At 36.0% G+C, this 144,179-nt stretch overlaps 1 protein-coding gene across 1 annotated transcript; it reads left to right on the top strand.

Moving 5' to 3' along the window:
* The first annotated feature begins 24,047 nt into the window (after positions 1-24,047).
* Fmr1 (synaptic functional regulator FMR1) lies at positions 24,048-109,982 on the top strand. Its single transcript, XM_089104366.1, has 11 exons — positions 24,048-24,168; positions 41,702-41,754; positions 54,531-54,690; positions 55,893-56,056; positions 60,502-60,595; positions 63,026-63,168; positions 82,544-82,691; positions 84,275-84,412; positions 89,173-89,283; positions 96,770-96,906; positions 104,874-109,982. The coding sequence occupies exons 1-11, from the start codon at positions 24,118-24,120 to the stop codon at positions 105,148-105,150; spliced, it is 1,476 nt and encodes a 491-aa protein (XP_088960492.1). The 5' UTR covers positions 24,048-24,117; the 3' UTR covers positions 105,151-109,982.
* Positions 109,983-144,179: the final 34,197 nt, after the last annotated feature.

Consider the following 144,179-nt stretch of genomic DNA (forward strand, 5'->3'; position numbering starts at 1 on the left):
TTTTTCTCCCCAAAGGAAATATAATGTTCTCCCTTTTTAAAAACGTCAAGTGCACGCATGCGCCCTTTTGCTAAATTAGATTAGTGAAGACAAAAAAAAAAAAAAAGGCACTATATTCTGGTCATTGTAGGGTTTGGTAATTTATATTGCGATATAAACGAATGGTTAACCTTGCCTATACAAATATTACAAAATAATATAATATATACCGCGGGTCCGGGGGGTGCGGGAGGGCGGGGTAGGGAGGTGGGAGGTGACCCGTACCTGGTACGCGAAATTAATGTTTGACACGGGCCCATTACGCATCCTGCTCAGCGATGAGCTCTCTAGCCTTACCACCGAGATGTACCACGGGCTAGGGAAGCTCCACAGAGAGTTACCATTGGTTATAAGAGCTTCAACAGAGATGTACCACGGGTCCACCACAGGAAAGCACTACGGGACAGGGAAATCGCCACAGAGATGCGCCACGGGCACCGTGAATCGCCACAGAGATGCGCCACGAGCCCCGAGACCTCCCACGGGAAAAAAAAATACAAAAAAAAAAATTGAAAACTTTTAAAAAAAAAGAAAAAATTTTTGTCTTATATTTAAAATATTATATTATATTAATTTTAATTAAACAAAATTTATTAAGAAATAAAAAAACAAATTTTAAAAACAGTAGGGGATGATTTGAACACTTTGAAAATATGCTATTTTTTCATTTATAGGTTGGACGAGCATTGGTCCCCTACTCACCGTCGAGTGAAGAAGAGGAGGAAGGGGAGGCCCACGTGGAGTCCCCCAACAATTTAACATGGGACGATTTACATCCAATTCCTTTTAATATTGATGAGTTTTTTGATGATTTTCTTTTTAATGTAGATAATAGCGCTGTTGAACAGGGGGACTTGAGTCCAAACACATTGCAAATTTTAGATGATTTTACAGGGAACCCACCAACCTCCTATACCCAATCGACTCCACTTCGAACAACTGAAGTGGAGCATTCGCCAGTTATTGTTGAACCGCTTGGGGGCGGGGGTAATACACAAGCGGGGGAGGGGGGTACAACTCTCCCAGACTTTCAGCTGTCCAACAGAATTTTAAATAATATTGTTGTTTACACTGCAATGTTTGGTGACCCTTTTAAGTAGCTTTTGTCTGGTAATTTTGTCTTTGACCCTATAGAAATTGTGCATGCCTATGTAGAAAAAATTCGTGCACTTCTGGAGAATCAAATTCAATTGTGGGGAGGTAGGGATTCAATTAAGGTTTCCATTGTTTTAAAAGTGTTTTATTTGAATGAGGGAAAAAGCGAGGTTTACTATCATTTTATACATTCCGAGATGCGTTTGGTTTATTCAAATTTGGAAAATTTTTAGGGTGCTTTCATGGATTGGATCGATCAAATTATAACGCATCTCGAGAACTATAACGAAAATAGGAGTGGCTCAGTAGTTTTATTTATTGAAAATTTAAGTGTTAATATTTGTAAATTTAAGAAAGATTTTATTTTAAGAGGGGGGGCAGGTGGGGGGCCTGAGGGGGCAGTAGTTTTAAAATATAATCCAGATCTAGTAGGTTGTAAAGGTGTCCAGCGGATTTGTTTTGAAAAAGATCATAAGTGTTTCAGATATGCTTTCCTCATATCAGCATTCGAGTCTCTAGCTCGGGACGCTACTAAGAAGAATTTAGACATTTGGGCTATACATGGGAAGGAAGGCTCCGATTTTCCAGTTGTATATTTTGCAAGCCTGGAAGGGAAAGTTACCGTACCGCTTAGAGCCAGTGATATTTTTGACAGTGCTAAGGCCCACTTGAACATCATAGTTACCAGTTTTAAGTACGAAACTTAATTTAAAGAGGTAGTACATACAAGGCAGACAGTGATCTTCTACCCTGTACGGATCCAGTTAGTCAGGTTTGTTAAACACTGGGGGCGGATGTTATACACGCAACCTAGCCACCCAAATGCACTCTTTCATTTTTACCCTATCACTGACATCAGTAGAGGTCTGGGGGATGGGCGGAATAAGGGAACTCGTTTCGACTGCCCAAAATGCTTGTCTCAATTCCGTAGTGATATAAAACTATGGGGTCATATGAAGCATTGTAGCCGGCACGGCTACCAGACAGTGGAAACGGTTTCAGGGGATAGGGCCATTCTACGTTTTAAAAATGTCCAAAACACCCTTCTCCAGTGCAACAAAATATCTTTGGACTGTGAAGCTAAGTTGGTGGAGGTGAACGATCTACACTTATCACATCGGGTAACAGAGCACCTTTACACTGCAGTGTCATCCGACCACGCACCCAGTGACTATTCTATTCCCCGGCAATTTTAAGAAAGATTTGAAACAGTGTCGGTGCGGAATCGCATGGCGACTGACCTGATTAACCAGATTAACCCAGCCAATTGTGATATTTCTCTTGTTGTACATACCATCTATCAATGGGTGTTGTCTGCAGAGGATCTTCTCGCTATGAAAAATAAAAAAATTGGTGGGTTATGCCAGGGGGTGTTTGAAGAGGAGGGGACTAAAGGAACACGTGGGGGGAGAGGGAAAGTCAGAGAGCAGGATCCGGGGGTGCCGGAAAGGACCTCGGGAGGCAGTACTTTGCGTGGGCTTTCGCATCAATCGTGTACTTTAAATGTTAGACAGCAGTTTTTTATCCCTGTTTTTATTCATAATTCCAAGTATGATTTAAAATTTATTTGACCATCACTGCCACGTATGCATAGGGAGGGAGGGGGAGTAGATTGTCCATGGGTAAATAGTTCATTTACCTACAAGATAATTCCCAAATCAGCCGAGAAGTTATTGCTTCTCGAACTGAAATGGCAGGCAGTGGATAATGAGCGTACGTGCTGTAATAAAATCAGGTTTTTAGATTCCTTTAGTTTTTTCCCCAAGGCATTGAGTCAATTGATTCAAGTGAAAAAAAGTGACAATTTTGATAGCTTTCCATTGCTTACACGGCACTTTCCAGACGGTGAAATGTATGATCTGTTGACCTGCAAAGGTATATACGCATACGATTATTACTGCTCTGGTGCTCGCTTAAGCGAGGAGAAACTACCTCCAATTGAAGCTTTTTACAATTCACTGACCAACAGTGAATGCACAGCCGAGGAGTACGAGTTTGCCAAGAAGGTGTGGTCCAAGGGGGATTGTAAAAATGGGTGGGATTATTGTAGACTGTACTTGGCCAGTGACGTTTTAACTCTGCTGGATATAGTCTGTAAGAACACAGACCAGATCTATTCAGAGTTCGGACTAGATATAGGTTATTATTTTTCTACACCCCATTTAGTGATGGATTTAATTTTAAAAATTAGCAGGGAGGAAATAGTCCTAATCACGGATGTAGACCAACACCATTTTGTAGAGCGTTCACTGAGGGGAGGGGCTGTTTTTCACGGGGACCGTGTCTTATCAACCGATCCGAGCGGACAAAACAGCACCGGTGCAAAGTCAAATGCAGTGTTCTTGGACATGAACTCGTTGTACCCCTCGGCAATGTCCAACTACTCTGGGCCTTGTGTGGACTAACACTGGCGTGAGAATCCTTGTGAGGTCCCCGACATAACCAACGTCGAGGCGAGGACAATGGGCCACCCGGAGGGTTCGGTGAAATTGTTGGTCACAGTCCGCTGGAGCTTCACGACTCAGTCACAGAGGTTGTTTTTCCCTGTCTCACTCGACCCGTGAGCAGGGACTCTCTGAGCCCCTACAATCGTTCATTGGTTGAGGATATGGGGATGCACTGGACTCCCTCCAAACAGAAACTGATTGCTGATTTGGACCCTAAAGAGAATATCGTTGTTCACCTTGTGCTTTTGCACTGGATGGTGAGCAACGGCTTCAAGATCACCAAAATAAATAGGGTCCTGCAGTTCAATCAGCGACCCTACTTGAAAACGTTTATCGACACCTTTGTCGATAAACGCTCTAAGGCAAATTCAAAGGTGGAGAAGGAAATGTATAAGCTCTTCCTAAATTCAGCGTTTGGAAAAATGTGTGAGAGCGTACGTAATAGATCTCGCTGTGATGTCGTGACTGACCCTCGAGAGTGTGCAAGAATTATTGCCGACTCCGATTTTACATCGTTCACGAACAGAGAGACTGGCATGGTTCTTCTACACAGGCGAAAGCAAACTGTAGTACTGAACAAGAATATCGCAGGCAGTAGTTCAGTACTAGAAATTTCAAAAAAGCTCATATTGTCGTTCTTTTACAATATGTGCAAGGTGCCATGGCCACGGGAGGGGGAGGTTCAAGTTTACTATGGTGATACAGATTCTCTGCTGTTAAAGGTAAATGGGACTGAAGATTTGGATTTATTGGGTGATTTGCAAAAGGGGGAACACATCAGCTCGCGGATGGATTTCACCAACTGGAATCCATCACTCTACCCCGAGCTGGTGAAACGTCATGCCCCCAACCAACTATTAATTTTAAAATCAGAGACGGGGAGTGAGTTGAGATCCCGGGGGGTGGTCCCGGGTCCCACAGTCTATTGCGTTGACACACAGCGTGGGGAAGACAAGAAGGCGTGTAAATGGGTGCCTACACACTTTGTAAAGAGCAATTTCAATATGAGTGTGTACAGAGACTGTGTAGAAAGTAGCCTAGTGCCGAGAGCACAAGTGCTTGCAATTCGCTCTCTACAGTATAGAAATTATACTGTGAGAGTGGAGAAGAATGCAATGTCATGTATATCCGACAAGGTCTATGTGCTCGAGAATGGTGTGAGTGTCCTACCCCACGGCCACTACCGTATTTCAGATCGAGTTGAATGCATTGACTATCGCAATCAACTTGGTCTGGATAAATTAACCTAATCTGACTAACCATCATCACCTAACCTGACCCAATCTAACCACCTTAACTCAACCTCATCTAGCCCAAGCACTAACCCAAGCACTAACCCAACCTCAACTAACCCATAGCAGTGATGACAACTATTCTTTTTCACCCCTGCGGCCGCCCAGGGGGGGGGGGGTCCCGCCCGCGGCCGGCCGGCCCCGGGGCCCCCGGGGGGGGGGGGGGGGGGCCCCGCCCGCGGCCGGCCGGCCTTCGGCCCCGCGGCCCCCGGGGGGAGGGGGACCCCACACACCTTTAAATTCACCGTAATTAAGTTCAACTGTGCTATTGTTCCAAGTGTGTGTGTGTGTGTGTGTGTATTTTTTATTGTTGTATAGAAAGTGTTATTGTATAGAAAAGTGTTTAAGTTGACAAAAAGTGTTTAAAGACAAAAAGTGTTTAAGTTGCTGGACAAAAAGTGTTGTTGTTGTACAGAAAAGTGTTTAAAGACAAAAAGTGCTGCTAATAGACAAAAAGTGTTTTATTATAAAGTGTTATCATTGCAGTTCATGTTGAACAAATAGAGTTTTCATGTTGACCATGAAATTTTGTCAACTGTTCTTGTGTTATTATTTTTATCGTTGTTCATGTTGACTGAACAAATATTTGTTTTCATGTAGTGTCGAATTAAATGCTGCCATAAAATATTGTTTTTTGTTGTTCTTGAATAGACGGGGAAAATTATTGCTACTTATTCATTGAACACAAACGATTTAGAGTTAGTTGTAGTCCGACTGTTGTCAGCAGCAGCATGTATCAATTTAAAACACCCTTCATATCGTTTCTGTGTGGACCGTCAATGTCGGGGAAAACAACACTGCTAACTAAAATAATTCAAAATTGCGATAAAATGTTTTTGGAAAAGCCGAAAAAAATCAACTATTGCTATAGTATTTGTCAGGAGTCCTATGATAAAATAAAAGCTATTGCCACAACCATAACAATACAATTCATACGAGGACTTGATGTTTTCAATAGTATTGAACCGAACTCGTGGCTAATCATTGATGATTTGGCTGAATCCATTGAACAGTTCTCACAGGAAATGCTACAACTGTTCACCGTTCGCTCCCATCATGAACACATTTCCGTTACCCTAGTTCTACACAATCTGTTTCATCAGAGCAAATGTATGTGAACCCTTGCTTTGAATTGCACCGTTTATATTATCTATCGAGTTGTGCGGTTTTATATCAAGCGCCAAAAACAAAAAAAGAAGATATAACCACGCCCCCCTAAAAGTATGTTGTAGGCGTAAACTCAGGCGACTATCAAGCCTAACCGGTACAATTTGTTGGATCTTAATCAGAGCACGCCCGAGGATCTACGTGTAGTCACCGACATTTTCAACAATGAAATTACAGTATATCTTCCGGTGAACAGTAGAAAAGACTATTAGTCGCTATTATGACACTGAAGAAACTACACGAACAACGGCATCTGTTTTCCGTTTTAAGCACTTCAAAACCATTGCTTAGGAAGGCTATACTCAAACACGGTGTTGACAATGATTTCATTAATATTATATCTGAACTTTTTTTAAATTTAACTGAAGGCAATGTTAAACTGCCATATGTTTTTAGACAACATAAAAAGAAACATGGTCCAAGTTTACGTGCCTGGGATTTTAAAAAAAAGGGAAAAAAATTAAAAAGAACACGGCTCCTTCAGGCGGGCTGTAGCTTTTTCACACTTTTACTACAAATAATTGCAGGACTTGTAAACAGTTTTCTCTAGAGAATGGCTAAACCATATAAATTGACACCATTTGAACTTGTCCTCTCGCCCATCGAACATTTTGAGGGCAATCTAAGCAAATTCATTAACGATGAGAATATTGCCGATGACAAAAAACTGATTTTACTTCAAGATGCTTTGCGACGTGTGGACAAACATAAACCAGATCGTGAGAGACCTGCCACCGTCACCACCGCCACAGATCCCCCCAGACAGGACACATCTCCAGATTCTGCAGCAGCACCAAAGGAGAAGGACTTGAATTCGATTGTATTGAAAATTGGAAACCTATTGCCATTGACCTATCGAGAACAGAATAAAAGAGTATTATCTTATCTCATGTTGGAAACTGGTGGTGAACATCAAGTTCAAGTCGAGAGCACAGGGAAACGAATTATAATTCAGGGAAAAAGTTATAATCTATTTGATTTAATTTGTGATATGGTGACGAACCGTAAAGGACTCTTATCCTTTGACAATAATCTATACACCTTTCTGTGTGCGATAAACTTTCCCAAAAGTCTTATTGGCAATAAGCAAATTCTAAAGAAACTAAGAGAATATACACCACCACCATTTAAAAAAGAAGAAGATTCAATATTTGAGGATACTATCAGCAGCGGCAATGATTTTACAACACCTGTGGCTGCTATTCAAAAGCGAAGACGAATTTATTCAACCGTCAGTGTGCAAAAGGGGAGTGAACATTACACTACGTGTTTACGCTCAAAATGGATGAAGTTTTGAAAGATGTCTATGAAAATATTGGTGAGGTGGGAAGTTTAAGTTCCCCCAAAGCGCTTTCCAAAGCTGTCTCCGGCACCACCACCACTTTGAAAAATGCATAAGAGTCTCTAGAAAATGAGGCGAGTGACACACTACATCGGAATCACAGGCTTCGCAGTAAACACTATCTACGAACTAAAGCCTTTTTCCCTCTGCATATAATGCAAACGGATCTTTTAACTTTAGACGCACTTCAATAGCGTCACAATGCCCCCTACAACTATCTTCTGGTGGCAATCAGTATCTTTAGTCGCTATGCCTATGCCAATCCACTGTGGTCAAAGAGAGGTGTTGAAGTTGCACGGGCCATTGAAAGTATTCTAGAACAGGATTCATATAGAAAAATTCAATCGGATCGTGGCAGTGAATTTGTTAATCCCCATGTGCAAAAGGTTCTTTTGAAATATAATACAATAAAAGATTATAGTCACAGCCCGATACAGGCTGCATTGGCCTAATGATTATTAAGAATGATACGTCTCTTAGATTCAAGAAAGCGCACATTGTAATATGTACCTGCTTGTATTAATGATTTTTATAAAATCTTCTTGATTTATAATCAACAACCTCATCGATCTCTGTCTAACTCTACACCAACGGATGTTCACTACAATGAAAATACAGTTGATGCTTTTCTAAAGCAATACTCCAAGGGTGAAAAAGAGAAGAAAAAGAAATTAAATGTTGGTGATACTGTTAGAATTAATAGAACCAAAAATAATTTTGAAAAAGGGGAATTATTTATGGAGCACCGAACTTTTTAAAGTGTCTAAAATCCTAGACACCCTACCCATAACTTATCGACTGCGAGACACCAAGGATGATGAGATTCTCGGCGGTTTTTATGAATATGAACTGCAAAAAGTTAGAAACACTAGTGAAATTTATCAAATTGAAAAGATATTAAAGAGTCGCACACGCCATGGCAAGAAACAGTTGCTTGTTCGCTGGCTAGGATACAACTCGGATTTTGATTTTTGGGTCAGTGCTGAAGACATTAACAATGCCCAATGATTTCTATATGACTTTCATGTCCAATGTTTCTGATCCTCTCTAAACTGACCGTAATAGAAGAAGCTATTGGTTTACGAAACTCTCCACCACCATAAAAGTTGATGACGGAAAGTCTGAAGTGTCTCTTTTCAATAGGAGTCTTAAAAATACCACTTAAATAATCTGAAAGGATCGTAAATGAGAACTCAAAACCAGACAAACCGATTGGCTACCACCATCAGGTGATCAAGAACAAATTCAAAAATTCAATTGGATGGATTATCCATATGTTGCATTACCCTATGAGGAACTCACCTGTATGACTTATTTATGTCGTACTAGTAATAAAATAATGTCTGACCGTAAAAAGGGCGCTTTTCATTTCAACTATTCAAAGGAGGAGGGCAAGATCTACATTAGTTCACCTATTGCCAGTGAAAAGGTTATTCTCAATGATAATCTAAAGGATGTTCTTGGCTTAAAGCTTAATATAATCAATGGCAAAAGTGCCGGAAACACTAATTTCATTTCTGCTGACTACCCACCTGCCTTCACCACAAATAACTGTATATTTCTCTACGCTTCATTTATGCAAACATTTCGGGTCGGTAATTCAAATGTTCCCCTCCGACGAGTTCTTGAACGAAAAACCAATCAAGAACATATTCATCACTACAATATAAAGCATCTTCAGTATATCCCCGTAAACACTTCCTATTTGGAACTCTGTCAGCTAACACTAAGAACCGAATTGGGTGATCCAATAGCAATTTCACAGGGTTTGGTTGTGATTACATGCCATTTTCAACCCATCATTCAAATGCAAGATGTCTCATAAAAAAGTGTTATTCACTTGTCCTGATATTGACTGCTATGTTAATACTCTTGGTCCCAGACAACAGGGAAAGTGAATGAACTACTACAAGGGCCGCTCGTCAATGTCTGGCTACGGTCTTGGCAGCTGGTTTGCTAAGCTGTTTCGATCTTCACGACCACTGGCCAGAAAAAATCTTTTACCGGCTGCGACAGATTTTGCATCCTCTACACTCTACGATTGGGGCTCTGGCAAGGATTTTAAAAAAAGTGCTTCGGAAAATCTTAGGTCCAGTGAGCGAACCCTTGCTGAGAAATTAAAACAAAATTGTAAGGTTTAAAAATTGCACGAAACACTGCTTCACACGACAGTCTCTGCGTAGGATGGAAACAAAAGACATCCCTTTTGTCCAAGAAAAGACGGACAAAGCTGACACTTATTGTAACCAGACGCCTCAGGACGAATAGAATTGTTAGATCGAAACTAGATTTCTTCTCCTAAGATGTCCTACCTACCACATAAGGACTCCCAACCTTCAATCACCGCCTCATTGAATCTATTCAATGCTGAAAATGTTGATGTGAGTGTCAAGCATGGATACTATGAACAATTTTATCCACAACAACCCCTCTCCGATAATATCCACTTTCAAATTTAGTCCAATGAAGACTACTTTATGGACATGACTTCAACATTTATATATTTGCAAATGAAAGTCCGGAAATCTGATAATTCAATGCCGATTCGGGGCGATGGACTATAATATGAAAATTGTATACTACAGAATTTATTTCGTCAAATTAGTGTGTACATCAATGGCACGCTGGTGAGCACAAGCACCAATCTCTCCAACTATACAAGCTATATGCAATTCATGCTGATGACGCCCAAGTCATACAAGGACTTGAGAGGCGTATCAAATGGATATGAATACATTACTAATACTGATAGTACAGATGCACATAAAAATGCTACAACTAGTGAATTACATCTAGTTGGAAAAATATATCATGAAATATTTAATAGACCCCAATGGCTGCCACCCAATGTTAAAGTGGATATAAAATTGACGCTTGCACCCTCCAATTTCATTTTGAGAAAAGAACTTGCTGCCAATCCTGATGTGAGTCTCTCCCTCACCTCGGCAATACTTCATGTACGCAAACAGCAGGTCATGAGTTCTGTTGCTTTGGCTGTGGAAAAACTGAGAGCCAATGGTAACAAAATTAAACTACTTGTTCCTCAGACAATCACCAATCAACGTCATATTACCGTGGGCTCACGCACCTTCACCGACTCATCCTTTATCATTGGTGAAATCCCGTCGAAATTGGCTTTGGCATTTGTAAAAAGCGCCAGTGCAATAGGATCATGGACTGAATGTCCACATAAATTCGAGATGTTTGGACTTTCATCTCTTGTGTGCAAAGTAAACGGCATCCCACTCTACCATCTATCTTTTGATAAATCCTATAGAACATTGTACGAGTTGACCATGCAAACCCTAGATCATGATTCGCAACTCTTTGAAAATGGTATAACCGAAGATATGTTTGCTAAAACACATGGTATCATTGTACTGGATTTGTCGGGTACACAGGATATGAGTATAGTACGTACGGGGAGTGTGCGTTTAGAGTGTACATTTGCCGACCCATTGGCTGTGAGTATTGCCCTAATCTCACTAAATCAATATGAAACCTATTGGGAAATCACCCCCGAAGGTAGTGTTCTACTAGACTTGGCGCCATGAACACCAGTCAAATAATCAGTGTATTTAATATGGACCCCTACATGTCCCAGTACAAATCCTATTGTCTACCCTCAGACTATCTTGGAAAAATTCAAAGTGTGAACAATACCTTGATTATTGTTAATAGCAGTCCGTCGACTGTGCTGTCGGGTCATTGGCTGTGCATCTTTCAAACAAAGAAGAATATCGAATTTTTTGATCCTCTTGGTCTACCCTATACATTCTACACACCCCACATCAGCAACTATATTGAGAGCAGTGGGAAAACTATTGTTCAAAATCGAAAGAGGGTTCAGGATCTAACGACTAAAAGCTGCGGTTTCCATGCACTACTATATTTTGTGTTCCGATGTCGCGGCTATACTTACAAGCAGTTTCTCCACATTTATGGTGACAATCCCCTTCTGAACGACTTTCTAGTGGAAAATATCCTCTCAGACCTATACAGTATTGATTTCGGTGCCCTAAGAGTAAAGTGCTTAAAAAATGTTTGTGAATTTGTTTATTAATAAAATGTATATATATATAACAATGTCTTTAAATCATCACTTTAGATTTCTTCATCTTCGAGGTATTTGCAACTGTCGTGAACCACTAATGCTGGTAAATCATTTGGATTCACTGTATATTGATCTTGATTGACTGCAAAGTCAGGGTCACATTTTCTACAGTACAATGTAACTTCACTCTTGTCATATCTCTTTGTATAGTCAATGATACTATTTGCATTCATATTATGAAATTCACGAGTTTCAATCTGTCTATTTGAAGCAATATCACAAACAGTGTTTTCAAGTGGTGAATCACATTCCGTCACTGCCAAATAAAAATCACTTGGTTTATAGTCATAGTAGGTGGTGTCGTCACAGCGATGACGTAGAAACCAGATTGTCTTGTTATTCCAACAGTTGAATCGTAGACCAGATTCCTCTTCCCAGAATAATTTAAATCCACGACGATACCAATCTCGTAGAAATAAACTAAAATCACGTTTGGGATTCTTTCCAATCATAGCGGGGTAAGTATTCTCCCACTGATCACATTTATCATTGTGTCAATTGGAGCACAGGTGTCCTCTAGGATGAGAATCACACACCTCCTCACGACATGAATTACATCCTTTAATTTGTACTGCATAGCCTCTATGTAATTTACAAGTATTAAATAATTTACACTTTTCACTATATTCATAAATATTTTTAAAATTCTCACTTTTATTCCAACTGCCATGAGTTTACATTAACAATGGACATATATAGAACATTTTTCGGTTTCCGATGTCAACTCACTCACAGCTAAAACGAAACTGATCCTCTTCGTTCGATAAATTCAAGGTGAGGGAAATGGTGGGAGAGAGGAGTAGCTCTGTGACGTTACCTCCTTCGAATGATGGGGGAGCCATCTACATTGAATCCATTGGAAATATTTTCAAAAGTATATCCACAATATGATTCTGCTTTGTTCCAATTAATATATCAATAAATTGACTATAAGCATTTGAATCACATTTTAAAAGTTTCATACAATAGTCCACTGGGGGAGAATCACTCCTCATTATAGTGTCAATTGTCCCCTGACAAGAGAATATCCTGCGTTGAAGAGATAACTCGAGAAAATCATCATCCAAAATCAAATGTTTTTATATAAACACTAGATTTGATCTAATTCTCTCTTTCTCAAATTTATTCATTTTCCAATCCTTTCACTCCAACTGCTGACTCTAGACTGTCCCTGATTCGTTAGCCCTAACCAGAAAAGATAGAGAACATTTTCGATTTCGAAACAATTTTATTGAATAATTACAACAACAACATCAATAATACAGAGCAAGTACAATCAGCGATACTGTTTATTGTCTTCAATATGTTTCACCAATGCACTTAAAGCACATTGAAGTCTATTCACGTGTGCTATATCAACTTTAGCGGCGAAACATAATTGATCCTCCATTTTAAATTTGCTCAAGGATATCACATATCTTGCATATACTGCATCCCATTCCAGACAAAGCCGTGATCCTTTCGTAATTTCCACCGCAATGTTTGGTGCTCTTGTACTATTATCATCAACTCCACTATCAACTTCTAATAGTGTAAACATTCCACTCGTCGTCATCGTCAACACACACACAAATATATATCCAAATGAGTAAAGTCAAAACTCTTCTTCTCACTCCTTTGAATTCTAATCACAGACTAATAAAACTATAGCAAAAAACCCGTTCCTTATATTCACACCGCTGCTAATATGTAAGCACGCCTTTGATTGGCTGAGAAGGGGGATGTATCCGACTCGTTGATTGGCTGAGAAGGAAACACGTGATCTAACTGTTCCCGGGAAAGTCATAACATTTGGCAAATTCCTGTTTTTTCATTCTCAGTGAGAAAACCATAAAACAAACATGAATTGCTGTTGACATCCATAAATGTGACAAAGTCCCTGTTTTTCAAATTCTCACTGACAAAAACCATTAAACATCCATGAAAACAGACATAAATGTGAGAAAATTCATGTTTTTCAAATTCTCACTGACAAAAACCATAAAACATCCATAATTTGATGTTGACATCCGAGAATTAAACATCCATGAAAAACATCAAATAAATCGACCAACACACACATAACCATCCATGAAAACAACCATAAATGTGACAAAATTCATGGTTTTTCAAGTGAGAATTTCATCTGTTTTTTCATTCTCACTGAGAAAACCATAAACCACGTGGTTCGTCCCGGAGTAACACCCCCCTTTCTACTCCCCCCCCCCCTCCAAGTGCAAGAGAGACCAACAGAAAAAGTATTACAAATAAAAATATTGCAGAAATATTCTACCTACATTCTGAAATACAGCCAGAATGTCCTATAATGTATATGTTTGTACACTTTTATTTATTTTAACTCAAATGTATTGCCCTTCACCCCCCCCCCCCCCCCCCAATGGCAAGATAGACCAAGAAAAAAAGTATTAGCAATAAAAATATTGAATAAAAATTATATCTAGATTCTGAAATACATTCAGAATGTCCTATCGCATATGTGTTTACATTTTTATTTATTTTAACTCACTTTTCGTGTTTTTAGGGGTGGAGTTGTTATAGCAGGGTAAGATAAAAGTTATGGAAAAACAATTTGATAATATAAAATTAGAGGCAATTGCAAAAGAGTTGTCCAATTATGGAAGTCCACAGATAATACAGGCTGAGACTAAGAAGTACCAGAAATAACTTCCTGTGGACTTAGTCTGGTACTGGTCAAAGGTATCACTAATTAAATGTTTGTTGGGGGGGGGGGTAATGGATTTAACGGCAGGCTGATCATTCTTGTCGATTGATCTGGGTGATAATGCAGTTGAAACTAATTAAAAAACATATACATTCTTGTATTAATACCGCGATATTGCTATTAGAATTACTCCATAAGAGAATAAATAAACCCGCATTTGTGATCTTTCTTCTGAAAAAGAAAAAAATGCAAAACTTCACATTTTTACAAACGAGAGCTTGAAACCTTTACAGTAGGCTTCTCTACAACACTTAATAATATTAATTTAATATACAAAAATGTATATTAATAAATTTAAAAAAAATTAAAAAAATTAAAAAATTAAAAAAATTTAATATAAAAAAAATACAAAACTTCACATTTTTGCAAATAAGAGCTTGAAACCTCCACAGTAGGCTTAACTACAATGCTTAACAATATTAATTTAAAAGAAAAACAAATTTTTCTCAGGAAAGTAAAGAGCGAAGTTAGAACTTAAAACGAACAAAAATTGTTACTTCACGGTCTATCTAACATATATCAAAAAACTAGTACAAATAAACCAAATGACGATACTTTCCTATGTGTGTAGGATTATAAGAAACTAGTGCTTTACTGAAAACACAAAACAATATAGGGTTTGCTATACTAACAATAAACTATTTATGGACACTTTACAGTATGAAAATAAGGCATTTTAGGGACATTTCATGATAGTTCTGAAGACAAGTTCAAAGTAAAGCCATCTTGATATTATTAGGACTAGCCTTAATTATTAGTATTAGCCTTAAGATTTGAGTCCTAACTGGAAATTCTCCATTGTATATAAAGGAACAACCGGATTTCCTTTCGTGTAATACTAAAGCATGTTTTTTTACAATTGGAAATCACATATAACTCACTATTAGTTTTATAATTGGTGAGACCAGCTATAATAAGTTTTTAAAATAATCTTAATTTTATACTGAAGGTTGGTGATCACAGCGGGTATAAAACCATGAAAAGGGTTATAGATTAGTTTGTTGTTGTGACGCTATGTACTCACTTTTGACTCTTAAATCTATTAAATAAAAAAAACAAGTTTTTTAAACTGAAAGTAAGGAGCGACATTAAAACTTAAAACGAACAGAAATTATTCTGTATATGAAAGAGACTGTCCCCTCCTCGACGCCTCGCTCTTTATGCTAAAGTTTGACTCTTTCTCACAGCTCTATTTTATAAAACAATCAAAAACTTTAGCGTAAAGAGCGGAGCGTTGTGGAGGGGACAGTCTCTTTCATATACAGAATAATTTCTGTTCGTTTTAAGTTTTAATGTCGCTCCTTACTTTCAGTTTAAAAAACTTGTTTTTTTTATTTAATTTTTGAACGTTTTTGAATAAATGCAGGTTTTGATCTTGGCTCACCGTACATGAATAATTAAAACAAAATTTTCATATTGATTTACTTTTATTTAGTTAAATGGCTTTCTCGAAACTTGTTTAATTTATTTACGAACGTTTTTATTAGTAATAAATATACGTAACTTACGAATTAACTTACGTAACGAACTTCTATATTCATATATTTTTAATACGTTTATTAGGGGGTTAGCCCCCTAGTCAATACCTTGCTCTTTAAGCGAATGTTCAACGTCCCAATTCTTTAGAAATGACCGCTTAATCACAAAGGCCGTTAATTAGAATAAATAGCTCTTATGAAAGTACTAAAAAATCTTTGGCTTAAAGAGCGTGGCAGTGACTACGGGTTGAACCCAATTATATATGTAATATTTTCTGTTCGTTTAAAGTTTCGACGTTGCTGCTGTTGCAGTTGAAATACTTGTTTTTTTATATTAAATTTATGATCTTTTTTTAAATAATGCTGGGAAGTTCGGCGTCCCCTTCATAGTAATGTCCCTTCCCCCATTAAAACTTCCTTCATGGAAAGATCCTCCAACATAACCCCTGACCAACCCCCCCCCCACTACCAGGAAAAATCTCCCCTGAAAACGTCTGTGTACTTGCAAATAACCAATACTATATGTTAACATTGGGTAAAGTTCATAACTTTCAGCCCTCCCCCCGGGAACTTCGGGGGATTAAGTCATCCTAAAGGACATACTTATAATATTTTCGAACATGCTGAACAAAATGGCTATCTCAAAATTTTGATCAGGTGACTTCGGGGAAAAAGTGAGCGTGGGGGGGGGCCTAGTTGCCCACCATTTTTTTGGTCACTCAAAAAGGGCACTAGAACTTTCAATTTCCATTCCAATGAGCCCTTCCACGATATTCTAGGACAACTGGTTCGATACGAACACCCCTGGGAAAAAAAAAATAAAAACAAATAAACAAGCACCCGTGATCTTTCTTCTGGCAAAAAATTCAAAATTCCACATTTTTTTAGATAGGAGCTTGAAACCTCTACAGTAGGGTTCTGTGACACGCGGAATATGATGGTTTGATTTTCATTAAGGTTCTATAGCTTTTAGGGGGTCTTTTCTCCTTTTTTTGAAAGTCAGCCGAATTTTCTCAGGCACCTAACTTTAAACATCATGGGTAGGATTGAACTTGATGAAACTTATATATTTGAAATAAGCATTAAAATGTGATTCTTTTGATGTATCTATTTGTATCAAAATACCGTTTTCTAGAGTTTCGGTTACCATTGAGCCGGGTCGCTCCTTACTTACAGTTCGTTACCACGAACTGTTTGATATTCTTTTTGCACTTGGCTTTTTTTGTTTTCAGCAAAGTGCGAGTTTTCTATAATCATATACAGATAGGAAAATATTATCAGTTGGCTTATTTGTACTGGTTTTGTAAATATATGCTAGATAGACCGTGAATTAATAATTTTAGTTCGTTTTAACTTCCAACTTCGCTCTTTACTTCCCTAAAAAAATATTGTTTTTAAAAAATTAATCTGGGTATGAGGAGAATGGAGCCAAGGTAGGAGTAAGTTTATTTTGAATACTTTTAAGAAAAAACTCTCAAATAAAAAGAGCAATTAAATTGCATGCAAAATGAAACAAAATACAGTAAATTTTAAACAACAAGGATTTCTGGCAAAGGGATCAATTTGTTTAATGAATAATATATTTAATTATTATGCATTTTATATTAGAAGAAAATCAGACTCAAACACAAATTACAGAAAGGTTTATTGCTTCCGTAGATTATAACAGATGTAGACTTGTCTTTATGCAATTTCCTTTGCCTAACAATAGTTAATAGGCTGCGCAATCGCGCTGCCTAAGTAAAGAACGATGTTGGCACAATGCATTTTTTTTTTTTTTTTTTTGGTTTTTCCATACCAATGCAGTTAGTATCGCAGGAGTTGTCGTAGAAACTTCGAAAAGGGCTCATTCGATTGGAAATTAGAGTGGCTACTGCCATTTTTAATAGTCGAAAGTGATTGGAGGGCAACTAACCCCCCCCCCCACCACGCCCATCATTCCCCCAATACGTCCAATCAAAATTTTCCAGATGGAAAATATGTTTTTGAGGAGGTCACTCCCCCAAAACCCTCAGGGCAAGGATTTTAACTTATGCTCTGGGGTATATAAGAACGATGTTGGCACAATATATTACTAATTATTTTTTTCCTGTAGAGCAGGGCACTTCGTATCGAAGAAGTTGTCGTAAAAACTTCAAAAAGGGTTCATTCAATTGGAAATTGGAGTCGCTTTTGCCCTTTTTAATAGTAGAAAGTGATTGGTTGGCGACTAACACCCCTTCCACGCCCACCAATTCCCGAAACACATCCAATCAAAATTTTGAGATAGCCATTTTGTTCAGCTTAGCTGATTTCCTGATAGAAAATATGTTTTTGAGGAGGTCACTCCCCCACAACCCTCAGGGCAAGGGTTTTAATTTATGCCCTGGGTACATATAAGAGCGATGTTGGCACAAAGTATTTTTTTTTCCTTTAGACCAGGGCACTTCGTATCGAAGAAGTTGTCGTAGAAACTTCGAAAAGGGCTCTATCAATTGGAAGTCGGAGTGGCTTGTGCCCTTTTTAATAATCAAAACTGATTGGAAGGCAACTAACACACCTTCCACGCCCACCATTTCCCGAAAAACATCCAATCAAAATTTTGAGATAGCCCTTTTGTTCAGCGTAGTTGATTTCCAGATAGATATTATGTATTTGAGGGGGACACTCCCTCACAATCCTCAGGGCGCAAGTTGTAAGTTATGCCCTGGGGGCATATAAGGTTTTTATAGAAAGCATTGTCGTAGAAACTTCAAAAAAGGCCCTTTCTGAACTGTCAGCTACGAACTAAATGTCTAAAAACTAAATGTTGCCTTAAGATTAAATCAAAATGCACTGTGTTAATGATAATTCCCAATACGGCATCTCAGCAGTATCCCAAGAACGACTGAGGGTAATATGTTCAAACTTTCGGGGCTACTTCTGCTCTAAAAATTTAACCAATTAAAAATAGGGTAAGTGTATCTAAGCTATCAAAGAAAATTAGCAGATTTTTTGGCGAATTGTATTAAGTTTTCTATTTCAGGTCAACTAGAGGAGGTATGAAACTAAATTAAACAGTACTATTTGTGTCCAGATTTTTAAAGGGGTGTATGTTGTTAAAAATTGATGAAAATTTTTCTCCAATATACAAATAGCAGGCTAAACTATAAAGTCTTAAAAAGAACAAAAAGATTTAAAGTATTATTTCCTTATCCCTGAAAAGGCCATGTGAAAATCAAACGAACAGAAATTAATTAAAAAAACTTTTTCCTCAAAATAAGTTTTTCAAAGAAAAGTAAAGAACTCAATTAAACCAGAAATGAGCAAAAATAAAATCAAATAATTTACCAAGCCTGAAACTACCACAAATCAGCATCAATAAATAAATGAAGCCCAAAACGCACATAAATTACAATAAATAATCGAGTCAAACTCAAAAGGAGGAGAAATTAACATGAGTAGGGTTCAAAACCCTTATGCCTTCCTAAGGCCAGAACATAATTTGCACTGTACTGAAAACAAAAATGTTTTTACTTTTATAACTTTAATAAATCAAATAATTAACATTTTAATTACTAAATATCAGTATATGTAAATTAAACTGACAATGCACGTTTGTATTTTTTCAGTAAGGTCCAAATTATGTTCTGGTCTTGGGGAGGCATATGATATTAGAAGGCATAGGTATTGGATGCAAGAAAGGTTTTCTTTCAGAAAGTGTTTCTGATGGAAGTTCCGCACATGCGAGTTGGTATCAATGCCCAACCAAATGGTATTGCCGATATTATTTCAGCGTTTGAAAGATGCAACTCTGATGATACAGATGTGCCGGATTTTGTGATAAGAAACTTTAAAAAAGGCCCTTTTGACTGGAAATTCAAAGGGCTAGTGCCCTTTTTAATAGTCGAACGTGATTGAAGGGCAAATAACCCCCCTCCCACGCCCACCTTTTCCCCAAACAAATCCAATCAAAATTTTAAGATAACCATTTTGTTCAACGTAGCTGACAGTTCTGGAAATTAGGTCTTTGAGGATGAGAACCCCCTCCCCCCACAGCCCTTGGGGCAAGGGTTGTAAGTTATGCCCTGGGGGCATATAAGGTTTTTATAGAACGCGTTGTCGTAGAAATTTCAAAAAAGGCTGATTCGATTGAAAATTAAAATGGCTAGTGCCCTTTTTAATAGTCGAAAGTGATTGGAAGGCAACTAACGCACCTTCCGCGCCCACAATTTCCGCAAACTCATCCAATCAGACTTTTGAGATAACTTTATGTTCCACGCAGTTTAAAGTTCTGGAAATTATACCTTTGATTAGAAAACTCCCCTCACAGTCTTCAGGGCAAGGGTTATAAGTTTTACCCTGGGGGCATATAAGTTTCTAGTGAAATATTCGTCGTAGAAACTTGAAAAAGGGCTCATTCCATTGGAAATTCAAAGGTCTAGTGCCCTTTTTTATAGTCGAAAGTGATTGGAGGGCAGCTAACCCCCCTCTCACGCCCACCATTTATCCAAACACATCCAATCAAAATTCTGAGATAGTCATTTTATTCAACGTAGTTGAAAGTTCTGGAAACTATGTCTTTCAGGATGACAACCTACCCATAGGCCTCATGGTAAGGGTTATAAGTTATGCCCTAGGGGCAAATAAGGTATTCATAGAAAGCGTTCTCGTAGAAACTTCAAAAAGGGTTCATTCGATTGGAAATTCATCTTTCCAATCGAATTTCATTTATCCAATTCGATTGGAAATTGAAATGGCTAGTCCCCCTTTAATAGTCGAAACTGATTGGAAGGCTTGACATTTTTATAGTAAAGATCGATGTGGGTAGAATATAGTATTATTTTTTTTCTTTTGTTTAGCCCAGGGCACTTCGTATCGAAGGAGTTGTCGTAGGAACTTCGAAAAGGGCTCATTTGATTGAAATAGAAAAGACTAATGCTCTTTTTTTATAGTCGAAATTGATTGGAGGTCAACTAGTCTCCCACCCACGCCCACCCTCCCATTTGCCCATTATGTCTAAAAACTAAATGTCGCCTTAAGATTAAATCAAAATGCACTGTGTTAATGATAATTCCCAATACGGCATCTCAGCAGTATCCCAAGAACGACTGAGGGTAGTATGTTCAAACTTTCGGGGCTACTTCTGCTCTTGAAATTTAACCAAATCAAAATAGCCTAACCGTATCCAAGCTATTAAAGAAAGTAAACAGATTTTTTGCGAATGGTATCAAGTTTTCGATTTCAGGTCAACAAGAGTAGGTATGAAACTAAATTAAATACCACTATTTGTGTCCAGATTTTTAAAAGGGTGTATGATGTTAAAAATTGCTGAAAATTTTTCTCCAGCATACAAATAGTAGGCCAAACTATAAAGTCTTAAAGAAAACGAAAAGATTTAAAGTATTATTTTCTTTTTCCCTGAAAAGACTATGTCAATATAAAACGAACAGAAATTAATTAAAAAAACTTTTTCCACAAAATAAGTTTTTCAAAGAAAAGTAAAGAACTCAATTAAACCAAAAATGAGCAATAATAAAATCAAATAATCTACCAAGCGTGAAACTACCACAAATCAGCATCGATAAATAAATGAAACCCAAAACGAACAGAAATTACAATAAATAACCGAGTCAAACTCAAAACGAGCAGAAATTAACATGAGTAGGGTTCAAAACCCTTATGCCTTCCTAAGGCCAGAACATAATTTGCACTGTACTGAAAACAAAAATGTTTTTACTTTTATAACTTTAATAAATCAAATAATTAACATTTTAATTACTAAATATCAGTATATTAAACTGACAATGCACATTTGTATTTTTTCAGTAAGGTCCAAATTATGTTCTGGTCTTGGGAAGGCATATGATATTGGAAGGCATAGGTATTGGATGCGGGAAAGGTTTTCTTTCAGAAAGTGTTTGTGATGGAAGTTCCGCCCATGCGAGTTGGTATCAATGCCCAACCAAATGGTATTGCCGATATTATTTCAGCGTTTGAAAGATGCAACTCTGATATAGATGTGCCGGATTTTGTGATAAGGAACGCGAGTGAAATCCAGATAATTCCTGCTTCGGCATAATCCATGCTTAGTAGTAAGGTAAACGCCTGTTTTAATGAATTTCGCGCTTTGTCACAAAAGCTTCAAACCCAGCCCCCTTTCCCCTCCGCCGCTCCCCCTTCAGTTAAAGACAAACCTACGTATGCAGCAATTGTGAAAAACGTTCCTACCGATTTAAGTGATCCTGGTTTGCGAAAAAAATAAATTGGATACGCTTGAAGGCCATGAAAGGATTTTAAATCTAAAACCTGACTTAAGCAGTGCTATTGTGCTGCCTATGATTACCTTCAATCGCATGTGCAGTGAATATGGCACTGTTGAACCTCCTGTAGAATTCTCGCTGATGGTGTTTCTAGGTTATGATCTGACATCCCAGTTCAGTCTCCATTCAGCGTTGGCCCAGTCTTGGTAGACTTTTTTCTTAAAGGCTTGTAGGGTTGAGACTGAACGGTGACTTCAAATAGGCTGTTCCAGAGTGGGACAGAACAGACAGTGAAGAACTGTTTGCGCTTTCGCTTGATGTAATGGGGGACCTGTAGCTTCTTGGTGTGTGTTCTTGTGGTGGTTGAGAGGGACGGGGAGAAAACATGACATAAGAAGTTATTTTCTAGCAGCTTACGAGTTGTTATTACATCTCCTTTTTTCTTGTGGTATATTGAATTAGGGATTTTAAGCGAATTGAGACGTTCCACATAGGATTTGTCCAGGAATCCAGGGGAAAGCTTTGCCACCCGTCTTTGAACACTCTTAAGTACTTTCGCAGGACATGACCAATGACCATCTGGATAACTCGTTAAGATCTTCTTGCATAGTCGACTGATTAAGGTTTTTTTTGGCCAATCCTAGGAGCTTGCAGCCATCATCATGTAGCGTCCAAGGATTCCTTAGGTTGGTTGTACAGTCGTTGATGTATATTCTGAATAATATGGGCCCTAATATGGTACCCTGTGGCACTCCATTTATGACAGGTAGCGACTAAGAATAGACAGCACTTCCATCACAGATGCACATCAACGCCCTCTGAGTCCTGGCGGTTATAGTGGCTTCTATTCAAGCTAATATATCTTCGTGCACTCCATATGCCTTTAATTCCAAAGTTAGTAATTGGTGTTGAACTTTGTCAAAGGCCTGATCAAGCAATATTACATCCACTGGTTGTTTAATATTTAAGAGTTTAGTAACAAAATCATATGACTCCATAAGGTTAGTATCAAATGAGCGGCTTTTTTGAAAGCCATGTTGGCTTTTACAAAACAATTGGTTTCCTTCGATGTGAGAGACTAGTGCACGGGCGAAGGGAAGGGGGCAGTTGCCCCCTAGAACTTCAAATTTACACAAGATATTAACGAGAACTTTTCGTAGGTTGGAATCTTTCTGTTGAATGTTCACTGGTAGATGATTGAAAAAGCTGAAAACAAACAAAAATTTCCAAATATCGTTTCTGATATCGGTATTTACGCTTCGATATGCAAAATTGATTTTTAGTCCGATGCTCAGCTACATAGATTTTTATATTTAATATCGCCCACTTTAAACTTTAGAATTGAATTCTTAGAACAAGAAGCTATTATCTAACCGATATGTGATCTGTGTCAAATCGCTTTTATGGTGTATATGTTTTCTGGAAATTGGAAGTAGGATGGTGGTTTCATTATATTACAGTATAGCAAGATGATAATAAGAGTATAGTAATCCAAGAAGATTAATGTTGACGATTGATTAATGCTAATTGATGATTAATGATGAATAATATTTCAAAGGTAAGATAGAACTTGCTGGCGATGTGAAGTTTTGTGAACTATCGATATACCTTCAGCTCCCTCCCCCTTCAATCAGAGAATCAGCTGCCCCATAGACAAGATGCTGCCTACGTGCATGGACCAGTGTCTTGTTTATGATGACCTCAAGTACTTTATAGACAACTGATGTGAGACTTATAATTTTAAATTTCATATACGATTATACCTGTAATTTTTAAATTTCAGGTCCAGATCAATCTATTTTGCATAAGATTTTAGTGCTAAGATTTCCCTTTTAAGCGTTATTTGTCTAAAGATGTAAGATCTTAGCACAAAGATGAGCAAAAGAACGGTCCTATTATTTAGCAAAAATATTGTATTTAAGCAGAACAAAGGAAACAACCAAGCTTTAAATTATAAGCTGCTCCAGACAAGAAATTTCAACCAGAGATTGGAAAAAGGTTCCTTCCAAAAAATGATTTATGTTGTGTGTACAAATGCTAGGTGCAGTGCATAAATGTAGCATAAGTTTTAGGGATTTCAAATTTATATTCTGTCGACTCGTCTTCAGAAAAGAAAGAAAGAATTAAAAAGCGGCAAGGAAAACTTCGGAATTTGGAACTTGGAATCACAAATATATTTAATTGTATCGGTTGTTTCTTAATGGAGGATCTATGCGTAGAAGTTAAAGGAGACAATGGAGCTTATTATAAGGTACTCTAAAAGGCTTATTAGTTTGTAAAAGGTTGTTTCTTGCAGTGGGCTAGATTCCTCAACCCAAGTAGCCTACAAGCAAGGCTAAAGATAACATCACCTTTTAAATTGCTTAATTTCATTTAAAACGGGACTGATCTTCTGGCCAAATTCTTCATGGAAGGCATTTTGCTACCTTGGAAATTATTGGAGCTAAAATGAGCTGGGTGAAAGAAATTTCAGGAATGAATTGAGAACCAAAATTTTGCTATGACAAGGTGTTTTTAACAACCTGTGTTTATCCATTCTCTGTTTCTGGGGCTTGAAGGATTACATAGGTTTAGGCCTATAGATTTGTATTCTAGGTCTCACAAAATCTTGCTTTTCCTCCAATTTCCTCTGATTCTAGTCCAGGCTGCTTTTCATTGACTGTCAGATTTAGAAACACAGTTCACTAATTTGGGTTGTGTTGAAGGTAAACATAATATAGCCTATACAACAGAATTGAATAACCTATTCAACAGAATATTCAGATAGTCAAAAACAAACTTACCTCTGTAATCAGAATTTCATCCAGAATGCAATTATGGCATTCATTTCTGTTGCAAGTTAAATTTTAACCTATCCTTCTGGTAATTTTTTACCAAATCATATTATTGAGTAACAACTAAAGTGAATATACTATTTGATGCCTTTTTTATGCTGATTACGGTATTTTTTTAGCCTTGGTCCACCTCATAAGAAGACATCTTAATAAAACAATTCTTACTTTAAAATATGTATAATGATCTTAGTTCTTATATTATCCAAGGGGAGAACCTTTATCATCAACTCTTTCCTCTAAAAATCCTCAAAAGACAAAAAGTTTCCAAATATCACCACGTTTTCAATTCAAAGCTTAAGTCTTTTTAAACTGCTGCTTTAAATTTCTACCTAATAAGTTCTTTTATAGATAGCGTTCATGCCGGTCTTTTTTTTATTCTTTTTTTTTAAGAGCAGTGGCGAAGGGCAAATAGCAGTGGCGAAGGGTGAATAGCAGTGGCAAAGGGCGAATAGCAGTGGCGTAAATACAAAATATTAATAGCAGTGGCAAAGGGCAAATAGCAGTGGCATAAATACAAAATATTAATAGCAGTGGTTAGGTTAGGTTACAAAAGATGCACGGAATTTTAAAGGGTGAATAGCAGTGGCGTAAATACAAAATATCCTATTAACAGCAGTGGTGAAATATTTTTTTTTAATGAGTTTTTTTTTAATGAGCACTGGCAAAAATACTGTTTTTTTAATAAATTTTTTGTTAATGGCATGATTTATAACAGAATTCACAATTTCTATAATCTCAATATACCACTACTTTTTCTTTAAACACATTTTTTGACACACGTGCTAAATGCTATCTATGAGACAACTTATTTGGCAGCAGTTTAAAGCGGCAATTTCAAAGGACTTAATCATCGAATTAAAAATATGGTGAGATTTGGAAAATTTTTCACTTTTGAGGATTTTTAGAGGAAAGACTTGATGATAAAGGTTGTTCCCTTGAATAATATAAGAACTAGGATCATTATACATATTTTAAAGTAAGAATTGTTTTCTTAACATGTCTCCTTATGAGGTGGGCCAAGGCTAAATAATTACCCTGATTACAAATATAATAATCATTTTTGTTGGAAATGAATTTTAGCCTCCCTCCCCCTAACCTAACCCCAACCCCCAAATGTGCAAATATATATCCTGAATTGACATATATAGGGGGGGGGGGGCTAAAATTCATTTCCAACAGAAATGATTATTATATTTGTAATCAGCATAAAAAAAGGCATCAAATGGTATATTCACTTTATTTGTAAGTCAATAATATGATTTGGTAAAAATTTACCTCCTTTCTAACCTTACCCAAACATATAGGCTAGTATATTTTCCTATTATATAGGCCTACTATGTATTAAATATTTCCTATTTATTTAATGATTCTTAGTTTTGTTAGCTCAATTCAAGGTCAATATCTACGAAATCATATTATTGAGTTAGGATAAAAGTGAATACACTATTCGATGCCTTTTTTATGCTGATTAAAAATAAAAAAAGAATTTATATTATAAATGAGTTAAAGCCCCCTCCCCCCCTCTGAATAGCACTGCAAGTTTAGGGTGGGTTATGTTAGGTACAGCCGATATAGGGGGGGGGGGCTTAAATACATTTACAGCATAAATTCTTATCCTATTCGAAATAAGCATAAAAAAAGGCATCAAATGGTGTATTCACTTTATTCCTAACAATAATATGATTTTGTAGATATTGACCCAATTCAATTTATAGGCAAACTGGTTTTGACAAGGTGTATGCTAACACAGTATATAAGCTGTATCTCAAATAAGAGAAAAGGTATAATCTTTGAGGGTTTGTAAAGGGCTACAAATTAAATTTGCAATAGGAATAAATATCATATTTGGATTCAGGATGAAATTCTGATTACCTTAAATCACACTTGCATATGATATAGACAAATCCAGTGTACACCAGTTAGTGATGATGACATCTGCTGCTTCCCATTGAGTGAGCCATGGTTTTGTTTCCCAGTTTTTGTCAAGATTTGATTTGAAACTATTGATTGTTGTAGATCCCACTGTTGTCTTGCTGTTCCATAGACTTATGATTTGATTGTAGAAAAAATTATGGTATAGATGTATGAGCAATCCACACATAAGGTGACATGTTAAGAACCATTCTTACTTCATAATATGCAAAACAATCCTAGTTAATATATTTTGTAGCAGGAGAACCTTTATCTTCACTTCTTTCCTTGTTTTTTCAGTTTTTCTAGGAAATTCATGAATTTCTTAGAACCTGTATGTTAACAGAGTATTTACTCCCACCCCCCTAATGTGCAAATATGTACAGAATTGCACTCTGAATCTAAATTTAACCTTCATCTGCATCACAAATGAACTTTACTTCCACTCCCAAATATATCTAAATCAGGATGTGTATTTACACATTATGAGGGTAGGGGTAAAGTTCATTTGTGGTGCAAATGAAGTTTATATTTAGATTCAGAATGCAATTTTGGATATTTATTTGTACAATGGGGGGAGGGGATGTATGCTCTGTTAATACATAGGTTCTAAGAAATTCATGAATTTCCTAGAAAAAAAGGAAGGACATGAGACAAAGGTTCTCCTGCTGCAAAATATATTGACTAGGATTACTATACATATTATGAAGTAAGAATTGTTTTCTTAACATGTCTCTTTATGTGGTGGACTGCTTATACATCTATACATCTGGGAGGTTCAAACATATCTTTGCTGTCAGACTAGAGCAACTTATAGGTCATTATCATATTGCTTCTGTGTTGACAGTATGTTAGAGTTGGTAGCTTCAGTATCTGCAGTTTGAAACCATAAGGCTCTAGGATATGTCCATATACAATGTATTTTCCAAACTCTTCAAAATCTTATCAAACAGGATTAAACAAGGCTGTGAGGCTCAAAACTCATTTTTGGGCCTCATTTAGGTAGGCTACATATTTAGTTGCTATTTTCCAGAAAGAAACAGGCCAAACAAATAAAAGTGGTCTTACCTAGAGTCAATGTCCTAGATTCCTTATTTCATGCTACTTCCAAATATCATGGTTGCTTTTCTTACAATGGACCCCACCCTTCAGTGGTCCCCTATATAGTCCTAGGAATATATAAAAACCAAAGAAGTATGTCCTAGATTCCTTATTTCATGCTACTTCCAAATATCATGGTTGCTTTTCTTACAATGGACCCCACCCTTCAGTGGTCCCCTATATAGTCCTAGGAATATATAAAAACCAAAGAAAAGACTGAAACAATGAAGTTCTTACTTTATACTATGTAGAATGTTTCTATGAATCAGATTACTCTCCATTGTTGTTCACTTTTAAAAATCATTTCATATAATAGTTAAATTCACAATTGCATTGTCCTCACTCAGGCAAAACTGAATTTCATCAGATAATGCAGAAACATGTTTCAAACAGTTCATGGTAACAAACTATAAGTAAAAAGGAACTTGGCCTAATAGTAAACAAAGCTCTAAAAAACCGAATTTTGAGAATAATAGATACATGAAAAGAATTAACTTTTTATGCTGATTCCAAATATACAAGTTTTGTTTGGTTTAATGTTATTCATCAAAAGCTGCAAGCCTGGAAAAATTTGCCTGATTTTTGAAAAAGGGGGAAACACCCCCCAAAAGTCAAGGAATCTTATTGAAAGTCACACCATCAGATTCAGCATACAAAATAACCTTACCTAAGAGGCTTCAAGCTCCTATCTGCTTAAATATGGAATTTTGTTTTGTTTTTCTTGTCAGAAGAAAGATTATGGATGCATGTTTATTTTCTTTTTTTTTTGTTCTTCCCAGGGGTCATTGTATTGAACAGATGGTCCTAGAAGATTGTAAGAAGACTCATTTGAATATAAATTAAAAGTTCTAGTGTCCTTAAGTGCCCATTAATTGGGGGTGATTAGCACCCCAGTTCAATGGGGCTAAATTTCTATTGGGGTGGAAGTTTCTGCGGGGGGGGGGAGGCAAACTTTCCATTGGAAATTTTCAGTGGAGTTGGAATTCTCTTGAATATTTTTATGCAGGGGTGATTTTCCAGGGGGCAAATTCTGCAGGAGAAACTTTCCATTCAGGAGGGGGGGATCTAAGGAAAGTTTTTCCTGTAGGTGGGATTCTGCCTTGACCTGAAAAACAATAAGAAATTACTTTACCTTAATTACCTTAAATTGCATTGTCCACCAAATAAGGAATTATCCTGTAGGTGCTGGTTAGTCAAGATGTTGAGCCAATGGGTTGGCTGCATCCCATTCTCAAAGCCATGGCTTGGACAACCAATCATTGACTACAGCTCCCTTGAAGGCCTCCACACTAGGGCCTGAGACTGCACCTTCACTTAGGGAGTTCCAGAGTACCACAAATGTATTTGAGAAGAAGTTGTTCCATAGTGTGGTGTTGGCTTGTTTGCAGTACAGCTTCTTAGTGTGTCCTCTAGTTCTTGTTGACTGGTCAAGTTCAAGCATATTCTGTTGCAAGGACTGAGTGTGCAGCATTTTGTATGCCATGATGACATCCCCATGCCTCTGTTGATAGGAGAGGGTGGGAATGTATAACTTCTCTAGGTGGGACAGGTAGGTCAGGCTTTTACAACCCTCAATTGATTTAGTTGCTTGCCTGTGAACACTCTAGTTTTTCTTGTCATCTTTATTCAATGGGGTTGCCATACACATACCCAATTCCAGTTTTGGCTCAACCACTCCTTTGTATAGCTTTGACATCAGCTTTGGTGACCTACTGTAGAATGTTCTTTTTACAATTCCTAGGGTCTGGAGCACTTTAGAGGCAACTGACTGAGCATGCTGGTCAAACTTTTATTCATCATCCACAAGTATACCCAGGTCTTAATTAAATAAATAAAAAATACTGAGAAATTTTCTGGAGATTTTGCAGCAAGGATGGAATTGTCCAGAGTAATTTTCTGGGGGAAAGGATTTTTTTGTAGGGATGGATTTTAAATGGAGGGGAGTGGATTTCCTGGGATAATTTGAAAAATGATCAGAAATTAAATAAACAAACAATAGTTTTTTCTACTGAAATTAAGGAGCAACATTGAAACTTAAAATGAACAGAAATTATATTGTATATGAGGGGGGGGGGGCTCCTCTCTCCTCACTGCCCTGCTCTTTATCTTTTGTCCATTTCTTTAAGAACAGCTCCTGACCTGAAGGGTCATTTAGTGTGATTTAATAGATTAAATCACACTACCAATAGGATAAATCCTGTATCCAATTCATATATATTTATATGGTCAGATACCCAGTACTCAACAGATAATCACTACTTCAATAGTAAATTGCCATAAAATCTCTATTATACAACCTAAAAATTGGATAGTTTCTAGTCAGTAGTTGAGCCTAATCTTGGACACAGGATCTTAAAGTTAGAACAAAATATCTAAATCCCAGACAGATTTAATCTATGACAAGTATTATGGAATAGAATAGTTATATTTAAATAGGCTATGCTGTAGGGGTAATTATTGTCTAAATTTAAATATTGAAAAACATTAGTTTTGCAAGATTGTAGTCTGCCAATTTCAAATAGCCTAGTCTTAACTATCAGTCAACCCCAACTATCTAAGCCTGTACACATCATGTCCAATATTAGGAGTATGTTGTTCATGTTTAGGAATGGTACATTTTTATCAAGACATATGTGTCTGAGATTAGGCACTGTCTGAATACTGGGGATCTTACCCTTCCAGTTCATGTGTATTATAGAATATATTTTGTTTACCTATATCAACAACTTTCAAAGATAACCAAAAACTCCTCATCTAGAACATCACCTTCTTTCAAAATATAATAGTTGCTACTGTTGCAATGTGTTCCAACCCCCTCCCCCATAACAAGGCCAAATATAGCCCTAGGGTATAGGCTATGTTGCCTACACAAATTACAGATTTTCTAAGTTTGCTTTATCCAGCATTGTGAAACAACTATTCATACGAAATAACACAAAAGGGTAATCCTGTAAGACTACTTCTAAAAAGAAAACATTAGAATAATAAAATAGTGGTACTATTCAATTCCCAAATATGTACACTTTCCAAATATAGTGGTTGTTATCATGACAATTATGTCCTACCTCTAGCCCCTGGGTAGGACCAAATATAGCCCTGAAGATGTATTTATCCATCATTTTTCATTGCTGCAAATGACCATTGTATCTGTAAAATTGATAGTTTATCTTTTACTTTATATTAGGCTATCAGATCATCATAAAAGAACAAACAAGTAAATATATTGTTAAAAATGTTGTTTGAAATGGAAGGGAACATGAAAATCCAATTGATAGAAACTTTCTAAATATCAAAAAGTAAAATTTTATGCTTATAGTGTGTTCTTGTGACAATTTATATGACTTTGTCTGGTTTTATTAGAGACAAGGGGGTGTTATTATGGTAATAACCATTATATTTGGAATGAAAATTAATAGCAAATTTGATAGCAACACTCTTCTGTTATTGTGCTGTTGCCTTTCCAGAAGCAGTGGTAGTGCAGGGTTACCCATAAAAAATAATGACAACTCACATAATGATTAAACTTCTGTATATACCTTGAGGCTATGTTTGACTTATAATTGCAAAAGCTGGTATACAATTGAAAAAGCAGTAATTATTTTTGGAAAGCCTGATGTGACTAAATTATAAATTTAAAGGTTTCCATGGCATGCAGCCTGACAGGAGTTAGCTGATAAGTTTCACTTTGTGGGGGGGGGGGGGAGATGGTTAAAAACCAGGTGAATTATATTGACCATAGCACATCTAGCCACTAGAAAGGCATAATCATTGTTTTTCAAAAGAGCATTGAGTAGAAAATCAAGTATCATAATTGTGTGTTTGCTATCTGATTTCTGTGTTATAAATTAAACATCTGAAATAAACTAAACCAAGGGTTCTTAATCTTGTTTCCAATTTAAAAAATTGGAAAACTTACCTTTTTAAGAGCAGTTTATATTTTTAAAAGGAGCCCTGAAAAACCATTTTATTGTTAATTGTTAAACAGGTAAAGAAAACCTTATACATTCTTTTTTTTTTTTTGCAGAAACAAAATCACTAATTTTGAAATGTTTTGGTAAATTTGTGTTTGAATACAGAAATCAGATAGAAAAACAATACAAATATAACAACAATATTCAAATATACAATAGGAAAAATATACAAATATTGTACCATTCCTAATTCTGTTACCACCTTATCTTGCTGGACATGCAATTTAAGGTAATGCTTCTCCCAAATATGATACTGATCTATGCTATAATTGTGTCATCATCACTGAAGCTGGTGAACAAAGTATTTGTTCTATTGCTAGCAAGTGTGATTTAAGGTAATTAAGGTAAACATAAAACATACTAGTCCAGGAATTTTAGCTCAAAAAAGTGTCAAACCCAGACAAAATTGCAATATAAACGAAAATGGTACCAAAATGATCAGAAAAAATTCTGTACAACATACTAAAAGTCCCCATAAATCCGAGTGGGGCAAGTACCCGAAAAACAGGGGAAAAGGGGGAAATGCAGGGGAAAATGGGAAAAATGCCAAACATGCCCAGAAAATAGTTTAAAGTGAGTTTTTTTAGGTTTTCACATACGCTGATTACAAAATTGACATCTAAAATTCAGTATAGAAAACGAGTACTACGGAAAACAGGGGAAAGAGGGGAGAAAAGAGAAGAATACAGGGTAGGGGTAGAAAGCAGTTTGAAAGATATTTTCTGGGGTATTCCTATCTGGTGATTACGAAATTGAGAACTAAAATGATATAAAAAAATTGATTAACATAAAACGGGGAAATGGGGGGGGGGGGAGAGGAAAAAGGGAAATATACAGGGTAGGGGTAGAAAGCATGTGGAAATGTTTACAAATGTTAATACAGGAGATCTATAGAGGTTCGGCTACCCCATAGGTTTGGAAAAGGCAAAAAAAACTTGAGAAAGAAATACGGAAAGATACTGAAATTACTTTATTCTGTATTCCTCGCTGTTATCAACAAGCGCATGGGTTCGTCAACATAATCCTGTTCTAATTCGACATTCAGTAAGAGAAGCAAGGTATGGGGCATTCACAGCTGCGGGGCATTCTTCTTCTTCTTCTTCTTCTTCAGCTGCGGGGCATAATCTTTATGCCAAGTCAGTTCATCTTTTTCTTCAGATGATGCAGGAACTTGAAACATTGAATCCACAGCTCTTCGGACAGTTTGCAAGCGGCAAGTTTATTGCCCGACAAAGTGATCGTTATTGGGCTGGATTGGCTCCAGACCTCGTCATCAAGACAGTGCTGATGAAGAGCCTAAAAACAGATGGAGGGCTGACAAGAGGAAAAGGGATGACTGAGCTTCAGAGAAACATATGGACAATGTCTATGCCAGTACTCGCTTCAGTGAATGATCTAATGCAGAAACTGATGGGCCTAGAGTACAGTTCTAGTGAACAGCACGTTACTGCAACCGCAGCACGAATAAAGAGAGATACTAAGGATCTACTGATGTTTCTTGAATTCCTTCTAGAGAACTGTCCTTTCACTAGTTCCACAGAGCTTAGAAGTATAGGTTCCAGGCTGATTGCCCAAAAAGGCGTCAATGCAGAGGATGCTAAAGCTGTAGGTGAGCTGATCCTCCAGCGCATGGATGGCCAATCCATCGAAAGTTTTTCATTCAGGAAGAAAGACAAAGTCGTTACACTGGCATCTGATGGGAACATAAGGATAGATGACGAGATTTTGCATATCGACCCTGCACTGCTTTTTCAACGTCTTTCGACTGCTGCCCATACATCTGAAAATGACATGGCAGAAACTCTATGTTACAAACTGTGCAGTTATCTGCCCGCTTTTTTTGAGAATTCTGGCATAATGCATCAGCCAGACAAACCTGCACTAGCAAAAGCAATATGGAAAGAAGCGAAAACGGACTCGATTCACCACCTGCCAGTGTCAGATTGTGTCACTGTAGTTGATGGAGGTTGGCTGCTTCAGCAAGTACCTTGGAAGATTGGCGATACTTATGATTCAATCTGTGACAGCTATGTTAGTTTTGTTACTCGATGCTGTACCTCCCCTACTGTTGTCTTTGATGGATACAGCGCTGGTCCAACCACGAAAGATGCTACCCACAACCGACAGTGTAAGGGAAGCCAGCATCAAGTGATCGATTTCAGTTTAGGGATGAAGCTCCAGAAAAAGAAGGAAGAGTTTTTGAGCAACTCTCAGAACAAACAGCAAATTATAAGCTACATCGGGGAAAAACTCAGAGCCAAAGGATTTGAAGTCATCCATGCAAAGGACAATGCTGACTATCTAATCGTGAAGACTGCCATAACAAAAGCAGAAAACTCTGAAACAATAGTTCTTGGCAATGACACTGACCTTCTGATTCTACTCTTGTATCATCTCCCTCCTAATGCAAAAACACTCTACTTCAAATCGTCAACGAACGCAAAAGAAGCGATGACACGGTTCTGGTGCCTCAACAAAGTTAAAAAAAAAAATGGGAGAAGTATCAAGGCTACTTCTGGTAGGGCAGGCACTCTTGGGATGTGACACGACCTCACGAGTTTTCGGAATTGGAAAGCAAGCTGTGCTACCTCTTTTGAAGAAGAGCGAAGTGTTCAGAAAAAAATGCAAAATGTTTCTGGATGAATCATTGTCTAAAGATGAAATTTTGAAAGCAGGTGAATATCTTCTCCTCAGCTTGTATAAAGCACGACCAAACAAAGATCTCACTAAGCTGCAACATCGAATTTTCTTGGAAAAAGTTTCTTTGTCAAATACTAAGGCGTTTGTTAAGCCTGAAAGGCTTCTGCCAACCAGAGCTGCAGCTTCATTCCACTCCCAGCGAGTGCGCCTCCAGGTATCCCGTTGGAAAGGGGAACCAGCTGACCTCGACCCGGCTGACTGGGGTTGGGTCCTCAGAGACCATAAATACTCACCTGTGATGACCGATTTGTTGCCTGCACCTCAGACTCTTTTGAGTGTTGTGAGATGCAACTGTAAGACAGGCTGTGAGAACTCGCGATGCAGCTGCAAGAAAAATAGATTAGAGTGTACGTTTGCGTGCGGAGAATGTCAGGGTATCAACTGTTTGAACAGGGACAACGAGATTGTCGAAGACGAGGAGCTCGACTAGTGACATCAATGCTGTGTTTTTCAAGTCAACTCCACTGCCTTAAAAAGTGCAGATTTTACCTATAGTTAATGAAGTTCTTTTTTTAGTTTTTTATTCAACAATATTGCCTTCGAAAGTCCAAATTTTACCTATAATAGCTGAAGTTTTATACTGTGATCACTGCCAAGTGGTTGTTTTCTTTATGTTTAGTAATTCAAATGGTTGTAAGAAATGTCTGTGATTCAAGAAAGTAAAAGTTTGATACTTAAGTGAGTTATTTTGTCCATAGGCCTACTTATTAGCCATTAGCAGCTGGCTCAGGAGTCAGGCTTCCCTTCCCCTTTTCCGTTATTTCCTCCAGTTTTGTTCGTTTTCATGGTTCTCGTTTTCTTTCCTTCATTTTAGGTGTCAGTTTCGTGATCAGCAGATAGGAAAACCCCAGAAAACACATTTCAAACTGATTTCTACCCCTGACTTTAATTGTCCCTTTTCTTCCCCTCTTTCCCCCTTTTCCCTCGTTATGGTGGGGCTCATGTTCTTTATTTCATTTTAGATGTCAGTTTCGGGATCAGCAGATAGAAAGACCCCAGAAAACATATTTCAAAGTGCTTTCTACCCCTACCCTGTTTTAAAAATTGTTCCCTCTTACCCCTGTTCCCGCCGTTTTCCATAGTACTTTTATTCTATACTGAATTTTAGATGTCAGTTTCGTGATCAGCGTATGGGAAAGCCCCAGAAAACTCACTTTGAACTATTTTCTGGGCATGTTCGGCATTTTTCCCAATTTCCCCTGCATTTCCCCCTTTTCCCCTGTTTTTCGGGTACTCGCCCCACTCGGATTTATGGGGATTTTTAGTATGTTGTACAAAATTTTTTTCTGATCATTTTGGTACCATTTTGTTTATATTGCAATTTTGTCTGGGTCAAACCCTAAAAGTCCTGGACTATACTTCACAGATTTAAAGAAGATACAATGAACATGTAGATTACTGTGGCTTAATTGCCACACACAAAAAGAGCAAGCAGGCCTTAAATGCAGAAACAACTAGAGAATTAAATAGCCTTGCTTAATAAATTCACTTTAACTGCTATGGCATAGAGGTGGAAGAAGCATATGCAATGCAGACCATTTTTGTATTTGGTTGATTCCAAGATTTACTGTTTCACACATATTTGTTCAAGGAACACTAAACTGAAGTGAAGTACAGTATTCTAATAGGCCTAGTGGCTGCACTGTAAACTTATAGGCAGTGGAAAAGAGACAAGATGAAAGTAACTAAAGGGTCTTTTATTGACTCAGAGGGCACCATGTCCAAATCTTGATCAAATGAAACACTATGAAGTTTGAAATTTTTTTAATATAAATTCCCTGATCCTTAATGTATATAGCTGAGTTTATCTCAATACACTTTGTATAGTACTTGGCTAGAAAATCATTACATAAACATTTAACCCTATACATTCCTCTTGATTGATGTGTGTGAAGTTTTCTTGGGGCTTAAGTTTCCAATTGGTTGATCAGGTCTTTAGCCCTATACAGACTGTTGTTATTCTGAATTCTGAATTTTATCCAAATGACCCATTAGTTCTATCATTGACAAAAATGGTTTATTAGAAACATTGCTAAAAAAACGATTTCTTTGGTTTTCCTTGGCCAGTGATCAAATCAATCTGACTTAGTAGACATGGGTAATTGGATTCTTTTATGGCTACAGGTTGGACTCAGACTCTCTTCTACATCTACTGAAGGTCTCCTACTTTTATGCTGAGACATTGCACAAGCAGATGTGTACACCTGCAGCAACTTCAGACCATAAGGCTTACAGTAATATTGATTCATTTGTTCTTGAAGTAAATGCTCTGACATATGAATTTAAAAGTAGCCAGCTGTTACTGATGGCTGTATCAATGAGCCACCAAAAAATTGTTATGTACCATTTCTGCATCCAAAATTGTCATCTGTAGCCTCTATAGGTCTGTAGCCTCTGCTGTTCATATAAAAAAGGGACTAATGTTTAGTGTATGTGAAATTCAGCTCCACGGTTATTAATAAGTTCCTCCAAAGCTGAAAATATGATATTCAGTGATGTCACAATTATCACAAAATGAGTCAGACAACATCTCATCTGGAATTTCAATAATATACTTGGTAGCTTCAGCTGCATCAGTTCTTATATTTTTCTACTCTCTTTCTTAGTCTTGCATGAATCTCTCATATGAATGTGCTATCTAAAATGAAATAAAATATTCTCTTTGTCTCTCCTCTAGCTCCAAACAATTCCACACTTAAAAAGGAGGAAAAAAAAACCTGCTGAATGGTTCATTTCATATTACCTTAATTTGTACTGTGAAACAAATTAAGATCCATCTTGATCTGTTAATTGCTCTATGCTTGATGATGTAAATGATTGAACATCAAATGCCCCCCCCCCCTCCTGGTACTTCCAGGGAACACCATTCCATTTGACATCCAATGACTTTGAAAATTTGATTATTGGGTGCTGAGACTGTTGTATTTGAGAGACTATTACTGTGGTTTGCTACATGACAGGAGAAAAACTTTTGTTGGTGTCAAGTTTTGACAGATGGCTTAAACAGCTTCTTTGAAGGTCCCCTCCTGTCAGTGCCAAAATTTTGGGCTATTGACAAATGAATTTGGGGGGTTTCTTGTGAAGTAAGTTTATATATCATAAGCATATCAGCTCTTTGTCATCAGCAAACTAGTGTAGATAATTTCTGCTCCTTTAAACATCCATCATATGGCTTGCCTCTCATCTTAGATATTGCCTTTGTGGCTCTCTTTTGCACCCCTTCCAGAAGCTGTATGCCACCACTGTATCCTGGTCATGCTATGCACATTTCAAAATCAAGCACTGGTCTGGCAAAGGCCTTGTACAAACTCACAAAAACATGGGAGACCTACTGGAGATAATTTTCTTTAAGAGTGCTTGGACAGAGTTTGCATGAGACACTAGTCTTTTTGCAGTTTGAATGGAACTTACACTTGTTGTCAACAATAATTCCAAAATCCTTTCTTCATCCACACTTTGCAGCTCTTGAATCTTATTTACAGCTGGATTTACCATAGTATATTTGAAACCTGGGTTGGAGTTGCCAAAATGAATAACACTACATTTGTCAATATTGAAGCTCATGTGCCATGTTGTTGCCCAGTTTTGAATATGTTCAAGATCTACTTGTAGTGACTGCACCAAACAACTTTGAGTCATCTGCATAGAGAGTTAGATGATTTGTAGTTAAAAATATTGTTTATAAAATTATTGAATAGGGTAGGTCCTAAGACACTACCCTGCAGGACACCACTGGTGACTCCACATCTCTCAGCGAGGATTGATTCTCCTTCGTTAGTAAAAAGCCTCACTCCTTGTGATCTATCTGTAAGAAAAGCTGAGATCTAGCCCACAAGATCTCCATTAATTCCACATTAGATAAGTTTTTTGTTCAAGTGTGGATATGGAACTTAGTCAAATGCTTTTGGAAGGTCAAGCAACAAGACATCCACAGGTAAGCCCTGATAGATCAGGCCTGTTATAACATCATATGTCTCCAGCAAATTTGTTTCTACAGATTTTCTTGGTTAAAAACTATGCTGGCTTGGCAATAGTATCCCATTAAGTTTGAGATGCTTCATGACAGAGTCATTTACCACTCTTTCCAGGATTTTAGCAACAGCAGAAGTTATACTTATGGGATGGTAGTTTTCTGCGCTGGCTTTTCTTCCCTTTTTGAACAAAGGGGTGACAAATGCTGTTTTCAAATCTGTTGGCACTTCCTTGGTACATAGGTAGACTTCGAAAAATTGGGAGAGTGGCTTGGCAATGTCTTCAGCAACTTCTTTTAGAAGACATGGATGTAACCTATCTGGCCCAACTGATTTGTTGACATCTAGCCATTTAAGTTGTTCAAGGATATTTGACCTACCAATCTCAATGTGCTCCATTGGATGGTGGATTTGTGCAGGTTCAACATTGGGCAGGTCTGTATCTGATGTGCTACTAAAAAGAGAGAGAAACTGGTGGTTCAATTCACCTACAATTCTTTTGAAATCTGTCAGTTCAGCTCCTGAAGCAGTTTGCTATGATATTGATTGCCAACAAGGACTTACCTGAAAAATGTTGCCAAAATTTCTTTGGGTTATGCTTTCATTCTTCAGCTAGTGTGGCTTCATGGTTCTGATAAAGTTTCTGGTTAAACTTCTCAACTTATCTCTTGCTATTTTGAGTCTCTTGTACTGGTCTGGACTCTCAGTTGCTTTGTATTTTTTCCAAGATCCCTTTTTTTTTGTTGAACTACTTCTTAATTTCCTCGGTCATGAATGGAAGAGTCTTTGGCATTCTCCTGTAAGATACAGAAGAGTTGCTGTTTTGGATTCTAAGTAAAATTAATTTGAAATTTTCCTATTACTCCTCTACTGATCCCTGTAAAATTTCACTCCAGTTTGCCATTTTCAGTTCCTTCCGGATGGATTTGTAATCTGTGAAGACCCTTTTAATAAATCTATTAGTTACAGTCTTTAGATCAAGCTATATTTCTATAGCTATGTGGTCACTCTTACCAGTGGGGTGTAAGTACTCAATATGTTCCATTAGGTCTTGGTTATTAAGGAAAATAAGGTCTAGAAGGGTTGGGTCCTGGAAGATTCTATATCTAGTTGGTTTATCAACAGCTTTATATAGGGAGAGGTTATGCATACAATGAAGGAATGGTCTCTGTGTTGCACCGTCTTCATGATAACCAAATCTCTCTTTCCATGATATTTGTGGGAAATTAACATCTCTAGCTATTAGCAAATTACCTTTATATGATCCACTGATTATTGAAAATGATCTGCTATGGCTTGTTCTGTAACAATTTTAGATGGAGCTGAAGGGCTTCTATATTTTCAAGCAATTCTTGTAATATCAGGGTCAAGTGGAACATTTAGATCAAAGCAGACCAACTCAACATAATCATTAATAGCGGGAGTATCTACCACTTTAACATCATATTTTGCTCTAACTATTACCAATACACCCCTTCTGCAATTATTTGCACTCAAGTCTGATATTACCTTCTATCCACGAATAGAGATATGACTATCCTCCAATTGAGTATTACTATTCTTGGGACTTACCTCTGTTAACATCACCAAATTGTATCCCTTATTTGTTACAAGGCTTTTTACTTCCTCAACCGTATTGGTTAACAGATCTACATTGACTACCAGTAATAGAAACTCCTTGTGGTTTTGTATATATACTTTTTCATCCTCATCTGCTCTATTTGGTTTGAGACACTGTTGTCACTACACATCAACTCAAACAGAAGGGATGAAACATTATTACTACTTGAGAGAGATTCAGCAGTGACAAACGTTGCTGATTCTGAATTTGATATTGGATCACTTTGTGTTCTATTATTCATTTCATTATTTATATAAACAACACTTTCAGATGAACAGTCTTTCTTTCAAACATCACTACAAATTACTCCATTAACTCAAGTTTTTTTGGACGATTTTTTCACCTCTTATGACAAGATTGTTTTTGCCCTTGGACATCCAGTCCTGCAGCTCTGTAACTAGAGCTCTATGCTTTTCTCTATCCTCTTTTGAGTTGTTTTTACAAAATTGTACTGCATCTTTGAGTGCATGCCTTTCAAAAGACTGTTTGGCTATTTTAAATCCAACTGAAGGGTTACTCACTGTGAACACTGAAAACTGGGACAATTGGCGCTGGTTCTGCTGGGGTACTAGTGATTGGGTTCTTTGGCTTAAGTTGCTGGGCGTTAAAAACTTTGGTGTCAATTGAATAGTCATGCAAGAAGAAGTGTTTGGAAACAACGTCAGCCTTACATTGCTGATCATGGCCATACAAAGGATTTTTGGGCATACCAACGGCTATCACATTGTTCTTCCTTCATTGATGGTCTCTGTCATTTCTCATAGACTCACCTCGTTTCTTATCAACTTGTTCAGCAAATATTGTTTATTTGGAAACTGCTGCTTCAAACAAGCAATATATAATGTCATATTTTCTTTAAATTCAGTATTTTTGAACAAACATTGTCTATTTTTGTATTTTTACAAGAAGTATGTAATGTATTATTTTATACCTTTAAAGTCTTTTTTTCCACAGACTGATAAATCACAAGCATCAAATGAATAAAAAAGGGGGAAACGTCCCCCAAAAGTCAAGGAATCTTTTCAAAGGTCACACCATCAGATTCACCATATAAGAGAACCTTACTGAAGAGGTTTCAAGCTCCCATCTGCCTAAATATGGAATTATGTATTTACTTTTGGCCAGAAGAAAGATTATGGATGCATTGTATTGAACCAATGGTCCTAGAAGAGGCCTCATTTGAATAGAAATTAAAAGTTCTAGTGTCATTTTAAGTGACAAAAAAAATTGGAGGGCAATTGAATTAAAAACTGTCTCTCATTTTTTTTATTTCCAATTTACTAGCTTAAACATTGTTTACATTTTTACTTCTTTCCATACACCATCAGTTCACAGACACACTGGTTAGCCATTTGCTCATTGGGTTCAGAAATCATTATTTTACTGCACCATCTTTTCTATGTCCAAAAGCAGTTTCAAAAGTTGATAATTTCTAGTCATAGATGACAATCCATCCATTCAAAATGACTGCTGTTTTTCATTAAGTCTAAAAAGCTTTGCGTTAATCACATTTTCGATAGTTAAGGGTAAATCATTTACATGTGCACAAGATAAAACAGAAATATCCTGACCTAAATAATCCTGAGTATGAAGGTGGGGGGGGGGGGTGTAATTTGGAAAAGAAATTATTTGACCAGTGTTGAATTTTGCTTTTCAATTGTTCTTTATTTTTTAGGCTTTCTTAACAGACGTTACTGATACAGAAATTGTGGTTGCATTTGAAAATGAGTAAGTATTGCTTTCAATATTTAGTTCTTTAGGTTATATTAGGAGATATTTAGTTTATAAATATCTGCTTAGGATTAGATAGTCATATATAACTTTTGTTTAGATATTTTTAACTATATATATCCTTAGGAGATATATAGTTTTTTAGGATATGTTAAATATTTAGGTTATCTTTGGTTTATTAGATTATTATTTATTATTAATATTTTATTCAATAAAGGAGGAAGTCATAGGCTTTTTGCATAACAACACAAAAAAATAACAGCTCAAACAGCAATACTGCAAAACCCAAAACAAGAAATAAAACGAAAAAATATTCATAAATAAAAAACAACTATGTAACAACTATATTACAGAAACTGTTTGTCATAGAACTCAGTTTCGACAAGAGCACTCTTAAATGATTGCACTGTTTGCATAGAAACTACGGTATCAGGTAAACTATTCCAAAATTTAGTTGTATGGTTAACGAAGCTACATTGACCTATCTTCTTGAGCACTTGTGGCTGATACAGTTTATACAAGTTTTGTCAAGGGGCTGAGTAATGACTAAGTTTGAAGAAATCAGCCCAGTCCACATTATCAACACCCTTCGTAATACGGAATGTATTGATCAGGTCAATCCTATCCCGTCGAAACTCCAGAGAAGGAAGTCCCAAGCACTCCAGTTGCCACTGATATGGTAAATGGCTCAAATATGGCACAAACTTTGATACCCAATGTTGAACCCTTTCAATTTGCTGCAAGTCACATTTCCATGTAGGATACTACACAGAGGAACACTATTCTACAACCGGGTATAATATTGTCTTGTAATAGTGTCAAAAAAGTGTGAAGTTTAAATTTCCTGAAACTTCTCTTAATCCGAAGCAGACTGTAATTAGAGCATTTTATGAAATTATGGAAACATGCTTGCGAAACTTTAAATTGTTATCAAAGCGGATAATAAATCCCTAAATCCCCTACTGAATCTGAAGATGAAACAAGTGTATCAACAATAAAATAATGATAAGTCGAGCTTTTTGAAAAGTAATGGAGTACAAAACATTTTTGATGGTTTACAAACATGGAGTTCAATTTACACCAATCATTTAGGGTATTCAGATACTCTTGAATAAGGATGACATCTACCAGGGAGGTAACACTTTTATACAATTTTACATCGTTTGCAAACAGTTTGACAGTGGAGTGACGAATTACTTCAGGCAAATCGCTGACAAACAAACAAAATAACACTGGACCCAAACCACTGCCTTGTGGTACACCGCTCAAAATCGGACTCTTACTTGAAAATGCACTACCGACAATAAATTGCTATGAACGGCCTGATAAATAATCTGTAATCCATGTTAAAGTTCTACTGCCTAGCTTATACTTTTCACATTTTTCAAGCAACAAATTTTTCAACATTTTTCAAGTAATTGAAACTTTGTCAAATGCTTTACTGAAGTCAATGTACAAGCAATCAAACTTCGAACTGAAATCAGCCATATTTTGGAAATCTTTTACAACTTCTAGCAACTGCGTATTACATGACCTGTTTTTTCTTAAACCATGCTGTGATGGATGCCATAGTTTATTTTGGTTGAAGTAATCCTGTATCCGATATACAATAATCTTTTCAAGAACTCGCGAAAAAGTTGAGGTGTTCGAAATTGGACGATAATTTACAAATTGGGATTTAGATCCTCCTTTGTGGAGTGGCTTTACAACCACTTTTTTCTACGCTGCAGGGCATTTACCACTCGGTAGACAGTGGTTAAACAAAAACGCAAGAGGTTCAGCTAAACACGAGGCTGTCTTCTGAAGAAAAGTGTTAGAAATACCATCTATATCTGGTGCTTTATTAACAGAAAGGTCACCGAGAATTTTTAAAACCTACTCTGAAGAAATATCAGTCATTGAAGGGCACTTTGTCTGCTGAAACAAATTCGGTAAAATGGGGTGGACTCATGGGCGCCCATATGGGGGGGCAGGGGGGGGGCACTGGCCCCCCCCCCCCTTGCTGAATGATGCTGCCTTATTTTTATATTTTTGTTCTGAGATTTCTATTATATAGCATTAAAAGTAGCAATTAGACGAAGTTTGCCCTCCCCCCTGGAATTCAGCTTATGGGCGCCCATGGGTGGACTGCATGCATGGACATCATTTGGATTTACAAAAACTGACGAAAACACTTGATTAAACACATCAGCCTTTTTCTGAACATCACTTATTAATTCACATGTAGTTGGGTCATCAAAAATGCATGAATCAGTAGAGGAGTCAATCTTATTTCTATTGACATTCTTCCAAAACTTCTTTGGACACCCTCGAATATTAGTAATGACAGACGATTCGAGTGATTCCCGGTTAACACATAGAGAACGAGTGGCGTGATTCAGAGCCATTTTATATGCACACCACGAATCTTCATTTTTTTCCAACATATACTGTCTCCATTGTTTATTTTTAACACTAATAGCATCAAGTACAAATTTTGGCCTAGAGGTGGCAGCATCTTAAGGTCTAATATGTAATCTGGATACATGACGATGAAATATAAATACAAATTCCCCTTTTCAAATGCTTGTTGTACACGACATTATAGCCACTCAGTTGAAAGAAATGTACTTTGGGGTTAAGACAGTGCTTTGGGAGCACCTCAGTCATGATAACTATATCAGGTTCCTGCAAATTTACCAAAGGATAAAGTTTGTCAAGTTTGTTTGAAAGTATATCAGGATTTGTATACAACATAGAAAGATTATTCTTCCATTTCTTGCCTGGAGGGGGCCGCTTGTCCCTAATGTTTCTTTGACTCATGTTACCTTCTAACTGTCTATTTATACTGGTTACATTGTAGGGTGAAACGTTTAATGTTGCATTGCAGCTAGAAGGGCTGCACAAATCTCACCGTTTTTTGGAACTATAGAGTTCCTACGTATAACCAAATCCACTTCGCCCTGTGCACGCCTGACCTGCAACTCCTCATCAGGGGCGTTACTAGCCAAAAAATTTTTTTTTTGGGGGGAGCCAATAGATTTTACTGACTGGCTGGTCATTTTTACTGACTTTTTTTTATTTTGTTAATAATTAAAAAAAAAAGCTTGAGTTTAACTTCTTGTGCTTTGTGTTAATACCGAATCGCTATCATAGGAACTCCAACGGTTTTCCTGAATGAATTGAGCCTGATCCCCCCCCCCCCCGAAAGGCACATCTTTAATAGGCTATAATATCCTCTGATATAGCGAACGATTTTGCTCTTTTCTTGTGGAATAAAGCAATTGATGAGGAGAGGTATCTGGGTCTTTGCACATGCACCATAGACGATGAGCCCATAGTCAATATGGGGTCTTATATGTGATTTATAAAACTGGAGTAAGGTTTTCTCCTTACAACCCCAGGGTGTAGAAAGAAGGGTGTATAATTGCTTTTCTATAGCATTTTTTTATTGTGTTTGAAATGTGGAGGTGGAAATTAAGTTTTTGGTCAAGCATGAGACCTAGGTAATTAATATGATTATCATCTGGAATAGTTGTTCCATTTAGAGTTAGTCTTGCATTAACATGATTTCGCTTTCGGTGAAATTGGATTATTTTCGACTTGGTGGTTGCAATGTGTAAATCTGAATATTAAGAAAAATTTTAAAATTGGAAAAGTTCCTTTGGCAGCTTTGACTGTGCAATCTCAAAGGTGTTGCCAGATGACCATAGTACCAGATCATCAGCATATTGTAGATTCGTGTGGGGGAGGTTCGTGTCCCAGAGATACAGGGCAAAAAGGAGGCAGCTGAGGACTGCTCCCTGAGGAAGGCCTTTGGTTATTATATTTTGGGGAGAAAAGGCTGAACCTACACAAACAATGAAACTTCGCAATTCTATGAAAGATTTTATAAAAGATACTAGCTTGGGGGGTAGTCCAAGGTTTGCAAGTTTAATTAAAAGGATTTGGTGGTTCACATTGCTCCTCGACGCTTGCAAAATCCTCGACGCATGGCACTCATTAAGAGAGCGAGAAGGAGGATGCTGGGCAAAACAGAGCAGCGTATAGCTTTTAACATGCCTCGTATAGGGCAAAAAGGAGGCAGCTGAGGACTGCCGAGCCGAGGAAGGCCTTTGGTTATTGTCTTTTGGGGTGAAGAGGCTGAACCTACACAAACAATGAAACTTCGCAATTCTATGAAAGATTTTATAAAAGATACTAGCTTGGGGGGTAGTCCAAGGTTTGCAAGTTTAATTAAAAGGATTTGGTGGTTCACATTGTCATATGCCCCTTCAAAATCTAGGAAAGCTGCAACTACGACATTATTTTTTGAGAATGATTCATTTATTGCATTTGTTAACAATATGAAAGCATCTGTTGAGGAATGGTGTTTCCTGAATCCAGTTTGAGTGTGAGGGATCATATTATTTTTTTCAACAAACCAGAGGAGTCGGTAATAGATCATTTTCTCCACTATTTTCCCCATTGCAGGAGTAATCATTACGGGTCTGTAGGACTCAGGGTTATTTTTAGGTTTGTTTTTCTTTAGGATTGGTAAGAGGGAAGAATATTTCCAGATATTGGGGAACATAGATGAAGCCCAAGCATGATTATAACAATTTAGAAGTTCCTATTTGTATGAAGGGGTTAGATTCTTTATCCATGTAGGGTGTATATTGTCATAGCTGCCGCTAGTCTTGGTCCTAGTATGATGTATTGCATTGTTCATTTCCTGGATTGAAAATGGGCTGGTTGTATACTCGGATCCTGGGCGAGGTTGGTAACTTTGGTTCATAGGAATTGGGGGTATTTTGCTACAATTGTTTGATGTTAGCTTATTAACAAAAAGAGTGGCAAATAGCTTAGCTTTTTCATTATCATTGTCATAATGGGTATTATTATGTATAAGCGCATACAGGAGTGGGTTGGGGGAAGTCTTTCCCACAGATGTGGCTTATGACTTTATGTATAATTGGCTCATGTGTTTCTCTGGAGAGATTATTTGCAAAATTATTCCAGTAGTTATATTTAGCATTTATTATGGTCCTTTTTAGATTAGATTCTGCTTGTAATTTTTTTAAATATTTAATAGGTGATAATTTTTTAAAGATTGTTCTCCTATCTGTCTTTTTTGTTCTCCATTTATGTTGGAACTCATTTGTCCACTATGCTTTGGGAATATGTTTAGGGATGGCTTTCCTGGGTATTGTCCTGGGGATAGCATGATTAGCTGTATTTATTAGTAAAGATGCCAAAACTTCAGCATGTGTGTCAGCTGATGCGTTTGAAAGGAATGAATTTTGGGTGAAACTTCTAATTTCATCATTTAGCTTATTTTGGAACATAAACCAATTTGCTTTAGTGTTGATATATTTGGAGGTATCTGGTAGGGTTTCAGCAGGTTCGTTTAGGGAGCAAACTATGGAAAAGTGGCCAGTTCATAGACTATCAATTTTATTTATATAAATTTTATTCAAAATATTTAAAGACACAATTTGTAGGTCAATTGTAGGGAAAATGCCACTTTTGGGGTTGAAATATGTATTCAGGTTTAGAGGGGTAGCAACAGCTAATTCATTATTATTTGAAGTCGTATGCTCAATGAACTTACCAGCTTTATTTGCTGGTTTATTCCCCCACAAAAGGCTGTGGGCATTAAAGTCTCCACACATAATAATATTTTTCAACATATTAGAATTATTTATATAGCTGAAGAAATCCATGGCATCTGTAGTTTGGCCATTAGGGTTATAAAAGCTTAGGGTTATTAGGCCATTAGGGTTATTATTCAGCCAAACACTGATACCTATTGCATCAACATCATTTACAAAATCATTACAAAACTGATGTTTCCGTTGAAGTTTGTCTTTACAGGCGGTACTGGGCAATCTTGTTCCAGTAAAGGGGTTAACGGCTCTGATTCACTCAACGAAGCCATATCTTTAAATTCTTCTATTATTTCTGCATTCACTTTGATCATATCTTCAACAATGGAAAGTTCAACTAGTTCAAACTAGTTCAAAGTCAAACTATATAATAGTTTGCCACAAAGGGTCAACGTTTTTATAAATTCAGTTCAAGAATATTGTCATTTTGTTTTTTTGCTTATTCGCCAATAGGCACAATAGATGGTTGGTCTGAAGCAGCATTTTCAGGGGCTTCGGGCTTTGCCCGACAAACGTCCTTTCCCAGGACCTATTGGGGGAATTCCCCCCCCCCTTAAGAAACGCCCCGGGCCAAGGCTGTCACTAGCTCTTTTCCATTGGGAGCGGACAAAAAATGTGCTTCGAAAATCATAAACATGCCGATTAAGCTCTATTTAAAAAGGCTTTTGTTTTCCTATGTTATCATAAAGGAAATTGTTTGCTAAAGAAAACCGATCTTGTTTCTGTGGATGCTTGAATTATGATGGCGTATCTTAGTTTCGACGAGAGTTTCGAAGACGCAAAATTCCAGCTGGGGGGGGGGGCAAACATCAAGCTGGGTGGGGGGCAAACTGGGGTATGGGGGCAGTTGGGGCCCCCCCCTGCCCTATAGCAAATTACGCCCCTGCCTGGCATTAACCTTTTAATGTAAATCACTGCGCTAGTCAAGTGGAATCGTGTAGGCTATATGCACAGTGTAGACTATATGCTCCGTTGGAATGAACATTTTCTTAGGAGCTGATGCAGCAAATGGGTTAGTCACTACCTGCTCGGGCGCTAGGATCCAGTTCGGCTCAGGTTCATTTTTATGAAAACTGGCGTTATGACGCTTACCGTAATCCTTATCGAAAATATTCTTACACGCCGGGCACTTTATTTTCACCCGATTTGTCGTTAAACTTGACATATTTTTTTATTGCTAATATGTTCTTTGCAATTGAAATCAATCGTGAAACTGAACTGAACCCCGATGTGGCGATGATTCACAAGTCAGAAGTTTTCAACAAGTTGCTACCGAATAAATTTTCATCGAGTCATCCATTGTTTCGAGTCGATTTTGCCGCTCCAATTACCGAATGAGATCAAGATAGCGGCCGCTTTCAATCAAATCTAAAAATTTGAGTCGGTAAAATCGTCTCATTTACCGACTGACACCGAGGTTTTCGAAACTTAGGGAGGGTCTAGATTTCAGTGGATGTCATGCCAGTGTTTTCATCTTCTTTCAGTAATTTCATTCATCTCATTTATTTATTTCAAAAATTGAGTCCGTAAAACCGCAACACTTCGCGCCGCAGTTTTACCGACTAATTTTTTTTTACCGAGTCACCGAAAATATGGGGGGGGGGGGCGTCCCCCCTCCCCCCTATACGTGACGCCCCGACTCCTCATATAACTTTGCTCTTTTCTGACAATCAGTCTTGGGTATATCATTTCGGAACTGGATCGTACCTGACCCTTTTCTTTCGTAAGACTTTTGCAGAATCTGCTTCTTAGTTTTGAAATCTGGGACTGAGAATAATGTGGAAACAGGCCTTTTTTCGGTAATGGTGGTTACAACTTGGCTTTGCTGACTCCTCAGACGACGGACATTAGAGACGCTTATGTTTGGGAGCCCATAATCACTCACAAGATATTTTCTTATGTAGAGTTCATCATTTGTCTGAGGGGGGACACCAAAAACAACAATATTTAGCTTGCGACGCTGACGGTCTCTATCATCTGCAACCATCTGTTTAAATTTGGTTTCAAGCTGCATCTCAAGATCTTTTTTCAACGTCTGAATCTCCGACTCAACCAAATTCTGAACAGCGTCCTTGTGAAACGAGGGAGACTGTTCAAGGGTTGTCAAACGGCTCTCAACATTACCAAAACGGTTTTCAATGTCGGTGGTTAGCTGTTCTCGAAGTTTGGAAAATGCTTCTTTCACTGCATCTTTAACTTTGGTGTCCAGTTCATTTACTGCACAGTTCATTTACTGTCTAAAAGTTTCTGAATATCGTCCAAAGACGCCCTACCTGTCACTTGTGGGTTACCTTTGCAAACTGGGCATTTTCACTCACAGCCTACTCGCCGTGTCATTTTAGTTAGTAGAGAGTATTCAGCCTCTGACATTTCCAGACAATCAATGCATAACCAGAGGCTACATCCGTCACAGTTCATAGCACTTGAATCTGTATCTAAATTCTCATCACATGTTGCGCACATATCGGTCCCTTTTTTGGGGCTCTGACGAGGTCTTTTTGGTGGCATTATATTCAAGCTTAAAGGATTCTAAGGTAGACAAGATCCATGGGAAGTGCAACACACAAATCACCTGATCCCAGCAGTTTAAGGACACAAGATCCCACTAGTACTATACGGCTCTTGAATGTTCGTTGATGCTCCCTTTTGCACAGGCTGTCTCCAAAAAATGCAGCTTGAATTTTAACGTCAAAAATGCGTAAAAACGGTTGAGCTAATTTAATCTATGATAATAGAAAAATATAATATTTAGCTGTATTTGGCAACTTTGTATTTGGCAACTATGTATTGCCAGAAGAAACAGGTGTACTTTAAGTAATCCTTTATTTGTTTACAATCCTTTGTTTGTTTTAATTTGAATTCAATTAGAATTCAAACACAATGGATTAATTCTCATGGGAATAAAAATAAATTATCTTCCAGGTAACTTCAAAGACCAGGTAAGTGAATTCACACTTTGAGAAAAGAAACTTAAGGATGGATAATAGTTGGAAATGATAAATATTGGTACCAATAACTGCTTTACCACATGAAATTAGCCAGTAATCCTGTATTCAATTTTCACTTAGATTAAGTTGCTGTTGGTCAGATCTTGTGTTCTTGTGATCTTGTGTATTATATTAGGTTTGTTTAGAGATTGAATCAATATAGTGGGAATTACAAGGGTTAGAAGCGGAATTGAGTAAGCTTTTCTCATTCTTGAAACAATTTCACTGTGAAATTTAGCATTTTGTATAAAATATCAGCATCACATCTTTTCTTTTATTCAAATAAATTTATTACTTGAACTCTCCAAGGCTGAGTAGTCAAATATCCAGTATTGCTTGATTTACTGCCTTCTTATGAAACAGGTCAGTTGAGAAATAAGTAAATGATTGCTTGATATTGCTTGTTTTTACCCTAAGGTGATGTGACATCTTCAAGAATCACCCTATCTTGTCCATCAAAAACTTGTTTCGAATCGATTGGGCGGTCTTGCCATAACTTTTAGGGCTGAATTAAGAGATCCGAATAAATGACAGTAACCCAACATCTTGGGAAAACCATTTAATCATTTGGCTTATTATTAGTTAATCAGGGAGATACAAAGGGGAAAGGGACGCTCAGGCAAGTGGCTTCCTGAGCTTTTGGAGCTTTGACCTATCCAATGTAAAATCCTGTGTACATACCTGGCCATAGTTGTTGATTTTTTATTTATATCAGAAAAAATTCGAAGCATGTTCAAAAGTGTGGTTCAATCCTGCTTTCTAGGGCCATGATGAGAGAAAGTTTGAGGTGGCTAGTTCACATTCTGCAGATGAACAATGGCAGATTGTCAAAAATTGTCCTTTTTGGCCAACCATCTAAGGCTAAATGGAAAGCAAGTTGTCTGCAGTTGCGGAGGGAGGATGTCATAAAGAAATATTTAAGGAAAAGGTGAACTTCCTGGGAGGGTGTATAGAGGGAGACTTTGAATAGATTTGGGATGGAGGAGGTGCTTGCGTAGCTGTGTTGGCCTCAGGCGGCTCGGTGCTGTGGTGAGTTGTTAGTAGTAGTAGTAGTAGTATAAAAATTGGCCAAATTCGGTTGATGCAAAATTGACCTTTTTCGTCTTTTCTTCTAAATGACTATTACGAACAACTGAGGCGAGTTGTCTGCAGTAATAGTAGTAGTTCCAAATTAGCCCTGAGCATGAAATTGCCACGCGTATTACGTGCGCAGGAAGCGCTTTTGATAAGTTAAGAAACATTTGGAGAAGTGCCACTTTCTCTTTGAAGCTGAAATTGATGCTCTTCAAGAGTAATGTCCTGTCATTGCTATTGTATGGTTCTGAAAGCTGGGTGCTGACAAAACAGCTGGATAAAAGAATCCAAAGTTTTGAAAATAATTGTCTTCAACGGATTATCAGAATCAACTGGATGGACAAAATTACCTACTCATTCATTAGAGAGTAGACTAAACAACCACTCGTTATTGATAAAGTCATAAGCAGTTGGTGGCAATATTGGGGACACATAGTTAAAATGGGCAGTAATTGCCTGTCTCATGATGTTTGGTGTTGGACTCCTCCAGGAGTTTGACGGTGCGAATGACAGAAGGCTGCGCTTGGGCGATGCCTAGAAAAAGACGCAGGGCTCTCAAGAACATCCCTGGATGATCTTTGGGCAAAGACGCTGAAGAGGTCATCGCGGAGAGGCATCGTTGCCACCTTATGCGCCGACCGGTGTGGGAAGTCCTAAGTCTAAGTAATTAAGTAATTAGGCATTCTGCTGCATGTGCATTGCTGCATGCACATATGACACATTAGATTATTGGGTCTCAGAGAGTTATGAGTAATAACTTTATTTGGACATAAAGAAAGGCATAGTGTATTTACAAAATGCTGAATTATGCAGTGGAATCAATTCAAGAATAGGAAAATTTACTCCATTTTGGGTACAGTCCTGATCATTTCAAAATCACAATTTTTATGATTTCAATTCATCACTAGTTATAATATTTTAAATGCTTGAGTAGAACATGCTTCTGGGTTATTTTGTATAAAATCAGCCGGGGCATGATACCCATGGTCTCAGATTTTGATGAAACGGTGCAAGTGTATACCTTTCTGAGCATGTGCAACCATTAATGTTTTTTGCATAGCTTTTTGGTTTCACAGAAATTCAAAATTTTGACTTTTTGTATCATAGAAAACAAATACTAAAAGATTGTTTACTTATAGAATCTTTTCACAAAATCTTCCTTGTTAACTCAAAATTTATTTTTTGTTTTAATATATGAAGAATGCAAGAAAAAAATTAATCACCCAAAGAAGTCAGAACAAATTGTGCTAATTTTGTTTTTGTCAATATTTGAGTTTTAGGCTCATATTATTTGCTAGAGTCTGTTCTAGACTATGAAAACAATAAACTGAGTGGGGGCCTTATCTTGGCTTATTTATGCCATTTTTTTTCTTTATTGGGTCTGCTTGCTTGGCTTGGTTTACAATTCAGAATTTGGCGTTTTTAACCAACTTCCAGTATTTTTGTATGCTTCAAAATTTAAGCCTTAGTACAGAACAAAAGCAAGGACAAAGAGTAATGGGTATCTAGCAGGTGGCAACACTTGTCATTTTTCAAGCTTTGTAATGATTTTTCTGTAGAGACCTGAGATCAGATACTTATTGCCACCCTAATTTTACCAATTTCACTTGTTAAATTAAATATTATCATTATTACAGTGAAAAAATTTCCAAGTGTACCCCAATGCTAGATGATGCTGATAGTTTTTTTTTGTTAACACTAGTGCCAGTTTCCACTCGAGTTAGCCATTCTCTTTGAGTAAGGGGTTAAAAGGGATCTTTAAAGCTGTCTATTGGGGGAATAAAGAGATAATCCTCTTGAGATGTAGCTTGAGATTTGTTTTGATATCCAAACTCTCATAATGCAGTATCACAAGGAGAAAAAACAATAGGTCCACAGATAATATTTAAGTTTGTTTTCTATGAGAAGGTGAAGGAATCATTTACCTCTCTACCACCACCCCAATTATGTACTGTAAATCATGTAATATAAAAAATGTAATTATGATGTAAATCATGTAATATAAATATTTTCCGATTATATTCTCAAGATTAATGTAATTTCGGAAAGCCTGATGTGAATAAATTATAAATTTAAAGGTTTCTATGGCAGGCAGCCAGACAGGAATCAGCTGACGAGTTTCACTTTGTTGAGAGGGGAGGGTAGATGGTTAATCCATCCCCCCCCCCATGCCATATAGGAGCGAGTACCACAAGGGAGGGAAATCTAGTGCTTCATCGTTTTTTACACAATAATGGTATCATTAATGGAGAGCTCAGCTATAATGCCTTGCTTTTTTTTACACTAGCTCATTCACTTCATTCTACTCCATCTTAACTGAGAGTTATTTCAATTTTCATCTGGTTTATATATCGTCCGCTATGTTTCCTTCATAAATATCCTCTTCAATTTCATTAGTAATTTTATTTTATTTATTTATTAACTGAAAACCCGTCTACAAAAACTTGAAAAGGACGGAGCAAAATATAAGAAAAAAAGAAAAGAAAACTAAAGTACGAGATAAATAGCAAGAAAACCAATAAGATCAAATAAGAACGTCAATTACAAATAAATCAAGGATAAAATTGGAACAAAATCAAATAATGCAAAAGCAAATTCACACATACAACATCAACATATTCATACATAATTATATATATAAAAAAAATAAGAAAAAAAAGAAATAAAAAAAGAATAAAAAAAAATCAACAACAGACGAAGACAGATGATCTTGGTTAGTCCTTCCTTATAGTTCTGAAATGAGTTTAGTCATAATGATAAGAACTTGTTTAAATTTATTTTTTGATTCCGGAAATTCCAAAAAAATCAATAAGAATTTACAAATTCTAATTTACCCATAATTAAAACTACATAAAATTTCAAAAGCTAATTAGAATAATTAAAACTAATAAACTTTAAACCTGAATATTTTTTTATCTGTATACACTTTTCTGCTAAAAACTTGTCTTATGCCTTATCTTCTGCTTTTACCTTGAACTGTATCTTCGATGTATTCATTACACTTCCAGGTTGACTATGAGCTAGTTCTAATATATAATATATAAGATAATAAATTATAATATATAAGATAATATCTTTTTTTTAGCTGGCAACCGGAAAGTAGATTCGCATTCGCAAGGTCGCGCCTACCTCCTCTCAAAGACACCACTGGTGCTGCGCCATCATATGCTGAAGCACAAGAAATTGAGGTTTATTCCAGGGCAAATGATCAAGAGGCATTTGGATGGTGGCGTGCCACCATTAAGGTAAGTTTGTTAATATATAAAAATCTGACTTTTTTATTTAGTTATCCTCTTCAGTCCCCTTTGGGGTGTTGTTGTCTAACCAAGTGACAGGGTGCCCCACTTGACTGGAAAGGGGATCCACTAAAAAAAAAAAATATCCAAGCGATTTTTGATGTATTTGTACTTATATGTTAAGGTGTACTTACATGTTGAGAGGCATTTTGAGGGGCATCTTAAACTAAATCAACAGGCTCTATTTGTATCCAGTTTATCAAAAAGATGGATGTGCAATATTTTAAGAATAGCTGAGGGTATTAAGTTAAAACTTTCAGGAGATGTCGAGGGGGATGTTTTAAAGTGGTTGGAAGGCTACAAGTTTCCCTTTTATGTCCTCTTTAGCTACCTTCTAGGAACATTCGATTAAAATTGTGAAATTGCCATATTGTTCCAAATAGTCTAAAAGTCAAATGCTCTTATTGAGCCTTCAAATAAATACAGAATTAGTTCTAAGGAAGGGGCAGGAGTGAAGTCTTATTTCTCAGTTTGGGCAATAAAAGGGCAGTAAAAGAGGGCAATGTAATTCTAGTCCAGACTATTTGACCCCATCATTTTTTTTACATTTTTTGGCTAGTGTCTATCAATGGGCATTTAGAAGTTCATGTCACTTCTTTGCTTGATGGACAGGCTAATACCCTTTGTCTCTTGCCACTTAATTATCAAACTGAATAAGTCAACTTTAGGATTTTTGAAGGCGTTTTCTTCACTAGCTGTTGGAGCAGAGGGTAGCTTCTGAAACAAACCCATTGCAAGTAAGACACTGATAGAAGTTGTAAATAAATAATTCACTGGTGCATAGCAGGATGGAGGCTACTTGACTTATCCACCTTACATAAAAAGCGAACTTCTCAGCTGCCAATAATGGCTCATTTAACCCATAAACTTGACTCAAACAGGCAGTGTTCTGTGGTTCCATACGAACTCCTGCTTAATCAACACATGGGCAAGAAGGATGTTGAACATGTGTGATTAAGGATTTATAAAGAAGAATGCTGGATATTTTTGCATTTTGTATTTGGCCTGATCCTATGGTAAGGATGGGTCTTTTTAGAATTGGGAGTGCATATTATTGTTATTATTTAAGTTTATGCTAAAAACTTCCATATTTTAATTTTTGGAAAATAGAGTTGCACACGTTTGTAAATATCTCCCTGTTTTACTTGCAGATGATCCGTGGTGAATTCTTTGTTGTGGAGTACATTGGCTGGGAAGTTGGTTATACTGAAATTACACCAGTGGATAGAATCCGTGTACCAAATCCCAACCCCCCTTTAACAAAGGATGTTTTTGTTAAGTTTGAAGTTTCAGTACCCATGGATTTGAGAGATTAGTAAGTATTTTACTTTACTATCCTTTATCTTCTCATAACATTAGTAAATGATCGATATTCAGCAAGGTGGTGTAACCCTAAAAAGGGTTGGGCGTATCTGCATTCTATAACCTACCAACTATATTTCCACAAATTCAGAAATTATTATTGAAAGAGACAGTGCCCTTCAAGAAGGAATAATAAATTATGGGATTTTTTCAAAATTCATCAGACTGAAGCCATAAATATATCCAGAAACCATACGGGCTATGCATGCTATGTATGCGGGCTATGTACGGGCTATGCATGGTGTTAAAAAGAAAACGAAGAAAAGATTAAGTGAAAGAAAAAGACGAAGCAAGTATATATATATATATATAAAAAATCTAATTTTTGAAGTAAAATGTGGCAAATAGAACAGTACTTCAAATGTCATTCTGCCTTTTATATATATTTTTTTTCATTCCCTTGTTTTTGATCACCGAGGTAGGCTAAGTTAAAGTCTTTCCTGAAATATCCAACTTGTGTTTTTATTTTTCTCACTTATATTCTTTTTTTTTCGAACATCAGGTATAGCCAGTGTGGTCTCAGGATGTATTTATGGTGAAGAGTCCTTATAAATTACGACATGTAATTATTCAAACAGGTAATAATTTACTTCGGTTTTATTTAGAGTGACAAGACGATTGAATTTATGTTCTAACTTCGTTATCCCCAACGTGGAGCGCAGACCCTATCGGTGGGACATGGTAATATTTTGTTGGGTCATGGGCTCCCTTTGGCTTACAATAGTTTAGAGCCTTAATCTTCAAAAAAAGACGTCATATGTAGCGTCACATTCAAATACATTTACAGAGCAAAAAAGATACATGATAGTATTACAATGACGTTATACATTGCATAAAAGGTGTTGTATTCAGACAATATTTTTCATTACATACAAAGTTAATAATCTTCCTTCATATGAATACATGTAAAATTTTGAATATCACGAGGGGGGCGTCTGTATTTTTAAAATCTGTAGGTGGGGCAAGGTGGGTGGAACATATGATCCAGACAAGGTGGCCAGGGCAAGGCGGGTGGACCATAGAACATATGAAATCCATAGGTGGGGCACTGTGCTAACCTTGCTCCCTTCTTTCCAAAAACGGTGGACAAAGGGAGGAAAGTTCAAATGTAGTATAGTAGGCTTTAATATATTTAAAAGTATATCTTAGACTGTCTACTTTGAGTCACAGTATTGTAAGAGCTCTATGGCTGTATGTTAAACTGTCGTATAAAAAGTGATAATGAAAGTGTAATGGCCTCATGATAAGTATATTTACTGACATTGTGTCTAAATTATTTTTGGTTTCTTAGAGATTATCAGAAGCATAGAGCTTTTGTTTTATGTAACTGTATGAAATCTCTCTGGATCTTTGTTGAATTATTTTATACGACAAGCCTATGGCTTCCTCCTTTATTGAATAAAATAAATAAATAAAAAAAATATTTAAGATTCTGTTATTTAATATTTAACCTCTTTAATAATTTAAAATTGGTTCACTTTTATCTGACTGTGATGGTAAGAAACAGCATTAAGTTCACTATTTACGGGGTCTGAGCAACATGAAGTGTTGCCACAGATTTTGATTGGACTTTCAAACAAAATAGTTGCGGGAGCTACACTAAGTGATGTGATCAGTAATATAAATATACTGATCTAAAATATTTTTACTGAAATCGTGTGAAAATTATTTTGGCTATTTCGAGATTATCAGATGCAAAAAGCTCTTGTCCCATGTAACTATATGAAATTTTACAAAGTCTTGTTGAAAAAAATTAAGCTTCCTATTATTTAATATATAACCTTTTTATAGTCTAAGCTTAAATTTAGTTTTATCTGACGTGTGATGGCAATAAACAGACTGAAATTCACTATTTGTTGTGGTATGGGCAACATGAAGTGTTGCAGCAAGTGATGATTGGATTTGCAAATAAAATTGTTGCGGGAGCAACACTTAGACTTTTTTTTTCTTTGCCATCAAATGTTGTTTCAACTGTGTAGTTATCAACTCATCGTAATTTTTAAAGTGGTATGTCCTAAGAAGGATTTATTTCTTCAAGAAAAATTATGACACATTCCTGAAGATCTTAAAATACCCTGTTTCTGCTGAAAAACAGCGTTATTTTCTGTTTTCGGACAGTCCATTAAACTTTTTACTGTTTCGGCGTTTTTACTGTATACACTAGCGACTCGCCAATGATTTCTTGTTTTGTCTCTAAAGACCAAGCTTAGTATGTAGAACAAAGGAAAAGATAAAAGTTTTGAAAATACGAAAAAAGTATATTTTTTAGCCTAAACTTTTTCCATGCTCAATTTATACAAAGGAACCTCGATGTATCGAATCTCACGGGGGAAAAGAAAAATTCGTTTTATCGGGGATTTCGATATATCAAGCTGATTTTTTACAGACTTCAATATACGGTATAGGTTCACAATAGCTTCGATAAATCGTGAGAACCGAAAATCTACTTTTTATGTTATTTTACGTGTTCCAGGAGACGTAAATAAACAAAGACACATCAAACAATAAATATTTATGTTATAATTAAGACAATCATTTAAATTTTCCCATAACTTTTAACAAAACATAAATATATCTCTTCTTGAATATAGAAATATTTCAAATAAAATTCTGAATAAATATTTCATTGAAATATCTTGTATAAATATTTCAATAAACCTTTTCTAATGACTAATAAAATAAGGCTAGGTAATTCAAATAGAAATCAAGAATCTCTTGATTTTTTTTTTCAAGAATTTCTTTAAAAAAATTACTCTCTGAGTATAAGATATATAAGGTAAAAGAGTTAAAGAATGCGGCCGGACTTTACAGTCCATACCGGCGGTACTGATCTCTGTTTCATGACTCTTAGGCCCAAAAGTGAAGGGGGGGGGGGGGTTGAGGGCCATCCATCCTATGCTTTCGCACACCCTTCCTGTTCACCTCTCCCAGATTTCTCCAGGTACCCATTTTGAGCTGGGCGGACTCTGACTGAGTTTACAGAATCAAGTCACTTACACCCGTTCCAAACCAAATAACCAGCGACACCAAGACTCGAACCAGCGTCCTCACGAACAAGGATTTCAAGTCTAGTCTTTTGCTTGCACCTTTTCGATATATCAAGCTGATTTTTCCAAACCAAATAACCAGCGACACCAAGACTCGAACCAGTGTCCTCACGAACAAGGATGCGTGCTAACCACTCGACTAGGGCTGTACAGCCAATACTTCGAATAAAATAATGTGTTACTGTACAGCAATTTCATGTGTCAAATTAAGCTTATGTACGATCTATGTACGCCTACTAAATCTCTGTATTTTACTTATTGTGTAATATTAGTCCAAAACATTGCTACAAAAATAAACATTACTTTTAAAGAGTTCTAAAATGGTTTTCTACCTGTTCATGTAACTTGCAGTCATCAACCGATAGAGATTGATCGAATTACTAGGTCGTTGATAGATGTCTTGTTTTGAAGAAATTTCTTCAATGTGCAAAGCTTTTTAGTCAAAACTTCGATATCTAGAGGTGATTTGAAAGGTGTAAAACCATCAGATTTTGTCATAATGGGGGTTTGCCGCTGTTATTTAAAGATTGTAACTAATATTTTCTTAAATTTAGTTTTTTTTTTGTAAAATTCAAGTCCTACGAGCAGTACAAGATATCAACATACAATTTGAGAAGATTTTTCTGCTCTCCCCATCCCTACTAAAGCCTCCTAAGCTCCAAATTCTTGCGAAATTACATTGAGAAAGCCGAGAAAGGCTAGGTCTCCCGTGAATGGCAAAAACAGCACGGAAAACTTCGCAAGAAGAAAAGATGCAGAGAGACCACCTAAAATAGCGTTAATTGATTTGAGTAATATCAGGTCTTCTACTCCTACTGTAAACTTCATTTATTTTATAAACTATTTGACTTTTTTCTGCCCACTCTTACACAGAGAAAAAAAAACTTATAGCTGTACAGTAAGATTAGACCAAAGCATTTTTAGACCTAAGCATTACTTCAATATATAGAGGTGAAAATAATAGTGCAGTTAAGGGCGCATCCAAAGGGGAGGGACTACCGGGTTTGGATCCCTCCTCCTCTCGTTTATGCCCCTCCGACCTGTAAAAAAACAAAAATGCATATATATACAAATTTGATGAGTTTTGTAAAGATCTTGTTTGTAAACTCCCCCACCTAAAAAAATCCTGGATATATCCTTGAGTTTAGAGATAGGTAAATTCAAGGGGAAATGAAAAACCTTGATATATTGAAGTTCTTTTTATTGAGGTTGTGTTGTGCTATGAAATTTGTAGTAACTTTATGCTTATAAATGTCTCAAGTTAATTTTTTATTTTGGAATCTAACTTAAAATTATTGAAATTACACGCCTGGCTATTTACTTTACTTACTCACTTCATTTATCTTTTCAGTGCAAAGAGAGAAGGTGTACATAAGGAATTTCAACGTGCTATCGGTGCTGCCATCTGTAGATTTGTACCTGAAAGTGGCTCTCTTGTTTGCATAGTAAGTTTTGAACGAATTCATGTACTACCAGAAACAAACCTGTTTAGAAGCTAAACACCCTGTAAAAAGAAATTATGTTACTATCAACCAACAAAAAGAAAGATGAAGAAACAACGAAATAAAGAAAATAGTGTGGCTCAACCTCGCTCAATTTGGTATAACGCTTTGAAAAACCCCCCAAAAAGTCTCACAATTATCTTATCTCACTAAGACCCTCTGATAAGAAAACGAAATGGAAGATCACCCGAGGGGAAAAATCACAAAGAAATTATATATGACTAAAACATACAGGTTTGAATCTACTTTAAGTTGCTTAAGTATGTAAATCATTTAATTATGAGCTAAAAACGCACGCTGGACCTCCTTCTTGAGGTTTTGATGGAAATGAATTAAGAAAAAAAATCCATGAACCTGAGCTAGGAGCTACTGGTTAATTTCAAGGAAATTAATGGCCCTGTGTCAATTCTAAATTCTTGGTCAACCTTCTTAAGACTGTAGGCGGGCGTGCCATGTTTGCCTCTCATTCCAGGTAATCCAATGGTCCTATGTCAATTTTAAATTCTTGGTCAACCTTCCGGAGACTCCAGGCTGGCGTGCCTGTCTAAAAACTAACAAACAAGTATTTATCCAATAAGAGATTCATATTTGCTCCCGCCATTTACCCGTGCAGCCATTTAAACATTTGCCTCTCAATTACTTGGACTATCTGTCTTGGCGTTTTTTTCTACAATTAGCCATGTCTTGATGTCTACTGCAAAATACTTGATTTTCAATTCAATTTTAGCGAATTGAAGTTAGTTTTTCTTTATCAGAAAGAACCTTATCAAATCAGTTTTACGTTAGATTTTCCGATTGTGAAAGAAAGAAAAATCAGATTTTTCCGAACCCCTTTGGTGACAGCCCTGGAATTCGTCACGCTCCCATCTGATCTATTACTCCTTTTTGATTAAAGCCTCTGTGTGATATTCTACAGCTTCTATGTTTGTATTCGGACGATTGCTGGCTTTCTATGTTTTGTCGGTTTATTTGCGTTTTTATTTTTAATTTAGTCGTATTTTCTTTATATATTTGAGTTTCACTTATAAGCTTATTTAGTTAATTTCATTTAATTTATATAATATAGAGAATCTGTTAGTGATAAATTCAGTAAAAATTCTTTTATTTATTCATGCCCTGCTTATTTTTTGCACCTTTTCTCGGTCATTCTTACAATTAACTTTTTGCTGCTTTTGAGGTGTTAGATTCTGAAAATCTTGGCTTTATTTTCTATAAAAGTACATATCATAAATGCTGACAATTATTTAATTAATAAATAACTTTATACGAATGCCTTTTTTGGGGGGGAAGGGGGGTGTCTTAAGTTTTTTTTCTATCAACTATGTCTAGCTTTAATGAAACAAACTTTCATTAGCATGAATAATTGACCTGTAACTGTTTTTTTTTTTAATTCGGCAAAAGTTCTATACTTTATTCATGCGTTGCTTGTTTTTTGCACCAGTTTTTTTGGTCCATTATATAACTAACTTGTTGATTTTGGGGTGTTTATTCCTAACATTCTATTATTTTTTTCTTTATATAAACGATATACGATTTAATTCATCTTTATATAATTGATAAACGATTATATGTACGCATAATATTGAGATAAAGAAAGACAACGATCAACAATTGGGTTTTTGAAGGCCAAACAAAAATACTGAAGAAACAAAGTGAATATTTTGAGAGAACAACTGCCTCTCTTCTTCAGTGTGAACGAAATAGTAATTCGCGCTGAAGAAGAGGGGCGGTTGTTCTCCAGAAATATTCGCTTTGTGTGTTTATTCAGCATTTTCGTTTTGTCGATAAAGACCCCATTCTTGATCGTTTCCTTTCTTTATGGTATGGAAAGCCAATGTGGTTTTAAGAAATTATCTTCATAATGTTGAGTCATTTTATTTTTACGTACCTTAAATGTTGATGATGATTGTTGGTTTTGTTCAGTTTCTTTGCCTTTACTGCATTCAGTTACTGTTTTGTTTTACTGTTTGGCCAACACAGCAGTGCAGGCTCCTCCTTCGCCACAATCTTTTCTGATGAGTGTTTACTTAAAAAAATTATTTTGCATGAATTATTTTGGAGGGGTAATTTTTGGCCCCTCATATATCCCATATATCCCATTTGTTTAGATTTGTTATGAAAAAAATTAGTGTACATACAAATAGAAAGGACGATGTCCATAACACAGAATATGATGATACTGATGGAAAAAATGATGATGAATTTTTTTATGTTTTCTCTCGTTCCTGTTTGATCGTTTGCAAATTGCTTTTCTCCATAGATATGATACATATAGACGAGAAATATTTATAGATTTGTTATAGATACGATACATATAGACGAGAGATATTTATAGATTATGTAAGATTATTTAAGTGTTTGCTTATTTTTTAGTCTCGAGGCGATGGGTCTAAGAAAGTGGCTGAAATGTTGAAAGATTTGCATTTCAGAAGTCTAGGTCAAAAGGTATTACTATTGAAGAGAACTGAAGAGGTGGCCAAGCAATTAGAATCAACAAGAATTAGCTCAACAGCCGGGTAAGAATCTTATAATCTTTGTTTTTTGTTCCTTTCTCTCCATGGTTATTGGGACGTCCTAAGATTGTTATTTTTATTTCCTACCTTTTTTTTAAGCAGTTATTAAATATAGTTTTAAGTGGGTGGGTTCCAAAAATACAAGCTAGTATATGTTACTTCATGACAGAAATTCCCAATATGGGGTATGCCTACCCCCCAAGAGCGTTAGAAATGAATTTCTGACTGCAAATTTAGAGTGAATTTAAAACTTATAAAATTGCCCTGTATGGTATATTTGTATATATTAAGTAGTATTTGGGTAGCTTTCAACCTGAGTTTAAAAAACGGAATATTATTGGACGCACAGTTTTCTATTTGTGCATTTTTTGCTGTTTTTGTGCTGAGAAAGAGACATGGTGGGGGTGCCCTTTCATCGTAAATTCTTGTTTACGATGATTGTTTAAATTCATAATTCCATCGTTTAATTTATGATTCGTTATGTTTTATTGTTATTTTAAATTTTATATTTTTCCAACTTTTCATCATTCAATTTTAAATTCGTTGTTGTTCCTCTGTCAAATAAAAGGATTTGTCACTAAGTGAATGACTCAGTAAGTGCAAACCAATCCCACATCAGAGAAACTGCTGTTTTTTTTTTTTTTTTTTTTTTTTTTTTTTTTTTGCCCGATATATCCGTCGCAATACTATCCTCTAGACCTTTAAAAACGCTCAGTAATATAAACGGTTTGTAGAAAACACCAATTGTGTCTCGGGGCTAAAAGGCAGTCTGACTTAACAAAGCGTAACAGAACGTTAAAGTCTATTAAAGTAGAGATAATTAAAATTATTTTTTTTCTTATATAATTTTTCTATCATTTCTATTATTAAAATTTTCATTAAGTTGGAGTAAGTGCGGAACTAGTAAGTAAGTGTCGGTGGCTAAATATACAACAAAGAAAGCTACAATAAACGTGAACTTTGTCAAGGAATTGATGATAAAGTTATAATCTACAACAAACAACGAAGCTATGATCTATAACAACAAAGCTACAATCAACGTGAACTTTGTCAAGGTATTGATGACAAAGTTTTAATCTATTACAAACAACAAAGCTATGATCTACAACAAACAAGTCTACTATCAACGGAAACTTTATCGAGGAATTGACGACAAAGCTATAATCTACAACAAACAACAAAGCTATGATGTACAACAAATAAATCTACTATAAACGGGAACTTTATCGAGGAATTGACGACAAAGCTATAATCTACAACAACCAACAAAGCTATGATGTACAACAAATAAATCTACTATAAACGGGAACTTTATCGAGGAATTGACGTACGCCGACACTATCACGAAAGCCAATGTTCAGGAGTATTTTCTTAAAGCGGTTGCAGATAAATCGGTCGTGCACACAAACTTCTTGACTAATGTTCATAGTTCATAGTTTCATAGTTGACACAATATTAGTGTATATGCTGCCACTTTTTGACTGCTAATCTCAATTACTGAGCTCCGAAAGCTTCAACCATTTTTAATTTTCGTGTAATTTAGTAATTTACAAAGAATCTAAAGAGATTTGGGCGCATTTTAGTTCGCTTATTACGCCCAACGCATTTTTTTTTTTTTTCTAAATTTGCCCCTTTGTCCCACCACTTGTGCTTTTTTTTGGACTAAATACATTGTTAAGAATCAAATAAATTTTTATTTAATATGATGCCTTATTTACAATGTCTAAACGTTTTTATTATTCGTGCACCCTTCATTCTCCCCCTCTCTGCCGTAATTGATCTTTAGGGTTTTTCTTCATGTGCTAATAATATAGCGTAGACCATATTGTAGTAAAGTGAGTTTAAACTGTAATGTAAGGTTAGAAATGTTATAGTTGCCCACTCAGCTGTTACCAGCTGGTATATCGTAGGTTTGGGTTGGTACCTTATTACGCCCTAGGGGGTATAATTACGGTCCTAAGGTAAGTAAACTTTGGTAGCATGCTGGGGTTAATCGAGAGACTAAACTAACGTTGTAGAGAGGTTTTCGTATAATACAATAACTTTATTATGCATTCAAGGAGACAATGGTACAGCACTCGGTTTATAGGCATAATTATGTAGATGTTTTCGCATAATACAATAACTTTTATTATGCATTAGAGGAGGCAATGGTACAGCACTCGGTTTATAGGCGTAATTATGTAGAGAGGTTTTCGTATAATACAAAAAATTTTATTATGCATTCAAGGATACAATGGTACAGCACTCGGTTTATAGGCGTAATTATGTAGAGAGATTTTCGTATAATACAATAACTTTTATTATGCATTCAAGGAGACAATGGTACAGCTCTCGGTTTATAGGCGTAATTATGTAGAGAGGTTTTCGTATAATACAATAACTTTTATTATGCATTAGAGGAGACAATGGTACAGCACTCGGTTTATAAGCGTAATTATGTAGAGAGGTTTTCGTATAATACAATAACTTTTATTATGCATTCAAGGAGACAATGGTACAGCACTAGGTTTATAGGAGTAATTATGTAGAGATGTTTTCTTATAAAACAAGAACTTTTATTATGCATTCAAGGAGACAATGGTACAGCACTCGGTTTATAGGCGTAATTATGTAGAGAGGTTTTCGTACAATACAATAACTTTTATTATGCATTCAAAGAGACAATGGTACAGCACTCGGTTTATAGGCATAATTATGTAGAGGTTTTCGAATAATACAATAACTTTTATTATGCATTAGAGGAGACAATGGTACAGCACTCGGTTTATAGGCGTAATTATGTAGAGAGGTTATCGTATAATAAAATAACTTTTATTATGCATTCAAGGAGACAATGGTACAGCACTCGGTTTATAGGCGTAATTATGTAGAGAGGTTTTCGTATAATACGATAACTTTTATCATGCATTCAAGGAGACAATGGTACAGCACTCGGTTTATAGGCGTTATTATGTAGAGGTTTTCGCATAATACAATAACTATTATTATGCATTCAAGGAGACAATGGTACAGCACTCGGTTTATAGGCGTAATTATGTAGAGAGGTTTTCGTATAATACAATAACTTTTATTATGCAGTCAAGGAGACAATGGTACAGCACTCGGTTCATAGTCGTAATTATGTAGAGAGGTTTTCGTATAATTCAATAACTTTTATTATGCATTCAAGAAGACAATGGTACAGCACTCGGTTTATAGGCATAATTATGTAGAGGTTTTCGCATAATACAATAACTTTTATTATGCATTAGAGGAGACAATGGTACAGCACTCGGTTTATAGGCGTAATTATGCAGAGAGGTTTTCGTATAATACAATAACTTTTATTATGCATTCAAGGAGACAATGGTACAGCACTCGGTTTATAGGGGTAATTATGTAGAGAGGTTTTCGTATAATAAAATAACTTTTATTATGCATTCAAGGAGACAATGGTACAGCACTCTGTTTATAGGCGTAATTATGTAGAGAGGTTTTCGTATAATACAATAACTTTTATTATGCATTCAAGGAGACAATGGTACAGCACTCGGTTTATAGGCATAATTATGTAGATGTTTTCGCATAATACAATAACTTTTATTATGCATTAGAGGAGGCAATGGTACAGCACTCGGTTTATAGGCGTAATTATGTAGAGAGGTTTTCGCATAATACAATAACTTTTATTATGCATTCAAGGAGACAATGGTACAGCCCTCGGTTTATAGGCATAATTATGTAGAGGTTTTCGCATAATACTATAACTTTTATTATGCATTAGAGGAGACAGTGGTACAGCACTCGGTTTATAGGCGTAATTATGTAGAGAGGTTTTCTTATAATACAATAACTTTTATTATGCATTCAAGGAGACAATGGTACAGCACTCGGTTAATAGGCGTAATTATGTAGAGAGTTTTTCGTATAATACAATAAATTTTATTATGCATTCAAGGAGACAATGGTACATCACTCGGTTTATATGAGTAATTATGTAGAGAGGGTTTCTTACAATACAATAACTTTTATTATGCATTCAAGGAGACAATGGTACAGCACTCGGTTTATAGGCATAATTATGTAGAGGTTTTCGCATAATACAATAACTTTTATTATGCATTAGAGGAGACAGTGGTACAGCACTCGGTTTATAGGCGTAATTATGTAGAGAGGTTTTCGTATAATACAATAACTTTTATTATGCATTAGAGGAGACAATGGTACAGCACTCGGTTTATAAGCGTAATTATGTAGAGAGGTTTTCGTATAATACAATAACTTTTATTATGCATTCAAGGAGACAATGGTACATCACTCGGTTTATAGGCGTAATTATGTAGAGAGGTTTTCGTATAATACAATAACTTTTATTATGCATTCAAGGAGACAATGGTACAGCACTCGGTTTATAGGCGTAATTATGTAGAGAGGTTTTCGTACAATACAATAACTTTTATTATGCATTCAAAGAGACAATGGTACAGCACTCGGTTTATAGGCATAATTATGTAGAGGTTTTCGCATAATACAATAACTTTTATTATGCATTATAGGAGACAATCGTACAGCACTCGGTTTATAGGCGTAATTATGTAGAGAGGTTTTCGTATAATACAATAACTTTTATTATGCATTCAAGGAGACAATGGTACAGCACTCGGTTTATAGGCGTAATTATGTAGAGAGGTTTTCGTATAATACGATAACTTTTATCATGCATTCAAGGAGACAATGGTACAGCACTCGGTTTATAGGCTTAATTTTGTAGAGGTTTTCGCATAATACAATAACTTTTATTATGCATTAAGGGAGACAATGGTACAGCACTCGGCTTATAGGCATAATTATGTAGAGAGGTTTTCGTATAATACAATAACTTTTATTATGCAGTCAAGGAGACAATGGTACAGCACTCGGTTCATAGGCGTAATTATGTAGAGAGGTTTTCGTATAATTCAATAACTTTTATTATGCATTCAAGAAGACAATGGTACAGCACTCGGTTTATAGGCATAATTATGTAGAGGTTTTCGCATAAAAAAATAACTTTTATTATGCATTAGAGGAGACAATGGTACAGCACTCGGTTTATAGGCGTAATTATGTAGAGAGGTTTTCGTGTAATACAATAACTTTTATTATGCATTCAAGGAGACAATGGTACAGCACTCGGTTTATAGGTGTAATTATTTAGAGAGGTTTTCGTATAATACAATAACTTTTATTATGCATTCAAGGAGACAATGGTACAGCACTCGGTTTATAGGCGTAATTATGTAGAGAGGTTTTCGTATAATACAATAACTTTTATTATGCATTCAAGGAGACAATGGTACAGCACTCGGTTTATAGGCATAATTATGTAGATGTTTTCGCATAATACAATAACTTTTATTATGCATTAGAGGAGGCAATGGTACAGCACTCGGTTTATAGGCGTAATTATGTAGAGAGGTTTTCGCATAATACAATAACTTTTATTATGCATTCAAGGAGACAATGGTACAGCACTCGGTTTATAGGCGTAATTATGTAGAGGGTTTCGCATAATACTATAACTTTTATTATGCATTAGAGGAGACAATGGTACAGCACTCTGTTTATAGGCGTAATTATGTTGAGATGTTTTCGTATAATACAATAACTTTTATTATGCTTTAAAGGAGACAATGGTACAGCACTCGGTTAAGAGGCGTAATTATGTAGAGAGTTTTTCGTATAATACAATAACTTTTATTATGCATTCAAGGAGACAATGGTACAGCACTCGGTTTATAGGCGTAATTATGTAGAGAGGTTTTCGTAAAATACAATTACTTTTATTATGCATTCAAGAAGACAATGGTACAGCACTCGGTTTATAGGCGTAATTATGTAGAGGTTTTCGCATAATACAATAACTTTTATTATGCATTAGAGGAGACAGTGGTACAGCACTCGGTTTATAGGCGTAATTATGTAGAGAGGTTTTCGAATAATACAAAAACTTTTATTATGCATTCAAGGAGACAATGGTACAGCACTCGGTTTATAGGCGTAATTATGTAGAGAGTTTTTCATATAATACAATAACTTTTATTATTCATTCAAGGAGACAATGGTACAGCACTCGGTTTAGAGGAGTAATTATGTAGATGTTTTTGTATAATACAATATCTTTTATTATGCATTCAAGGAGACAATGGTACAGCACTCGGTTTATAGGCGTAATTATGTAGAGGTTTTCGCATAATACAATAACTTTTATTATGCATTAGAGGAGACAGTGGTACAGCACTCGGTTTATAGGCGTAATTATGTAGAGAGGTTTTCGTATAATACAATAACTTTTATTATGCATTCAAGGAGACAATGGTACAGCACTCGGTTTATAGGCGTAATTATGTAGAGAGGTTTTCGTATAATACAATATCTTTTATTATGCATTCAATGAGACAATGGTACAGAACTCGGTTTATAGGCGTAATTATGTAGAGGTTTTCGTATAATACAATAACTTTTATTATGCATTCAAGGAGACAATGGTACAGCACTCGGTTTATAGGCATAATTATGTAGAGGTTTTCGCATAATACAATAACTTTTATTATGCATTAGAGGAGACAATGGTACAGCACTCGGTTTATAGGCGTAATTATGTAGAGAAGTTTTCGTATAATACAATAACTTTTATTATGCATTCCATGAGACAATCGTACAGCACTCGGTTAATAGGCGTAATTATGTAGAGAGGTTTTCGTATAATAAAATAACTTTTATTATGCATTAAAGGAGACAATGGTACAGCACTCGTTTTATCGGCCTAATTATGTAGAGAGTTTTTCGTACAATTCAATAACTTTTATTATGCATTCTAGGAGACAATGGTCCAGCACTCGGTTTATAGGCGTAATTATGTAGAGAAGTTTTCGTATTATACAATAACTTTTATTATGCATTAAATGAGACAATGGTACAGCACTCGGTTTATAGGCGTAATTATGTAGAGAGGTTTTCGTATAAAACAAAAACTTTTATTATGCATTCAAGGAGATAATGGTACAGCACTCGGTTTAGAGGCGTAATTATGTAGAGAGGTTTTCGTATAATGCAATAACTTTTATTATGCATTCAAGGAGACAATGGTACAGCACTCGGTTTAGAGGCGTAATTATTTAGAGGTTTTCGTATAATACAATAACTTTTATTATGCATTCAAGGAGACAATGGTACAGCACTCGGTTTATAGGCATAATTATGTAGAGGTTTTCGAATAAAACAATAACTTTTATTATACATTAGAGGTGACAGTGGTACAGCACTCGGTTTATAGGCGTAATTATGTAGAGAGGTTTTCGTATAATATAATAACTTTTATTATGCATTCAAGGAGACAATGGTACAGCACTCGGTTTATAGGCGTAATTATGTAGAGAGGTTTTTGTATAATACAATAACTTTTATTATGCATTAGAGGAGACACTGGTACAGCACTCGGTTTATAAGCGTAATTATGTAGAGAGGTTTTCGTATAATACAATAACTTTTATTATGCATTCAATGAGACAATGGTACAGCACTCGGTTTATAGGCGTAATTATGTAGAGAAGTTTTCGTATAATACAATAACTTTTATTATGCATTCAAGGAGACAATGGTACAGCACTCGGTTTATAGGCGTAATTATGTAGAGAGGTTTTATTATAATACAAAAACTTTTATTATGCATTCAAGGAGACAATGGTACAGCACTCGGTTTATAGGCATAAGTATGTAGAGTTTTTAGCATAATACAATAACTTTTATTATGCATTAGAGGAGACAATGGTACAGCACTCGGTTTATAGGCGTAATTATGTAGAGAGGTTTTCGTATAATACAATAACTTTTATTATGCATTCAAGGAGACAATGGTACAGCACTCGGTTTATAGGCGTAATTATGTAGAGAGGTTTTCGTACAATACAATAACTTTTATTATTCATTCAAGGAGACAATGGTACAGCACTCGGTTTATATGCCTAATTATGTAGAGAGGTTTTCGTATAATACAATAACTTATTATGCATTCAAGGAGACAATGGTACAGCACTCGGTTTATAGGCGTAATTATGTAGAGAGGTTTTCGTATAATACAATAACTTTTATTATGCATTCAAGGAGACAATGGTACAGCACTCGGTTTATAAGCCTAATTATGTAGAGAGGTTTTCGTATAATAAAATAACTTTTATTATGCATTCAAGGAGACAATGGTACAGCACTCGGTTATAGGCGTAATTATGTAGAGAGGTTTTCGTGTAATACAATAACTTTTATTATGCATTCAATGAGACAATGGAACAGCACTCGGTTTATAGGTGTAATTATGTAGAGAGGTTTTCGTATAATACAATAACTTGTATTATGCATTCAAGGAGACAATGGTACAGCACTCGGTTTATAGGCATAATTATTTAGAGGTTTTAGCATAATACAATAACTTTTATTGTGCATTATAGGAGACAATGGTAAAGCACTCAGTTTATAGGCGTAATTATGTAGAGAGGTTTTCGTATAATACAATAACTTTTATTGTGCATTCAAGGAGACAATGGTACAGCACTCGGTTTATAGGCGTAATTATGTAGAGAGGTTTTCGTATAATACAATAACTTTTATTATGCATTCAAGGAGATAATGGTACAGCACTCGGTTTATAGGCGTAATTTTGTAGAGAGGTTTTCGCATAATACAATAACTTTTATTAAGCATTAGAGGAGACAATGGTAAAGCACTCAGTTTATAGGCGTAATTATGTAGAGAGGTTTTCTTACAATTCAATAACTTTTATTATGCATTCAAAAAGACAATGGTACAGCACTCGGTTTATAGGCATAATGATGTAGAGGTTTTAGCATAATAAAATAACTTTTATTATGCATTAGAGGAGACAATGGTACAGCACTCTGTTTATAGGCGTAATTATGTAGAGAGGTTTTCGTATAATACAATAACTTTTATTATGCATTCAATGAGACAATGGTACAGCACTCTGTTTATAGGCGTAATTATGTAGAGAGGTTTTCGTATAATACAATAACTTTTATTATGCATTCAAGGAGACAATGGTACAGCACTCGGTTTATAGGCCATTATGTAGAGAGGTTTTCGTATAATACAATAACTTTTATTATGCATTCAAGGAGACAATGGTACAGCACTCGGTTTATAGGCGTAATTATGTAGAGAGGTTTTCGTATTATACAATAACTTTTATTATGCATTCAATGAGACACTGGTACAGCACTCGGTTTATAGGCGTAATTATGTAGAGAGGTTTTCTTATAATACAATAACTTTTATTATGCATTCAAGGAGATACTGGTACAGCACTCGGTTTATAGGCGTAATTATGTAGAGGTTTTCGTATAATTCAATAACTTTTATTATGCATTCAAGGAGACAATGGTACAGCACTCGGTTTAGAGGCGTAATTATGTAGAGGTTTTCGTATAATACAATAACTTTTATTATGCATTCAAGGAGACAATGGTACAGCACTCGGTTTATAGGCATAATTATGTAGAGGTTTTCGCATAATACAATAACTTTTATTATGCATTATAGGTGACAGTGGTACAGCACTCGGTTTATAGGCGTAATTATGTAGAGAGGTTTTCGTATAATATAATAACTTTTATAATGCATTCAAGGAGACAATGGTACAGCACTCGGTTTATAGGCGTAATTATATAGAGAGGTTTTCGTATAATACAATAACTTTTATTATGCATTCAAGGAGACAATGGTACAGCACTCGGTTTATAGGCGTAATTATGTAGAGAGGTTTTCGTATAATACAATAACTTTTATTATGCATTCGAGGAGACACTGGTACAGCACTCGGTTTATAGGAGTAATTATTTAGAGATGTTTTAGTATAATACAATAACTTTTATTATGCATTCAAGGAGACAATGGTACAGCACTCGGTTTATATGCGTAATTATGTAGAGAGTTTTTCGTATAATACAATAACTTTTATCATGCATTCAAGGAGAAAATGCTACAGCACTCGGTTTATAGGCGTAATTATGTAGAGAGGTTTTTGTATAATACAATAACTTTTATTATGCATTAGAGGAGACAATGGTACAGCACTCGGTTTATAAGCGTAATTATGTAGAGAGGTTTTCTTATAATACAATAACTTTTATTATGCATTCAAGGAGACAATGGTACAGCACTCGGTTTATATGCGTAATTATGTAGAGATGTTTTAGTATAATACAATAACTTTTATTATGCATTCCAGGAGACAATGGTACAGCACTCGGTTTATAGGCGTAATTTTTTAGAGAGGTTTTCTTATAAAAAAATAACTTTTATTATGCATTCAAGGAGACAATGGTACAGCACTCGGTTTATAGGCCTAATTATGTAGAGAGGTTTTCGTATAATACAATAACTTTTATTATGCATTCAAGGAGACAATGGTACAGCACTCGGTTAATAGGCGTAATTATGTAGAGAGGTTTTCGTATAATACAATAACTTTTATTATGCATTCAAGGAGACAATGGTACAGCACTCGGTTTATAGGCGTAATTATGTAGAGAGGTTTTCGTACAATACAATAACTTTTATTATGCATTCAAAGAGACAATGGTACAGCACTCGGTTTATAGGCATAATTATGTAGAGGTTTTCGCATAAAACAATAACTTTTATTATGCATTAGAGGAGACAATCGTACAGCACTCGGTTTATATGCGTAATTATGTAGAGAGGTTTTCTTATAATACAATAACTTTTATTATGCATTCAAGGAGACAATTGTACAGCACTCGGTTTATAGGCCTAATTATGTAGAGAGGATTTCGTATAATACGATAACTTTTATCATGCATTCTAGGAGACAATGGTACAGCTCTCGGTTTATTGGCTTTATTATGTAGAGTTTTTCGCATAATATAATAACTTTTATTATGCATTAAAGGAGACAATGGTACAGCACTCGGTTTATAGGCGTAATTATGTAGAGAGGTTTTCGTATAATACAATAACTTTTATTATGCAGTCAAGGAGACAATGGTACAGCACTCGGTTCATAGGCGTAATTATGTAGAGAGGTTTTCTTATAATTCAATAACTTTTATTATGCATTCAAGAAGACAATGGTACAGCACTCGGTTTATAGGCATAATTATGTAGAGGTTTTCGCATAATACAATAACTTTTATTATGCATTAGAGGAGACAATGGTACAGCACTCGGTTTATAGGCGTAATTATGTAGAGAGGTTTTCGTATAATACAATAACTTTTATTATGCAGTCAAGGAGACAATGGTACAGCACTCGGTTTATAGGTGTATTTATGTAGAGAGGTTTTCGTATAATACAATAACTTTTATTATGCATTCAAGGAGACAATGGTACAGCACTCGGTTTAGAGGCGTAATTATGTAGAGAGGTTATCGTATAAAACGATAAATTTTATTAAGCAGTCAAGGAGACAATGGTACAGCACTCGGTTTAGAGGCATAATTATGTAGAGGTTTTCGCATAATACAATAACTTTTATTATGCATTAGAGGAGGCAATGGTACAGCACTCGGTTTATAGGCGTAATTATGTAGAGAGGTTTTCGCATAATACAATAACTTTTATTATGCATTCAAGGAGACAATGGTACAGCCCTCGGTTTATAGGCATAATTATGTAGAGGTTTTCGCATAATACTATAACTTTTATTATGCATTATAGGAGACATTGGTACAGCACTCGGTTTATAGGCGTAATTATGTAGAGAGGTTTTCGTATAATACAATAACTTTTATTATGCATTCAAGGAGACAATGGTACAGCACTCGGTTTATAGGCGTAATTATTTAGAGAGGTTTTCGTATAATACAATAACTTTTATTATGCATTCAAGGAGACAATGGTACAGCACTCGGTTTATAGGAGTAATTATGTAGAGAGGTTTTCGTATAATACAATAACTTTTATTATGCATTCAAGGAGACAATGGTACAGCACTCGGTTTATAGGCATAATTATGTAGAGGTTTTCGCATAAAAAAATAACTATTATTATGCATTAGAGGAGACAATGGTACAGCACTCGGTTTATAGTCGTAATTATGTAGAGAGGTTTTCGTATAATACAATAACTTTTATTATGCATTCAAGGAGACAATGGTACAGCACTCGGTTTATAGGCGTAATTATGTAGAGAGTTTTTCATATAATACAATAACTTTTATTATTCATTCAAGGAGACAGTGGTACAGCACTCGGTTTAGAGGCGTAATTATGTAGATGTTTTTGTATAATAAAATATCTTTTATTATGAATTCAAGGAGACAATGGTACAGCACTCGGTTTATAGGCGTAATTATGTAGAGGTTTTCTCATAATACAATAACTTTTATTATGAATTAGAGGAGACACTGGTACAGCACTCGGTTTATTGGGGTAATTATGTAGAGAGGTTTTCGTATAATACAATAACTTTTATTATTCATTCAAGGAGACAATGGTACAGCACTCGGTTTATAGGCGTAATTATGTAGAGAGGTTTTCGTATAATAAAATAACTTTTATTATGCATTAAAGGAGACAATTGTACAGAACTCGGTTTATAGGCTTAATTATGTAGAGGTTTTCTTATAAAACAATAACTTTTATTATGCATTCAAGAAGACACTGGTACAGCACTCGGTTTATAGGCATATTTATTTAGAGGTTTTCGCATAATACAATAACTTTTATTATGCATTAGAGGAGACAATGGTACAGCACTCTGTTTATAGGCGTAATTATGTAGAGAGGTTTTCGTATAATAAAATAACTTTTATTATGCATTCAAGGAGACAATGGTACAGCACTCGGTTTATAGGCGTAATTATGTAGAGAGGTTTTCGTATAATACAATAACTTTTATTATGCATTCAAGTAGAAAATGGTACATCACTCGGTTTATAGGCGTAATTATGTAGAGATTTTTAATTAATATTAAAAAAATTTTAATATGCATTCAAGGAGACAATGGTACAGCACTCGGTTTATAGGCGTAATTATGTAGAGAAGTTTTCGTATTATACAATAAGTTTTATTATTCATTAAATGAGACAATGGTACAGCACTCGGTTTATAGGCGTAATTATGTAGAGAGGTTTAAGTATAAAACAATAACTTTTATTATGCATTCAAGGAGATAATGGTACAGCACTCGGTTTATAGGCGTAATTATGTAGAGAGGTTTTCGTATAATTCAATAACTTTTATTATGCATTCAAGGAGACAATGGTACAGCACTCGGTTTAGAGGCGTAATTATGTAGAGGTTTTCGTATAATAAAAAAACTTTTATTATGCATTCAAGGAGACAATGGTACAGCACTCGGTTTATAGGCATAATTATGTAGAGGTTTTCGCATAATAAAATAACTTTTATTATGCATTAGAGGTGACAGTGGTACAGCACTCGGTTTATAGGCGTAATTATGTAGAGAGGTTTTCGTATAATATAATAACTTTTATTATGCATTCAAGGAGACAATGGTACAGCACTCGGTTTATAGGCGTAATTATATAGAGAGGTTTTCGTATAATACAATAACTTTTATTATGCATTCAAGGAGACAATGGTACAGCACTCGGTTTATAGGCGTAATTATGGAGAGAGGTTTTCGTATAATACAATAACTTATATTATGAATTCAAGGAGACAATGGTACAGCACTCGGTTTATAGGCGTAATTATTTAGAGAGGTTTTCGTATAATACAATAACTTTTATTATGCATTCAAGGAGACAATGGTACAGCACTCGGTTTATAGGCGTAAGTATGTAGAGAGGTTTTCGTATAATACAAAAACTTTTATTATGCATTCAAGGAGACAATGGTACAGCACTCGGTTTATAGGCGTAATTATGTAGAGAGGTTTTTGTATAATACAATAACTTTTATTATGCATTATAGGAGACAATGGTACAGCACTCGGTTTATAAGCGTAATTATGTAGATAGGTTTTCGTATAATACAATAACTTTTATTATGCATTCAAGGAGACAATGGTACAGCACTCGGTTTATAGGCGTAATTATGTAGAGATGTTTTAGTATAATAAAATAAATTTTATTATGCATTCTAGGAGAAAATTGTACAGCACTAGGTTTATAGGCGTAATTATGTAGAGAGGTTTTCTTATAATAAAATAAATTTTATTATGCATTCAAGGAGACAATGGTACAGCACTCGGTTTATAGGCATAATTATGTAGAGGTTTTCGCATAATACAATAACTTTTATTATGCATTATAGGAGACAATGGTAAAGCACTCGGTTTATAGTCGTAATTTTTTTGAGAGGTTTTCGCATAATACAATAACTTTTATTATGCATTCCAGGAGACATTGGTACAGCACTCGGTTTATAGGCCTAATTATGTAGAGAGGTTTTCGTATAATACAATAACTTTTATTATGCATTCAAGGAGACAATGGTACAGCACTCGGTTTATAGGCGTAATTATGTAGAGAGGTTTTCGTATAATACAATAACTTATTATGCATTCAAGGAGACAATGGTACAGCACTAGGTTTATAGGCGTAATTATGTAGAGAGGTTTTCGTATAATAAAATAACTTTTATTATGCATTCAAGGAGACAATGGTACAGCACTCGGTTTATAAGCCTAATTATGTAGAGAGGTTTTCGTATAATAAAATAACTTTTATTATGCATTCAAGGAGACATTGGTACAGCACTCGGTTATAGGCGTAATTATGTAGAGAGGTTTTCGTGTAATACAATAACTTTTATTATGCATTCAAGGAGACAATGGTACAGCACTCGGTTTATAGGTGTAATTATGTAGAGAGGTTTTCGTATAATACAATAACTTGTATTATGCATTCAAGGAGACAATGGTACAGCACTCGGTTTATAGGCATAATTATGTAGAGGTTTTAGCATAAAACAATAACTGTTATTATGCATTAGAGGAGACAATGGTAAAGCACTCAGTTTATAGGCGTAATTATGTAGAGAGGTTTTCGTATAATACAATAACTTTTATTTTGCATTCAAGGAGACAATGGTACAGCACTCGGTTTATAGGCGTAATTATGTAGAGAGGTTTTCGTATAATACAATAACTTTTATTATGCATTCAAGGAGATAATGGTACAGCACTCGGTTTATAGGCGTAATTATGTAGAGAGGTTTTCGCATAATACAATAACTTTTATTACGCATTAGAGGAGACAATGGTAAAGCACTCTGTTTATAGGCGTAATTATGTAGAGATGTTTTCTTATAATACAATAACTTTTATTTTGCATTCAAGAAGACAATGGTACAGCACTCGGTTTATAGGCATAATTATGTAGAGTTTTTATCATAATAAAATAAATTTTATTATTCATTAGAGGAGACAGTGGTACAGCACTCGGTTTATAGGCGTAATTATGTAGAGAGGTTTTCGTATAATACAATAACTTTTATTATGCATTCAATGAGACAATGGTACAGCACTCGGTTTATAGGCGTAATTATGTAGAGAGGTTTTCGTATTATACAATAACTTTTATTATGCATTCAATGAGACAATGGTACAGCACTCGGTTTATAGGCGTAATTATGTAGAGAGGTTTTCGTATTATACAATAACTTTTATTATGAATTCAAGGAGACAATGGTACAGCACTCGGTTTATAGGCGTAATTATGTAGAGAGGTTTTCGTTTTATAAAATAACTTTTATTATGCATTCAATGAGACAATGGTACAGCACTCGGTTTATAGGCGTAATTATGTAGAGAGGTTTTCGTATTATACAAAAACTTTTATTATGCATTCAAGGAGATAATTGTACAGCACTCGGTTTATAGGCGTAATTATGTAGAGGTTTTCTTATAATGCAATAACTTTTATTATGCATTCAAGGAGACAATGGTACAGCACTCGGTTTATAGGCGTAATTATGTAGATGTTTTCGTATAATACAATAACTTTTATTATGCATTCAAGGAGACAATGGTACAGCACTCGGTTTATAGGCGTAATTATGTAGAGGTTTTCGCATAATACAATAACTTTTATTATGCAGTAGAGGAGACAGTGGTACAGCACTCGGTTTATAGGCGTAATTATGTAGAGAGGTTTTCGTATAATATAATAACTTTTATTATGCATTCAAGGAGACAATGGTACAGCACTCGGTTTATAGGCGTAATTATATAGAGAGGTTTTCGTATAATACAATAACTTTTATTATGCTTTCAAGGAGACAATGGTACAGCACTCGGTTTATAGGCGTAATTATGTAGAGAGGTTTTCGTATAATACAATAACTTTTATTATGCATTCAATGAGACAATGGTACAGCACTCGGTTTATAGGCGTAATTATGTAGAGAGGTTTTCGTATAATACAAAAACTTTTATTATGCATTCAAGGAGACAATGGTACAGCACTCGGTTTATAGGCGTAATTATGTAGAGAGGTTTTCGTATAATACAATAACTTTTATTATGCATTCAAGGAGACAATGGTACAGCACTCGGTTTATATGCGTAATTATGTAGAGAGGTTTTTGTATAATACAATAACTTTTATTATGCATTAGAGGAGACAATGGTACAGCACTCGGTTTATAAGCGTAATTATGTAGAGAGGTTTTCTTATAATACAATAACTTTTATTATGCATTCAAGGAGACAATGGTACAGCACTCGGTTTATAGGCGTAATTATGTAGAGATGTTTTCGTATAATACAATAAATTTTATTATGCATTCAAGGAGACAATGGTACAGCACTAGGTTTATAGGCGTAATTATTTAGAGAGGTTATCTTATAATACAATAACTTATATTATGCATTCAAGGAGACAATGGTACAGCACTCGGTTTATAGGCATAATTATGTAGAGGTTTTCGCATAATACAATAACTTTTATTATGCATTATAGGAGGCAATGGTACAGCACTCGGTTTATAGGCGTAATTATGTAGAGAGGTGTTCGTATAATAAAATAACTTTTATTATGCATTCGAGGAGACAATGGTACAGCACTCGGTTTATAGGCGTAATTATGTAGAGAGGTTTTCGTATAATACAATAACTTTTATTATGCATTCAAGGAGACAATGGTACAGCACTCGGTTTATAGGCCTAATTATGTAGAGAGGTTTTCGTATAATACAATAACTTTTATTATGCATTCAAGGAGACAATGGTACAGCACTCGGTTTATAGGCGTAATTATGCAGAGAGGTTTTCGTATAATACAATAACTTTTATTATGCATTCAAGGAGACAATGGTACAGCACTCGGTTTATAAGCCTAATTATGTAGAGAGGTTTTCGTATAATAAAATAACTTTTATTATGCATTCAAGGAGACAATGGTACAGCACTCGGTTATAGGCGTAATTATGTAGAGAGGTTTTCGTGTAATACAATAACTTTTATTATGCATTCAAGGAGACAATGGTACAGCACTCGGTTTATAGGTGTAATTATGTAGAGAGGTTTTCGTATAATACAATAACTTGTATTATGCATTCAAGGAGACAATGGTACAGCACTCGGTTTATAGGCATAATTATGTAGAGGTTTTCGCATAATACAATAACTTTTATTGTGCATTAGAGGAGACAATGGTAAAGCACTCAGTTTATAGGCGTAATTATGTAGAGAGGTTTTCGTATAATACAATAACTTTTATTGTGCATTCAAGGAGACAATGGTACAGCACTCGGTTTATAGGCGTAATTATGTAGAGAGGTTTTCGTATAATACAATAACTTTTATTATGCATTCAAGGAGATAATGGTACAGCACTCGGTTTATAGGCGTAATTATGTAGAGAGGTTTTCGCATAATACAATAACTTTTATTACGCATTAGAGGAGACAATGGTAAAGCACTCAGTTTATAGGCGTAATTATGTAGAGAGGTTTTCGTATAATACAATAACTTTTATTATGCATTCAAGGAGACAATGGTACAGCACTCGGTTTATAGGCGTAATTATGTAGAGAGGTTTTCGTATAATACAATAACTTTTATTATGCATTAAGGGAGACAATGGTACAGCACTCGGCTTATAGGCATAATCATAAAATACAAATAATAGTTAAATCATATACACTTACAATTTCCAAAACGATCCAAATATCCAGAGGTCAATACAAAGTAGTTTAGAAAGACAACCCCGTTATCGCAAAACTGGCAATTATGTACTTTATGCCTCCACCGCACATCCTGTTTTAAAACAAGGAAGTGGTATTACAAATTTTTCCGAATCTTCACCGCCATTCCGTCAGCTCTTAGTTTGGTGGTCAATTTCCAAAACTTTTTATCTAGAACCCACTTATAATATGCGTTGTTGCATTTTTAAATGCCTTTGTTAAAATCAATTTATTAAAACTTAAAATGTCAGGTTATTAAAATAGCCTGTAAGATCTTTACATTAACTGTAAGCAGATAGACTTTTAAATCAACTGAAATGCTTTTTTTTATTAAGACTTCAGTCACACACTAACAGCCTTGTTTATATTTTTAACCACTTTTGCTTAGAAGTATTATTAGTTGTTGTTGGTCGGGCTTTCTCGACTTGGTGGCGTCTTATAGACACTAATAAACTAATGTGCCTTCCTTTTCCAAATAGCCAAAATCCTCAGGTTTTTTTTGTATGCAGTGACTTTCGATTTTGGAGGGTGAAAATTTGTGTGGGTGAACCTTGTATTTGTTTCTGGAGAAAAAAAAAACAATTTGATCTTCTTTCTTCTTCTTCGTCTTGATAGTGAAATTTTTTAACTTCTTTCTCCTAGAAGAGGGATGTCCTTTTTAGTTTTTTTTTTTTTTTTTTTTTTTTTTTTGCATTCAACAATTCATTGTTTCTTGTGATCGTGCCATGAAGAATGTGAAACATGGGAGGAGTCAAACTTGACAAGGAAGTTGTAAAATCTAAAATAGTTGTCTTCTGAGCGGGAGATTTCATAAATTTACTCTTTAAAGTCTCCAGTTCAGTTCTTAGACTTTGTTAGGGTTCCGAAAGATCCTTAGTCCTTCAGAATTTGAGGAAGATAGGTGCAAACACGGGGGAGGTCCCATCCCCTCCGTGAAGTCAGTTTGACTGGACGTCTAATCTTTTAGTAGAGGATTAGAATCCCCACCTACAGGAAAAATTGTGACTTAGTACACACACACACCCCCCTGCCTCCAACCAAAGAAAAAGTATCTGATACTCCATTTGGACCTGGGCCGATCTCTCCCTATGTCAAAAGTATTTTTCTTTCTTATGGGATTGTTTTTCTTTTTAATTGTTTACCTTAAGTAAGTGAATTGCGGTATCTATTCTATCCGACTGGGTTCTTTTTCCAAAGTTTATTTTAAATAATATTTTGATTACAGGTTTATTGAGGAATTTTCTATTGTGGAGGATTTGATGGGCCTTGCTATTGGAGCACATGGGAGTAATATTCAAGCAGCTAGGAAAATTGAAGGTATTACAAACATAGAAATAGTTGAAAACACGTGCATTTTCAAGATCTACGGTGAAGTAAGTCTTTTTTCTTTGATTTTATTGTAGCCTACCTCCAAAAGTAAAATGAGTGAAGTAGTTTTGAACTTGGGCAATTTTCAAGATGCTCGTGAAATCTGCTAAGTTTCAAATACTATTCCACAAGGGTGTATCTAGGTTTTGTTTGGGGTGGGGTACAAAAAAAAACTAAAAAAAAACATGAAAGATTTGTTTATGCGCATTTTTGTTACGTTTTTACGAGCCGGACAAAATTGTTTGGGGGAGATGGGGTTCAAAATCGTTACCCCCCCCCCCCACTGGAAGTGGTCCTGCTTTTCCTTATATTACTTTGCAGCTATAGTAAGTGAAGACTTTTTATTTGATTAAGAATGTGTTCCAGAACTCAGTTGTCATTATTTTACTACTTGTTTTTATCGTTAATTATCCCAATTATCATTATTTAATTGTAATAATTACCATTCATTATTTTTTATTACCTTCGGTATAAAATGTAAGACATATACATATTTATGCCCTAAAATGTTATGTAGAGGGAACTAAGTCACTTTATGACAATTTATTTACGGAACAGAATCAAAATAAAATTCGTAGCCTCCATTTGTTTATATTTTAGGCGATTCCGTAGAACATTCTAGATTTCTACGAGTTTTGCTACTAACTTCGGATTTCGTAGCTTGATATTGAACGAGTCATAGAATTTAATCTATATATGCCTTAATTACAATTAATTATATAATAATGATTTATATGCCTGTTGCTGCTGAAGTCTGACGGCCTTATTGACGTCTTTGTGTCTGATTGTGGAATTAAACAATACCAGATTTGCAGCTAGTACCTACTATTAATTAATTAATTATTCAGTAATTAAATTATTAACTATAACTAATTATTTAAATAATTAAGTATTAATTAATGAATTCCCGCTTACTCAATCAAGTGGAGGTTGCAGCAACTCGATTCTAATCAAATAGTAATCTCTATTCATAAATTGATACAAGTTATTTAACCAATTTTCCATTTTTTGGGGGGGTTCATTTTATTTGGTTCACTGTTCAGTATGCATATTGTTCACTCCAGCCTTGAAATTGAAACACCTAAATAATTATATAATTTAATAAACAATTCAAGATTCTTGGTGGAGAAGAAGATTGATATTTTGTTTTAGTGTATGCAATCATTTTTGCTTAGGGATACTATTACTATTGCTTTGTTCCCTTTTCTCCCTCTTCCTCTCTCTCTCTTTCTCTCTTTCTCTCTCTCTTCTTTTTTTTACTAAGATTTATCGCCTACCCTCTTAAACTCAGCCCGCTCATATTGATTCCCATTTTCCATATTTTATGGTCTTGAGTTTGAAGCACCTAATAAATATTTCAAAGTTCTTGGATGAGAAGAAAATTTATTTTTGTTTTGGTGTGTGCAGCCTTTTTTGGAAATAAATGTATGGATGGTTGCCAACGTATTCCCATATTCAGGCTTTAATCTTTGAAACGTTATTGGCATTCTTTGTGCTCTAGAAATATCTTAAGGGACAAGTCTATTTTCGAATTATCAGATTTCAGTTTATGACAAGCTATACAAAGATAACTTGTCTTTTCTTCCAGAGTGAACAAGCAGTGAAAAAAGCCAGAAGTTTATTAGAGTACTCTGAAGGCTCCTGTCTTGTCCCCAGGGATTTGGTTGGAAAAGTCATCGGGAAGGCTGGTTGTAATATTCAAGAAATCGTCGACAAAAGTGGAGTGGTAAGTGAGCCACAATTTCAATAATCAGAACCGAAGAGTCCTTAAAAATCAAATGGCTAGACAGCAGTAGCAGTGTTCCCACCCCTAGTGATTTATCACTATTTCTAGTGATTTGTTATATTGCCTAAACAAAAAAAATCTAGTGACTTTTCTCACCGGGTGGCAACCCTGAGCAGTAGTCAAGAATGTATCCAGGATTTTTGTTGGAACATATCCTCAAATACCCATAACGTACAATTTACAAAGCACATAAATTCTCAATGATGTATGTACTCTTTTTTGACAAATGCGCTCAACGTAATAAATCAAAAATTAGATAATATTAAAAGCCAATAAATAACGAAAATGGTAAGGGAGGAATGATTATCAACTTTTTATTACAAAAATAATAATCTTCTTTTAGTCAAGTATTGGCAACTTTAATTTGTGACAATGTTCAATCGTTGCGATTAATTTCTATCTGATTTGAAACTCAACATAGATTGTTCTTATAAGTTCGGAATGAACGTGAAAGTGTAACAATACTTTGGTATAAAAAAGAAAAAAAAATCGAAAAAGTTTAGAACTATTAATATTAGAGAAGAGAAGCAGGCGTAAGAGATACCTTTGTGCAACCTCCAAGCTCTGTGTGTATCCAGGATTTTTGTTTGGGGAAAAGGTTTTTTTCAGTAGGTGTTATACGCAATAAAAAACTTCAAAAATTAGTTTATATGCATTTTTGCTGCGATTTCACGAGTCGGACAACAATTTCGGGGGGCTTCGAACCCAATTCCCCCCCCCCCCCTGGATACGGTCTTGGTAGTGATTTTTTTGTTTTCAAAGTGTATGTGTGCAAACGATGCTCTTTGTTTCTTTGAACTGATAAATCTTTTGCACTTTCGTTGCGAATATTTGAAATTTAAAAAGCAAGGACATTAAACATGAAATTCGTAGTTAAACTCACTGTTGATTGTTGAGTCTTATTAGATCTTGCCTCTGCAGCAAGTATTACTTAAGATTTGCTATTCATCATTATACTTTTCAGTGGTAAATGTATAAATCTCATGCAAATGAACCCTTGTTTAGCTCACTCCTGTTCAGCTCAAACCTCGTTCAATTCAACGCCCATTCAAATCATTCCCATTCAGATAGCGTAGCTTAAGTATGGCTAGGTTAGATTTAAACTTATTCATGGTCAATTTGACTGAGCATTGTGTAAAAATTAGAGAGGATAAGTTAAGTTAAGTTACATGTGGGGTTGAGTTAAAAGGGGACTGAGGTGCATGGGGGTTGAGAAACTGCTACTACTACTACTACTAACAATTCACTGTAGCACCAAGCCGCCTGAGACTAAAACAGGTTCGCACGCTCCTCCATCCTAATCTATTCAAAGCCTCCCTCTTTACACCTTCCCAGGAAGTACTCATTTCCCTTAAATCTTTCCTTCTGACAACCTCCTACCCCATTCGGGGACGACCTGATTTTTGTTTGGCCCTAGATGGTTGGCCGACAAGGATAATCTTTGGCAGTCCGTCATCCTTCATCTGCAGAACATGTCCTAGCCATCTCAACCTTTCTCTCATTATAGCGCACCAATTTTTGGCAGTGAAACATTGAAATTTGAAAACCCCTGGTTCTCTTCCAGAATAAAAAGGAATGACATTGAGAATATATTCCTTTGTTGGTAAAAATTTGTATTTGAGGACAAAAAGTCGATATTACACTATTTTACGTGTACGGATCGATAAATAATTCGATTGGAAAGGAGAAGGGGGAGTTTTCTATTTGTAAATGAGTATTTTAAGGTTATAACCCTACTGGGTCGTATCCAGGATTTTTGTTCGATTCGAGGGGGGGGGGGGTAAGAAAACTAATAAACACATAAAAAATTTGTTTATATGTATTTTAGTAACGTTTTTACGGATCGGGCAAACATTTCAGGGGGGAGGGGGTTTCAAACTTCCTAACCCCCCTGGGTACGACCTTGTAGCTCTACCTCATTTTGTCTAAAGACTGGGGGATTGAGCTGAAACTTTGAAGACAATTTTTTTTTGGGGGGGGGGGGGTGACTTCGAAATTTGTGTTGGGGGGAGGGCTACTTCAATCTTCACGAAGAATATGCGGTAAATTTTCTTCTTCTTGTTTTTTGTGCCGTCTTCTGACTGGCTTCGCTACTACTTCGATGTAAGTGCAGTATAAGGTACTTTGGCTTGTCTTTTTATAGTAGCCAGTAATGTTACTGTGTAAAACAAATTAATTAACTCTCTTCATGATTGCTAAAACATAATTTCCCTTTGTTTCAGTTTAATTGTTTCTTCTGCTACTTTATATATAAATTAATTATTTTAATTATATAAATAACTAATTATTTTTAAATTATTTTGTCCTGCTTTATGTATAAATCTCTCCTAAACCATACATATAAATGGCCAAAATTAGAAGCTGAAGTTGAGAATTTTTATTTTTTTGAACAGATCGTAATCTTTAAAGGGATTGCGAATAACTGAACTTTGACAAGCTTACGAGAAAGATACCTTCAAACGAGAACATAATAAAAAAGAGTTTATAATAAGAGTCAAACAAATTAACGAGCTTCTCTTTAATTAACTCGTTTTTATTGCATTTCTTCAATTCACAATCCATCTAAACATCGCAATTTGTTCAATAAGACATATGTTTTTGGAACTGGAACTGCAAACAAGCTCCTTACTCAGATAGATAACTGCCCGTATATCCTTGTATTTCAAGCACTGAACGTACGCAACAGAGAATTAATGGAAGGTGTCTGCTCTCAACAGTTCCATACTTAAAATAACTCGTTAGCGAGCTTCATGTTTTTATTTTTGTAATGCAAATTTTGTTTTATATAAAAAAAATTTGAATATTTTTTAATTTTTTTAATGAGGTATATTTTTTTTTTTTTATTACCTGCTGTTCAAGCTTAGTCTAGCATAACATATCAAGCTAAATCTTCATAAGTTTTTTTTTTTTTTTTTACGTGGCTATTAATGAAGAGTGGCCATTGATGAAATGGACAAGGCTACCAAAATTGATAGCTATGAAAGAAATACTTGCCTTTTTCGTTACTTTACTTTACTGATTTCCGTTTTGTTAAAAATGGAAAAAAGGACAAAAATTGTCCTTTTCGACCAACCGTCCAAGGCTAAACGGAAAGCAGGTCGTCCGCCGTTGGTGTTGGAATATGTCGTAAAAAATATTAAGAGAAATGGGAACTTCCTGAGAGATAATGTAAAGAGGGAGGGTTTGAATAGATTGGGATGGAGGAGGAGCATGAGTACCTCTGCTGGCCTAAGATGGCTTGGTACTGCGGTAAGTTGTTGTTAGTGGTAGTAGTAGTAGTATATGTTTTCCATGTCCTTTATGCGTTTCCTAGAAACGAAAATGAAGACGGTTTTAAGTCAAAGTTACTTAAAAATAATTTTTGTTTAAACTATATTTCGTTGTTTTTTGGCTAGAGGATAAAAACTTGAACATATGTTATATTGTTTTTTTTTTTTTTTTTTTTTTTTTTTTTTTTTTTTTTTTTTAGGTCATAGCTATCACGCGTAAAGGTAGTAACTGACATTTTCACCCTTTTGAGATAATTTCCAAAAACCATTGTTACGCTGTTCTCAAGAGGGGATCACCAGGGGAGTGTCTATCAGGAGAATTAAAGTGTAATTGAACATATCAGGAAAGGGTAATTTTCTAGTACTTGGAGAAAGAAAGAACTATTTGAGGCCGTCATTCCCAACGTCAGGCGCAAGCTCACCTGGTGGGCTTGGCAATATTTTGGTGGAACTTGGGTAATACGTGCAACCTTCGTCTGATTATACTTTAGACTTAGAGCTTTAATTTTGGAAAAAGAATTTTCTTGTGAATGGCGTTATATTCAAATCCATTTAAGGAGCAAAAAAGACTCATGATCGTACATAATTGGAATAATTCCAATTTCATTGGACTAAAACATGCCTAGGGGACGACCAAAAAAAAAGATACCAAGTTAATTGCCTTTTAAACTTCCTTCAGGTGAATACACGTAAAATTTTGAATATCAAAATTTAAATATCACAAGAGGGGGCATCAATATCTTAGAAATGCCTAGGTTGGGCATGGCCAAAAATCGGTCAGATGGGACTCACGTCCCATGTGTGAAGAAACTGGTAAGGACCTGCTTCATTTTTCTTTGGTCCTTGTCCTGAATTATAGGATTCAAGGAACTGATTATTTTCTAATAAGTTGGTGTTAAAATAGTGGTTAGTTTCAGGAATGGGTTCGAATAATTTTGGGAGATTTGAAAGATTGTAAAACATTTGAGAATGGTACACAGAGAATGGTACACAGAGAAAAATGGTTCATTTGAGAATGAACCATGAGAATGAACTCAAATGGTTCATTTGAGAAAGGTACACAGAGAAAATCTTTTTAGGAGAGGGGAAAGGGGCGAGTGCTTTAAGTATTTTTGTTTGTGTGTGACTTTTTTTCCATTTATTGCGCATACGATGTCGACTTGTTCATTTATCTGTTTAAGAGAAGTATTTTGCTTGTTACCATTGCTGTTTGACTTTTCTTGCAATAAGTATCAGTCTATCTATTATTCATTGTGTTGATGATCATCGCTTTACCCCACCCATTTGCTGATGCTCCAACGCATTAAAAAAAGTTTGTGCAATCATCTTAGAACTGTGGAACTAGCCTATCAGATATAATCTCCATGCATGACAGCATTGGTATATTGCTGATTATTTGTACATACATATTTTATCTAATGTACCTTTTAGGTTCGAGTTAAGATAGAAGGTGACAATGAACCAAGTCCATCTGTACCTAGGACTGAGGGCCAGGTACCTTTCGTTTTCGTTGGGACAGTGGAAAGCATCCTGAACGCTAAAGTAAGATCTTGTGACATCTTTTTTCCTCCTGTCAGAAGCGCTGTGATATCTTATTTTCGACTTTTAGTTTTTTTAAGTTTTCTTTAATCGTTCCCGTTGCTTTCTCTTTCTTTCTCTCTCTCTCTCTTTCTTTCTCTCTCTCTCTCTCTCTCTCTCTCTCTCTCTCTCTCTCTCTCTCTTTCCCCCTCTTTCTATGTTTCTTCCTTGAATATAATTTTTTCGATTGAATTTCGCTAATATAATTTTATGTGAAATTTTGTACTTGGTCATTTTTTAGATGTCAGAAGGTAAAGGAGGCTATCGATCATGGTGATTTTTATGGTTATACAGGCATACGTTTATATCTTATTACTGTGTTCCAAACATTATAAATTGCAAGGTTGATGTGGCGAAGCAAAATTGTCAAAATTTTCTTACTACTCTACTTATAGAGTAGAATATACTATATTCTACCTTCAAGAAACTTATAAACAGGAATAACGTTCCATCGAAAGTCTTTTAACTATTTTAAAAGAATTTTCCAACATACGGAAAAAATAATAATTGCCTTAAACAAAGATTCTACGGAGCGAGAATATAGTGCATTACAGAAAAATTTCAATATAAAAATTACTTTGAGTTTAATTAGCTTAGTTAACCATCTTTTGAATATATGATCTATATAAGAGTACATGAAGGTTCCTTTCAAAGCAACACTTTACCTTTGTTCTAATGGGGAGATTCACCTTGTAATATCATTTTCAAAGCTGTTTGCAGGAACTAGCAGTTTTTTCGTAATTATTAGTGGTGCCGCAAAGTTTTTATAATTCTTCGTTTTCTTTGTATTCTCTTTCTTCTTATTTTCTTCTGTTGTCTTTCTCTGTCTGTTTTAACTGTTTTCTGTACAAAAAAAAATATGATTATGGATTAACACGCAAGATAACGATAAATAAAAATGATTTAATTTATGTAGGCTATGAGTAAAAAATTGTCGTCCGTCCCAAAAAAGGACAGTAAAAAAGGGAAGAAAACAAAAGACAAAACAGCGATGAGGGCAGTCTGATTCCCCCCTTGTTGAATTTTCTTTTGAAATAATCAACAGAGAAACTTTTAGGGATAGCTTCTCCAGAAGATCTGGAGAGAGTCGGGGGGGGGGGATAACTGAACCTGCTCTTTTAGCTAAATTCGAGATCTTTTGGAGTGGTGCCAATAACGTTCCCGGAACAGCAGCATACAGCGGCTATCCGGAACACCAGTTTACTCGGCTACCCGTGAAATGGGATGATCAAGCTGAATGGTAGAAGGTTTTTTTGCAGCGAAGGGTGATCCCCAGTTCTCTTGCTTAGGAGGTTCTCACCCGATCAAGGTGGGTGTTTCGAGAGAGATCTATGGAGAAATGAATTCCTAGGGGACGAAGCTCTTCGACTTTCTTCATAGCTTTGTTCATGAAGATGAAGTTGGGGTGTATGTGTGGTACTTTTGATCGGGGGATCATAAGCTCTTTTGTTTTCGATGCATTGAACCTGACCATCCAGGCATCAGATCATTTTTCAATTTTCAAAGGATCTGTGTGTAGGAGCAGGGAGGCTTGGATTGGGTCTTCATGTGTTGGGCTTTCTATATGTGTTGTGATGTCATCGGCAAAGCGATGCAGAGGGCTTGCAATTATCTCCCATGTCATTTATGTAGGGAATGGAAATCGTAGGTCCCAATATACTACCCTGGGGTACGCCTGCCTTTATTGGATGTTCGAGGAAAATGAACCCGTGAAGAACAGCAAACAGTCAACGATCAGAATATCACCTTTAACAGATGTCCTCTGGCACCATACGCGTAAAGTCTTCCGTAGGCCACGATGCCATACTCTGTCGAAAGCTTTAGCAATGTCGAATGGCAATAACCTGATGTATCCTTTTGCCAAATGTTTGGTCCTCTCTTGGTGTTTGGCCAAAAAGCAATCAAGCGTTGAACGACTCTGGTGGAATTCATTTTGGTGGTTGCCTGAAACTTCATTTGATTGTAGGCACTGATAAATTTAATGATTGGACACCTTTTTGTAGACTTTCCCAATGCAGAAGGAGGCTGATATGCCTATGTGAGCCAACTCTCATTGGAGCGCCGACTTAGGTATAGGAATGATGTTGGCGGATTTCCATATGTGTGGAAAGGTTCCACAGGAAAAACAGCCAGAAAAGCGACGGCAAATGTCCAGCCAGTTCGGCACTGCAGGTCTTCAAGACAGCATAATGTATATTGTCAGGAACCGTGGATTTGGTCACATCAAGACTGCAAAATGCAAAGAATCTTAGGAGGGGAATAATTCACACGATCAAGGACTTTATCGGTTCCATCCGGAAAATTGGGAACTTCTTTACTGCCATCTTCTTGAAGTGAGAATCCTGCAAGTGCTTTACGAAAGCTTCTGTCTTTGCCTGTTGCTCTTAAACAATAGTCCCGTCGTTAATTCTTAGGGGAGTCATTATAAGTTCCTTTAGATGGCTGTAAAGCTTCAATGACAATTCTCCACCAGCTCTTAGCAGTAGTCCCCGAAGCTGCGGCGCGCCGCCAGGCGCGCCGAAATTTTGTTGGCAGGGCGCCGCCGATTTTCGACCAGCGGTGCGCCAAGGCGTGCCGATTTTTCTGATTAAAAATAATAATAAAATTCCACTTCACCAAGCACGTTCAACCTTGATTTTAGTAAGGATTTTTAAATGGTTGGCTAAAAACATACAGGAACAATATGACTTACTTGACTTACTTACTTGTTGTGTTTATGTTTAACATCGCATTGTTCCTATAAAATCCCGTGTTTAGTCATTTCTTTCTTGTTAATTATTTGTGCTAATGTGTGTATAACTTTCAAAGTTTGAAGTTCCAACATCTCCTGTTCATCAAATACATACGAAAAGGAAGTGAAAAAACAAAACAAATAACAACATCGAAAAAACACTGTATACATGTCAGATACCATGGCTTAACAACACCAACTATTTTAAATCAGCGGTTACATCACTTCAGTTACAACTGATGTAACAAAAGTGAGTTTGTTCGCTCTCCCTGGATCCATTGATCTTTTTGCAGTCACTATCAGTCCTTCAGTCCTGTCGTGCTAAAAAGCCGTTTAGCTGGGGCACATGTGGCCGGTATAGCCAGAACTTGACTAGCGTAAACTGCCACTCGCGGGATCTGATGCTAGTGTTGGACCTTGGGGTCCCACAGAATGCCGCAAATGGGCTTCTTCTTTGTATCTGCTGAAATAAGTTGTTTTATACGGGAGAACAAACCTGCACCTTTACCATAGGGCTCCTGTGCCCTACACTACAGGAAGAACTAAACTGCACCTTTACCCTCTTTTCTTATCAACACGGAATAACCCTCCAAAATTCTTTTCTGAAAGAAGTGGTCAAGTTATAACGTGTCAAGTCAAAGTTTAAGGCTACTTAAACTTCAGTGTGCTATGCTAACTGTGCAAAAAAATGTAATTGATTTCTATAGATATATTTCTATACTCGCTCTAGATAATCTACCAAGCGGGAAACTACCATAAAATCAGCATCGATAAATAAATGAAACCCGAAACGAACAGAAATTACAATAAATAACCGAGTCAAACTCAAAACGAGCAGAAATTAACATGAGTTGGGCTCAAAACCCCTATGCCTTCCCAAGGCAGAGCATGATTTTCACTTTACTGAAAAAATATGAATGTTTTTACTTTTATAACTTTAATAAATCAAATATTATTAACATTTTGATTACTAAATATCAGTATATGTATATATTAAACTGACAATGCATATTCATTTGTGTTTTTTCTTGTAAAGTGCAATTTATGTTCTGGCCTCGGGAAGGGATAGGGGTTTTGAGCCCTGCGTATGTTAATTTCGGCTCGTTTTTAGTTTGACGCAGTTATTTATTGTAATTTCTTTTTGTTTTGTGGTTTTTTTATTTATAGATGTTGATTTGTGTTAGTTTGACGCTTGGTAGATAATTTGATTTTAATTTTGATAATTTTTTGTTTAATGGAGTTCTTTACTTTTCTTTGAAAAAATTACTTTGCGGAAACAGTTTTTTAATTAATTTCTGTTCGTTTTATATTGACATAGTCTTTTCAGGGAAAAAGAAAATAATACTTTAAATTTTTCGTTTTTTTTAAGAATTTATAGTTCGGCCTGCTATTTGTAGGCTGGAAAAAAATTTTCAGCAACATTTAAAAACATAGACTCTTTTAAAAATCTGGACACAAATAGTAGCGTTTAATTTAGTTTCATACCTCCTGTAGTTGACCTGAAATGGAAAACTTGATAACATTCGCAAAAAAAATTTGTTTACTTTCTTTGATAGCTTGGATGCACTTACGCTATTTTGATTTGGTAAAATTTTAAGAGCAGAAGAAACTCCAAAAGTTGGAACATAATACCCTCAGTTGTTCTTGGGATACTGCTGAGATGCCTTATGGGGAATTAGCATTAACACAGTGCATTTCGATTTAATCTTAAGGAAACATTTACTTTTTAAACATAAAGGAAAATGGGAGGGGAGGCGTTGGAGGGGGATTAGTTTCCCTCCAATCATTTTCGACTATTAAGAAGGGCATCAGCCCTTTCTATTTTCAATCGAAGGAGCCCTTTTCGAAGTTCCTACGACCACTCCTACGATACAAAGTGCCCTGGTCTAAACAACAACAACAAAATGATACATTATACCCACATCGATCTATACTAAAAAAAATATCAAGCCTTCCAATTACTTTCGATTATTAAAAAGGGCATTAGGCTTTTCAATTTCCAATCGAATGATCCCTTTTTGATTTTCTAGGGCAACGCTTTCTATAAACGCCGTATATGCCCCCAGGGCATATATTACAACCCTTACCCTAAGGGCTGTAAGGGTGGTTGTCATCCTCTAAGACCTAATTTCCAGAACTTTCAACTACGTTAAACAAAATGGCTATCTCAAAATTTTGATTGAATGTGTTTCGGGAAATGGTGGGCGTGGAAGGGGTGTTAGTTGCCTTCCAATCATTTTCGACTATTAAAAAGAGCACAAGCATCTCTAATTAAATGAGCCCTTTTCGAAGTTTCTACGACAACTTCTTCGATATGAAGTGCCCTGGTGTAAAGGAAAAAATAATAAATAATACATTGTTCCAACATCGTTCTTATATACCCCCAGGGCATAACTACAAAACCCTTGCCCTAAGGGTTGTGGGGGAATAACCTCCTCAAAAAATATATTTTCTTTTTGGAAATCAGCTACTCTGAACAAAATGGCTATCTTAAAATTTTGATTGGATGTGTTTGGGGAAATGGTGGGCATGGAAGGGGTGTTAGCTGCCTTCCAATCTCTTTGGACTAATAAAAAAGGCACTAGCTATTCCAATTTCCAATCGAATGAGCCCTTTTCGAAGTTTCTATGACAACTCCTTCGATACGAATTGCCCTGGTATGGAAAAAAATAATACATTGTGCCAAGATTGTTGTTTACTTAGGCAGCTCGAATGTGCTGCCTTTGATATCGTCCTGAATTTCCTTAATACTCCTTTATCTAAATCTTTTCATCCGAAAAAATCAGAAAGAAAAATAAACAGAATATTAAAGTGGAAGGTAGAATTTTTGTTTCAAGAAAAATTTCTTCTTCTCCTTCCAACGAATCGATATACATGGCGAGCCCAAGATGAAATTATTTATCTTTGAGAAACAAAGCCGCCAGGTTGACAACTGAAGACCGGAGGGCGAAATTTATATCCAAAAAAGAGAGAAAAAAACAAAAAAACGGCGGTGGATGCGGGACGCCACTACCGAGCAACTCAGTAGCGGCGTCAGCGTGCTGATGCACGCTCGGTGGCGCGCCGCCGTTTTTTTTTCGGTGGCGCGCCGCCGACTTTTCGGCGCGGCTTCGGGGTCTACTTAGCAGAGGCATTTTGGAGCTTGGCCGCCAATTTCTCTTTGTACTCAACCCGTGATTGTGGAATCCTGCAAACTGTTTCTTTACGGGTTTGAAGTTAAGTATGTCATTTTTTCTCTTTGAGAGTAGCCATCGCTTTTGTGTCTTTGATTTGGCTTTGATAGCCTTTTTGCAGTAGATGTTGAACAAAGATTGTCCTTACTGGATACCACTTCGATGGTATATAACTCACAATTCAGTCGACTATGGCCTGTTGGAACTTTTCTGGAGCTTTCTCAGGCCCTTTGAAACGAAGGAATGCTGTCCATGGCTAAGAAGCAAGTGCGTTTCTTTAGCCATCCCAATCCCCATTTTATATCCCTAGATTTGTCGCTCGTGCTAAATTGGGGAGGAATACCAACATTTCCAGGCGCAATTGCGGCAACATGGTCACTTGTGAAGGCATGAGCGTCAACCTTAAAGGATTCGGCGTGATCTGTAAGAAACAGAACAAGATAATATGAACCATTGGGCCAAGGTTGGTATCGAATTCAACCAGTTTTTCAAGCCCATACGAAATAGAAAGATTATACAAGTCTAACCCCTCCTTATCAGTGTTTTTGCTACGGAGGCATACACTAGGATGGACGACGAAATCTCCATGGAGGATGATGGGAGACTTAGCGTATTTGTCCCGAATGTAATCAAGGGAGAGTTCAAGGTAGCTAATGATCTGGCTGACTGGGGGGGGGGGTATTTATAGCCCCAAGAATCACAGACATATTTGGAAGGGTCACCCTAACCCACAGAGCTTCTTGCCTATTGGGTTTGGGAAATTCAGACGTGAGTATTGTATAGGGCTCTGTAAATAAACGAAAATACTTCCATATTTTGCACCATGAACGCTTACTCGGTCTCGCCTGAGGAGCGTGTACCCTTGTATGGCATCCTCAATGCTCGGTATCTCGTGGTTGAGATTGGTCTCAGTAATAAACATAATAGATGGTTTGACAGAGTTCACTAAGTAGGCTATAGGAACTGGTCAAATTTAGTTTTGAGACCTCGTACATTACAGTGGGCTACCGTAAATAGGTCCGAATGGATTGTCCGAAGGCGTATGAAAGGCCGTCGACGAGGGGTCAGTTTGATCCAAGTCTTATTTTGATGAATTTTATCCAGGTAAAAGACACCTTTTCGGGAGATTAGCCCGACAAAGGCCAAGAAGCCAAAGGGAAGTGCATTCCTTGGATGAGGAATGGAGTCAAAACACCTTTTACTATCCTCAGCATTTGAGGTGGTCTCCCGGAATAGATTGAACCTATGACGGGTTTGAAGCAGAGCACTTACGTCATTCAGATTGTAGACTAAGAGTAGCCAAAGTTTATATATATATATATATATATATATATATATATATATATATATATATATATATATATATATATATATACTTTGGTCTACAATCTGAATGACGTAAGTGCTCTGCTTCAAACCCGTCATAGGTTCAATATATTCCGGGAGACCACCTCAAATGCTGAGGATAGTAAAAGACGTTTCTTTTTTTGTGTAAATGTGTTTTTGTATGGGTTATCTGTTCTAATTAATTTGTTATTTGTTTTAGTTATTGTTAGATTATCATATGAATCATCTGAAAGAAGTTGAGCAGCTCCGACTTGAAAAAATTGAAATTGAGAAGCAATTGAGGAATGTTTCATCGAGTAATACGTCAACTACTGCCCCACCTAGACGCTTTGATAGGTAATTTTTCATCAGTGTATGTTTTTCAGAAATCGTTGTAAACAAAAAGAAAGGGCATATCTGATAGTTTGGAAGTTTTATTAGAGAATAAAAATAGGTTTTTTTTTTTCAATTCATTTAATTTTTTTCTTTAACGGGCCACCTTTGGATTTTGTTTCTGGTCCAAGTTGAAATTGCGTGTTGTTTGTTTGTTCAGTAGGGCACTAGAATAAAAACAGAAACACATTCAATAAACAATGACTAACATATTTACCACGCATATCAAAATGAAGTAACCCTAATTACAATTAAAAAACCTAGACAACGGACAATTAACATCAAGGCCCTATCCAGCTGGGGGGGGGGGGGGCTATGGTATGATATTTGACCCCTACCTCCCCGAATATTTTGTCCAACTCGTAAAAAATCAACAAAATGCATATTAAAAATGTTGATCCGTTTCTAAACTTTTTCGTGTACACCCCCCCCCCCTTCGAGCAAAAATCTGGAATCCCGACACGATCTGACTCTTTTATGACGGAGAGGCAGAAACAAAAGAAATTTTACATAACGAGATTTAAGAATTTTATTAAAACAAAAGAAATTTACATTGCGAAATTTTGGGAAATTTACGTTGTATATTTACGAAAATATGCAACTCTCAATTTTTCTTCTAAGCACTAAAGTTTGCTAGTGAATTTGTCACTCTCCCCACTCTTTCCGTGATTATGGTGCTTTTTAAGTCTCACCATGTAATTGCCATGGAAATGGCTTGCTTTGACAAATTTGACACCCAACCCCCTTCCCGCCTACTTTTATATTTCGTAAATCCATGGTAGTTTTAGTCGTAACTCCATGATATATTTGATAATCCAAGGTAGTTCTCCTGATCCGGTTATAGATTGTTATTATAGTTATTGGTAGCAAACTATAAACAGCGTTCCGTGCTAATCAAGGCCGTACCCAGAGCGGGTGTTAGGGGGTTTTGACCTCCTCCCTCCCCCCGAAATGTTTGTTTGACTCGTAAAAACGTAACAAAAATGGATATAAACAAGTTTTGTGTGTCTTTTTTTAGTTTTTTTTTTTGCAACCCCCTCCCCCCCCCCCCAAAAAAAAAGAAAAATCTTTGAGTAAAAACCCTCCGAAAAAAAAATCCTGGGTATGGCCTTGGTGCTAATATTAATTGAAACTTGAGAAATTGGAATTTTGAGAGCAATGTACAGATTAAGAATCTGCTTCTACCTCTTCCCCACCCTTTATATACTGGACAAGTTTGATTGTCGCTCTTCACTTTTAGTTATTAGGCTTTTGCTACGTTTTATCCTGTGTGATTTGCATTAATTTTTTCTCACAGTTAAAATACTTATCTTCCGTATCCATTTCGTGCATAATCTAAATAAAAAAGTTAAGCACCTTGTTATAGCGAAGTGGATAGAACCACGCCCGGGCATACTGGTACTGAGGTTCAGTCCCCCATGTCGCAAGGAACATCATTTTGTATTGGTACTACAATATTTTTTTACCTAAATGTTGAAAATTGGGTTAAATTTTTAGGCAGCTATCAGTCGTATGGAGGAGGAGATTTGAAGTAGGACCATTAAAATGTTAGGCCGTCCTGGCTAAGTGGACGTGCGCTGGGTTGAGAATTCTTTGTCCAAAGGGTACGGGTTCGATCCCTAGCGTTGACAGTTATTTGGTTTGGGACGCGGGTCATTGGTGTAACTGTAAGTTTAGCCAGAGTCGCCCCGGCTCTAAATGGGTAACTGGAGAAATCTGGGGAAGTTAAGCAGGAATGGTGTGTGAGAGCACAGGACGGCTGGCCCCCAACTCCCTATCGCATTTCCTGCCTGAAGGGCCACGAAACAGAGATCAGCAACTCCAGTTTGGACCTTAAAGGTCTAGTGTCTTCTTACCTACTTAAATTAAAATGTAAAAACTCACATTTCGCTAAATTTACAGACAAATCTATTTCAGGTAGTGACTCTATTAATAAGAGAATGAACACTTTTAGTGTGTATTCTATTTTTCTCCTTTTTCGTCTTTTTTCTCTCTTTTTCTTTCTCCCTGCGTTCTCGGCCATGGAACCTTGTGGGGGAGGGGATTATTTAATGTGGAATTTATTTTGTTTTTGTTGGATTTATAAAATCTTATCTAAAGTTTGTAGCTGAATGAAATGGCCTTGTTTATGTATATTGTGAGTAAAATTACCTTTTGTGGAATTAGGGTTAGATCTGCGTAAACAAGGGTATAAAAATGAAATATATAAATATCATATATATATATATATATATATATATATATATATATATATATATATATATATATATATATATATATATATATATATATATATATAATAAAATAATGATAAACATGTAAATAATATATTTATATATGTATAAATTTCCTCTCGACGTATTTCAGGTCTATTCACACCTAAAACCCGCGATTTTCTGACATTTTTCCTTCTTTTTTTCAAAGTTATAAAGTTTTTAGGACAGCACCACATTTTCGCAAGTGTTACGACGTTGAACCGTGGAAATGAATTAACAAAACTAATTAGTTAGGTGATTGTCCTATCAAGTGCTGTCATGTCTTTCTTAAGGCGGCCATTTGGATTGATGTTATGTTTTATATAATTTTGTAATTAAATGACGTGAACTGAACCTTCTAATTTACAACTTCTTAAGATGTTTGGTGCCATCTGTGTTTTGGCTGATTTTTTGCCCACCTGTCTTTTCTTTTTGCCCCCGCAAATACTGAAAAACTGCATAGCTGCAAAGGGACTTTTTTATTAAAAATTGAATTCCCGAATTATTTTTTTTTATTTTTTTTTGTCACCGAATTCCGCTGACCCATTTTGCACGCCATAAACTCCTTAAATATAGTAAAGAAATCAAAAAAGTGGTAAAATATTTTATTATAGAATTGAAATACAAGATTTAATGTCTAGATTTTTTGGTTCTGCCTCCAAGACGGTATTTCAGTGAACTCAATCTTCTTGGGAAGGTGTAAAGAGGTAGGCTTTGAATAGATTGCGTTGAGCGTGCGTAGCTGTATTTGCCTCGGGTAGCTTGTTGCTCGGGTAGTGAGTTGTTAGTAGCAGTAGTAGAGCTAAAAAAACGAAGGGGGAAGAGGAATAGTTTCTTTTTATTAGTAGCACATCATTAACTTTTCGATTTATCTCTTTACGGGTAACATGAAAACTTGTTTTCATTCTAAACAAATCTTCAGAAGATGTTTAGATGGCAGAGACGTCGTTTGGATCTGATAAAAAGAAATCTGCCCGATATTAAAGACAATCAAAAGATTAAAGTAATATATAACCATAGCTAGGAGATTGGAGAGCTGTCCAGCCATTATGGGGCGAGGGAGACCCCACCCGAAATACATTCAGCCAATCTGAAAAATTTATTCCATAAGAATATTGTTGTATATTTTGTTTTGTATAAAAGTATCAGTTGCTTAAAGCAACTGATGGGGCAGAGATGTCGCTGGAATCTGTAATAAAAAGGTCATAGCTCGTATCAAAGACGGCCAAAAAGGGATAACTGAAAGACATGGCCAAAGTGACTAGTAAAATATAAAATATTAAAGAAATATAAAACCAGTCCAATGGCTAGAAAATTTAATTAATTTTATAGAAAATTAGTTAATGGTTAAAGTTTGGTGAGACGGTTCCCCGGATTCGGGATGGATTCTAAGCTAAAAGCAATTCCTATTTTTAGCTAAAATGAATTCTTATTCTTATATTTGAAAGGAGATATTTGAGACGGGTGTTTGAATAGAACAATTTTCTAGAAAACTAATTTATTAGAAAATTAATAAATTAAGCAGACAGCAGTCTATTGCTGACTGCTGAACCACCAATTATGATTGGGGGGGGGGGGGGAGGGGGAGGGAGACGAAGCCAAAATATTGTTTTAATGATCTTAGATCACCAAATTCAGGAAAAAAAATTTCTGAAGAATTTAAGAATTTAAGGAAAAATAAATACTTGTAAATTTGTATTACTATTCTGTAAAAATAATGACTTTTTAAATTAATTAATGACTGATTGGTTTTGAAGAAAGTTAATTACTATAATCACTATAATTGTTGCTTAATCTATATCACTTAGCAAATATTTCATACAAGAAACATATGAAAAGTAAAGAAATAGAATCAAAGCAAAACTAATAAACGTACATCTGCAAATAAACGCAAAAGTTAAAATATTCAATCTCGACGGATATTTGAAAGGAGTCGCTCAACAAAGAAATTGGAGATAGTTCCAATAATCAAATATGTACAAGACCATATAAGGTAGCGTGTACCACTAGGTAACAGATACTTGGATGTTTATAATTGGGATGGATGGGGAGGTAGGGATACCTCCCCCCCTCATGACGTAATGACTTAATGAGTGAACAACACACAATCATACAGAGGGTAAAGAGGACCATTTGTCGACATAAACCAAACCTTAAAACTTCATTCCATCCTTTTTCACATTAATATAGATATTACGTAGATCACTGGATCTATCAAACAGATCCTTACAAGATCACTTATTAAGTAAGCATATTCGAGTACTAAATGAGACTTACTAAGATCTAGAAAATAGGTCTTATGTTTTAAGGCGAAAACTTGAACTTTTTTTTAAATAAGAAATTCAGCTTTAGAAGCCATTAAAATAAAAAGGTGCATCAGTAATCTTTTGCAACGAAATAGCTTATTACGTCAAGTAAAAATATATGTATTTCTGCTACTATTAGCTCCAATTTCTTTAATTTTGATTTTTTTTTTTTTCCAAATTAATTGAAAAGCGAAAGTTTTAGAAATCAAGGAAACTATTTTGATGGTTGGGAGAGAGGGTTGGGGATGGGCTGGATCATTTTTAGAATAGGTGCCAAAAATTGGTGAACTTAGGGGAGAATTTTTTTTTGAGGGAATGTATCACTTCTTCCTGATACTTTGGGGTCTACTTTGAGAGACCCCGTTATCGCGTTAAGCTTGGGGAATGGCATGGAAGAGTGGACGGCAGTGACGCAATTTTACTTTGATCTAATTTTTCAAAATTTTATTTACTTTAACTTTTTTTGCGTAGGCCTATACTAGCATCTACTGGCAGTTGGTTTATACTGGCATTTTAATACAATTATGTGCATATGCATGTATTTAGGTTATAATGAGAAGTCAGATAATTTAGAACCCTTTAGCAACTGCTGAAATATTTTGGTTCTCGAAATAATTAGCACATAGTTCAGTATTGCACTGAAAACACTGGTTTTTGGTTTCATTTGCGCAATGATGTTTAAAAATATCAAGAATTATCTTGATATGCTTTGACCCCTCAAATTAATGCAAACATTAAGTTTTGAGCTTTGCAGTTATGAAGACTCCAAAAGAATAAATTTGTTATTTCTCAGTTAAGATAGATAGATTGATAGATATTTTATTTTACATAAAAAGCAACTATATTTTACAAAAACTGAACCACATAAAAGACAAAAGACCTTTGGATGACTGTATCTTCTGACCACCTCTTAACTTGAAATTATACAAAAACTAAAAACTAAATTATTATCTCTTTGAAAAAAGAAAAAAGGTTATTAGTGTTTAAAAATAAAACGTACAAAAGAGAAAAAACATCATCAGAAAAAATAACAAGTACAGTGACTTTTGGGATAGTCTGTATTTATGAATTTTTCAAGCCTATATGTAATTTGTATAAGAATTAATTTGAATTAGTATGGGCAAGAAAAGCTTCTTGAAATTGTCTGCCGTTAAACTTGGAAGGGTGACGAATTTATCGTCTTTCGTTAAAACGATACTGTAAATTTGAGGTTGAAGATTTTATAAAGCATTGTGCCATTGGCTTTTAGCGTATTTATACTGAGCGGGAGCAATCCCTTCTCCAGTTGAAAAGGGAATATTGCCACAACTTCTCCCGCCCCCCCCCCCAAAAAAAAAAAAAAACTACGCATGTGTCTGTAAAATCAAGATTGAATTTACAAACAGTTTATTAAACAAAACAAACTGGAAAAATGAATATTTCAGTCATATATTAAGGCAGACACATGTAAGATTTGGTTTTTTTTGGGGGGGGGGGGGCGGGGATGATGAAATACCAAAAAAAAATGACTAAGTCGAACAAGGAATTCAAAAAAATTTAGGGTTGTGGGGAAGGGGCGTCCCCTGGCGCACATTCTGGTGATGACTGTCCATGGTCGTCATTAGTGGAAGATATAACTAAACAAATCATATCAAAAATGAGCTAAGGATATCATTCTTATTTTTACCTTTTTTTTTTTTTTTGATAAATTTGCTTTTCTTTTCTTTGCTGAAATATAACCACATTTTTGCTCAAATGGAAAGATTGTATCTCTGTTGATTTTTTTCTTTTTTTTTACAGTAGGTTAGAAATTGAAAAGATGCTTCTTAGTATTTTTTGTTATTAGTTTTGGAGATTTTTTTTTGCATTGGTTGTGGAGGCTTATTCACTTCGGAGGAGGTAAAGCACACCAGACTAGTCTTAGTTATTTATTTATTGACATATTGACATATTTATTATTATGACATATTTTATGGCATATTATTATGACATATGACATATTTATTGAAATACTCGACATAGCACTAAGAAGCACTAACACTAAAACTGTTTACAAGGTACATAAAGATTGCACAAAGATAAACTACGATTACTTTATGCTGTTAAAGAGACCCGTGAAAAGGGGAACAAAATAATGCCAATACCGCGTTGTGCGGCAATAAACTGGTTCCAACTTATTCAGTAGATAATTTCGAAGACCACACTGCCTTTCCATGACGATAAATAAAAGTTCAAATAGGGATAAAATCCTTTTAATAGACAGTAATAAAATTTCACAAAAATACTAGATATTTCGGTCACATATGCAGTGACCGTCATCAGTAGTTATACTGCATATGTGACCGAAATATCTAGTATTTTTGTGAAATTTTATCATTGTCTATTAAAAGGATCTTATCTCTATTTGAACTTTTATTTATCTTATTCTGTCTTCTGGTGAACATGTTCGGGGGAAGATACACCTGTGTTTTGAGTTTTTTAGAATGAATTGTCCAAATTAGATTATAGATTTTGGTGGCGGTTGTGGAGTGACTAAAGTCCCTGTAATTCAAGGGTTTTTTCGTAGGAAGTATAACTTCCTCTCAACATGATTTTACAAGCACGTATTTGAATGGCCTCAATATATTGGCTTAGCCCGGAGCTTATATGGACACTCGGGCTCCAAACAGAACATGTGTTTTCTAGTACAGGCAGAACGCAAGTCATGTTGGCCATTTTTATTGACTTCCCACTGAAACTCAAAATCAGCTCTAAATGGATATCCCCCTATCCCCCCATTATTCTTCCTGGCTGAAGGGCCTTGAGACGGGGATCAGCACCGCCGGTTTGGATCTCAAGGGTCTTGTGCCGCATCCTTTACCTTTGTTACCTTTTACTGCTGAAACCAAACCTTTTCATTATAACAAGCGATTGCAGGGCAAGTTGTGAAGGTAACGCCCAGTATCTTTTTACTGTTTACAGGCTGGAAGAGGGTTACTGGTTCTTACAGAGGTTGCAATACTTCTAGATTGAGGACTGTACTTCCTAGGACTTTATGGCTTCTTACTATTAAGAACTAATACTATAGTACTATTTACTATATTCAAGGAAAGAGTCATACTATTCACTCGTATATTTTAATTGTCTTTTTCTGAAGTCTAAAAGACTTTTTCAAAATGTTGGAGGATCAATTTTTGCTGTTGCGTTATATTTTGAAGATGAGAGATACGCCCTTTTGTGTCTGACAAGAAATTGTTTGATTTAGGGAAGCTAATAATTCCTCAGGTTCTGTTCAAGGACCCTCTCCTCCCCTGCAATGGTCAGATATGGGCTTTTTTATTCTCTTGTCACTAGGGATGAAATTTGTAATATTTTCTGTGTTACTGTATGAAATAAATTTTAATCATTTTAGGGCTTATAGTTCAGAACCTGGTGAGCGAAATGGAGATTATGAGCCACGGGGAAGAGGCAGAGGAGGTCGTCCCCCTCGCAGTCGAGGTGGTCCCCCAGGAGGACGTTACCGACGGGAGAACATGGATAGAGAGCGTGATCGTGAATCAACTGAATGGAGTGATTCATCTGACCGCGAAACTAGGGGTGCTCCTCGTCGCGGCGGACGGGGGGGTCGCCACGGAGGCCCTCCCCGAGGAGCCCCACCCAGATCTACGCAAAGTGAAGAAAGAAATTAATTACCTTTCTTGAATTTGATGGTAAGGCTTCGCCATGCTCCTTAAGTTTTCCTGTGGGGCATTCCTGCTTCAATAAAATTATCTGCTGTGACTTGTGGAAACCGGACTTGAAAAACAATTTTTGATTTGTGACTTTTAAAAGAAGGAAAAAAAAATCCTGAATTTAGTCGAACTGAAGTTATATTTCTCTCCTTTTTGCATACGGTAGTGCTTAGTTATTTGTGTTCAATTGTTGTTGTGGTCAGATTTGCCCAATTTTAGCCCTTGTTTTGTTCTAAGCCCTTGTTTAGCCCTTTTGAAATATTTCCTTTTGTTTGTAATTCTATAAGCTTAATTATTTGTTACTTCCTTCTTTCCTTCAAAAGAAACAATATATGATTCACCTATAGCATTTTCGGCGTAGTTTGCCATACTAGGAATGGAAAGTTTGTATCTAGACTGCTTAAACGTTGTAAGCTTACTCTATGTAATTCTTTTATTTTGAAATAAAACATTTTTAAATAAAAACTAATGTTCCAAGTTATAGAGTAATCGTTTTAGTTTTTAATTTCCAAGTTTGAATCAATAATGGATATGATTACATGTTATAAAAAAATATTAAATCTGTATTAATAACAAAATTTAAAACTTGTATGTTTCATTAGAAGAGGAAAGAATTTTAAAAGCTTGAAATGAAAAAATATGAACTGTGAAACCGGGTGTTGTTAATTTTGCTTCTTAAACACAAAATTTTCAATTTTACATTGGATGCTAGAGGTTGCAAACTTTTTTTTTCTTTTTTTTAAGACCAGGGAGTCCAGCCCATCAACCCGTCTGACCCCTGAAGCTTATGAATGTAGCCCAAAAAGTATGGATAACTTGTAAGAGTGGAAACCGGCACTAGTGTCGACAAAAAAAAGCTCAACGCCATCGTGCTCCTAGCGACGTTTGGTATTTTTCAAGTTTTGTAATAGTTTTTCTGTCAAGAACTGAGATCAAACACTTCTTCCTTCCCTAATTTTACCAATTATACTAATTAAATTAATTATTCTTATTATTATAACGAACAAAATGCCAAGTATTATTAAACGCTAGATGGCGTTTATAGTTTTTTGTCGACACTAGTGCCAGTTCCCACTCAAGCTACCCATACTCTTTGAATGTAGCCGAAAATAGATAAATAGAAATATAATAAGTATTTTGAATGGTATTTTAGGTAGATTTACTCTGTGGTTACTGTTTTTGCTTCCACGTGGTCCTATAAACCCATAAAGTTGGTTACCCATGATTTAGTCCATCCTGTGTCTTGCTAATAAAATATTATAAATATAAGATAAAAGCTTATACGATATGATAAAAGTCTATCTTGTTTGGTGAAAAACATAATTTCCGTAGCTGGTCTATGATCCAAATACTTATAAGTATAAATCATAGACATTGTTGAATAACAAATATAAATTTAGAATATAAAAATACGATTTTTCTCTTCTGGAAATACATGCACACAACTAAAGCGATTTGAGAACAGGAAATTTTGCCAAATGATTTTTAAGCCGTTTTTTTTTATTTATTTATTTTCATTAAGGAAAAAATGTAAAAAGTTTTAAGTTAATTCCAGAAATATTTTGTTCAATTTCAAAATAGTAATAAATTTTTATGTGGGCTTAATAACTTTAAATTTATTGAAATATTATTGTACCTCACTCCTTCTTTGTTGTCTCTTATTATTATTCTTCCTGATTTTGTTCTATTTGTATAGCGTTTTTCTGCTCTTTGTGTTTGTAGAAGAAGGGCTGGTCTTCTCTTTTCCCTAAGGTTTTTTTTTTAGAAATTTCTTATAAATAGACAGCTTCAGAGTGACATTCTTCAAGGTTTAGATTTCATTCTATGAAGGTATTTTGGGATTTCCATTAAAGCTTGCTTGAAAAGATAGTGCTAAACCTGCAGATCGTCTGGCCCTGTCAGATTATTTTTCTGTCACATTGCAAAGACTTGTAAGAAAGACGATCAATGATCCGATAGAGGCTTTGTGAATCGAAAGAGTATGGGTAAATTATAAAAGTGGAAACTTGCGCCAGTGTTGTCTAAAAAATCACCGACGCCGTCTAGCGTTTGACGTTTCTTGATAGTTTTTCAGGCTTTGTAATTGATGTCGCTTTCCTACTATTCCTCACTACTTTCCTAGTTTCCTACTATACCTAAACTTCATCTATGCTTACCCTTGGATACAGAGAAGAACAGATAGTAATTTATGCGTCTTGCATTAGGGGCATGCATTTTGCTAAGTCACTTATGCTGTCTCCTCTAGAAGCAGGTTACATTGCCTGTCCAGGCCCAGCACATATTCTATTTTGGGGAGGGGGGGGGGGGTTGAGGAGCAATACTTTGTAAGTCAGCCTCTGAAAAACTAGGGTCAATTGATATCATATGTTTATGCCGAGAATATAAGTATCTACGGTTAGTAACAGGAAAAAAACCTTAAAAAAAATAAACAAAACAGTGTTTTTTTAAATGAAGTAATTAGGGTTCTAGATTATCCAAAAATATAGGTTTTCCAGGAAGCAACTATTGTACTAAATAAATACCAACAGTTAAAAAACGAGGCGGGGGAGATTCGGGATTTTCAGGTCATAAGGTTTAATTATTTACCAATTAGGTTTCATAATAGAAACTTGCAGCATCAAAAAATTCTTTATTTTCTTCTCATTTTATATCATTATATAAAATTGTTTCGTTTTCTAGTTAGTTCTAGTTAAAAGGCCGTTCAAAAACATAACCATGACAACACTTTAAACAGTGAGAATCTAGAAAGCTTTGAACCATTGAAACACTTTTATAAACTTGTTTTATTGTCTAGTTAATTTCGAGTTGAAATATTGACACTTTAGTTTTGTTTGGGGGGTTAAGGTCTAGTGCATTTTGAGTTGAAATATTAACACCAAAATTTGTTTATGTGCTGGTTTATTACTTTTTAACAAGTCAGGCAAAAAAATTCGGGGGGGGGGGGGCAAACACCGCACCCCCCACCGCCTGGATACGGCCTTGATCAATGCTAATTTCTTCTTAGCTATTACCTGCTAACATTATGTCTTTTTATATTTTGCCTGATTGATTTGACCGATAAGAAAACTGGTGTTCCATATGTCCATTATTTCTAATTTAAAGAAATAATGCCCGCTCTGAACGGTAAATTATAAATTTTATGTTCAACATTGTTTAAGTCAAATAACTACGCTCGGGATAAATAATTAACGCCGTGCTCTTGATTTTGTCCACGAGTTTGACTATAATTTTGCCTGGGTATAAGGTTCAAACTGAAGAATCATACAAATCTATTGAGCCAGTAGCCAATCTTGCTTGACAAGAATAACATTTAGGTACAACTTTTTATGAAGAAGATGAAATCTGAATGGGTTTCCTGCTGGTATTTGGAAGCTTTTATGGGAGTTCTAAAAGATATTTCTTCTAAAAATGAAAATGGCGATCCTTAGAATTTTGGCTCTTGAATGAAAATTCATTTTTATGTGACGAAATTAGCCAACAACTTAAAAAGAAGATGAAATTTTAGTTTGCACGCTCTGGGTTAAGAAAATCTGTTTTGGAGAGGTGAAAACTATTTCTTCTAAAACATGTATATGGCGAATTTGAAATTTTAGTTTGCACGCTCTGGGTTAAGAAAATCTGTTTTGGAGAAGTGAAAACTATTTCTTCTAAAACATGTATATGGCGAATTTGAAATTTTAGTTTGCACGCTCTGGGTTAAGAAAATCTGTTTTGGAGAAGTGAAAACTATTTCTTCTAAAACATGTATATGGCGAATTTGAAATTTTAGTTTGACTCTATGTTGAGTGTGTATGAAAATCGACAATAGCGATTTTAAAAATATATATTTATTAAATTTGTTAAATTAGTTATTTGCATTAGTCCTGATTATTAGAGAAAATTATAATTGTTGAAATTGTAGAAAATTTGAAATGAGGATTGCAGTTAAAATTGATGCAAAGTGTATGTTAACATTCGTTTTTTCGTTTGCATTTACATTTTTGCTCCTTGGACCAACCCCGCGCCCCTCTCCTCCTTTTTCTTCTCTCGCTGTCTCTTTTCCATTTCACTCTGTAGTTTGTGCTATAGACTTTACCAGTACTGATATGATACAAACTTATATAAATATAACTGCACAAAGGCCGTATCTAGGGGGTTACAGGGTTTGACTCCCTCCCCCCTCCAAAATTTTGTTCTGTTTCGTAAAAACGTATTCAACCCACCACCCCCCTCCCCTAAAAAAGTCCTGGATGTCTTCTTGAACTGCACCCAAATTTTTAATTTTTAGTAAGTTCAACTGTCATATTTTGAACATTATATTTGAACACAAAAAGGAAGTGTTTTGAAATTTCAAACTGAAACAAAATTTGAAAAAAAAAAAAAAAAAAACTTTAGCGGAGAAATTGTTGATAGTTTGGGGGATTGATTTTTAACAAACTCCTTTATTTGTATACCCGTGTTTTGCCAAGTTTTAGTGAACAATCTTGTTTTTTTTTTGCTTTCCGTTGTCGTCTCAACACATTTGTGAAATTGGTGTTACCACAAATGTAAGCATCGATTAGTTAAGTCATTTTCCTTATTCATCTCCTTTGAACTATCACCCATTTCCCTTGCCTCGCCTGTCCCTTCTTAAAATTTGATCTTCTCAATGCAAAAATTTAGTTAGATTTATATGTCATTTATATTTTGACTCTGTATTTGTGTTTTATTTGTATTTATCACTGTTTGTTTATACCTAATATAATACGGACGCAGGGATTAGAAGTTCGGTTTTTAAAATATTTTAGTTTTCCCTTCTATTTGGGGGGGGGGGGGGTAGAACTAGTAGTTGAAACTAACGGCAGGCAACGATTATTTTGCTCATTTAGCTAGCAAACGTTGGGGGGGGGGGGTTAACTGGTAAATTACTGGAGGGTAATTATAAATAATTATTTAGAATTCGATGATAAAAAGGTTTTTTTGCTTCCGGGTGGTAAACTATTTTTATGGAATATCCTTGTCAATACAAAAAAAAAAAATCAGTCAAGTGCTTTTGGGCTAAATCTTCTAAGAATGTAAGAATAAACCTGGTCCTATTTGCTCCAAAAAAGCTGGGGTGCCAATTCCCCTGCCCTAGAATTGGAATATACCTTCTGTTTGGTATTTTTATTGAAAATTAGAAGAAGAAAAAATTGCCCCTAATCTCCCCAGAAAATCCTTGCTCCATACTCCCTAGAAAATCCTTGCCCTCAAACTCCCCAGAAAACCCTTGCCCCCCCCCAAATCCTTGTCCCCCCCCCCAAAAAAAAGAATTTGTGAATGAACACCCCTACTGGAAAGACCCAACTCGGTCGGTCCTTGGTTAGATTTTCCAAATTTGTAATTATCGTAGTGGAGGATATTGCCTAAGGACGTTAGTAAAGCATATAATTTCTAAATTTTTATCTTCACACTAAAATTTATCGTTACTAGTTGTATTTAATTCTGGACTTCCATTAATCCAGTTTTTAATCCCTGCGTCCGTATTTCTAGGGGAGGTGGTAAATTTTCTGGTCTGGAGAAAGCAAATTTTAATAAATTTTATTGTCTTCTGTTGGAGGACTCGCTCCCCTCATTTTTCAACAGGGTAAAACTTTTGCTGAGTATTTAGATAGGAGGTTAATTTCTTATCTTTTTGTCTAAGCCAAAAATTATAAATACCTTTCATGAAAGGATTGAATTAGATGACAGCATTTGTTTCTTGTCCAATGGACTTAAGAGTTTGTTAATCCTGACAAAGTCCGAGACACATTGTCACATCTTTTGATGAATGAGTGAAGATTTATGAATGTCGTGGATTGGTCCGCGGATGATTAAAATTGCCAGAAATCGGTTTGAAGAGTCAACCTTAATTTGCCCCCAATACTTATTCATCAGCATTAATATTAGCCCTAATTCGCTCCCAATAATTATTTTCTATTACCCTGTCTTTGTAACTTTCACCAGATTTATGTTACGGATACAAAAACTGCTTTTTGAAATTTTCTTCTTTTCTAGTTTCAAAAAATTATGCCTTAGCTCTCAACTTTGATATATTTTATGATAAGAAGTTGAACAATGTTCAACTTGACAACTTACAAACGGTTAATATAAATGGCGCTATTTTCGTGGGTAATTTTGATTTATCGAAAAGTGAGGCTGTAGTCTGACCCGGGCCAGACTACAACCACACTTGGGGCAGCCGGACCAAATCTAATCTAGGGCTTCCCACAGGGTCATTAAAATCAGTAAAGTTTTTTCCGCTCGTACAAGAATTTTACAATTTTGACTCAACAGCAATTTTTTGAAAAAAAGCTTGAATTAATCATAAATGGAGTTGAGAAAACCATCTTCCTAAGCATTTTTTTTAGAATGTATTCTTGATCAAAAGTTTTTTTTTGTCTAACCTTTACTTTTTTACAAAGTAAAAATATTAATATAAAAAAAACTTTAAAAGTAGGCTCAAACATTTCGGTATCTGACAGGTTTTTTTTTAATCTTTGGCCAAGCCTAATTTTGTAGCTTAATATTAGCATTGAAAGCAAAACTTTAATATTTGTCTCAAGAAAAATATTCTGAAGCTGACTTAGCTATACGGTTTTTTTCTTTTTTTTTTCTCATTGGCTTTAATTTTTGAATTTTGAAGTATATTTCTCTGAATAATGATTATTGGTTTCTTCCTTGACATTTATGGCAACCTTTGGGCTTTGGATGTGCTCCAAAATTCAATTGTCGTGAATGGTAATTATTTTTAATTTTTCCCAATATATCAGATAAAATAAATATTAAGCGATTTGTATTACTGTAAGGGTAAATATTTAATGGTTGGCCTACTCTGAATTAAACATGTTAATAAGTAATTCTTAATTCATTATATCCACGAAAACAGTAATCAAGAGATGTTTTGGGTTGCTGGCGTGGAGGGTTGCTGTGCAGGAGCGTAGCTCCAGTAGTTTTATTGGGAGGGACAAGAGGGGTCCACATCTCGAGAGTCAAGGGGCATGGGCTATATAATATTTTGTCTTCAAATTATTAGGGAAGGGGGTAACTCCCCTACCTGCCCTCCCCCAAACCGACGCCATTGCTGGCACTGATATTCACATTCTTTTATCATTTATTTTAGTTATTTTTATCTCGTTTATTTGTATTTTAAATATTGATAATCAAACGCTACATTTCACGCTGTCAAATTGGCGTCTTAAGAATGTTCCAGTATTTTATTTGAAAGATATAGATAAAAGATCTGTAGAATGCCTTAGATGGCATTTTTTTTAAATTACAGATGGAATATATAGATGACGTTTTATCGCTGACATTTAAAATACGAATGCAAGCAAGAAAATATTTATAATAAAAGCGGGAAAATTTTGAATGGAAGAAGAAGCGACCCCGAAAATCTTTTGAATAAGGTTCTTTTGCATATTATGAAGTAAGAACTATATTATTACCATGTTTCCTTCTAAAGAGGCCAGCTATTAAATATTTAAGTACAATTAAATAAAATTTAAATATTATTTAGTATAATTTAAGTTTAAAATATTTGCTAGACCTTGTTGTTAGTTCTAAATTTTTCAGACATATGCAGTATAACAAATTTGACTTTGTCCGCCATTTTAGGCTGAAAATAGTAAAGCAATGGCTAATTGAGTTGTGGCAGAGGTGCCAATAGGGGGAGGGGCAATTGTACTCCTCCCTAGATCTTGAGAAAATACCTTCTTTGGTGTTTTCGTCTCAAAGAATTGAAAAAACTACCCCGCTTCCCTCCTTCTGGATTTTGAAAATGACTTTTTTCGTATCTCATTGTAAATTGGCGTCCCTGGAAGAAATAAGTTCTGGAAAAAAGTCTTAATAAACTAGTCTGTTTTTGTTTTTTGTTTTTTCGACATAATCCACCTCATATTTTCTTTAACTGACTATGATATTTTGTATTATTTAAGTATTTTTCATTTTAGCTAATAATTACGGAAGCTTTGCTACCCAGTTCTATGTATTCTTCTATTGATACTCTTTCCATGTCTTAGGCTAAATTAGTAAATATTTTTGGGCATTTCCCTCAGCACCCACAAAGACTTCAAGGTGAAACTGTGTCTATTATAGATGATCCCTTCTAGCTAAATATAAATGAATTAATTTTAGTAACAAATTTCTCTCTTCGTGAATATTGTAATCTCTGTGCTTCTTTTTCAACAAAGGCTGCCAACATGTATTTGAAACTGGTGGTTTCCTTTTGTCGGTGAGGCCCAAGAGAGTACCCCTTCCCCTCCTTCGTCAATAAGGCCCCTGGGAGGAACCCCCCTCGTCAATAAGTCCCGTGAGAGGACCCCCCCCCCCTTCGTCAATAAGGCCCTAGAGATGAAAACAATTGGATTAAAAAGAGATCATGTCACATTGAAAACGAGACATCGTGGTCTTTTTCCTAGTGGTGGTAAGGTGGGGGGGGGCAATATGGATTATAAAGAATAGTGCTCTTTTTTAATTATATTTTGTATATATGCTTATCTTTCAACTTACCTTGATACAGCGCAATAAGAAGTTTTTAAAAGGGCTTGTAAGTCGAATAGACAAAAGGGGGGCGAGAATCAAACCCATGAAAGGTTTTTAACATTCTTTTACTGTGCTTACGTAATAACAGCTCCTTAAAAAATAACTGACTATTCTTTTTCCTCTCCATGAGAAGCTTGGAATATTTATCAGCAGAGACTGGGTTGCCACTTAATTTTTGATGCTGAAAAAATGTCTCGAGTCTGGATATTAGGTGACATTATAGCTAATGTGATTTTTCAAAATGAAATTCATTTATTTTAAGTCTAAATATGACAATCTTGTGTTCAACTTGCTCTTTGATATTTTTTTTTTTTTTTTTTTTTTTACATGGCTGAAACAAATATATTTTTTACTTAAACTTAAATTTGTAAAAAATTCAAATTGCTTCAAAGAATGTCATTTGACAGCAAAAATGTGGAAGTGGCAATCCTGATCTTATATGCTTTGTGTAATTTGACAATGTGAACTTGTCTTACGAATAACGGTTTATGTCTGTTAGGTCAATCGAACGATGGTTTAAAATTTTAGCTATAAGCTGTGTTTCATTGTAAATTAATAAATGTCGGCAAATAATTTAAAACCATAAGAACATCTTCTGTTTGATTTGCCACTTATGTTTTGGACTTCAACTGGGAACATACGTAAATAATTTATCTTAGTGGAGGCGCTAATAACCGCTAAAAATGATTAACTGAATTGTCATCAACTAAGAAAATAACAGTATTTATTGCTAGTTACTAATGAACATGCGAGTGTTACTTTAGAAGGGTAAAAACTAGATAATCCTTAGTTTTGCCGATGAAGCACAGTAGTTAAAGGTCCCGAAAAATATAACGAATATTAATCTATCGAGCTTTTATCACATCATTTTATTTAATGTCCGATCCATGTGGACTAAAATCTGACATGAGGAATGAAATTTTGGTGTCTTCTCCCGATTTTCGTTTTATTTACTCGGAGGTAGACGATGCCACTTTAGTAAGTAGTCATGTGAAGTGACTAAATGTGCTAAAATAAAAAAAAATACTTATATAAGGCCTTTGCTATGTTTGGGCCTATCCAGGATTTTTGTTCGGAGGGGGGGGGGGGTACAAAAACAATATTTGCAAAACGCATCAAAATTTTTGTCTATATGCATTTTTGCTACTTTGTTACGAGTCGAACAAAAGTTTTGGAGGGGAGACGTTCAAGCGCAGTAACACCCCCTGGATACGACCTTGTTTGCTGGCAATAAGCCAAATAAAAATTACCTTTGCGCGCCAAAATTAGCCTGAAACTTAAATTGAAGAAGACGGAATCTTAATTTGGGAGTTGAGAAAAAGTTCAGTAGGATAATTTGAATAAGCTTATGTACTGATTTACTGAAACGCAATCCAAAAATGTTCTACAGGTTTTATCGGACTTCTGCTCATTTACTTTGGCTAGTCCTAGAATTAGCCGCTAAAATAAAGAGTACCCATCCCCTTGCTTTTAAGTCTTACATTTCATGTTAGTTTAGCGTCAATCTTAAATCATCGTTTGAGCTATGGTTAATTATCATACGGCTATGACTTAAGCTCGGTTGTGTCTATCATTTATTGGAAATGATTAAAATAAGATGTGTCCTTTTTTCCTGAGGGATATTAGAAAGTATATTATTTAACTGGATAATGATGTATAATGGCTTGAATACTTGCTAGCCGTGCCAGTATGAGTTTGTAAAAGTTTCACATGATCAATAAACTTTATCTAATTATTCTGTTTTTAGTTTTATTGATAGGGCATAAGTTATCGCTTCCATGTAAAAATATGAAATTAAAAGAGGTTAGAAGCTTTTTCAGGGAAGTTTCAAAAATGCTAGCACTTTTAAAAAAACTATAAATAAAATCTACGCTAAAATAGTTTGATTTATGGGTCCAATTTTATTGCTACTACTACTAACAACTCATTGCAACACCTAGCCGCCTGAGGCTGTGATGGCTGCGCACGCTCCTCCTCCATCCCGATCTATTCAAAGCCTATCTCTTCACACTCTTCCAAGAAATTCCTATTATCTTTCCTTACTACCTCCTCCCATCCCATTCGGGGACGACTTACTTTTCATTTGGCCCTAGATGGTTGGCCGAGAAGGACAATATTTGGCAATCTGCCATCCTTACTCCGCAGAACGTGTCCAAGCCATCTCAACCCTTCTCTAATTGTAACTCTACAAAGCTAGATAGAACCAGATTTTTCGCACAGCTTACTGCTTGAGATACGGTCAGCAACTGCTCCTTCCAGGCTTCGACTTTCCCAGCCGGAATTTTTTTTTCTTCAAAAATCTTGTCAAAACCAAGATAAGTCTGTGTAATTCAAGCATCCATAGAAACGGGCCAGTTTTCCCTAGTATATCTTTACCTTTATTGTAGTATTTGGCTCACCTTTCAGTTTTCACTATCATTTTCACTTGATTTGTGAAAATTGGCCACAACTTTGCTCCCCCCCCCCCTCCCCTTCTCCTCCAGGATTTTGACGAAATTACGCCAATGGTCTTTACTAATAATTAAATTAAAAAAACAAGTTTTTTAAACTGAAAGTAAGGAGCGACATTAAAACTTAAAACGAACAGAAATTATTCCATATATGAAAGGGACTGTCCCCTCCTCAACGCCTCGCTCTTTATACTGAAGTTCTTTATTGTTTTATAAAATAAAGTTACGAGACAGAGTCAAACTTTAGCGTAAAGAGCGAGGCGTTGAGGAGGAGACAGTCCCTTTCATAAACAGAATAATCTCTGTTCGTTTTAAGTTTTAATGTCGCTCCTTACTTTCAGTTTAAAAAACTTGTTTTTTTTATATAATTTTTGAAATTTTTTGAATAAATGCAGCTTTTGATCTTGGCTCACCGTACATGAATAATTAAAACCAAATCTTCATATTAATTTACTTTTATTTAGTTAAATGGCTTTCTCGAAACTTGTTTAATTTTATTTACGAACGTTTTTATTAGTAATAAATATACGTATCTTACGAATTAACTAACGTAGCGAACTTCTATATTCATATATTTTTAATTTGTTTGTTAGGGGGTTCGCCCCCTAGTCAATACCTTGCTCTTTAAGCGAAAGTTCGAATTTTGTTCCAATTCTCTAAAAATGACCGCTTAATCACAAAGGCCGTTAATTAGAATAAATAGCTCTTATGAAAGTACTAAAAAATCTTTGGCTTAAAGAGCGAAGTATTGACTTCGGGGCGAACCCAATCATATATGTAATATTTTCTGTTCGTTTGAAGTTTCGATGTTGCTGCTGTTGCAGTTAAAATACTTGTTTTTTTTTCATAGTTGATTTCTGATCTTTTTTTTAAATAATGATGGGAATACCGGCGTCCCTTTCCCTGAAATGTCCCGGCGCCAATGAAAACGTCCGTCATGGACATATCCTCCCCCAGACCCCCCGACCCCCCCCCCCACCCTCCCATCAAAATTATCCCCTGAAAACGTCTGTATACTTCCAAATAACCAATACTATATGATAACATTGGGTAAAGTTCATAACTTTCAGCCCTCCCCCCGGGAGCTCCGGGGGATTAAGTCATCCTAAAATAAATACTTATCATATTTTCAAACATGCTGAACAAAATGGCTATCTCAAAATTTTGATCAAGTGACTTTGGGAAAAAATGAGCGTGGGAGGGGGCCTAGTTGCCCTCCATTTTTTGTTACATAAAAATGGCACTAAAACTTATAATTTTCACTCCAATGAGCCCTACCGCGATATTCTCGGACCACTGGTTCAATACGATCACCCCTGGAAAAAAAAAAAAACAAATAAACACGCACCCGTGATCTTACGTCTGACAAAAAATGCAAAATTCCACATTTTTGTAGATAGGAGCTTGAAACCTCTACAGTAGGGTTCTCTGATACGCTGAATATGACGGTGTGATTTTCATTAAGGTTCTACAACTTTTAGGGGGTCTTACCTCCTTTTTTAGGAAACCAGCCAAATTTTCTCAGGCGCGTAACTTTTGATAGGCAGGATTGAACTTGATAAAAATTATACATTCTAAATCAGCATTAAAATATGAGTCTTTTGATGTATCTATTTGTATCAAAATACCGTTTTCTAGAGTTTCGGTTACCATTGAGCCGGGTCGCTCCTTACTTACAGTTCGTTACCACGAACTGTTTGATACTACCTAGATAACTGAGGATCTCCCTAGGTAATCTACTTTTATTACCTTTAATAAAGCCGAATAATTTTAACAGAGTAAATAAAATCGGAAGCTATATAAAAAAAATAACTTTGAAGTTAGTATATATCTTGTCCAGTTTTGCATTTTAGTTTTACATTCGTTTTCAGTTATAAATATTTTAGGATTTAATCTTAAATTTCAGTTTAAACGCGTCACCACATATTGATGACAATAATTTTTGATCGTTAATATTTATGTTTCCATGCATCTACAAAGAACTGTTTTTATAGATAACTGTTTGATATTGTGTATTAAAATTTAACATTGATACAAAATAAATATTCTAAAATACTGGTTGAAAATCACTTTGTGCTTGTACGCCTTGATTAGGCTTTTAGGATAAGGTTTATAATTTGAAAGCATACAACAGTGTTTAAAATTGATGAGAAGACCTTGAATGTGTTTCGTAAAGATTACCAATAAATCTAAGCAAAAAAAAAAAAAAAAACTAGACTGGAATTTTTCTTTAATATTCTGTGATAAGCTCAAGTGAATACTCATTGACGAGAGTTATGCTCAAAGATATAATTTCCAGAATTTTTAACTACGTTGAAAAAAAAAACCTATCTAAAAAATTTGGATTGGATGTATTTGGGGAAATGGTGGGCGTGAGAGGGGGGTTAGTTGCTGGGATGCCAAATGGACACTTTTAGTGGCTTTTGGACACTTTTTCACTCTGAGGGACACCGGGATACTATTTGGTCAAAAAAGGCAGCTTTTTGAAAAAAAGGGACACTTTGGCATTTTTCCAAATCAAAACCAAATGTCTGGATTTTCTTCTTTTTTTACAAATACAACTGGTTTTAATTTGCACTCTACATTTAGGCTTTGTGAACAATTTGGAAATTTTACTAGGATGTTCTCGGACCCTGCACAAGCATCACATATTAAACAAGTAGGAATAGAACTTAAAGTCTTAACCAATATGCTATGCTAGAACTATAGAATTGATCTTTTTCTTCTGTCTTACAGTTTACGTTTGTCATCAAGTCGGTCAACTTCAAGGACCCTCCTACTGCTGGTGGCAAAGTCACCAAGGCCGCTGAGAAGGCTGGAAAGAAGAAGTGAATGGCCATTCCCTGCTGGCACATTGAGCGTAAAACCCTGTGGCGTTTAGCCGTGTGCAGATGGCTGCTGCCATTAATAGAAAGAAAGGAGTTTCGCAGAAAAGCTGTGTTGCGGCTCAATTTTATTTATAGCCACTAACTAATGTTTCTGTTTTATATTCTATACTTTCAGCTGTGTTTTTTTTTGTCGAATGCTGGTCGCCAGTTTCTATCGAGTATAACATAAGCGAATTTATTTCAATCGGCCTTGTCTTCTCACTTTTTTAGTTCTCGAAAGCGTAATTTTTGCTCAGGGCTACTTCTAAACGTTCAGAAAACGGCATGATAGAGGAGTTGTTAAACGATTTTAATCACTTGACCAACCAGTTGACTGAGTGGTTAAGGAGATTGACGTCTTTTGTTTAACTTTACAACCATGTAGGTCAAAATAGACATTTCATTGCTACTGCCGTTCGGACCTTGTCGCACGCAAAGATCCTTAATACCTACTGAAGATTAGTGTCTTGCATCTTTTTTACATAGCTTAAACAAATGCAGAGGTGAAAATGAGTCTCTATGATTGGCTTTTTACCTTTTGACTAATAAAAGAAGCGGTATCAAAAGTCTATGTGAAACTTTGCTCTGTTGCAATTCACATTACGATTTTGTTCTGCAATCTCTTCAAATTGAACTAGCACTAAACTTAACTTATAGGTAGCGTTAATATCAAAGCTGACAATACCTGCTGAACTCATGCAGGTAACAGACCGCTAGGTAGCAGAACAAAGAAGAACAAACTTCACAGGTTTTTTGGCACTTTTTTCACAGGTTTGAAAATTCATAGTGACAACCCTGTATATTGGCTAATTTTCTAGAGGGACACTAAAAGTGTCCTTTTTTGACTGATTTGGACACTTTTGTCCCTAAAAGTTTTGGAAACCCTGGTTAGTTGCTCTCTAATCACTTGACTATTAAAAAGGACACCAGTCCTTTCAATTTCCAATCAAATGAGCTTTTTTTGAAGTTTCTACGACAACGCTTTCTATAAAAAACCTTATATGCCCCCAGAGCATAATTTACAACCCTTGCCCTGAGGGTTCTGAGGGGGTTATCATCCTCAAAGACCTAATTTATAGAGCCTTTAACTACATTGAACAAAATGATAGCTCAAAATGTTGATTGAATGTGTTTGGGGAAATGGTGGGCGTGAGAGGGGGGTTAGTTACCCTCCAATTACTTTCAACTATCGAAAAGAGCACTAGCTCTTTCAATTTCCAATCGAATGAGCCCTTTTTGAAGTTTCTACGACAACGCTTTCTATAAATAGCTTATAAGCCTCCAGGGCATAACTTACAACCCTTGCCCTCAGGGCTGTGGGGGGAGTTGTCATCCTCAAAAACATAATTTCCGGACCTTTCAACTACGTTGAACAAAATTTCGATCTCAAAATTTTGATTGGATGTGTTTGAGAAAATAATGGGCGTGAGAGGGGGGTTAGTTGCCCTTCAATCACTTTCGACTATTAAAAAGGCCACTAGCCCTTTGAATTCCCAACCGAAAGAGCCCTCTTTTGAAGTTTCTACGACAACGCTTTCTAATAAACCTTATATGCCGCAAGGGCATAATTTACAACCCTTGCCCTGAGGGCTGTGGGGGGAGTGTCCTCTTCAAAAACATAATTTATAGATCTTTCAACTACGTTGAACAAAACGTATGTCTCAAAATTTTGATTGGTTGTGTTTGGAGAAACGGTGGGCGTGAGATGGGGGTTAACTGGCCCTCTAATCACTTTCGACAATTAAAATGGCCACTAGCCCTTTGAACGTCCAATCGAAAGAGCCCTTTTTGAAGTTTCTACAACAAAGCTTTCTGTAAAAACCTTATATGCCCCCAGGTCATAACTTACAACCCTTACCCTGAGGGCTGTGGGGGGAGTTTCTTCCTCAAAACCATAATTTCCATCTGAACTACGTTGAACAAAATGACTATCTCAAAATTTTGATTGGATGTGTTTGGGTAAATGGTGGGCGTGGATGGGGTTTTAGTTGCCTTCGAATCACTTTTGAATATTAAAAAGGGCAAAAGCCACTCCAATTTCCAATCGAATCAGCCCTTTTAGAAGTTTCTACGACAACTCCTTCGATACGAAGTGCCCTGGTCTAAACCAAAAAAAAAAGAATAAATAATACATTGTGCCAACATCGTTTACTTAGGCACCGCTACTGCGCTGCCTATGATAGAAACACATTGGTAAGTAATATTGACCAAATATTGAATATCAGATGTTTTATTTTGAATAATTAATTTGGTCAGTATAATTCGCTATCTAGCTTAACCTTTTCTTATTTGTTTATTCGTAATTTAAAGCTGAACTCGAAGCCCGACAAATATTCCGATTTCGAATTTTTTTTTATCCTTTCTAAACTGAAACCACTGCTAGCAATACAGTGTATTTAATTGAATGTTTAGCATTTCATAGGCAGTGCAATAGCGCTGCCTAAGTAAAGATTGATGTGGGCACAATATATTTTTTCTTTTTTGGTTTGTTTTAGACCAGGGCACTTCGTATCGAAGGAGTTGTGGTAGAAACTTCTAAAAGGGCTCATTTGATTGGAAATTGCACGGGCTAGTGCCCTTTTTAATAGTCGAAAGTAATCGGAGGGCAACTAGCCCCCCCTCGCACGCCCACCATTTCAACAAATATCCAATTAAAATTTTGAGATAGCCATTTGGGTCAACGTAGTTGAGAGGTCTGGAAATTATGTCATTGAAGATGACAACCCCCCTTCCCACTGCGCTTAGGGCCAGGGTTGTATGTTAGGCCCTGGAGGCATATTAGGTTTATATGGAAAGGGGATTGTATAAACTTCGGAGTGAGCTCATTGGATTGGTAATCAGAAGTTATAGTGTCCTTTTTAAGATTTAGAGTAATCGGAAGGTGGATTCTCCCCCCCCCCCACACTTCGTATTTTTCCTAAATGTATCTGATATAAATTTTAAGATGGACATTTATTGTCGTAGAAACTTCGTAAAAGGCTCATTCGATTGGAAATTAAAAGTGCTAATGCTTTTTTTAATAGTCAAAAGTAATTCGAGGGCAGCAAGCCCCCCTCCCATCAATTCCCAAAACACATCTAATCAAAATTTTGAGGTAGCCATTTTGTTCAGCGTAGTTGAAAGGTCCGGAAATTATGTCTTTGAGGATGACAATCCCACCCCCTCCACAAACCCTCAGCGTAAGGGTTGTAAGTTATGTCCCAAGGGTATATAAAGTTTTTATGGAAAGGTTGGTCGTAAAAACTCCGGAATGTGGTCATTTGATTGGAAATCAGATATTCTAGGGTCATATAAGGTTTTTATGGAAGGGGTGGTCGTGTGAACCTTAGAGGAGGCTCATATCATTAGAAATGTATAGTTCTATTTTGATAGAAATAGACATCCTCTTTGCTCAAAGCGCATTCAATTGAAATTGTGAGAACATCATTTTGTCATCAATAGTCCAAAAATCATATATCAATGTCTTTGGGGTGGACACAATCCTCCAGAGCCCATGGGCAAGGGCTGAAAGCTATTCCCTGGGGCATATAAGGTTCTTATGGAACGGGTGGTTGTAAAAACTTTGGATCGGATGGAGCTCATTTGATTGGAAGTCAGAAGTTTTAGTGCCCTTTTTAAGAGTCAAAAACGAATAGAGGGTAATCAGCCCCCCCCCCCCAAGCCTATTATTCCGCAAAACATATCTGATCGAAATTTTATTGTTTAGCCTTGTTGAAAGGTTCAGTAATTATGTTTTTGAGGATGTCAACCTCCCCACAGTCCTTATCAGGTAAAAGATGTAAGCTAAGTAATTTTTTCATTGTTTACACATAGTATATGTTATTGAGAAAGGTATACATGTTTGATCTCTACTTTCCAAGAAGACGAAGGACATTCAGGTGAGTCTTTCCGAGAATGTTGAGGGGAGTTTTGAACTAAATCAAAACACGTGATGTGTATCAGGATTGTCAAAAGAGCGTAACACAGGAACAAATGAGTATATTAGCTTGGAAAATTTTAGGAAATGGTAAGGGATATGATCAAAAAGACAATATTTGCACGTTACCAATACCACTACAACTACCACCACCACTACTACCAGACTACTCTGTTTATAGTATTAAGGGGAAACTTGAACTAAATCAAAAGACACTATGTGCATGCAAATTGTCAAAATATGGTATCACAAGAATTGATTTAGGTATCAAATTGGAGCTTTCAGACAATGCTTAAAGGGCTGATAACCTCATTAGTCCATACCTTCTCAAGACTAGAACACTATTTGAGCTTTACTGAAAACAAAACACCTTTTAAATGTTTTCGCTTTTTTACTTTCATAAATAAAAATTATCAAAACTTTAAGGAATAAATATCAGTAAATATCAATTAAACTGACAATCCACGGTCATACGTTTTTTTTTTATTTCAGTAAAGCGCAAATTATGTTCTGGTCTTGAAAAGACATGGGAGTTATCAGCCCTACACACGTTAATTTTTGCTCGTTGTGAGTTTGACTCGGCTATTTACTGTAATTTCTGTTCGTTTCGAGTTTCATTTATTTATTGATAGTGATTTGTGGTGGTTTACGCTTGGAAGATTATTTGACTTTATTTCTGCATATTTTTGGCTTAATGGAGCTCTTTACTGTCCTTTGAAAAACACATTTTATGGAAAAAGTTTTTCTTTTAAATTAATCACTTAAAGAATCTGGTTGTATTATAAACCGTTTAAGTCCAATTTGGACTTAACGTAGAACACGTACACGTGTTCTACGTTATTTTTTGCAAAAATTGTAGAATAGATGACACTTCGGTAAGTATAACCAACACAGATAGGAAATTTCCATAGCTAAACTGAAACCTATTTTGTTGGGCAAATAATGTCGTCCGATTTCAAAGGTAGATAGCCTATGGCACAAAAGAGTCTAAAAAGCGTTTACTGTTTCAGAAGGAAAGAGTAGAATGGGAAAGTGGCTCAGGCGTGGGTAGCAGTAATGGGCTCTGCCCTGAGCAAGAAGAAGACATTAAAAAATGGACCATTATAGGACAGCAGAATTTTCACAATTTGTAGTACCTATTTATAAGATATAGAGATATTAGTCTGCAGCTAAGTCCACTTAAATATACTATAAAATCTTTGAAAACAATAAAAAATCCTTAGGCCTAAATACTACTTATGACTAGGCCTAGATCAATCCTAAAACCACCTCACTTTACTTGCAACCCCCTGCCCCACCCTAATGGGTACTTTCCATGCATTTTCCGTTCTTTGATTTTGTTGATAATGCCTAGCTTCTTTGCTGCTAAACAGTCTGCATCTGAACAAAATGGTAGTAGGCCTATATGGTAAAATCCATGGAACACAAATTGGGATATGCCTTTCTAATTTAGGGGGTTGATGTTAAAGTAAAATGAACTGCTTGTAGGAATGCTAGAAGTATTTTAGGAATTAAAAATTTGTTTCTGAATTTCATAGTGTTTTTTTTTTCAGTAGCCTAGACCTAACTGTAAACCAATACTGACATAGATTATTGCACAAATTAAAAAGACAGATTCATATGCATTTGTTTCCAACAAATCAAATGCAGATAAATTTACACAAAAATCCTAGACTAGAGGGTTTTTCCACCCTTGACTAGGAATAAAATATATAGAATCAATAGCCTACTAGCCTATGCTGTTATTCATATCCTGTTTAAATTAATAATAGATAATGTATTTTTTACCTCACTATTTTTCTAAACAAATACAACCAACCTGTTGCTTAGCTTCAATAAACAATATAACATAATTCATCATAAACAAGAAATCCATCTGCATCAAGAACTAGCACCAATCAAAGAAAAACAGTCAAGGAAAAGCACATATATCAAATACAACTTGACTACCATTTAAACAATAACATTCATTTTTTAAAATAAAAGAAATGCTTAATGTTTTTAATTTGCTATAATCAGGTTTTGCTATAGCTTTCACCTTACCTTAATCCATTTGAGAGCTTTAAGGTCCTCCAGACCTTTAGTGCTCTTGAGTTGACAACTCCCAATTGAGTGTCAAGGTGGCATTTGAAAGACTGAATAGAGGGAGAGCTGACAGTTGAGTCCTTCAATTGATTGCAATGGCTTATGACTCTTCTTGAGAAGTACATTTGACAGGTTCTCAATCAGGAGCTTAACTTTGGCAGCTTCTTGGAGTGTCCTCTTGTGTAATGATGGCTGGTGCTATGACTGCTGCTAAAGATGGTAGAGTTTTCTTCTCGAAGTTTGTAAGTCAGCATCATATCGCTACACATGCATCTGTAGACAAGGGTAGGTAGCTTACGTTGCTTGAGGCGGTCCTCATATGAAGTTGATTTTAGGTTTTTCATGCACTTTGTTGCTCGCCTCTGAACATTTTCGATGCACCTTACATCTTGCTGATAAGAAGGACCTGCAACATGCAAAAATCGAGATGGGGTCTGACAAGAGCTAGGTAGCTGTTGGGTTGGTAGGTCCACAGTGCAAAATACAGCATTTGATTGTATTGAATTGAAGGAGCCAGTCTTGAGTCCAATCCTGTAGCCTGTCTATGTCATGTTGGATGGTCTGTGGATTTGCAATGCTGAACAGTTTGGCATCATTAGCAAACAAATGCATACTATTATCTACATGATTGAAAATGTTGTTGATGTACATCAAGAAATGGGTTAGGCCTAGTACAGTTCCCTGTGGTACCCTGCTCATTACCATGGCCTCATGGGAGTAGATTGGCTGGCCACTCATCTCAAATAAGCAAACTTTCTGCTTGCAGTTGGTGAGGAAATTCATTAGCCAGTCTGTCATGGCTGAATTGATGCTGGAGGCAGATAATTTTGAGTGCAATTGAACGTGCAGTACCTTGTCAAAAGCCTTGGCAAAGTCCAGCAGCAGTAGGTTGACTGGATGTCCTTGGTCAATCAGATTTGTAATTTCTTTGTAAGATTCCAATAGGTTTGTTTCAATTGATTTTCCTGACTGGAATCCATGCTGCTTGGGATACAATCTTGTTTTTGGTTAAATGTTCAAGAATTGAATCATTGACTATGTGTTCAAGTATCTTAACAATGGCTGAAGTTAGGCTAATAGGTTGTTAATTCTCAGATTTGGTGCAATCACCTTTTTTGAATACAGGCATTATGTTGGCTACTTTCCAGTCTGCTGGTAGCTCTCTAGAGATAAGTGACATCTGGAAGATTCTCATGAGGGGCTCTGCTATCACTTCTGCGGTTTCTTTTAATAGTCTGGTGTGTATGTTATCAGGCCCTGGCGACTTGTTAGCACCTAATTTGAGTAAACATTTAAGGACATCTGTAGACAATACCATGGTTCTCTCCATTGGGGTTTTTACATCATATTTTGGTGGGGAAGGTAAAGCGCCATCTGGTTCAGTGGTGAAAACTGAGACAAATTGTAGGTTCAGTAAGTCAGCAAGCTTGTTAGTGTCTGCAGTTTCTTCACCTTGCTCTGTTGTCAGTTTTTTGATAGACTATTATGGTCTTGGCTACAGATGTACTGCCAAAACTTCTTTGGGTTTGTCTTGGCTTCATCAGCAAATTTGGATTCAAAGCTAGTGTTCAAGGCCTGCATCAAGTTTTTAAGTTTGTTCCGGGTTTTGGAATATTTCTCTCTATTTTCAGGGGAGTGGTGTCTTTTATATTTCTTCCATTGTCTGCTTTTATGGCTGATTTCCCTCTTAATCTCTTTTGTCATTATCAGAAGTGTTCTTGGTTTGGGGACAAGCTTGCTTGAGGTGATTTGCTTTGCTTATCAGCAAATCTTTGAAGCACTGTCATTGCTGTTCTAGAGAACCAGATGAGACACCGTCCCATCTGATGTTTTTGATATCCATTCTAATCTTCTCATAGTTAATAAAGGTCTTCTTGATGTAGCAATGTTGTTCTAATGTCTATGGTGACATGATCACTCTTTCCGATTGGGGGCATGTAAGAGGTAGAGAGGAGAGTTTCTGGTCTCCTGAGAAATACCAGGTCGAGAAGGTTTGGTTGCTGTCCCTCCCTAAAATGCGTTGGGTGGTTGACAATTTGGTGGAGAAGGGTATCATGAATAATGTCAATGATTGGGCTTGTAGGACCAGATGATACGTAGGGAAACTGGTCTTTCCTAGGGATGTTAGGAAGGTTGAAGTCACCTGTGATTATAAGATTGCCTTGGTGGGTGTCTGTAATCTTGCAAATGAGCTCTGCTAGTTTCCCATCTGTTTCCTCTGGTGACAGTGCTGATGGACTTCTATATACACAGCCAACTCTGACAGAATGGTTGTCTTTATTCCCTGGAACTGAAATATCAAAGAAAATGGTTTTTGCATAGGGGCATCTGGTGAAGTAGCAATTGGGGTGATGGTGTAAGAGGATTTAACCAGTGCAAGTGTTTCATGGTGGCAATAATTAGATGACAGGTTCAATATAGTATGGTAGCCTTGCAGGCTAACATGTGAATTTAGGAGCTGGTTTCTTGAATTCTTGGGACACACTTCAGTAAGGAGTATAATATCATAATCATTTGCATAAATCAAAGATTTCAGCTCATTGATTTTGTTTGGGAGTTGGTCAATGTTTGTTATTAGAGAGGAGAAATCTTGACCTACTTGCTGCTTTCTTCAGTTGAGTACTTCCTTATGGCAGTGATTCATGTTGAGGACTGGCTTGTCCAGAATGGATATGGAAGAGCTGGAGGATCTGCTATCATCTGATTGGTTGAGACTTGCATTTGCAAAGGACTTGTAGGATGATGAGTCAGAAAGTTCATAGGCACTAACTGGTGACACAAATACTTCTGAGTATATTATTTACACTATGTACAGGGCTGGTAGCTGGGGTATCTAACAGTTCATGGGCTGGTGAGGGTAGCTCCTGCCCAGACAAATTGAGTCTTTTGGAACAATTTTTCCATGGTGGATAGTCAAATTTGGCTCACCTAGCTCAATCTGACGTTTGAGTTCAGTAGATAAGGCTTTCCTTTTCTCCCAATCTTCCCGGGATGTATCTGCCCTGAACTGGATTTTTTGGCAAAGCTTGTAAGATTTTTGTAGAATGCATCTTTTCAAGTTTAGGTTTGGGACAGAGAAGAGAATCAGAGGGGGTTGGTTGTGGGTTGATTCTTGGCTGCTGGTTCCAGGTCTTTTGGTTGGAAATGGTTGCCCTAATAAGCGTCTGATGTTGCTTATGTTTGCACCCATAATCCCGTACTGCTCTGTAAGATGACTTTTGATGAATGTCTTGTCATTATTTACTCCTGGCTGCAGTGGTACACCATATGCAACCACATTGAGTTTTCTCCCCTCTCTCTCTTTCTCCTGCCTGAACAACTTCTGGATTTCGTCTTCAAGGTGAGAATTGATGGCTTGTTTCAGTTTAGATGCTTCCTCCAGCATTGGAGCTCCAACGTGTTCTTTAACTTCTGAGATGGTGCATTTTTTGGCCACATTTTTCTCAAGATCATTAACATAATCTTTGACTTCATCTATCCTTGCGGTAATGCCTTGCTTAAGCTCCTCTACCGCTCCTTTAACTATTTCTGCAATAGGTGAAGCACTAGGGACCTTAGATGATATTAAATTCGAAATTTCAGCTAATGAGGTGGGTCTCCTGATGTACCAGAGTGCTTACAGATTGGGCAGTACCACTGCATGTCTCCAATGGTTGACATCTTTGTAAAAAGTTTGTACTCTATGGTGGGCATGTTTAGGCACTTAATACATAGCCATTTTTCAAACCCATTGCATAAAACAGCCTTTGAATCCGATTTGAGACCATATTTACATCCAGAACAGAAATCTAGGAACTTTTTTGGGCTAACTAGCTTCTGTTTGTTATCCTGTTTAGGAGGCATCCTTTTTCGTGTAGTCGTCCTGCCAATACTCAAATCAGCTATTCCCAGTAGTTTAAGGATTAAAATCCCACTGGTACCAACTCAGCCTTTTGTTTGGTTGATATTGCTCCCTTCTGTACAAATTACCACCAAAACTACAGAAAAACAGACAAATCAACGTAATCTGTGGCTTTTTTAATATTTAATACATTTTTAACATAATAGCTTTATGTAGTAAAATAATATATTATATTAACTATATCATATAAACTTAAGTATATCATATATCTAGAACTATTTGTACCAGCCTGGTAATTAAAACATTCCAATAGAAATACCACATTTCTAACTGGGATCCTTTTCATTTGTTATTACAATAGTGTATAAAGTACTTCCAAGTCACCATTGTCTCCATCAGTTTGTTGTATATTGGTTGACTCTGTCTGCCAGTTTCAGTTCTAATGGTGCATGTTATGTTTTGTTCTGACAACATTTTTAGGAGTTTTAGGAGAACAGTACTATTTAATAGCTGTGAAAAAACAAAACACAGGGGTGACAAATAAAACAGTTAGTCAAATAACTTTTAATCAACTATTCTAATAAGGTGCAAAAATCATAGTTTCTTCATAAATCTAACTGTCAAGCTAAGCATGGGTCATACACAACACTGTATTACCTGCCAAAACCCACTCATTTGCTAATACTACATTTACAATACTACATGCTACATTTACATAGTACATACATTTACAATACTACATAGAGGTAAAAAGTGTCTTAAAATCTCTTGGATTTACTCTATTTATTGGATTTTTTTTATTAACATGAAGTTTAATTTTCCATTTTGCTAAATGCAACAAAGTTTTTTTTTTTATAGATTTTTCATGAGCCAAGGACTGTTGGTAGCAATAGTAGGCCTTTGAATTAAATTTGAGCTAAACGCTTTTACAGGATAGAATATTAAACTATCCCTTGATATGTATTACCATAGATTACAGCTTGGAGTAATCCAAGGATTTAATTTTTTTGTTAAATTGTTGGAATTTAATATTTTAAATATGTGTATAAAATTGTTATCTTTTTGTTAAATAAGCCCCCACATCTACTATCCAATTCGATTTTTTTTGTAGAGTTATTCTTGAAGTGATGGAACATTAAGGGAGTTCCAGGAAGCTGTCTTGGCTACAGCCGTATTGAAAGGCCAATAGTATACCTTCATAAGCTAGGCAATAGTGCTGAGTTAAGCTACATCTGATTCCAGGGTTTGGACTCGCCTATAAATTCCAATAAATTCCTATATTTTAATGCACTCCTATAAAATGCCTATATTTTGGCTAAAATCCTATTATTCCTATATTTTCGGCCGAAGAGCACCAAGAACGTTGCTCATGATTTGCAATTTTCACTGCTCGTTAAGTAAGCCAAGATGTGCTTTTCTTTGCTTTTGACTCTGCTGGTAAACTGTGCTGTCTTTCGGTGTAGATCAATAATTAATTACAACTGTTGAGCTGTTTGAACTTAACTAATGCTTTGTGTTGGGATTAGTAAGCTGCTTCTGCCTGGGCTATGCTGTTGTGTTGACTTAGTAGCTTATGTTTTGTTTTTTTATCATGTTGGGCCTGTCCAAAATGAGCAAAGATCAGTATATAGGCTAGCAGTCTCTGCTTAATGAGACTGTGAGTTCATGCGACTTATGCGTTTCCTGGCTGAACGCTATAAAAGGCTGATGCGAATACGGCCCAGTTTTGGACATATCCACATTTTTTCTTTTTATGGCCTTTTAATCTGCGGGATGCTATTTGCAGGTGATGCTTGGTAATTAAGTATGGGGTCTACCAAGTTCAATAGTTCAGGGCTTGCTAAGACGGTTTGCAGCGGTAGAAAGATTGGCGAATGGGAACAACCAGTACTCGTTCTTTTGCAAACTCTGCTTGAAAAATCTTGGTTGCACAGCTGGGGTTGCTCAGCTAAACCAACATGTGCGATCTGCAGAACACAAAGCCGCAGTTACCGCTCAACTACATCCAGTACAGCTTCATCTGACCGGATAATCTCGAGTTGATGAAACAACCAAGGATAAACCATTAGTTGGTACAAACATGTTTTGTGAGCATGATGCCGCTTATAAAGTTGAGTAAATATGGGCATTTCAGACGGTACAGAGTTCCATGTCTGCTAACTCTTCAGACCATATTGTCGTAACCTTCCATGCGATGTTCCCCGGTAAGATATATCCCTATGTGCAAAGAAACTCACGTATCTGATCACCGCTGCGCTGCATCCTTACTGTAAGCAAATGCTTGTGAAGGACATTCAGTCATATTTTGTACTAGAATATGACGAGACAACCAACAACGCTGGTATACAGATATGTGTTTGATATTGGTCCTCATACGGAAACGAAATCCAGAGCAGATATGTATGCACAAGTTTTATGGGCCACGCGAAGAGTGATGACCTGTATAGGAAGATTATGTCAGCCATTGAGCAGAATCAGCTGCCACTTGAAAAACTGATCACGCTTGGAAGTGACGGACCAAACGTCAACAAAAGCGTTTGGAACAAGTACATTGCCGAAAAAAAGAAAGTGATAGGAAAGGGAATGTTGAACATTGGTACTTGCAACACCCATATAATTCATAACGCTTTCTTGAAAGGTCTTCAGGTGTTTGGAGAAGAAAGTTCCGACTTTATTCTTGTGCATTCGTTGTGCATTTATTCATTATTCTTGTGCATTCATTTTTGGACGGCTGGCCTGCACGTTGTGAAGAATATTGAAAGTGCCAAAAGAAAGTGGGAGTGCCAGAGAATGCTTTCATGAAGCATGTCCCAAGCCACTTTCTTGGGACCAATTTATCATGTAAAGGAAAAAGAACCTTTTATAAATTTTGAAACAGCATTTAGTAACCTCCATGCCTTCCCCATGGAATCAAGGGTGTGAGAAGTTATGTTTATGATAATACTTAGGATTATGCAGTATAGAGATAAAAATTGCGCGTTTTATTAGAAGTGAAAACCCAAGGTGTCACCTCTGTTCAGAGGTGGTACTGGATGGACTATCTCATGAATTTTTGGAGTGTGAGAAAAATGAAAATATTTTTAATTTTGTTTTTGAGATAGTAAGAAATTTAGGTGTGAGTATAGAAAGTGAGGAGGATAAAAAAGGATTATAAAGTTTGATATAAGGGAAAAAATGGAGGATAAAAAGAAAAATATGGTATGTTTTATAGTAGGAAATTTAAGCCTCAGCAGAACTGTTCATGAGTTTCACCCAACTGGTCCAGAGAGAAGAGCCTCTCAATCATGTTCTGCACTTAGAGATCAAAAGACGAGTTGTGACGCTTTGTGGACGGGTCTTTACTCCAGATTTCGTGACCGAGACTGCAAATTTCTCACCAGAAATGTTGGACCTTGCTGAAAAATTTGCAGAAAAGCCCATAGTTTCAGAAAATGTGGAACGAGCTTTCGGTGAGAAAGCAACACTGAAAGACAAGGCCATTTTCTATGTCGATGTGCGAAAACATGTTATTGCGGGTATTCGCCATATTTTGAACCAATGTACTCTGGAAAAGGATGGTTTTCTAGAGGCTTTACGCTGTTTGAGTCCGATCAACATGAAGGATTCCAGAAGCATTGCAGACATAGCGGTTGTGGCACACGAGATTACGATTGGAGTAAGCTCAGACGTCGCCCAGACTAAGTGGCTGTTTTTGCGAACGGAAACTGGACCCCGTGAGGACATTACTCGGATCGATTGTTTTTGGAGCCATTATTTTGGACTGGTGAATGAGCGCGGGGACAGCAAGTACCCAGAACTTACCAAGCCTATCAAAGCGGTGCTGACGTCCTCGCATGGCAGCGCAGATGTTGAGCGTGGGTTCTCGCGTTGTGGTAGGATTCTCGGTGAAGACCAGGCCTTGATGTCTGAACGCGTTCTGGATGCGAGACTCATGGTATATGCCACATTGAGGCTTTATGGAGGAAAACCAGAACGGTTTGTTATTACAAAAGAGCTGTTGAATCTTGCACGTTCCGCACGATCTCGGTATCACCAATATCTGGATGAAAGAAAAAAGAAGAACGCAGCGAACTTCCTGCAAGCGGAAGTTGCAGGAGGTCCACGACAAAAAAGAAAGAAATAGAAGACCTGGAAAGCAAAAGGAAAATACTTAGAGCATCAGAGCAAGAAAAGAGAACAGTAGCGGATACTCTACTTCAGGAAGCGACCAACAGAATGAAGAAGGCTGCTGAGTCCAAGAGTTCCATAGACTTTGCCCTAGCTGTTTCTTTGCTCGAATGAGCTGTGAAGTCCAGAACAAGGGAAAGAGAGCAGATGGTGGAATATGCGAGAATGGAGCAGTGTCTTGCAAAGAGAAGAACTGACCTCATATCGAAATTGATGCCCAAGAAGCAGCAAGAGTGATTCCAAATATTTTACCTGTATCAGTCAATCGTTGGCACAGCATGTATATCTGATTTTTTACTATTTGTACCTTTTGTATTTGAAATAAAAAAAATAAAATAAATCAATACAAAAACATAGGAAATGAACAATTTATCTCATCAGGCAAACCACGTCATCTATCAAAGATCTGATCCCGAGGACTTCCGAATCCTATATTTGGGCCCAAGAAATCCTATAAAAATAGGACAGAGCCTATAATTTGAAACGAACCGACCTGTCCGAACCCTGTGATTCTCTAAGCCTTGAGATGAAGACAAGGCCTTATGAACTTTATGCTTAAAATTATATATATTATAAGTGGACACAACTCCTTTCTTCACTTAGCAAGTTCTAAAGCTCAACTATTTGGTTATAATAGAAATTCTTACAAGGCCTGATACTGATTCTCCTGCAAATTGCTGTCAGAAGGTAGTTGCTGGTTTTTTGTGGCTCTTCAAGCACTCAAAAAACTGGAATTTGTGGATATAATATTGAATTCTAGGGGTCTTGACACTCACTATTTTCACTTCAGTAGTAAAGCATGGGCATTTTTTAGTCTTCCTGAAGATAAGATGGACAAAATTATTCTTGAAATCTGTATATGCCCTTTGTCAACCATATTTGGAATTCTTTAGGTTTCTTTTGGTCAAACTTATATAATAAAAAAGCAACACAAAGGCCAAATTATATCTTAGATCTAATAAGATGTTAGTATAGCCTTTATACTGTAATTTTAATAATTCTGGACTTTGTCCAAAACTTTATCAGTACATTCTTGGAACTTTAATTTAGAGTACAATAAATTTTAAAAATCACTCTCAGCAGTCTTTGAGGTTTGGATGACAACCAGCCATGATATGCAAAATAAATCTAGAATTTATTTTGATGTTCCATATTGCACCTTACTTACTTGAGTCTCAACCATCCTCATTGGATGTTTTGGGCCACTCCTCCTGCTAGCTCATGTGTAAGGGCTCTGAACACTAATCTATCAGTTGTAGTACATGATAATTGGGCTAAATTGATGTTGTCAAAATTGAAGGTCTCTATCCATTACTTTTGTGGTCTGCCTTGTGGACAGAGGCCAAGAAGAGATCCTTCAAGTGCAATTTTTGGCACATATGGCTATGACCAGATAAGTATGTTCTTGGAACTTTAATTTAAAGTCCACTAAATTGTTGAAATCACTCTCAGCAGTCTTTGAGGTCTGGATTACAACCATCCATATTTTACACAAAATGAATCCAGAATTTTGGCACAAATTGAGTTTGGAATTTTGGAACAAATTGCACCTATTGAGGATAAAATCTAGCCTCCGTGCTTTAACCTAATTAAACAGCTCATGAAGATCAGATGAATAGAAGTATTATCTTGAAATATCAAAGCTGGGCTCAATTTTTTTTTTTAGTTATTTGTGTAAAGGTAAATTTTGTTGCAAATTGCACACGTTGTGCAATTAATAAATGTGCTGAAAGGCAGGTCTAGAATAGTCTCTTGAGGATCCCCACTATCCATAAAAAAGATTATTTCACTATTTTCTTCATGAATTCTAGTCCTCTGTTCTGTGTTGCTAAATAATGTTAGAAACCAGGTTAGAAACTGCTGTCCTGGGGCCCCAACAAGATGCTCATGTTCCAAGGCTCCAAGAGGGGTCTTGTTGGGACCCCTGGGGTCTCAACAAAATGATGTGCTTGAATCTATTTTAACATCTAAATTGACAAAGGATTTTAGCTTAGAGGAGAAAGAAAGATCTCATAAGCACATGCCCTCCTTATGTGTTGTTGTGCTGTGAAGCCACATGCAAGGATTTATGTTAAATTTATCATGAAGGACAGTTGCAGACTTTTGATTTGCTTAAGGTGTGCTTTGAGATAGCTAGCTACTGTGCAGTTTGGAAGGTTTAATCAGTGCTAATAATAATCCCACGGTTGCACCAGTAGGGGGAATCTAGTAAGGAGCAAACCTTAGCAGAAAAAACCGGCAAATGAGAAATGTCATTTCTAGTTGATTGAGGAATGACAACCATTATCTAAATTAGTCTTAATAGTAAAATCTTATTTTAAAAACAAATTCATAGGAATTTTTAAAAATGGCTTGAAACCTCTAAAAATGGCATCAGATTGAAACAAAGAGTACCATACACCATTGGAATTGCTATGGCCAAAAACCAATGGAAATTTATAGGTCCCTGGCCTGAACAGCAAGGAAATCACTTTTTTTTGTTTTGGTAGCACTGATTTGTCCTTTTTTACATTAAAAAAAAAAAATTACGACTTTTTGCCTTACAACACAGAGCCTTTTTACTCTTTGTACCTTTTGTAAATATCTATATATGTGAAAGGAGTATGGTTGTTTTTGTGTACTATCTCCACCTAATTACCACTGTTAGTTTAATTGCAATCTTACCTGAGGAATATAAACCCTTTTGTGGCTCACTGTGCGAAAGTAAAAGCTTTGAACAAGTTTGCTGAAATAGAAAGCAATTTAAACTTAACTTGCCAAACATCTTCCACTAGAAGTCAGTTGAATCTGATCCTTTTTTTGGAACCTAACATATAAAAAATAAATGTATTTACAAAATGAGGACCAGTCAAAGGACTTAATAATCATCTTCAGCAAATATAGAAGTAGCCATCCTAAAAGACTTTTTTTGGAGCCTAACATCTAAAAAAAATATATTTGCACACTGAGGGTCAGTCATATACTTAATACTCATCTTCAGCAAATGTAGACCACTTAAAAGGATTTTACCACCCTAATAATGTAGATAGTAACCTATAGATAGTAATATAGATAGTAACATCTAATAAATATAGAAGTAACCATCCTAAAAGACTTTTTTTGGAGCCTAACATCTCATCTTCAGCAAATGTAGACCACTTAAAAGGATTTTACCACCCTAATGAAAATCCTTGGTAAAATCCACCCCAATAAAATTAACCACCCTAAAAGGATCCAGAGCTGGATGTCTAATCTCACAAACCACACTTAAGATCTTGGGACAGGGTTTTCAACCCTGCTGAGAAACTAATCATAGTCAGCTACATCAGTACCAGCACTGTCAATAGTGTCACCATCCAGTTGTGCGATATTATGTAATTAGTCTTTTGGTATTCTGCCTAGCAATAAACTATTGTATGTCCTATTCTTGAAGTAAAGTGAGGGAGATGGACAACTTCTTTATCTGTTATATTTCTAAGAATATGTAGAAACGAATATTTTTTGTCCATTACTTAAAGGAAAGAAATCAGGATTTGTTTCCATTTCAGCTCCTTTTATGAGAAATGTTGAAATATTTTTTTTTATTCCAGAGGCCCAGCCACCAAATAGTTCAGAGGGGAATGAAGATATAATGCAAGGTAAGGATTATTCTTATCATTTAGTACTATTTCAGCAAATTTGTTTTTAGAAGCACCTTTTTTTTTGTTTTTTAAGTCTTCTTTGTAATGTTCAAACAGGAATATATTAAACAAGCTGAACTTTCTTCCATTTTAGCAATAAAGAGCCTACATTTCGAATAAACTATTTAAGAAAAATGATCCTTTTGTAAGACCCAGTATTTAGTGGTGTAAATCCCGCTAGGCAACCATCAACTTTGTTTGTTGCTTAAGGCCCATTCACAATGAGATTTTACTAATATTAAGATTTAGATTGTGCTACTTTGAGCCAATGAGAATTTTCTTAGTTCTCTGATTGGCTGAAAAATTTTGTTAAAAACTCTGATTGACTCAAATTAGCACTAGCTAATTCCTAGTACTAATAAAACCACATTAGATAGAGGGAGAGATAAATTTATTTTAGCAAACAAGCAACAGCTGCAGTTAAAAGGCCGCCCTAAGAAGTAAAAAACTTGTCTGAGGGGGTTACTAAATACCATAAACCCTACAACAAAACAATTATGGTACATCAATTTTACTATACTATTCCTACCCCAAGAGGCCATAATAATTAATTTGTTCATTTACCATTAAAAATTAGGTCTTTCAGGATGATAAACCCCCACAGCCCTCAGGGTAACGGTTGTAAGTTATGCCCTGAGGGCATTTAAGGTTTTTGTTGAAATTGTTGTTGTAGAAATTTCAAAATGGGCTCATTTGATTGGAAATTGAAAGGGCTAGTGTCCTTTTCAATAGTCGAAAGTGATTTGAGGGCAATTAACCCCCATCTCATGTTCACCATTTCCCCAAACACATCCAATCAAAATTTTGAGATACACATTTTGTTCAACGTAGTTGAAAGATCTTGAAATTATGTCTTTGAGGAGGACAAACCACCCACACTCCTCAGGGCAAGGGTTGTAATTTATGCCCTGGGGGCATATAAGGTTTTTATAGAAAGTGTTGTTGTAGAAACTTCAAAAAGGGTTCATTCAATTGGAAACTGAAAGGGCTAATGCTCTTTTTAATAGTCAAAAGTGATTGGAGGGCAACTAACCCCCTCTCACCCCCACCGTTTCCCCAAACACATCCAATCAAAATTTTGAGATACACCATTTTGTTCACCGTAGTTAAAGGTTCTGGAAAGTAGGTCTTTGAGGATGACAACACCCCCACAGCCCTCAGGGTAAGAGTTGTGAGCTATGTCCTGGGGGCATATACGGTTTTTATAGAAAGGGTTGTCGTAGAAAGTTCAAAAAGGGCTCATTGGATTGGAAATTGAAAGGGCTAGTGCCCTTTTTAATAGTAAAAAGTGATTGGAGGGCAACTAACCCCCCCCCCCCCCCCTCTCACGCCTACCATTTCCCCAACCACATCCAATCAAAATTTTGTGATAGGCCTTTTTTCAACGTAGTTGAAAGTTCTATAAATTAGGTCTTGGAGGATGACAACCCCCCCCCCACACAGCCCACAGGATAAGGGTTGTAAGTTATGCCATGGGGGTAGATAAGGTTTGTATAGAAAGCGTTGTCGTAGAAACTTCAGAAAGGGCTCATTCAATTGGGAATTGAGAGGGCTAGTGCCTTTATTAATAGTCAAAAGCGATCGGAAGGCGAATGCCCCCCCCCGCCCATTATTTCCTCAAAAACTTCCGATCAACATTTTGTTATAGCCATTTTGTTGAACGTAGTTGAAGAGACAGGAAATTATGTTTTGAGTATGACAATTCCCTCCCCCTCCCCCCCCCACAGCCCTCCAGGCTAAGGTTGTAAGTTATGCCTTGGGGGCATATAATGTTTTTTTTGTTGAAAGCGTTGTCGTAAAAACTTCAAAAGTTTTCGGGGTAATCTCAGGGAGAATTACAAATCCCCCCCCCCATGCCCATCATTTCCCCAAAAATTTCTGTCAACATTTTGATATGGCCATTTTTTGAACATAGTTCAAAGGTCTGGAAACTATGTGTTTGAGGATGACAACCCTCCCCCCATAGCCCTCAGGACAAGGATCGTAAGTTTTTCCTTGGGGGCATATAAGGTTCTTATAGAAAGTTTTGTCTTAGAAGCTTCAGAAAAGTCTCATTCAAAGTGAACCTCAGAGGACTAGTTTCTTTTTTATTATTTAAAAGTGATCAGAGGGCAAATTCCCCTCCCCCTACGCCCATCATTTCCCTAAACACTTTCAATCAAAATTTGAGATAGCCATTTTGTTCAGCGTATCAGAAAGGGCTGGAAATTATGTGTTTTAGGATAACAAATCTCCCAGCCCTCAGGGCAAGTGTTGTAAGTTTTGCCCTGGGAACATATAAGATTTTTATTGAAAGCGTGGTCATATAAACTTCGTAGGGAGCTCATTGGATTGGTAATCAGACGTTACAGTGCTCTTTTTAAGAGTCAAAGTGATCGGAGGGCAGCTACCCCTGCCACACACACACACGTAGTATTGGCCAGAAATGCATCTAATAGAAATTTTGAGATATCTATTCTATTCAAAATAGTCTAAATATCATATAACCAGGCTTTTGGCATTGAAACGAATTCTAGAAATTAGGGGCAAGGGTTGTAAGTTATGCTCAGGGGGTATTTAAGGTCCTTATGGAAGGGATAGTTGTTTAACTTTAGAAGAGGCTCAGTCTTTCCCCCTGAAAAAGACTATGTCAATATAAAACGAACAGAAAATTAATCAGACAAACTTTTTCCACAAAATAAGTTTAAAAAAAAGGAAAGAACTCCATTAAACCAAAAATGAACAAAAATATAATCAAATAATCTACCAAGCATACAACTACCACAAATCAGTATCAATAAATAAATGAAACCACAAATAAACATGAATTAAAATAAACAACAGAGTCAAACTCAAAAAGAGCAGAAATTAATATGAGTAGGGTTCTGAACCCCAAGCTTTCTATAAGCTAAAACACGCTCTGTATTTTACTGAAAAAATTCTTTTAAATGCTTTCACTTTTATAACTTTCAGAAATAAAAAATGAATTAAGATTTTGAGGAATAAATATCAGCACTACTGACATGGCACGTTTTTTCAGTAAATTCATTTGAATTTTTTTTAGTAAAGTAAAAATTACGTTCTGCTTTTAGAAAGCTTGGCGTTTAGAACCCCACTCATAATAATTTCTGCTCGCTTTGACTTTGACTTTTGCGTGTTTTAATTTATGTTTGTTTTGGGTTTCATTTATTTATTGATTCTGAATTGTGCCAGTTGTATGCTTGGTAGATTATTTGATTCTATTTTTGTTCATATTTGGTTTGATGGAGTTGTTTACTTAAAAAAAGACTTATTTTGTGGAAAAAGTTTTTTTTTAATTAATTACCTAAACCACTAATGATTATGAGCAGAGGATGAAGCTCAAATTTTATAGCACGTTTTTTTTGGTTCTAGCCATGCAATCAGGGGGGCTTAGGGGACTAAAAGCTCACTTTAGAATACGGTTAATTCCTTTAGAAAAATTTATTGTCTTTGATAAATTAAAACATTAGATTAAAGAGCAATTCTTTATTTGGTGGGGGGGGGGGGGGCTACATCCTGATCTAAGCTTTTCTGCTAGCTAAGCTGATGATCCGTAAAACATAGTTGTTTTTGTTCCTTATAAATTCTAATTTTACTCGATGTAAGTCGGCTCATATGGGGAAGTGAAGGGGGCTTTGGCCCTGTCCATGGAAATCTTTTGGGTGTACAACCCTTCTCATGGAAAAATTTTTTGAGCACCTTTGGCTTGTTGAAAAATTATTCTGCACAAATAAGTTATTTCTGCTTAAAATTTCACTTCCCTAGTAGCAAAATAGCCAAAGTTTGGCTAAAACAACTATTGTTTAGTGAAAAAGCATGAGTTGTAATTTTAATTAGTTCAGACTAAGGACATTGCTCTGATTCAAATGCATGGGGGTCCATCTCATTTTGGACTTTAAATGTAAATAGAGAGAGGGCTTCTTGTGGCTTAGAATCTTCTTCCGTTATTTGGAAAAACCTGTATTTCAATTTTTATATCACACAACAGCTCATCTAGCTGTTTCACAAATATGTTTTTTTAGGATGAGGTTGATTTTAAGACGGTGAAATTCGTGTTTCCAAATAAAGGCGTATAATAACAAAATTGATGTCTAGAATAGGGTACTAGATCAGGTGACTATGGAAATCACCTTTATTTCAACGTAAAATCAAAACTTAGGTTTTTTGAGGTTGAAGTTGATTTTGAGGAGGTGAAATGTGTGTTTCCATATAAAGGCATACAACAAAATAATTGTTGTCTACAATAGGGTACTAGGTCACGGTGATTATAAAAATCACCTTTATTTGAATGTAAAATTAAAACTTCCATTTACCTTTTTTGGTTGAATGATGAATATATAGAAAACTGTCTTTCAAGCATCACATCAATTTGATTAAAATGAAGATATGCAGGAGTATCGGTATTTTAAGGAAACTTAAACATAGTTTTTCTGGATCAATCTTTTTCACTGCTTGATCCAGTCTTACGTGTCTTACTCTCCGATAGTATGAATGTCAATCTTTCCAACACTATTAAATCCACTTTCTAAGGTTTACAATAAAGATAGAAACCTCATTCAGGAAACTAATTGTTCAGGAGTTATCCTATTACTTAATTTCGAGTCACTATATTCTTTCCTGTGCACGTTTTGCGTTTTCTCAGCCTTATGGACCTCCCCCGGCCCCCAAGTGTTCCGCTATCTTTTACCTCTGATCAGAATAATTATAATCTTCGCAATACAAAAAATAATTTTTAAGTTCCTTTTACTCCTTGTTTAAGGTCAGATTTTAAGATCAGATTATGTAAGATCATTTAATGGAGAGTCATATTGCATGGAATAAGTTGCCTGAATTAGCTCGAAGGTGCCATTCATTCAGATTGCTAAAAAAAATTCTTAAATATGTGTTGGCTTCTTAGAAGTTATGTTTATGTATTTATTTATTTTTCTTATATATTTATATTATTTTATTGGAGTTCATTGAATCTACTTAATTAATTTAGTCTATTGAATCTATTTAGTCTTGTTTTCTATAGTTTTTATTTTATATATTTTCTTTTCTTCTCCTTTTTGCTCTTCTCTCTGTGAGTAAGTGATTATTTTAATTCTTTTTTCTTCTCTGAGTAAGTGACTTGTTTGTCTTCCCCCTTCTTTACAGGACAATGAGCCTTTGGGGGAAAAGTAAATTGTAATATTGTATGTGTATTTCATGATGTATATACCTAATCTTATCTTAAACTACTAGTAAACTTTAAATTTTCGATATGAATTGTATCATTTGCAAAAAAGAAACAGTGGAAGTGTCGGGAAGGGCCGTTTTGGGAGAGAAAGGTGCAGATTCGGTAAATGAAGCTAGTCGATTAGGGAAGCGTGATGATTTCACAGCACTTATTGGGGATCCTGTCCATAAGTTGTGCAGGTCTAGCTTCACAAACAAGAAATTTACTGGACATAACTCGTCATCGTTGTCGCAGGCGAAACAAAATCAGAGGCGAGAATCTCCCATTCATTTGGAAACTTCAACTTCAAATCCGATTGTATATTTTTTCGAACGTGTCTTAAAGTCCAGATTCTTCCATAATCTATCCAACAGGCCCAACGTTACTCATGAGGGCATGGAAGCCACCCAGCCGCCGGAGGCTGTTTTGAGAGGACATGGATCCGTATCGGCAGCAACAATAATAAGAGCTCTTCAGTAAAGGGGCTGATCGACGGCCAGTACTAGAGTAGCACCGTATCTGGAACACTGTTCGCAAACGAAGTGTGAATTATATACAAATGGGATCATTTGGTCTCATATATGTCATGGGTATAAAGAGAATGGAGGCTTTCCCTGTGTAAGAGCCTGACTGCGTATCAACATACAGCCCACTCAAAGCTCCTTGTCAGCTAGGAGAGGGTGCAGGAAAAAGTCTGGACATCTTCCTTAGCAAGTCGTAATATTTTGAGGGATCCAGAATCGAAGCTCGTGGTAGCAGATCGTACAGAAGGTTAGGTTGTCCTAGTGTCTGTCTGAGATACTTAATTGGAATTCGGTTCGGTTCAGTTATCTGCCTTGATGTTACAAACTTTTTCCTCTCTGGTACTGTACAAGACCTCAACAGTGGTGTCAGAGAAACAATAATGCCTACCCCGTGAAAAGTGTCGTTACCATCAAGGGTTCGGACGTTATGATTGACGTTACCAGCTATGTGCTGCATGGAAAAAGTTCCTTCCAGTTCTTCAATGTTTGTGCTGTCTGATACCGAAACGTTACGCTCCTAGAGCTTCGTCTTGTAATATGATGAGCTGACACCCATAGCACGAAACCTTGATTAGAAAGCGGCTGGTTAAACTGATGATGCAACTGGACAGCTAATCCAATCTGAAGAGGTGGTCTGATTGCCTTTGGCTGAAGGCTTGTAACATGCACTGACCGATTAACGTAACCTTGCTGTCTGTTTTGTCTCCTACGAACAGAGTGTGGAGAAAAAGCCGCAAAAATGAGGGTAGGTATTTGATGTTATCTGGTTTCTCCCCGAGGTTTCCAGAATTGAGACATACATGCATTTGTTGTTTAATACCTTTGACATCACTTTTGATTATAGCTGCTGCAGCTCAGACGATAGCTTCCTTGCCCAGTTCTACATCAACATTTTTTCGCTTTAAGTAATACTCGTGGAGAATGGCATGAACAGTGGCTCTTAGCGTAATGACGTTGTGTTTGCCGTTTATCTCTGTAAATACTGCACTTTCACCAAATCTCTCTCGCATCTTGTTTTTTTATGTATTTTTCACTATATCCAGAATCTTCTGATTCACCATGAGCTCATTCATTATACATACAAGATCATTCAGTGCTCATCATGGTTAGCCTGAAAAACTCGACAACTTTCTCGAACTTCTCGTTCTGATTCAAGTTCTGGGGTCGACCAGATTTTAGTTTTCCAGACTGTGAAGGAATTCCGCTATACTTGTTGGGGATATTACGTTCCGTTAGAAAGTTTGAGTAGCAGGATTTATGGTAAACTACACCAGTAGCGTGTAAATCGGCAGTGGCAGCAAGAATTCTAGTCATCACTACTCCTGACCAGTCGTCATTTCTCTTTCCACAAACCTCTCTTAGTTTATTTTGAAAGTCTCTCATTCTAACATTGAAACTATCTTCTTTCTTCTTCCTTCTGTCTGATGTAACTGGCAAAGAGCGAAAGAGACAATCGGATTGGAAATTGAAGTTTCCATATAAATGGGAAGATTTTTGTGTCTGACTTTATTTCACCTGCAACAACAAAGACAAGTACTGTTCAATAGATTTCTTGTTAGTGAAGCTAGACCTGCACGACTTATGGACAGGATCCCCAATAACTGCTCAGACATCTTAAAACTGAATTGATTGACTAGCTTCGTTTGCCGAGACTGCACCTTTCTCTCTCAAATCAACCTTTCCTGACTCTTCAACTATTACTTTTTTGCAAATATACAATTCATATTGACGATTTAAAGTTTGAGTAGTTTGCTATACATT

Source organism: Artemia sp. Qi Xiang Cuo, chromosome 18, assembly GCF_049724085.1.
Source record: "Artemia sp. Qi Xiang Cuo chromosome 18, ASM4972408v1, whole genome shotgun sequence".
In the NCBI taxonomy this organism is placed as follows: Eukaryota; Metazoa; Arthropoda; class Branchiopoda; order Anostraca; family Artemiidae; genus Artemia; species Artemia sp. Qi Xiang Cuo.

Excerpts from the sequence above, each read along its gene's own strand:
- Fmr1 (XM_089104366.1), top strand. The coding sequence starts at position 24,118 with ATGGAGGATCTATGCGTAGAAGTTAAAGGAGACAATGGAGCTTATTAT. Across the intron at positions 82,692-84,274 it reads TTTTCAAGATCTACGGTGAA|AGTGAACAAGCAGTGAAAAA; the intron begins GTAAGTCTTTTT and ends CTTTTCTTCCAG. Across the intron at positions 89,284-96,769 it reads AAAGCATCCTGAACGCTAAA|TTATTGTTAGATTATCATAT; the intron begins GTAAGATCTTGT and ends TATTTGTTTTAG.